Source organism: Heliconius melpomene, chromosome 16 (genome assembly GCF_056956725.1).
Source record: "Heliconius melpomene rosina isolate 202511_hmr_F chromosome 16, ASM5695672v1, whole genome shotgun sequence".
Lineage (NCBI taxonomy): Eukaryota > Metazoa > Arthropoda > Insecta > Lepidoptera > Nymphalidae > Heliconius > Heliconius melpomene.
In genome coordinates this window covers 853,700-983,190 of record NC_140404.1, presented here as the reverse complement: position 1 = coordinate 983,190, position 129,491 = coordinate 853,700, and the positions used below count along the sequence as shown (strand labels likewise).

Genomic DNA, 129,491 nt, shown 5'->3' with positions numbered 1-129,491 from the left:
GTAATCTATCTCTGCTTCTTATTAGCCCCGTGATCACACTAAAGAAAAAAATTCCTGAGCGAGATTCGAACCCGCGATTATTTCCTTCAGCCAGTCAATTCAACAGAGGAATCATAATTTAACAATAAAATTTTATATTTCATTTGATGATTATTTAATATCAAATAAATTTATTTATTTATTACACTAAGAAAAATGTACATACGTATGATTTGTAATTACCTCTAAAATTCAGTATATATTATAGAATTAAGTATTTAAATTAGCAATAGAAATTATAATGATCCTCATACTTAACATTTTTTTTATTTCTTTGAAAGTTTTTTCTAATTTATAATTTTTCAAAATATTCTTCTCATTTTAATATTAATACTGTGTTACTTAAATTTGTAAAAATATTGTGACTAACTCAAGGTCAAGGTCAGACTTAGTCGAAAACTTAACTTATGTACGTACTTCAAGCAAAATAAATGACATGCTCAGTTATTTAAATAAAACCAAAAATTACTATATAGTTAAAAATATTCAGATTAATTAGAAATCTATAAAAGCTTTCTTTACTTTAGTAATAAAATTAGTGAAAGAGTACCAATAAGAAAAACACAGATGCTGGTGACAGTAATGGTGTCATAGTATCAATTAACAGCATTCTTACATTCTGAGCATGACATTTTATAGTCAGTAAAGAAATCTGTCTTATCCAAATTTCTATTTTGTATGAATGTAACGTAAGAAAATGCAAAAATATAGACGAAAAGATAACTTTGGATTATTGTTAGCTTGATAAAAATGGCAAATTTGTTGATGATTGATGTAAAATTCACTATTCTTTTTAGTTGTTTCATATTTAAGTTCACCTCATTACAAATTACAAGTTGGTTCCTCTCGTCAGTTATCGGCGAGTGTAGGCAGAGGTAGGTTGTGTACTTACTGTCATATCCGGCCGTCCAGGACCACAGCGACACCATCGCGAGCAGCCAGTGATACATGAGGCCTTCGATCCTCCAATACAAGGGTGCGTACAAGGGTCTCGTGACACACAGCGCCATCATCCACAACACGTAAGCGGGGATGCAGTATACGTTGTTGACGACCGCGAAAGCAGTACGGCCCGCGATTCTCACGTACCGGCTGAAAAACAGCACGCGTCACGCTCGCCGCTCACCGCGCTCCCCTCGCTCCGCGCACAGCTGCCGAGGCGGGCTTTCGTCGACGGACAATGGCGCTGCGCGGACGACAAATCAAACACAAGCGTACATTCGACGATATTTATTAATGGAATCGTTCACCGGATCACTGACGGTTATTTCATTAAGTAGACTGCGAGTACAAATTTAAAAAGTCGCCCGCCCGCGTCGCTCAGCGCCGGAGCGCCGGCAGGTCGCGCGCCGCGGACGGGCTCACATGCGACTTCATTGCGACACACATTACACCGATCGACGTAACAACGACTCGTACGCGAGCACACATAGACAGACATACACAATTTAGTTTACGATGCATACTGCGGCGCGACCGCGGCCGGTCGGATTCGTCGTGTAAAATCAATACAAAGTTCATATATAAAATTAAAAAACGACATCGGACCGCTGAAATTATACAAAAATTACAATATTAAAGACTGTACACTATCTAATATATACAATAGTCGCCAGCATAGATATGTGCGGGGGCAGTAGGTATCATAGTATGTACACGCGGCGTACAAGCGGCACGCATTCACACATTGTAATCGTGCGCCATGAGGCCGTGGACCTGCTCGAGGCGGAACGCGAGCCGCTGCTTCTGCGAGAACTCGTCCTCCTCGAGCGTCACCATCAGCTGCTCGTTGTACTTCACCGCGTACGAGTACAGCTCGTTCAGCGCGCAGTTCGTATTGAACTCCTTCGTATGAAGCCGCGACTCCTCCGCTAGCATCGCGTTCATGTCCTGGTCAGAGATGGCCGACATCAGCTTTATGTCCGCGTAGTACCGCTCTACCCACTCCTTGTACACCGGGATGTCTTTGGCGTACAGGAGTTTAGAGGAGGGCGAGTCTTTGCCGAGAATGTGGTCGGAGGTGGAGCACGAGTCCATAAAGGTCTGCGCTATAACAGACAGGCAGGAGTCGACGGTGTTCGACTTATGCACGTCGAACACGAAGTTAGGGTTTTTAATTAGATTTACCCAAAAGCGGAGGGGAAGGGAGTTACTTTTCCACGTATGAACTACTTCAGGGTCGGATATAGCGTGCTGTATCGCCTGGTCATCCAAGAAATCGAACATATATTTAATCGCGAGAGGTAAAGCGGAACCGCGATGTGCGGTGCTGAAGATAGTCTCGAATAAGTCGTCGACAAACTTTTGCAACGTGCCCTTAGTGGCGAGAAGACGCGTAAGATAAATTTCGGAAACCATTTTGTTGCCGCGTTCCCCTTCTTTATGAGCGTCACCATCGTGGTGCCTAACGAGATGCCAATATTTAAAGCCACCACCGTGTTCGTACTTGAGCGGGCTCGCCGGCGGACTCGCGGAGCCGTATTTGCCCCTATTTAGAGTCTCGTAAGTGTGCGATTTATCGTTCTTTTCCATGTTGGAAAGGTTATAAACCGAGCTCTGTTTCGCGACTAAACTCAAGCAAGCCCCGTCGGGGACGCGGTAGTGATTGAGGGTGTTGAGCTTGCGCCATTCGCCCTCGCACTTAGTGGTGCTGTCCTCGTCGTATAGGATCAAGCGGCCGCAAGCGCCCGTGCGCCACTCTAAGTCTAATTCGTCACGACTCGGTCGCTGCGAGTACGGCGTGGCGCGGTAAATGGCGTCTAAACATTTTTCTTTTACTTGGCTAATCGTATCACAGTCGAGAACTTTTACTTGCACGTTTTCCGTCGTAGCCTCTAAGCCGCTCACGAAGATGGTTTGCTGCGATATAGACACGCTCACGGTCATTGCTTTGAAATCGATCGACTGCCTAATTAGTTTCTCTTCGCTCAGAGAGTATCGCGCCTCGGAGGTTATAACGTCAACGGGCCCTTTGTCTACTTGACCTTTCATTGACCTAAACAAAAGGTAAAGCGGCTCGCCGGCGCATTCGCGAAGGAATTTGTATAGGAGGAAAGTAAACCAGGCGCTCAACATTTTCTCGGCGACGCTTTCAGTACGCCTAAGCAATAATTTAGGATGGCTCTTACTCTCCATACATTTTTCTATAAGCTCCGCTAGGAGCGTCTTTAAAACGTCGGTACAATACTCCATTTTACTTTGTAAAGTTACCATTATAAGTGAAGCTACATTAACACGATCGCGCATTGAAAAATACCTATTGCTTTCTAAAGTACGAATAAATAATAGAAGGAATGTTTTGTTCATAATTAACTGTCCGAACATTCTCAGACCCTTTTCTTTTCTAATAAGCTCTGGGCGTTCCCACTGGAGGACGACGTGATCGTCGATATTAGGGAACAATATTTTCATAGCGTACGTACGGTAATCGAGGAAGGGTATACCGCCCGTCACGTCTCCCGTCAAGTCAGTCATCTCAGTCTGAAGCTCCGCGAATGCCTCTTTGCATTCCGCAGCTACCCTTAATTCTAAAATATCCATTTGCTCCTGCATATTCTTCAATACTCTAATATTTTCAGTTGACTTTCGTCTATACATAACTAGAAACACGATAAATATTAATATGAGCACAACTATACTTGCTACAACACCGATTAATACTGGTTTCCCTATCGTCGCCTGTAAGCCCGCTTGCGACGAATAGGATAATTTACCGATTTTATAAGTAAGAGCGCGTCCGACCTTCACGACCACCTCGGGAGTTTCGACTCCATCGGGCAGCTCGTCGCGGGACGGCGGCCTGCACGTTAACTGATGCCTAGAGAGAGAAGTTACATTACACAAACTTTCCCCTATATGTACCTCGACATCTAACTCGGTACAGGCCCTATCTAAATTTTGACCGTTAATTGTCAAATATTCTGATTTATAATACTTTACATCTTCGTCAAATCTATCATAAATGGGATCCGGGTAAAGGAGGAACGCGTCACCCGTCTTAGTGGTGAGATTTTGAACGCTTTGTACGTCGTCCATATTGAACCCGTATTCTAGTTCTAAAGGCTTGTCGGGATCTAGTTTCAAGCCGGCACTCTCGATCCCGGGAGATTCGCATATGAGATGGGTTTGAATATGAAAGTCGACTCTATGACAAGGGGCTATGTACGGTCGGTTATCGTGATACACATATATTTGTGGAAACTGAATGGAATGGAAATTACGGCCCATTACTTTGATGTTTATCCCTCCGGACGGAATGCCCTTGGGCTGTTTGCGTTGTGATGCTAATGGTGGGCCAGATTCCACGGAAACTACAACGGGATCCTCGATATATTCGAACTTCTCGCGTTCTAAAGTACGCATTCCATTATCAAAACGCATCCGCAACGTACCCATTTTCAACTGATAAGAGTGACTAGTTCTACACACCGCTTCCTCGTGCGACACAGATAAAATGGCGCATGGTAAATCATCAATAAATGCTTGAATATTACTTCCGGCATTTAGATATTCGCCGGTGATACGTAACTTAGTGCCGCCCGACTGAGGACCGTACTTAGGTTGAATCGAGTTTATTTTCGGATTTACGAAAGCATAATGATGTTTTGACTCTCCGCGATAATCTGCGACACGAACAACAACCGGCCCATCCCGGGGCACTTCTTCACCCGGGCCGTCGACAGTACAAACGATACGCCTAGTTTTTACGTATAACTCAATAATAGGTTGACATTTTATTCCCGCGATAGTAACTCCGTTATAAATATCGGATATATTTCTACCTAAATTTATACCTTCGATGGTAATATTAGTACCGCCATCCCAAGGCCCTAACTGGGGTTTAAATGAGTGAATTTCAGGATTAGGACAGGTCTGGGTCCTATTTAGCCAAACGCTAGGTGAATCACACTGCTCTTGAACCTCACATCGATCTGAGCCCTGGCACCAACCGCAACCGAATTTTTCAGGCAAAGCTAAACAAATACCGCAATTATCAGCCATGTCGTTACAACGATAAATGAGAATGTGAGTATTATCCGGATTATCTAATGGCTTGGAACCTCCCCATATAACGGCGAACGAGGCGGTTATGTTAGGAGCGCGGGATGTATACGTGAACTCTACGGCTTCGCAATAAATCGTATCGGCGAGAAGTTGCGCATTGACGTGAGTGACGCGGCCCTCTATATTGAACTGACACACGAATCTCGTCTGAACTATGAACTGGCCGATAATGTGAACTTTTACTTTGATAGCTTTTTTCACACCGGATGGTACTAAAATTTCGTTAGTGCCGTCGGATGTGGAATTTATCGTCGGACAAAATCCGGGTCCAGAGCGATAACTGGGGCCTATCCTACTCACGCCTGTCACTAGGATATCGTTTCGACAATTTTCTGCTGTGTCGTGAGTACAGCGGTGACCGTCCACGCACCAATCGCAAGGGAACGACGAACTGACACACTGAGTGCACGAGCTGTACGTATTACAATCGAAAAAGGTAAAGTTAGTGGCAACAAAATCAGGTCCCTGTGTAGTGCGGACAGATAACTTAGCGGTAAAGTGATGCTGACCAGCAGGTATAGGTGGGAGAGTATCTGTACGCGGTGTAGTACAATTAACGCCGTATGGTTTTCTCGTTGCATTAGTAATAAGCGTACGATCTAAAGCTGTAAATGCACACAAAAATTGTCCATTGAGTGTCGGTAAATTTTCAATAACTAAATCTAGAGTCCTTGCAGTAGTTCGTTGCAACTGGTTGGGTGTCACTTGGGTGATAGTGGTACAACGGCCACTTCGGTAGGATATCCAGTACAGCGGGTCCTTAGCAGCGTCCTGGCAATCAGATCGCAGACTGCACTTATTTTCTAGCGAACACCAACCGCAATACGGGTCTTTGGCTCCGAGACATGTTAGACATGATTTGTAAACGCTACACTCTTGAACTTTAACTTTAGACACTTTTCTTTCAGTCATTACGTATAAATGCATTAATTGAGTATCGAAGAATAAATCTTTATTCACTGGAGAATTTTCATCGACTACAATGTCTCCGTATTCAAAAGCGGAAGTAGCACTTTCTACAACAATTTTCTTAAGATGACCCTCAGCGGTGCCGGCGAAGACTACGGTGTAGTCACCTGTGGCGGTCGCGGCCACGGCGGTCAGCCTTTTATTAAACATAGCCACTGGTACAGCTTCTACTGGCTGTTCACCTCCTAAAGGAGTATTCACATCTAACCCACAAAAATCTTCGCTAATTGATTGCAACTTCGTTCCAATGCAAGCGTGTGATGGCGATATAAAATCTAACCCTCTTGATCCATTTCCACTGAAACAAGTTTTTATATTTTGCATAAACTTGCGCCTAATCGCTTTAAGTGAATACACGCAAAGGGCTGACAGGTTTGAGGGTGTGTTTGTATTGATGGATTCGCTCTGACTGAATGCTGCAAAGAGTACATCATGTTGGGCGGTTATGCCGAGTTCACCGGCTAACACAGAGCCGGCCTTGCCAACGAACGCCGCTTGAACGAGATTATATCCAAAATTACCGCCTCCCTCGCCCATACACGACATAGGAATCTCAGTATAAGAATAATAATTCTCGTCATCGTGACACACTCGAACCAATTTGCTGTAATACGTATCGGAGCCAACGCCTCGAAGCTGTATCGTTAAGAAATAGCTGAATCCTTCCGAACTAAAGCCGTACACGTAACTTATAGGATAACGTTCTCTAGATAAGGAATTCACAAACATTCGAGTCCCAGTGGTGACAGCCGTCCGCGCTATCATGAAAAGTCTATCGTCTTCGAGGGACCGGCTGCTGACGGTAGGCACTTCTGAACGATAAGGCGAATTCCCGGTGAATGTGACCCCCACGTACATGACCTGCGTCATCGGCGGGTTAGGAGGTCCCGGTGCGATAAAGGCCACAGTTGAGGCGCTGGCGTTATTCGCCACGACTGGCTCGCGCACCTCGCGCACGTCATGCGAGATATTGTTCAGGTTGCGCACAGAGCACAGCCCCTGCAGCACGGAGCCGCACGTGATGAGGCGGCTCGTGGCGTAGTCGATCACGAGCGCCTTGTTCATGTTGTCCGTCGGCTTCTTAACGAAGTTGGGAGGGCAGTCGAACGTGCAGTGCGCGGAGTCGTTCACGGGGCCCGTGACGATCTTCTGCGCCACTTCGAGGTCGGGGGAGAGCTGGTAGATGCGGTTGACGGCGCCGATGTAGACGCGGCCCGTGTTGCGGTCGACCACCAGGTGGTTGAAGAGGGAGGTGGGCGCGGTGGAGTCGGAGAAGGTGCACACCACATCCTGGGAGGCGCATGCCACGTCCTGGAGGGCGCACGCGGCCCCGAGGGCCAGCAGGGCGCGCCACATGGCGCGGGCGCATGTGGCCTACCGTTGTCGTCCGCGGAGACACCCACCCCTCCATCTGGAACGCGACACAGCGCTCAGCACCGCAGCCTCGCCGCGAGCCTATCGCACCGTGCACAGAGGGCGGTGCTCCAACACAGTGCGATGGGATCGGGAGGCCGAGCGGGGACGCCCGGTGACCCGTCTTCCTCGGTGATAAGTACCAACCTATTTTAGATTAGCTTCATGAGCCGCCCAACGTTTTTTCATCTGTATGTTGACACTCAGTAACAGTGTGTTGCAATCGCGCAAATAAAAAATGTAAGAATGTATCAACCTGTGCAACGGATGTTTTTATATCGCCGCGTACAAAAATAGGTTAGTACTAGGAATGAACGGGCACCGGCGGCCCCGACGCGGCCACTGTACTGTCAAATCACACGCCGACGAAAGCCTCACCATTATAAAAGGAGTAACAAATAAAATCATACAAATTGGCATGCTGTTCTTACGAGGGAGTGAACGTGGTAGCGTAACGATAAATAAAAGGAAAATAAATAATATACTAAACAACTGAATACATCGACAACATCGAGTATACTTACAGAATAGCCATGACGGAATATGAGAGGACGGGCTTCGATATTTTTATGTTCTACTCGTTTATATGCAAGTATGGCGCACTTTCATAGTGCGGCGACCGCGGCAGAGGCTCTGGGAGACCTGTAACAACAAACATCACGTTTAAAAGCCCGGCGGAGCTCTATCGATCCGATCTATGCCACTCTTTTACTTTTTACACCTACCTAATAAAAAAACGTCACATATCAACAAATATGATATTTAACCTACATTTTTATAATTGTAAATCAGAATAATCATTTGATTTTGTGACTGCTATGCATAAATAATTATTTACCTCGAGTCAAAAGTATGCAAGATGTTTGATATAGTGATTCGATAACCCGGAGTCTTAGCGCTATAACACGACCGCGACCGGTCGTTCTTGTTGATTGCAGTTGCCACCACCCACTCGACCAATCTAACTCCTACGCAATTTGAACAACATCAAAATACTAATACATCTTCCATAATTGATTACAAACAGTTTATGCAACCATATTAAAACAATTACAGAAAAAGTTGTCTATCACTGGAGAACGGAGAAAAGAATGTCAGCCATTACCGCGCACGCGATTCGATAGACGGAAGCCATTTCTATAAACGCTATTAACTTTTTAACGTGTTACGCTATATTACCTAAATAAACTTACCTTGGTTAATGAAAATCTCTTATTGGTTACAATCCTTAGTATCCTCCAGGTGGCAAGTAACACTTACACTACTTCACAATATTTCTTTGTACCAATCACTGTTAATTAACTTGATCACTGTCACCACAAAAGTTTTAATGTTTCACATTCTATTAAAATAACTTGTTATTTAGTATATATATGTCGGTTTATATGTATGAAGCCCGTTTAAACAGAGTCCTACGACAAGAGCATCAGTCTTCGTACGTAGCCATGGAATGACTTCGGTTTCGCTTTTCGAACGAGTCTAGGCGTGACTGGACCGAGTGGAGCCGATCACGCCCGATATTAAATTGTTTCTCAAACGTATCGCTTGGTGCAGCACTATCGGTGTTTTCGTTCTGGAATGTATTAATAGTTTATAGAATTACATATTAATTAAATTTTATACTATATTTAAGTTATTTTAATTAATCTTGATTATTTTCATGTTTATTATATTGAATATTTTAAAATTAGTTAAGTATATTTTTTTAAGTTGTCTATGGTTAAAATATAAAACATGGTTCTTAAATAAAGATATTTCCTATTTTTACGTACTTAAGTTCAAATAGTTATCTTTATTTCACTTAGGTTGTTAAGGGTCATATGATTTCTACTATTTTATCGAAAAAAATATATATTTCTTAAGATTTTTAAAATAACTAAATCTTAAAATAAAAAGAAACAGATGGTTCTTTTCCAAAAATAGTTTAAAACATTTTGCATGCATATAACTATTATTTTATTTAAAACTCTAAATATTTCACATAATGTTTGGTACTTATTTATTTCATGGCCATTTTTCATTGATGCCATGCTCAGGTATGGCATTAATGAAAAATAATAAAAAAATATAATCTTATAACTTATATTGTAATCTTAAATATTTATTTCATAATTTTATTTACACAAAACATTCATCTTCGCGTTAAATATTTGTATCAAAATTATTTCATATTAACAGATTATATATTATAATTAATTGTATGACAGCTGATCTCAAGCCGACTGCCGACTGTCTATTATTTATAGAAGGGGTTATTTACTCGATTTCGAGTAGGAAAGTAACATTAAAACAAAATAATGGCCACAAGCATGTTCAAATTATCGACTGCGCTAATAAATTCTTCTAAGAATTACAGATGCGTAGTGGGACTCATTAATAAAAACAATTTTTCTACAACAAATGTTACCAAGGTAAGTTGCATAACTGCTTTCTTTCTCTAACACTTTGCAAAAGATTTTGAAAACACTGAAAGTATTGCATTAATGTAAATAAATATTTCAAACAACAATTGTATTGTATATATTATATTTTATTATTTGTATATAGTTTTTTCATTATCATTATTTGTATATAGATTTAAATTATTATAAAACAAGAGCATATGTTATAACTTATAATGTTTCAATCAAGTATTGTAACACATTTTAAAAAGCAAGTACTGCTAAGTATTACATTTCTCTGCTTTATTACATGCTATCATTTAAATATATTTAAATGAAACAACTTTTCGTTAATCTAAAGTGTTTAGTAATTAGAGACATCTTATTAAGAAGACACCACTTTCTGCCTAATTTTTTAACATTGACTGTATATTGGGAGAACTGTTCAAAGATTTTTTCAAAGATTTTGGCTTGCCCGTAAGTGGCATTGTGTGTGATAGGATTACATTTTTCTTAGCTTTACACTGTATCAAACATATAGCATTATAAGCAGAGGGAACCTAATGTGAAGACATTTCAATACCATTAAGACACATCCATTCCCCAGTTTCTACTGTATTTTGGGGGCATTATGTTTTGAGTAGCGCTCAATGCTGTGCTTGTTAGTATGGCAATAAATATATTAAATATTTCATTTCATCTAGCAAGGAATCAAGCCCACAAACTATTGTTTACAGTTGCATGCATGTATTACAGTTGTTTACAGTGCAACAAATGTATTACAGTACAGTCAACAAGTTGTGGTCCCCGAAGTTAGGTTTTCTGAGCTTTTCTGGATTGTGTTCAAAGGGAAGAAAATAAGAAAGGAAGAAATCCTTAAATTAAATATGCAGTCATCTACAACTATCTTCAGGGCAGCCACAGCTTATTGACCATACAGTACATCAATTTATGAGTTTTTTTAGCTTCACACTGTATCTCACATGTATTACGGTAGATAGAGGCAGACAGCGTTAAGACACTCCTCCACTCTGCACTTTCTGCCGAATTCCGCCGGAGGAACGGAACTTAGCTTTACTTTGACACTAGAGTCAAGTCAAGTCAAGTCAAGAGACACTAATTTCTTCTAGTGGAAATCAAACTCACAACCAGTCGTGTTTACAGTCGCATGCTTGTGCGACTGCGCCACAACTGGCCTCAGTAAATTTATGAGTTTGTTTAGCAAATGTCAGTTGATAACATATCAAGAATGAAACCGCATTGCTAATCAAGTGTGGGCAACTCTTGTTTAATTATATTTTGCCCTAAATAATTAAAACTATTGTATATATTTTTTCGTAATTAATATAATATACAGTTTTTTTTAGTTACAGTTTTATAAGCTATGTTCTGTGAGTCTGATTGTCTAAGGTCTAAGGTCATGAGTTCGATATTCAATATCGCCCAAGACCTTTTCTGACTTTAAAAAGTTTTTTGTTCCGTTATTCATAGAACTAGTAGTCTGTGATATATCTTTTAATTTTCTCAAGAAAGAGAATATTTTATTTATGTTGATGAATGTATGTTCAATCAATACAATTTTTTTTTTAATTTTCTTTACCACTTCCTTTTAATTTCATTTCATTTAAATTATGTATATTATTATAAAAGTAATATTTTATATCATTCAAGACTAAGTTCAAGTGTACCAGTCTATATATATAAAAGGACTTGTTCTCACTAACTGAGGTAAGACGCACGCACAGCCGTAACCGCTGATGGTAGAAAAGTGAAATTTGGACAGATGTTTACTGTCGTAATCTGGACATCCACTAAGAAGGGATTTTGAAAAATTTTAACCCTAAAGGGGTGAAATAGGGGTTCAAAGTTTGTATGGAAAAAAAATTAAATCGGCACCGAGTTTTATAAAATTTGAAATTTAGATTTTTAAAAGTATTTAATTGAATACGTGTTTCATCATTTTCTAGAATTGAAAATGATGAAACACGTATTCAATTACGTACTTTCAACCCCTTATTTGCACCCTAAGGTGCAAATAAGGGGTTGAAAGTTTGCATAGGTTTTTTTTAAATCGTCACCAATTTTTATAAAATTTGAAATTCAGACTCTTAAACGTATATAATTAAACACATGTTTCATGGTTTTCTAGAATTCACCCCCTCAGGGTGCAAATAAGGGGAAGTTTGTATGGAAAAATCATTAAATCGGCACCGATTTTTATAAAATTTTAAATTTGTACTCTTAAAAATATTTCATTGAATACATGTTTCGTGGTTTAGTAGAATTCACCCCTAATTACGCAAGCGAAGCTGCGCGCGTCCGCTAGTTTAAATATATACTTGTGAGAAATATATTTTTATAACTATCGCATATCGTATCGTTATCGCTCCGCCAAACACAAATTAAATGCTAATAAGAATAAGTATAAAGTTAGCATTCAGCCATACTATAGCAGTCAGCCAGTCAGTTCAGTTTCGAAGCATTGGAGGGGACGACCGTCTCGTCTCGAACGTGGCGGAACTTACAGTTACATTATAAATATAGCTTTTTGTATACCCTTTTCGTATTTTCGTTATTTCATAAGTTTATAAACTAAAAGTAATTATATTTTTCTAAAATTAGTTTAAGTGTAATTACTGGCCGTCGCCGTTCACTTTAGTTTTGTTAAAAAAAAACACTTGTCAATTTTGATAGTGATCTGTCAAAATTTTGTAGTGAATTTTTGAGTTTTCTTTTTGTGTTGGATTTTTTGGTAAATTTTTCTATAATAATGGCGTGTACAATATGTTTGAACGAGAGCAAACCCGTTAAAATGGTATGTTGAATTAATATATTTAAATCATTAATATAATTATGTATATATCGTTTGTGTTTGAATTGAATATTTATAAGGTATCAGTGACTTTTAGAATGTATATGCTTAGGTTATGTAATAGTTGTATAGTATTCCAATAAGTTTTAGTTAAGTACTATAAAAAAAAGAATAATAAGCACAATATATATTTAAAATAAAAACGATTATTTTACTTATGTTATTTTTACTATATTATTATGAACGGAAATAATATATTAAAATTTTGTAAATTTTTTAAAAAATACTTTTTTAATTAACATGGATATATAAGAACCATTTATATCATAGTATTTATGTGAACAACAACGGAAACTTTTATGGAAATAATTTTTAATTTACGCGTTATGTCGAATTATGAGTTACGACCGACAGATAATTTTTCATACTTTAATATTATAAAGCTAAATAGTTTGGTTGGTTGAACGCGCTAATCTCGAGAATTACTACTTCGTAATGAAATAATATTTTTGTTACGAATTGTCTTGTAGGTAGTATAAATTAAGAGATTGTTTATCTATTAACGTATATATAACGTTTTGTTTACTTTACAAGATTAATACACTTTCAAATACCATTCGGGAGAATATTTATTTATGCAATAAAAATAAAAAAAATTAAAGTTTTCCTGATATTATCTCTTAACGTCTATATAATATATTAGCAGATAGTGGAATATGTAGAGACGTACTTACACCAGTTTCCCTTTTCTTACTATGTAAAAGATAATAGGTAATAAATTAACGTAGAAAAATATTTACCTATACATTACCTGTAAGGGAATAGGTAGTATATTTAAACATTACAAATGAAATTATGCAAGATGATGTAAATCAGTAAAAGAACAAGTTATCTTATAGGGCCATGACATTTTAAGATAAGAGATTAATTCAAAACTATTTGTTCTTAAGATTGTTATTCATAAGTAAGATGTAGTTTAAAAGTAAAAACACTTATATTTGCTTTGTTTTTATAATTATCTATGGAAGAAGAAGCATGGAGCTGGTAGTTGTTTTTCGTCGAAATGAAATGTATGAAATGCGTTGTAGAGTGTAAGAGCGCTAATATCTTTCAGGTTACGCAAAATATTGCGTCTTTACTGACGGTACTATACGCCGTTTTAGCATTTTTAAGTAATTAGTTAGTTTTAACATAAATTAATTTTCAGAGAAAAGAACGTGACACATTCGGCGAGCTCGACGTGCCTGATGACAAGCTGTACGGCGCACAGACCGTGCGGTCTGTCATGAACTTCCCCATCGGGGGGATTGAAGAGAGGATGCCGGTTAGTACTATATTAATATTATAAAGCGGTATGTCTGGTTGATCATTCTAATAGGTACGTGCCAGTAAAATTCGAGGGTTTTCCTCGATTGATATGGAATTTCATCATCAGATCTTGATTTGGTGGTTATGAGACTAAAGTAGAATTAGGCTTCGATTGTTATAATAATATAATAAACTACATAAGGACTATAAAATAGTTAAGACAATGAAATCGGGTATGTATGTATATAGTTTCTATTCTCTCGCTTTGATAAGAAATAAAAGCGGGAAGTTGAGTTTCCGTCACTCACCACCCAATGTCTCGTCAATTGGGTGAAAGTGAGAAACAGACTATTTTAATTAATAACCCTTTGCCTATGCTACTATATGAGGGATAAAAACGTTATTATTATAAAATTTTATTATTTTATATTTAGAAACTTAAATCTTATTTGCTTTCATACTTTATATCTTGAACTAAGCTAAGCGGTCATTTGAGTTGTCTCGACTATGGATGGCTTCACGATGCGGATGTAATGGCTTCAGGAACATACTAACGATGTATTGTTGTTCTTTTGTCTTTTTTACATACACGATGTCTCATAAAGTTGATTTCAAATTATATTTGTTTTTAATGTCTATGTTATAATAAGGTTCTTAGATTTTCCTTGCCTTATTCTTGCTATTTAATGATACATTTTGGTTGCTTAGGAGGGTTAATTATAATAATTTTTAAGTTATTTAAAAATATGTTTTTAGAAAACACATTATTTTATAAATTTTCTAAAAAAGCCTTTAGTGTAATAAATAGTCACTACTTTCTTTTCAATTTTCAGCAGGTTAATAGAGTTTAGGTATTGAACTTTGAAGAGACATAAGTTTTTTTTTTATTGTATACCTTAGCAGAAACAAAAGTTTTTTTATTTGAGAATTAAATTGTTTTTTCTTTTAATCTACTAACATGTCCCACAATAATATTAATCTATATTTGTATTAATTACATGTTGTAAGACACTAACATGAAGCAATAGTAGTGTTATAATTGGTCATGTGATTTTACACCGTTCAATGGCCTGGCGGTGTCAAGGCCTTCAAGTTGATAAATACGTATTGCTATTGCCATTTACTATGAACAAATCTGACACAATATTCAATTTAAACTTTATTATAGTTGGTTTAATTAAATGCTCTGTATATCGAAAATAGCAACTGGAGAATAGTAGATAGTATGGTAGGCGCATAGTAAGGTAGGCAGCAGGCACCTAGAAACTAGGTGTTATAAAACACTCTGTTCCCATTAAGACACTTCCATTTCCCATTTTCGGTTTGTAGAGTGGCGGGGCGAACTCTGCTGTCTTCATTTTGCTAGTGGACAGGCTTATATTAGTTATTTGATTGCGAATCTAATCTTATCAGCTTATTTATTTAGTAGATTGTGGAAACTATTCTATGTTATATGTATAATATATCTATCACATAGTTTTTATATTATAAATATTTATCTAAGTTAACTTTGAATCTGTAACCTTTGTGTTTTCATTATATATTAACTAGAAAATGATAGAATATAATTATGATAATTATTCTGATACGGCAGCCACAATCCCGCAAAAGTAAAATTATTTTCATTTCTGTTTTTGTGGTACTTTTGTGCAAAAAAAAAAAATGATTACAATGACCACAGTAAGTAGTTATCAAAAAAACATATAGGTCATAAGTTATACAATTAATAAAACATTTTTGTATAAAGTATATGTTTAGTGTTAATATTAAGTATATTTTATCGATCATAGCCTACGAGTAAAATATTCTCCAATCCAATTATTATTATATCTCCAATTACGTTAGGACGATCTAGGGGTCGCTAAGTAGTTTTTTGCATGAATACTTTACACAGTTCTAAATATTACTTTTGTCTAGAAATAAATTAATACCAATTTCACGCTTAGCAGTATATGCAGAAAAAACTTATTGTTAAGACACTCCGTTTCCTAAATACTTAAATAAATATTGTTTTCTTTTTCAGTATCCAGTTATTATTGCTTTCGGTATATTGAAGAAGGCGGCCGCCAAAGTCAACATTGAATTTGGTCTGGATAAAAAACTAGGTAAGATTTTTTTGTAACAAAATATCTAAGTTAATAACCTACATTTTTGATCATGCGTGATTTTCTCGCTCTGGTGACAGCGCGGCATTGAGTTACACAATTCATCTAGCAATATCTCGATAATTGGACAGTGCGTGGGGAACGAAGTATCTTGACACTAGGTTCCCTCTGTCTATCGTGATACGTGGCTTAGGGACACAAAAGTTAAACAAGTAGATTTGTATTTGTTTAAGACACACTGTTCCTCATTTAAACACGACGCTCGGCACATGACTTTTTAAATATTTTCAATCCCTCACTTCGTAAGCATGGCAAAACGCGGCATTGTGTTCAACATGCCATGCCTGCGGCAAATGCATATCGGAATGTCTGATATTAGGTTCCCTCATTTCTACTATACGAGTATTCCTCGTATACGGGATTCAGCGTGAAACTGAAAAAAAATTATCGACTTTGATGAATTTATTAATAATGAATATTTAATTCCCTAGCCGATGCTATAATGCAAGCCTGTGATGACGTGATCTCCGGTAAGCTATACCGGGAAGGTCACTTCCCTCTGGTCATCTGGCAGACGGGGTCCGGCACGCAGTCCAATATGAATACTAATGAGGTTTTTGTTTGTTGATTATTTCTTTATATTTCATATGTGTGTAGAGTTACTTGTTCTTTCGTCAATCTTCTTGAATAACATGGATTTTATATCCCGCTCACAGGGCATAGGGAATTTGGGAACCTAGTGTTAAGACACTCCATTGCCATTAAGACACTTCCATTCCCCGCTCACTTTCCCCCGAATTCTGGAAGCATTGCGTGTTGAATGGCGGAACTCAACACCGCGCTCGTTACTAGGGCGAAAAATAAAAATATTAGTATATCTTTTCCTCGACTGGGAATCTAACCCACAGCCTGATCTCGACTTTAGTCGCACGCTAGTGCCCCAGCACAACGACCAGCTTTATCGTTAAGTTTTATCAATTTTTACTTCTTAAATTACTTTACTACTTATTCACAAAATTTTCCATTTTCCTAGGTGATATCAAATCGTGCAATCCAAATACTGGGAGGTAAACTAGGTTCCAAAGACCCCGTCCACCCCAACGACCATGTGAACAAATCACAAAGTTCCAACGACACCTACCCCACAGCTATGCATATAGCAGTAGCTATGGAACTCAGAGACCGTCTAATGCCTGGATTAGTCGCCTTGAGAGACACTTTAGAGAGCAAATCGAAAGATTTTGATAAGATCATCAAGATTGGCAGGTTGGTATGGATTCTTTTTTTTTTTATCGGGGAAGTGGAAGTGGGAAGGAGTGGGAACACTACAGACACTGGTCTGTTTCCTTTTGTGATATATTCAAAATTGTTAGCCTTAAACCTTAACTAAACTTATCCATCTATCATACCTCTATGTATTTAACTCCTAAGAGAGTCCAAATATTGGGATTGTCTTTTTTTATATAATTTACTTAATTATGTTACCCTTGTATTTGAACCTAGAACCCATCTAATGGACGCAGTGCCCCTAACTCTAGGACAAGAGTTCAGTGGTTATTCAACACAACTCACGTACGCCATTGAGCGCGTTTGTGCTACACTACCTAGACTACACTACTTAGCGTTGGGTGGCACCGCGGTCGGTACGGGTTTGAATACGAGGAAGGGTTTCGCTGAGAAGTGTGCCAAGGAGATTGGTAATCTTACTGGTAAGTTGTTTTTATAATTTACTTGTTTAACTACCTAACTTTTTTAAAACACACTGTTCCTCATTTTTACATACTAAAACTGAGGCGTTGAGTTCCGCCACTCAACACGTAATGCCTTCAGAATTCGGTGGAAAGAGGGAAGCGGTCTTACTCTAGGCTCCCGCTGCCTGCCCTGCAATATGTGGGATACAGCGTGAAGTTGAGAAAATTACACAACTTACTTATATTATAGCCAAATTATACAAAATCTTTACATAAATTATAACCTATGAGTTATCTTGATATATATTAAAAGCTATATTTCTCAAAAGTTTCATCAAAATCCGTTTAGTAGTTTTTGCGTGAAAATGGAACAAATATCTATATATTTATATAAACGTAGAAGTTTGTGCACACATTTAAAATATTAATTAAAAATTTATATAAAAATTCTAATCTCCTAAGATAAGATTTTTAATGCAATTTGTACAGGGGCTATTATTTATATAGCGCTATTTCGCCAAATTCTAGAGGCATTGTGGGTAGCGGCGGCTTCCAACGACGCGCTTTGCTCCAACACCAGAGCGAAGAAACGAAAATAAAAATTTATATAATTGACTCATTTTCTCTAATGGAGATCGAACATGGGTTCGAGCATTCGCTTTTACAGCCACACACTTGTAACGAATATGAATTGGTTTATTATTATTTGATCTCAGGTATTCCTTTCGAGACGGCTCCCAACAAGTTCGAGGCGCTCGCGTGTCACGATGCCATGGTAGAAGTTTCTGGAGCTTTAAACACTATTGCTGTGTCGTTGATGAAGATTGCGAATGATATTAGGTAGGCGGAGAGAATCTAATGTCGAAACACTCACTTCCACATTGTGATCTCACGTCCACACATGTGATGTCACGCCCACATATATCATCTGCACATGTAACGAAAAATTTGTACATGTAATATCACAGACCCACATTGAGTTAATTTTTGAAAGGTGATTTTAACATTAGAAAAAAAGTGCTGTTTTAATTGCTATTATTTTAATACTAGCGGACGCGCGCAGCTTCGCTTGCGTAATTAGGGGTGAATTCTAATAAACCACGAAACATGTGTTCAATGAAATATTTTTAAGAATCTAAATTTCAAATTTTATAATAATCGGTGGCGTTTTAAAGATGTTTCCATACAAACTTTCAACCCCTTATTTGCACCCTTAGGGGGTGAAAACTAAAGAACCATGAAACACATGTTTAATTAAATATTTTTAAGAGTCAAAATTCAAATTCAAATTCAAATTCAAAATATTCTTTATTCAAATAAACTATAAAAGCACTTTTGAATCGTCGAATGCACATGTCAACAAAAAGCTACCACCGGTTCGGAAGGCAGTTCTGCTGAGAAGAGCCGGCAAGAAACTCAACAGTTGCTCTTTTCAAAGTCAATGGTATATTTTACTATTACATTAGCTGGCAGCTGTCCTGCCTGACATTCAATAGACATTAATTCCATACATGTTTATCCTCTAAATATTCTTGAACAGTGTAATAAGCTTTACTTGTTAGAATATTTTTTACAGATATTTTAAATTTTGGTAGTGGCAAACTAAGAATACACTGCGGAATTTTATTATATACACGTATACTCAGCCCCATAAAAGATTTATTAACTTTTTGGAGGCGAAAACTAGGAGTAACAATCTTATCTTTATTTCTCGTTTCTATCGTATGACTGTCGCTATTTTTTCTATGACAATGTATATTTTGTCGGACAAAGAGAATATTATAGTATATAAATTGGGAAGCAACTGTAATAATACCTGCATCTTTGAAAACATCTCGCAGAGAATCTCGAGCTCTTAGATTATAAATATATCTCACGGCTCTTTTTTGGAGAATAAATATTGAATTGATATCTGAAGCACTGCCCCATAGCAGCATTCCATAAGATAAAATACTATGAAAGTAGCTAAAGTAGACTAGTCGGGCAGTTTCAACGTCCGTCATTTGTCTTACTTTCTTAATTGCGAACGCGGCAGAGCTGAGTTTATCTGCAAGTGCTTCCAGATGAGCGTTCCACTGGAGTTTGGAATCTATAAAATATATAAAATTTCAAATTATAATAATCGGTGGCATTTTAAAGATGTTTCCATACAAACTTTCAACCCCTTATTTGCACCCTTAGGGAGAGAATTCTAGAAAACGATGAAACACGTATTCAATTAAATGCTTTTAAAAATCAAAATTTCAAATTTTATAAAAATCGGTGCCGATTTAAATTTTTTTCCATACAAACTTTCAACCCCTATTTCTCCCCTTTAGGGTTAAAATTTTTCAAAATCCCTTCTTAGTGGATGTCCAGATTACGAAAGTAAACATCTGTCCAAATTTCATGTTTCTACCATCAGCGGTTACGGCTGTGCGTGCGTCTTACCTCAGTCAGTGAGGACAAGTCCTTTTATATATATAGATTATCATCCATCATTTTCATCTAGAGTTGTCTAAATTCTGGTATTATTTTATATTATTTTTTTCTTTTCAGATTTTTGGCGTCAGGTCCACGATGCGGTTTAGCCGAAATTATGTTGCCAGAAAATGAACCTGGATCCTCCATTATGCCTGGTGGGTAACTATTACAATTTTATATTAATTGTTACTGTTGATTTTATTAAAACTTATAGTACATTTTTATAAGTTTTCTTAATACTTTAGGGTTAAGATAAAAAAACCCACTGTATTTTAACAAATGTACCGTGACGGTTGTAGGTTGATACTATAATGATATATATATGGGATAAAGCGTGAAACTAAAACTAATATACCACAATTCCAGGCAAAGTGAACCCGACGCAGTGCGAGGCGCTTACGATGATAGCGGCTCAGGTGATGGGCAATCACGTGGCGTGCTCCGTCGGCGGCAGCAATGGACACTTCGAGCTGAACGTCTTCAAACCCATGATTGTGGCCAACGTGCTGAGATCCATTAGGCTTATTGGTGAGTTGTTTTTGATTGCTTTGTTTCTGATTACAAAAAAAATGATACTCATAAAAAAAATATTTACTTGGCCTGTTTCCAAGAGGAGCAAAAATAATACTTATTTACTTTTTAAAGTAAACAAATAAATGCTTTAGCATTTCAATCTTCACATGTTCAAACCTAAGATTGTTGCTAATGTGCTGAGATCTATTAGGCTTGTTAGTGATTTCTTCAAGTCTTTTGTGTGTAACTGTAAAACGATTGATTCAAAATGTATGGAATTAAGATCATTCGAATTTCGTGTACGTGATAGCTTTATATTGAGAAGAACTTTGCCTTGATCAGTATTAGTACAGTTATAATGCACAGTCAGGCTATAGTCTCAAAATTTAGTGAAAAACTGGTTTCATATATCTGTCAATATTTTTTATACCTTCGCACTCTCTTTACATTTAATGAAACCCAGAAAAAAATCCCCATGACTTCACAAAATCATCCTATTATTTTACGAAATTACTCACATTTCTGTACAAAATTAACCCATATTCCCCTATTCCCTCAGGCGACGGGTGCCAGGCGTTCAACAAGAACTGCGCGGTCGGCATACAAGCCAACACCAAGCAGATTGATAAAATTATGAAGGAGTCCCTTATGTTGGTCACAGCTTTGAATCCACACATTGGTTATGATAAGGTAAATGTGATTTATATTTTTTTTTAATTTTAACAATTTTGATATATAATTAAGTTTAGGAACGTGGCATGGTACAGTGGATATTGGTTGCGGGTTCGATTTTTATGTAGTGGGAAGGAGGGATTGTTTATGATAGAAAAGGTGTACGATTGGTTCCTCGTTCAAGCAAATGAATTTTCTTTTCCTCATGCTATGCAGGAAAAATTTATGGCGTTGAGTTTTGCCAGTAATATATGGAGTAGAAAGCACAGGGCCTTGACCCTTTATTCGCAAATAAAAAATGAAAGTAAAGTTTCTATATAAACCATTACTATAATATTAATTTATATTATTTCATGTCTTATTATTTTTCCTGTGTGGGACTGTAAACGCGATAGGTTGTGGGATCGATCCCCACTCGAGAAAATAATATTTTTTTAAATAATTTAATATTGTTCCGCCACTCAACGCCTCGAAAATTTTGCGGAAAGTGGGTAAATGAAGTGGGAATTATTTGGAACGGGGGGTCTTAGCAATAAGTTCCCAAGGTCCCTCTGGCTACTCTCTATATGGTATATGTGCTATAAGCGTGAGAGTAAAAACAATACAAAAAAAACATCCAACTTATGTTTCCAGGCTGCCCAAATAGCAAAGACGGCACACAAAGAAGGCGGAACACTAAAAGAAACTGCCATCAAGCTCGGTATCCTAACAGCGGAACAATTTGATCAATGGGTAAAACCAGAAGATATGTTGGGGCCTAAGTAAATGTATGGAGAACAGATGTTTATCGTTTTTTAATAATTTTAAAGTATTATTTCCACAGTTTAGAAAAAAAAAACTTTTTTAAAAAACGTATGATAATGTGTACGTAGGCGAGATTTGAACCCAAACTTTGAACTTATTTACTGTCCAAACGCTCGGACCCCTAAGTCATACGTTCCCTTCAAGCTGTTGTAACAACTTATGCTATGCTAAACATAAATAAGTTATAACATGTGTATAAGAATTTCAACATAGCATGATGAGAACATAAGGGTTAGTGATCACAGCGTTTGGACAGTAAACAAGTTCAAAGTTTGGGTTACAGGACAGGTAAACTAGAGGCACGGGATATGAGATATTTTTTTTTATTTGAAAAAGTATGTTTATTTCCATAAATGTGGAAATAAAACTTTGAAAATGTAAAAAATGTCTATGGTTTGTTTATGTATAATATTGTTTGTGTTGTGTGTGTTGAATAAAATTGTTTTTGAATGATTTTTGTGTTTTTGTAAAGTATTTTTTTTTGTGATATAGAAATTCTTCTACAAGTTTGTCTAAATGTGTCATTTTAAATATTTTTATGATTTTAAGTATTCAAGTATTAGTAAAATATTAATGTTGCTTGTTCAAAAACTGACAATATTGTTTTATTTTACTGCTTTTCTTTTGTACTTAACCGCTTTTCTTGTCACAATGTTTTTGTTCAAGTTATGATTTAAAATCAGTTGAAAATAATTTTATTTTGTATACACAATACATATATGTTTATTTTATGTTATATTTTGTTTGATTCAAATGCTCTAAAAGCTTCAGTTAGTATTTATTTTTATTATTTTACATATTTCAGTGTAATAGTGATGTAAGCTTTTGTTCTCATTTTAATGATTTAAACCTAACTAATACAGTACAAAATCATTTTATAGCATTTTAATATTATATATGTATGCGTATTTAACGAAAATATTGAAACGTACTTATTATATATCTATCTATGTATTCATTATGATAAATATATTACATAAGGAAATTACTTCCAAGACATACATAAAAAAATTATACAAAAAAATGTTTTTACTTTTTATCTACATAGTTTTGTTGGTTAATTATTTATTGTTTTGACATATTTGGAAATGTTGTAAAGAAATAGTTTTATTTACTTTTGTCATTTTTAGATATGTTTTCCCAGTTGTATGGGATTTTCACTATGTGTAAGTATTTGTATGTCATTATTTATACAGTGCCAATTTATGTGCAAATCGTTCAAAAATAAATGTATAAATTTAAATGGTTATTTTATTTTTCTTTCGTGTTATGGCTAATATAGTATGGATACTTAATTTTTCCAAAATAATTGTTGAATATATTTAAAATGAGTTTTGCCTTGGGTAAACTAATGAGGAATATAATATTATAATGTAAAGAACATAATTTTTAATATATAAAATTTTAAAAGCCTAAATATGTTTATTTTAACAGAAATAAGCGAAAAATATATATATTTAAATTTTATACTGTCCTAGGCACGCAAAGCTAGCACGTTAGGCAGATCCAACGTAGTGTTAAAAACTTATTTTCCCATTATCCGCCTAATTTTGGAGGAATTTTGTGTTGCACGTTTTGCCTTGACACCAAAGCAAAGGAATGAAAATATCAAATATTTCCTTTCCTCGTCTAATTTTGGAGTATCTTAACACTAAGTTCCCTCCACCTACCCTGTTGTGTGCAGGATGCAGCGTGACGCTAAAAAAAGAAGTGGGAATTAAAGCCACAATCTGGCGTGTTTAGTTACTCTTTGTCTTCGCCGCGACTAGGCTTGTAAGTGATTATGTTAATAGGTATATAATTATATTTAAGTGATTCCATTATATATAAAATAAAACGATTTATAAAAATCCTGAGATTTTACTATATTTTTTGGTACTTTACATACATATTTTTAAAATAAACAAGCTTACAATTAAATATAATCTAGCGCATCTTTGGTATGATACAATTGGAAAGGCAAATTATTCTATGATAAACAATCATCTTTAAAGTTAACTATAATAGGCCAATATTTTCCAATAAATTTTTGGGAATGATAAAAATAATGGAATTTATTAAGTATTTTTAACTAGACAATTTAATAATTTATACAATTAAATAAAAGGAATATAATATGACTAAAAAAAATTATATATTTTTGCCTAACATTAATATGTTGTAATTTCTTTGTTACAATTAAACTTTATAATAAAATGAATTAGCAAATGACAATATTTATATTAACAATATATTAATACTGATGTACTTAATATACATAAAAGATTTAAAATACTCTAAAGTATATTTAAATTATAAATTATCTTTGTATCAGATCTTTGTATCTGTTAAAATGACTAGAATCCCAATCACTAAAGCTATGGAAGGCATTTTACATAAAAACATCTTTGATATTCTGAAACTGTTTAACCGCTAAGTCAACTGGTAAATCAAAATTATATGGTGTAAGACGATCTAAACTCTGCAAAGTGTCTTGAAAACCAGTATTAACCACGTAACTTGTTGACGAATAAAAAGAATCTATAAGTGAACGGCATTTTAACATAATGTTCAACCAAATTACAAGTTTGTGGCAATTTAGTGCGGCACAGACAAATGCTTTGAAATGGGCATCATAGCTTCTTTTATATGGTGTGTGAGATGATAGTATACTTCCTATAGCGCTTAAAAGACTTTGTCTATTGGTTATGGCTGTTCCTCCAACTATGTCTAAGTTAAAACTTTGACTCAATTTCCTGGCTGGAGTCGAATTGAACTTGTCACCGTCATTTAATTCATAATAACGAAGAATTAACTCCCATATGTGTATTGATCTCAGTGAAGACCTTCTTACTGGAAAACACCCTATGATAGGCACTAGGGATGTAGCTTCTGGACTAACTAAGCCATGTTGAAGTAAATCTCTTAGGTTTACAGCTAAATGTCTTCTTACAGCTGTTGTCAAAGGAGCGTCATTAATAATAATACCACTTTCTTCTTCTTCACTGTCATAGTTATCAGGGAAATTAGATCTTTCTCTAGAAACAAGGTGAAGTACAGCATCTATCGACATTTCTAGTTTAGCTCTTAAATTTCCCCAGTGGGTGACAATTGTTGAAGATTTACGGTCATACTTTTTACTTGTACCAGTAGAACAACCAAATTGAGAGACTGTGAATATTTGTATTAAGGCAGATGCTTTCCTCATTAAATTAACAGTTTCAGCCTTAAGCTCGTCATTCACTCGGTTGCGACTGAAGTTTTTCTCAAAGTGCTCAGACTTACCAACTTTTCTAGTTTCCTTTGGTCTTTTTGTGTTACTGTTTACGTCTTCGTTTTTCATTAGTTTAATGAATTTTTGCATATCATCAATGTGTGTTTGAAGTTTGCTGATAATTTCTTCTTTAGAAAGTTGTTTCTCAGTATACTGCCGAACCGCACAGTCGATCTGATGGCGTAACTCATCAGTACTTAACGGTTGGTGGCATCCTTCTTCTAAGCTGCGATCTATCTCACTTCTCAAATGCTCTATCAGCGACCTGTGTTGATCATCGTCTACATTTGATGTGCCCTCTGCATACCGTTCAAGTTCTTTCAATTGTGACTTCAATCTTTCAATAAAATGTGACTGTCTAGTCTTCTGACTGCGGATTTTTCGTTCTAATTCCAGACACTCATTGCACGCTTCCCCCGCGCTGCCTTGCGGCGCCGCCCTTGAGTCCACTCCTCTAGAAGTAAATTCCTCCAAAGCTTGTAACATAGCATCCTTCTCTTCGGGCGGAGCTTTCAAAATCTGTCTTAATCTGAACTCAACCTGTGCTAGATGGGACGTCAAGGAGAAGACTGAGGATGATAGTATTTCCTGTTCTTCTTCCAGAGCGTGTATTCTATCACCAGATATTTGATCTGGTAATTCCTCATCGCATAAGGTCTCCTTTGGAGCTCCCAAAGGCTCACACCTAGGCTCTTGCCAGATAGGAATTTCACCCTCATATTCACACAAGGTCGCGTCCATTACAACGATAGGGGCAGTATAAAAACACAAATCGATAACTTAATTCTTATATTTCAGCGTTACAACAAAGCCCGCCCATTTCAATTGATTATTTAAGCTTAATGAACTGAAAATGCTGAAAAAATACAAGGATTTTGTTGAATATGAAACTTAGGAAAGACGTCACTGTTGACGTCAATATTTGAATGAGGGAATGAAGGGTTGCGCCTTCTATCCTTTGGGAGAAATGAATGAACTACATAAAATATAAATAGAATAAAAAAATAGTTTTTTATTGTACATTTATTTCCTTTTTTATATTTTTAAGGTTTTTAGAATAAATGAAATTGAAATTAAATTATTTTATTACGTTCTATTTTTTCATTATGTAAATAAGGAGGCTTTGTCTGTATAGCGACATCTCTTTGAGTTATACGTAACTACGTAAATAATTGTAAACTAGAAAAGAATTAATAAAACCCGCGAGTAAATTTCAAGAGTTTACTCTACGTTGCAATAAATATTTTGTATAAACAAAAACTACTGATTTTTTTCTGCTAAAAGAATACTAAAAATAAAATCAACTGTACGCTGTATCTCACACACAGCAGGGTAGGCAGAGGGAACCTAATGTTAACACATTACGTTCGACAAATTCTGAAGCCATTGCGTGTTGAGTGGCGGAACTTAATGCCGCACTTAGCTTACTGTCATACGGCCACGGCAGGCCTTAAGAGAATGCTGAATGATATGTAAAATTAAAAACATAAGATAAATATTAAAGGAAATTTTGTGTAGTAAGTAGCGTGTTCGGAGAAAATATATTTTTTTTAAAAGTTTCCTGATTAGATAGGACAAAGTGGGGTATTGAATTCCATGAAAATGGTACTGGAATTGCGTGAAGAATACAGCACTTTTTTTAAATATTTATTTTATACTGTAATTGTAGTCCAACTATTCGTTTAGTTTCATAGTAACCAGCTCATTATCTTATCAGAAGGGGAACTTGAAGTCAGTCGTGGCGCAGGGGCACAAGCGTGCGACCTGAAACGTAGATTGTGGGTTTGATTTCCACTCGAGGAAATTAGTTATTAAATATTTGAGTGTTGAGAGCCGTTTATAAAAACGAGCCTTAATATCCTACATATTAAGGCTCGTATATACTTATCCTTAAGATATGTTTCTATATTCCTGCAAAGTTAATTCCACTTTCACTAATTAGAACGAACCAAAAACAATATGTGAAAGAAAATTACAAAAGTATCTTATATCATGTGAATTTCATACGTGACTTCATAACCTTAATAGCATCAGCACGTACGAGTGGATACTGTAGTATTTGTCAGTACCTACTTTGTACCAGCCAACTAAGCGGACTTTGTAGGTTTTTTTAGTTTCCCGCTGTAACTATTGCTGGGTGGACAGAGGGAACCTAGTATTATGACATATTGTCCACGCAACCTTCCAATTACCAATACTCAAGAGCGATAAAACGGAAATAATTCCGCTGTATTTGAATCGTATCCTCAACGCTGCTCTACGACAACTTCAAACAGAAGACATATAAATATAATAAAATGGTATTTCATGAAAATTCAAATTATTGAAATAAATTATCATAAATAACAGTAGGTAGGTACATGCAGATTTAAATAAGATGGATGTTAATTAAAACATTCATGATTTCGATATTTAAAGGAAAAGATTCATGTTTCGTAGATTTATACCAATTTATTAATGGTGTAGAGGTAGAGTATATGGGTTCATGATTAATAAGCGAGATGACGACTTACTTTTTATTCTCTATATTTTTTTATTAACCTAGTGTCAAACACTCCGTTCCAAATTTTCGACCATTGCGTGTTGGGACCGAGGAATATAAAAATAATTCATTTACAGGATTGCATTGCACTGTGATGGTCTCAATCTTTTATCAACGTGTTATTTTTCCAATATAAATCTTATCTAATTTTAAGTGTTATAAATAATCATATTATTTATATGTTAAAATAGTAAGCTTTAAAAGTCTGGTGTAAGCAAAAAGTACATTTCGCTATTTACAACTACTAATATTTCGAAGGCAGACATCGAAAGTCTAGACTGGATACTAAAACTACTATATTTACTACTTTAGTTCAAGGACATGTCTGTAAAACTAAAAATACAATAGTAAAATTTTTAGTAACACCCATTTTGGTTTTTGGTTAGCCTTATTTTTCTCTTTTTTCTCGGTTTCACGCTCCTTCCCGCAACATTATCTCAGATTGGGGGTAGATTGGGGACTTTGGGTACTTTCTTATTCCTGCCGCATATAATAAGGCAGGAGAGACTTAGTGTTTACACATTATTTTTCACTTTTCACTTAATTTTCGAGACATTGCGTGTTGAGTTGAGTGGCGTAATTCAACGCCACGCTGTACCATAATATAATATTTCATTCCCTAAATTGGAAATCAAACCTACTACCATCGCGCTTAAGTAAAATTGGTTTCATAAGAAAAATGTTATCTTATAATTTCATGATTCTACTAATATAATAAATGTGAAAGTTTGCGAGGATGGATGTTCGTTCCACTTTCACGTGAAAACTACTGAGCGGACTTAGATGAAACTTTACAGTAAAATACAGGCTTATATTTACGAGTATGTACACCAAATTTAAGCCGGAGCAGCGTTTCTTTCTCTAGTAATTATAAAAAATTGATTACATTTCAAATAATAAACGTTGATTTATTCAATGAAAGAATAAAAAAAACTGATACAAATGCTGTAAATTAAGGAAGAAAATGTACAAAAGGACCTTTTCATGCCTATTCTAATATACGTAATAAAGTTACTAAATTTTGTGTAGCTCATTTCATTACGTTACATTTATTTCTTTGGACAGAATATTTCAAAACATTACCTTTTATTACGGAACAAGCGGTAATTATAAAATTGTTCGTAAGCTTTGTGCCCTTGTGTAGTGTGTGCTCCAAATACGTCAGTGGCAGGAGAGGTCTCGTTGAGGTAACAAAATGAACCTTAGCTGAGGACATTGTTCGGGAAATTGGTGGACAATAGAGGTTTATATAAGTTTTTATTTTTGTGAATATCTAATTATGTCATTATTATTCAATTATTGTAATGATGATACTAATAATATCATAGTCCACCCAAGCTTAGCCCTACCTTGCCATACCTACCTCGTGCTCCAGAAAAGTTGAAAATTATTCAAATTTGTGGCCAGTTGTGTCGTTTATAATATCTCGACAAGTATAGAGAAGATAGTCTACACGTTTGGGACTGTTTTAGCTAGTTCCAGTAAAGGTAGTAAAAAAAAAATGTTCCAAGAGACTTATAGCGGTTGAGATGTGATACCACTATTTAATATGATCTTATTTATTTTACACTAAATGAGTAAAATTAAAAATCCAAATTTTGTGGAGAAATTGTCCAAATTTATTTAACTCACAGATACGTGAAGAGAAAATAATCACAGAAGGAAATAAAGAAATTTAAATAAATACCAATAGAAAATACAAGCTAAACTAGCACGTAATAGCAAGAAGCTAAGGTTGAGAATTGAATGCAAGCTAAGAGAGCAATGGATACACAAGTGATTGTCGCAAGCGATTCTAGCCGACTCTTTAAACGTGGCGATGCTGGCTAGCAGCCTACGGCACGCATAACAAAAAACTCGGAACAGGTTTGAGTTGTTCCAATGCGCTGCGTGCGGATGATTCTAGTAAATGTAATAATATTAATTTAGAATAAGTAATGTTCCCTACAGTACTCCCCCCCAGAGACCTGGTTAAGGGCGATAGTAGTCTGGAAACTTGACTCTTCTTCCGCTTCTTGTCCGCTTCTCAAGTGTCTGCTCCACGTCAGATTGAGAGATAGCCTTTGGTGCTGTTATTATCCTCTTTGATGCAGGAACGGCCTCTCGCGTAACATATGCGGGCTTGATCCTGTCCACACTAACGTTATTAGGCTTACCACATATGTCTATTTTGAAATATTTAGGAGTCCTCTTGAGAACCTTGTATGGGCCTGCATAAGGTGGTTCCAGTGGTTTGCGGACGTGGTCCTGCCGTAAGAAAACATGTGTTGACTCTGCAAGGTCAGCTGGCATATAAAAAGGACCTGTCCTATGCCATGACGTGGGCTTCGGTGAGAGTCGTGCCATACCAGCACGAAGACGAGTGACCAGATTTGTGATATCTGCAGTCCTGTAGTCTTCTGAGGGTGCCAGAAATTGCCCTGGAAGTCGAAGGGGCTCCCCGTAGACCAGCTCAGCCGCTGAAGCCTGAATGTCATCCTTCCAAGCGCTACGGATGCCCAGCAGCACTAAGGGAAGTGCTTCCGTCCAGGTCGAAGAGGGATGGCACATGATAGCTGCCTTCAGCTGCCGATGGAGTCTCTCGATCAAGCCGTTGGAAGCTGGATGATACGAAGTAGTCGTAAAGTGATGTGCACCAACCATGGCTGATAGTGCCTTGAAGAGATGCGACTCGAATTGCCGACTCCTATCGGTTGTAATTCGAAGAGGGCAACCAAATCTTGCTATCCAACCAGAGAGAAGAGCGGCAGCACAGGAATCAGCTGTGATGTCCTTAAGTGGGAATGCCTCAGGCCATCGTGTGAAACGGTCGATGACAGTAAGGCAATATCTGAAATCAGACGAAATAGTTAAAGGTCCGACGATGTCGAGGTGGATGTATGCAAACCTCGATGTAGGAGTTGGAATTGAGGATAAGGGAGCAAGGGTATGACGGTGAACTTTGCTCTTTTGACAAAGTACACACTCTCGTGTCCACTCTCTACAGTCTTTGCGAATCCCTGGCCATACGAATCTCTGTGTAACCAGCCGCACTGTAGCTGTCCTACCAGGATGGCTCAAGCTGTGTAAAGTTTCAAAAACTTGTCGGCGAAACTTCTCAGTAATGAACGGGCGCGGAGAAGACATTGATACGTCACAGTATAACTTCTGGTTACAGTCTGGCAAATCTACCTTAACCAGTTTTAACGATGAGCCTTTTTGAAGCAGACCTAGCAGTTCAGGATCAGTATCTTGAGCAAGTGCTAGAGCCTGGTAATCAATAGATCGACTCACCTCTTCCAGTCGTGACAGAGTATCAGCCACTACATTCAAACGTCCTGGTAAGTATTGAATAATAGTTGTGAACTGAGAAATATAATCAAAGTACCGATATTGGCGCGGTGAGCATTTCTCCCTGTTAATGTTGAATGCATATGTGAGAGGTTTATGATCCGTGTGAATCACGAAGTTTCGAGCCTCAACCATGTGTCGAAAATATTTAATGGCTTCATAAATGGCTAACAGTTCTCTGTCGTAAGGACTATACTTCTTCTGCGCAGATGTTAATTTTTTAGAAAAGAAACCAAGAGGTTGCCATACGTTATTAACACGTTGTTGAAGAACTGCTCCAATTCCGACATCAGAAGCATCAGTGGCAATAGCTAGCTCTGCAGAAGGATCTGGGTGAGCCAGTAATGTGGCTTGAGATAAACAAGTCTTACATTTTTGAAAGGCTTCCATCATCGCCGGTGTCATAGTGATCGGCTTAGCTCCTTTCATCTTAGGTCCTAGAAGCGCAGCATCTAATGGTGCTTGGATATTTGCGGCGTCGGGAATAAAACGCCGATAAAAATTGAACATACCGAGGAAACGTCGTAATTTCTTAGCAGTTTTCGGCACATTGCACTCCTGTATGCTCTTTACGTTCGTCTCTAAAGGTTGAGTCCCAGAATCTGACACTAGGTAACCAAGAAATTTTACCTGTCGCTGCCCGAAGACACACTTGGATGTGTTTATCAAAACACCATACTCTTTGAGCCTGGTGAAGAGTAGTCTGATGTGGCGCTGATGTTGTTCTTCAGAACTGGAAAATACCAAAATGTCGTCTAAGTAACCAAAACAAAAGTCATCAAAATCACGTAGCACTTCGTCCATGAACCTCTGAAAGGTTTGTGCTGCATTGCGCAGTCCGAAGGTCATGTACGGGAACTCGAAAAGTCCAAAAGGAGTTGTAATGGCTGTTTTGTGGATATCATTGACGTGTACTGGTATTTGATTGTACGCCTTGACTAGATCGATAGTTGAAAATACTGTACAACCAGAGAGTTGGTAGGAAAAATCCTGGATATGGCGTATCGGATATCTGTCAGGTACTGTGCGAGCATTGAGTGCTCTATAATCACCACATGGTCTCCATCCGTCGTCCTTCTTCTTAACTAAGTGCAGAGCGGACGACCACGAACTGTTAGAGGAGCGGGCAGTTCCCTGTGACAGCATATCGTCAAATTCTTTTTTGGCTGCTTTCAGTCTAACTGGGTCTAAACGACGAGGTCTACTGGTAACCGGTGGTCCGGGAACGGTTTTGATGTAATGCACGGTATTATGCTTAGGTAAGGAAGACGTACCTGATGGTCTCGTTACCTCTGGAAACTCATGAAGCAGCTGATGGTATTTTGATTCTCCCGAAATGGCTTTGACTGACGCAAGGTCATCGGAGATATTTTCTTTTATTGCTTGTACTGACAGAGTAGTATTTCCATCGACGAGTCGCTGACATCTGCAATCTACAAGAAGATTGTAAAATATCAAAAAATCTACGCCGATAATGGGCTTTGAAACATCAGCGATGGTAAATTTCCAGGTGAAAGTACGTTTCAGTCCTAGGTCTAAGTGCAATAATGTAGAACCGTAAGTATGAATGACTGTACCGTTCGCCGCCATAAGTTCATACTTTGTCTTGGTACAGGGCGCCTTGGTAGCCAACCGTGGAAAAACGCAGAGATCCGAGCCAGTATCAATGAGGAAAAGCATTTTTGAAATACGGTCGGTAATGAAAAGACGGCCTGTAGGTAAAGGGCAGACGTTGGCCGCTACTTCCGGCTGCCCAGAGAGTTTTCCGACTCTCCGTAATTACATGGCTGCACACATTTTTTAGCATTTGAACCAAATTTAAAATGGTACCAACACTTTTGCCGGGTAGTCGACTTCCTGCGATGTCTGGAATGGCTCCGGGAACGCTCTTTAAATTTTGATGAGACCGAGTTGTGACGTACCTGGGTCGAGAGTTCCGATACCTGCTTGGTCAGGAGTTGGATCTGCTTGGCCATTTCTTCCAACATGGAGGATGCAGGGGGTGTGGCCATCGCAGATGTGCTTGCGACCTGTGGTGATGAGGGTGCTATCTCATGCACCTTGTCTGCCAGGTCAGCTAATTTTTCGATAGGCAGATCAGGCTGTGAAGCTATAACCGTTTGAATGTTTTGTGGTAACCTACTCGACCATAATGTTTTTGAAAAATCCTTGGGGACAGATGAACCCGCAAGATCTTGCATGTATCGCAGAAACTGTGATGGCTTGCGATCACCTAGCTGCTCGTGCCTCAGCAACTGCATCACTTTCTTTTCTTGAGACGCAGACAATCTTTTAATCAGTTGCGTTTTAAGAGTGATGTATTTATCCGTCTCGGGAGGAGAAATGATAATATCCTTCACCTCGACAGCAAATTGATTATCTAACTGAGCGGCAACGTAATAAAATTTTGTAGTATCACTTGTTATATTAGATAAAGCAAACTGACCTTCAATTTGTGAAAACCAAAGGGCTGGTTCTTCCGGCCAGAATGGTGGAATACGCACGCCAATTCTGCACACGTTGGATGTAGTCGCGTCCTCCATCTTGTATCAGAGGTCACTTGCCAAGGTCGTCAAAATGGCCTCTTGCCGTTTTAAATCTTCTTGCCAGCAGTAAACGTAGGTATTTATTGTAGTGCTCACCAATTTAGGGGTCACCAATATAGCGGTTGAGATGTGATACCACTATTTAATATGATCTTATTTATTTTACACTAAATGAGTAAAATTAAAAATCGAAATTTTGTGGAGAAATTGTCCAAATTTATTTAACTCACAGATACGTGAAGAGAAAATAATCACAGAAGGAAATAAAGAAATTTAAATAAATACCAAGAGAAAATACAAGCTAAACTAGCACGTAATAGAAAGAAGCTAAGGTTGAGAATTGAATGCAAGCTAAGAGAGCAATGGATACACAAGTGATTGTCGCAAGCGATTCTAGCCGACTCTTTAAACGTGGCGATGCTGGCTAGCAGCCTACGGCACGCATAACAAAAAACTCGGAACAGGTTTGAGTTGTTCCAATGCGCTGCGTGCGGATGATTCTAGTAAATGTAATAATATTAATTTAGAATAAGTAATGTTCCCTACAGACTCACCAAATATTTACCTCACCATTCAAATACTCTATGAATCGTTGAGGACTCATCGTAATTTTTCCTGTTTCTCTTATATTTGGTTTATAAATTCAATCTATCTAGAGGGTCGCGATCGCTGTGGGAAGTCAATTTGAAGAATCGATAGTCTTAGCGTCCTGATTAATATTTTTTGTTATAAAATTCTCTTAGGAATATTTTTTTATGAAATATTCAAATATTTTTGGGTCTAAAGGGTATCTAAGTATAAATATTTGTAAATATCTTTTTTATCTTTTTTGAGGAAATAATGAATAAGTATCTACTTTTATAATTTTAATATTTAGGGGAAAAAATAATCAAAGAATAAATTTTCTTATCTTCTGTACCTATTTAGAGTTTGAATGATGTTAAGGAAACCATCGCTATTGTTAATAGGTACCTACTGTATTATTATTAAATTTACAAATTCATAAATTTGTGAATTTAAAGCAAATACTAATATTTATTTACATTTCTGAACTCTGGGCAATGGCCGGGACTTGTGATTGTAACTTTAACGGTTTTTTATTTTTGAAACTATTAAATACAAGAGATGTTTAACATTTTCAAATATATTCATGTTATATTATAATGTAAATTAAGATGGTTGTGGCACGGTGTCTGTAAAAATGGATGTGAATTCGACTCCCACTAAGGGTAATCAAATATTTAATATTTTCATTTCTTCGGCCTCGTTATCGTGGAAAAAACGTAGAGTTCCAACACTCAATGCGCAATGGCATTGCGTGTTGAAATGAATGGCAAAGTTAAAAATTTTAACCTTGACTTGAACTCTTGAAAACCAATCGCTCTGACCCCTAAGTCATACGTTCTCATCAAAGCTACGTCGAAATTATTCTACTCTTGTTACAACTTATTTATCTTGTTAGCATGTCGTACGTCTCTCTTATTATCTCTTCTGTAACAAAATTCATAAATCGCATTCTCTCTTGCCAAACGATAATTCTAAGCAATCAATTTTGAGCAGCGGAAGTTTGTAAAAATGCCTATACAGACATGCTAAACTTTCTTTTATTATTTTGTCGATCTAAACCACTTTTATAACAAATGAAAGAATTTTATTATAATAAATTGTAATATTCGCTAAATATGTATAACGGAAGGGTTGAAGACGGTCGTAGATTTGATGACATGTTGATGACAGGGGTATTACGTGGTCTGGCAACGTACAATCTGACCAAATAGGATGAAGGCTAAGGTAGCAATTCAAAATTGTTATTAAAATAAAATTCAAATATGTTTTATAAGCGTCATTTGTACCAATTATTATTATTGAGGCCGTTATATTAGGTATTTGACGGTTGTGAGTTCGATTCCCACTACAGGGAATCTTTTCTTCATTTTCACAATTCACACATCACAATGGACAGAAAGTGGGGAATTGAGTGTCTTAACACTAGATTACCTCTGCTTACACGCAGGGCCGGTTTTAGCACTACCGGCGCCCTGGGCGAAATTTTTTCGGCGCCCCCTAACTACATTTCAATAATATACAAAACAGAGAATGAGTACAACGAAATAACCATGTATTAAAAAAAAATATGACAAAAACTAATAAAATTTCACTTCTTCTAGCCTTTCTATCTGCGAACTCTTTTATTAGGCATTCAAAGTCTATGTTTTCTGTAATTTTATTTTCAAAGTTTTCGACGATGACTTTGTTTTTTTTTTTTTTTAGATATCAAAGACGACGGTGACTTTGTTTTTTTTTTAGATCTTAGACCATTTTAAGACATCTTTGCGCAAAGCGCCCTGAACGGGCGTCTACGGCGCCCTTTTTATCCGGCGCCCCTGGGCGGTCGCCCAGGCTCGCCCTACCCTAACGCCGCTAGTGCTTACACGAGATACTCTATGACTTAACTCTCTTTATCCTAATAGAGTAGATAGAGAAAACTCTTGACATTGAGTTTTACAAGACATTTGTAATGTGTCCAAATTCGAGATAGCGCGAGTTGATAGCGCGATAGAAAAGTCATGTTAAACTTATACTTGAGTGGTAATCGAACCTACAACTATCGCATTTACATATATTTAACAACTACGTCACGATGGAGGTTATCTTAGGTTTTTTTATTATAAAATATTATTACAGAGGAAAATTAAAAGTATTCTTGTATTAAAGCACTGAATGAAACGAATTATACGGTTGTAAACCACAATGTTTGGGTTGATTAAACATAAAAGATTGCTTTTTTATATTTACGAGTCGTCACTTTTTTCTACGTTTGTTTAAAATAAGAGATTAGTAGGGATTTTTAGGTGGTTCAGCGTGTGATGCAAACACAACGGTTGTGGGTTCGATTCCCACTACGGTGTATGAATTACTTTCACTTCCTCCCGTATCTAAAAAAGCTCGACGTTTATTTCCGTTGATTGATGTCTCAAAACTGAACGGAGTACCTATCTTAGCAGTAGGTTCCCTCTACCTTCCCTACTATAAGTGAAATACTAGTCATTACTACACAATTACGTCTTAATAATAGACGTGACGTATGAGAGCTAAATATCTTCTATTTATTATTTTACAAATTTCAAAGACTATAATAATAATGTATTCAAGTTAAATTGATATTTTACTTTGACTTATATTTTTAACCCAAACGATAAGCGCCGACACCTGCTCAGTAACTTATGTAATAAATTTTATAAATGATTTTGGTACCGCCATAATAGCCCTAATGCAGATAAACGACCCCGTTCTAATAAATATCTATGAAAATATAAAATGAAATGAAAATTTTATTGACGGCATTATAGAGGCCGTTATGACTTACTCGAGGAATGTCTTAGTACTACGTTTATACTACGGCTTCGACCGCGCGGTCAAATTGGGGTTTAATTCAGGGTTCTGTAGGACACCTAAAAGATTCTAATTTTATGAGGTAATAAAAAGTATAATACAAAGAAGAAATTTATAGAAAATTACAATTTTTTCGATAAATTAACAATTACTTTCACTCGTTAATTCACGAAGCAAAGAGTTGAAAATATTTCACTTCCTCGAGTGGGAATCGTACCCACCAACCTCGCGCACATAAAGCCACACGCTTGTGCCCCTGCGCGACAAACGGTTTTTATAACTTATAGCACGTTATTATAATTAAAATTTTGGTATTGGCAAAAAAATTAACCTCAATAGATTCAAGAACAGTTTCTATTAGCATTAAAATGAAATATACTTTATTTTCTTCTAATACAAAACGTGTACAGACTAAGTTATATATAAAAAGGTTGACCTGCGGTTTTCGCCCGCACCTTTGTCGGTGTTTCCAGGAATATTATTGATTGACGTTTCTATTTCTAGTTACGAACCGTAAGTAACGATTATTTTTTATCGTCTCTAATTATTTATTTTTCTTTTTTATGTTTGTTGACATAACACAGGTGAAGGCGTTTTGGAGATATTATCATGTATGCTGCAGTGTTTATTCGTTTATTGTGTATTGTGTCTTTTTATAGCTTCTCTTTCTTCGAACACTTTTCCCTTATAGTATAGTATAGCACAAGGAACATAAGCTTTAGAGTACTAAAATATTCCGATTCTCACTTAATTTCTTCCCCATCGGAATATTCAGGACGCCACTCAACACGATATTTCGGGCTTCGTCTACCAGAGCAAGCAAATAAACTAAAACATCATTCCCCCGAGCGGGCATCAAATCCACAACCCTCGAGCTTACAATCAGCAGACATATCTTTGACGAAGATCTACAGTACCTTGAATGTATGTATTTCTCAAATTCTAACCTACATACTATAACACTACCAAAACGACCCCCTCTTAGCCAGCCTTAGTGGCATGTGACGTGCTGATTGATGAAGGGCTTGATTATTCTGTCCACAACTTGAATATGAATTATGAATGACCTCACGTCGATATATTATTACCTAGTTTCCTTATGTGAGGTCGTTAAGGCCCCATGTCTTAAAACAAATATATATTTTTTTGATTTATTTCTTATAGATTCACTCTATATCCCGCACACAGCAGGGTAGGCAAAGGGAACCTATTTTTAAGACACATCGTTCCCCACTTTCCGAAGAATTCAGAAAGTATTGCGAGTTGTTTTATTTAACTCCAACCGCGCTTTTCTTATGTTACTAGAGAAAGAAAAAGGGAATCGAACCCAAAACCGTCACGTGATAGTCAGATGCTGTACCATTACACCACGACGACCTCAATCCTCATATTATATTTTATATATTTTTCAGCTTTTTCATGAAAAATAACGATAACAAATTACTTTTTCAAATTTTAACCAGTTTGTGCGATCTAGATTGATATAAAATTGAATATTGCATTGAAGTAAAATTTAAATTAAATAAATTTTATACCCCGACTGCAAAAATAAACTGATTTATTCTATAGGTCAGTCGTGGCACGGAGGCACAAGCTTGTGATTGTAAACGCGACAAGGTGGGGGTTCAATTTCTATTCGAGGGAATAAAATAATGAATATTTTCCTTTCCTCGCTCTGGTGACAAGAGATAGCGCGCCGTTTAGTTCCGCCACTTAACACGCCATATCTCCAAGATTTGACAGAAAGTATTGAATGGAAGTGTCTTAATTTAAACAAAGTGTCGTAGCACTAGGTTCTCAGGTTCCCTCTGCCTACTCTCCTTTTCTGGGATACAATGCGAAGCTAAATAATTGTATCTAATAACACTCGCATCATCAAGACAAATCCATCGACATTTCATTCAACTCCTGCAATATTTTAAAAAGAAGAGATAAAAGTCTAAAATAATTAAATATTCTAGTCTCACATTTTTTAGGAAAAGAAAATTTTTAAGAATCTATTGCGACCTTTTTAGGGATCAACAGTTACCATATAATATGGTTAACCTTTTGCGCGTCATTAAACTGTTTGCTATTAAACCCTTTAACTTATGATTTAAAAAAAGTATTATTTATACTATCCTATACTTTTATACTATCCTTACCACTAAATGAACTTAAATTAAGGCGGAAAAAGAGGAATGTCGAAGTGTTTTAATGGAAACAAAGTGTATTAACACTAGGTTCCCTCTGCCTATCATATAAGCGAAGCGAAGCTAAAAAAACTTGATGCCGAACTAACTTCTATAAGTTACAGTCAGATGCTGTCTCGCGTCGAATGAACGAAACCTTGGAAACTTTACGATGGTTTAATACTGTATATAATCAGTTGCTATATATAATATGTATGTAAGAGACACTGCCAAGAGTTAAGCAAGCTATTTGGCTATCTTGAGTTTTCTTATGTAATAGAACATTGTAAATAAGTATTATACTGTTTTAAGTAAGCTTAGCTCTAATTTAGGGATGTCATTTATTACAGTTATTATAATATGGTAAAATATTCATAAAGTACAGCCAAATTACTTGTATTTTGTATACGAAATAATAAAAAGGCCATCGTGGCGCAGTGGTGTGTGACTGGAAGTGGATGATGGATGTGGAGGTTGTTGAGTGGCGTAACTCAACGCCTCCTCAGACCTTCGCCAGACTTTGTTACCAGAGCAAGCCTATTAAAAATATTAAAATTTAAACGTAGCGAGATTTGAACCCGCGACTTAACCTCTCAACCGTCGAAGACAGGCGCTTTCCAAGAGACGCGGGTTCAAATCCCGCTACGGTAATATTTTTATACGTTTTCTAAAAAAGTATTTAACAAAAATAATTTTATTTAATCTGTTCAATTTTCATTACCTATATATTTTTAAACCCTCTAATTCAATAGCGAGGTCCAATGTGTATTTAAAGTCCGCGGTGGATATCGTTTAAGGCAATATTTTGTTAAGTGTTAAATCGCTCCCTTGTACCTGTAAAGGGAACATGTACTGAATATTAAATTATTCTCAGTTGAGACGGGCTTCTACTAAGGGTAGCCAGATATTTTACTGATATTTTTAAAAAAGTGATAAGGCTAGTTCTCTGGTAGAATTTTACAAACCAACAAATCTCAAAAAAAATCTAAAATGTAGAGTTTCTAAAGGTGTCTGGCAGGGGGTTAAATCTAAAGTATCTGGCAAAGAATAACATCATTTTTAATATTATTCCTAAGAAAATATAAAAAAAAATAACTTTATAATTTAATAAAAGAAACAGACAAACTTCAAATTGCCTAATAGTATTTACCAGGGTTGAGGGTATAGTACAGAGCACACTGCACAGGGATTTTCAGGTATCATAACATAAATCGAAGGTGTGGCCGCTTTTCACTCCCTCTCCATATCCTGAGTGTAACGTCGAGTTCCCTTCGAGTAAAGCATTAATAGTAATACATACATACATACGAGAATTCCGTTATAAAATTGATATACGTTGCCGAAAATTTAATAAAAATACCCGTTGAAACTTTTTCACGTCGACACGAATTTATTAAGTCATTTATGTTATATGTAGCGGTCGGTGTTTCAGGTTATTGCTTATTTAAATATATCTTTGGAATAACTTACTCTAGAGCAGATCTTATGTTGTTCTCGTTTTTATCGACGTTAAGTTTCTCGAACACCTATGTAAGTAGTAGAACTCACGCGCCTTGCCTCGCTACCGGGGCGAAAAGTTAAAACACTAAGTAATTCATTACCCTGAGTGGGTAGCCAACTCGCAACTGTCTGGCTGTGCCAGTACGTTGCGATAGCCTAAAAATATATTATATCGAATTTGACATTCATTTAGATTTCTCTAAAGCTTTTTAGCATCTTACAAATTTTAAAGAGTAAAAATAGATAAATAATTAAAACGTAATTCTGCATTTTCCGCTCAAATAGACCAATAAGCTAGTACCGAGTCCAACATTGCACTCAGTACAAACAGACGGCTATAATGTCTAAATTCCCTGGAGCGACTCCCGCAACATATCGCATGCAGTTAGACACGGTTCAACTCCGTCAAAATGGTGTCAAATAGGAATGTGTTTTAGAACTAATTTTATTAAATTTTTAGTTCAAAAATTTATTAAATATATTATATTTTAAACTGGGCTACGTGGTAAATAGGCCTATGTTCTTACGTTATCTTTTTAATGTAGTAAATAAATAATTAAAATCTATGGCCATCAGGAATCATCACGGGGGATATAAATATAATTGATTACAGGAAGGAGAAGGAGCAGGAGACCCAACATTTAGTTTTAATAAGATATTGGGTTGAATTCTGCCACTTATATCTTCTTTTTCTCTCATATCTTTATTTCTGAAGGAAAATAAAGAACATAGTCACTGGACACAAGGTTCTCACTGCCATAATATATGCGCGATAAAGAGTGAAGGGAAACAAAATATATTAATATTTAGTTAACATTAAACTTGCAGATCCGAACTGCAGGTATAATAATAAATAAATAATATTATTTATTCCTTTTATAATGTTTGAAGATAAAATAACTAATAGATTCGCAAAAAAGGTTGCATTATTTTACCAAATTCTACAATGACGTTTAGTACGTTGCCTATTTTGAAATAATTTGTCAATTTACATAAAGTAAACATTTATTTAAAAGTATTATAATCATTATTTAATGTAAAAAATAAATAGAAAAATGTTGCGAATTTTAAATAAAACCACCGGATATAGCATTGTTTACAATATTGTACGTAATATATGTAACCGGAATGAAACGAACATGTTTATTAACGGTAAACCTGTATCAGTACCGAGTTACTTCACTGTTCTCCAAGCGTTACGAAGAGAGGGTATCGCTGTACCTACATTCTGTTACCACGACAGACTTTCAATAGCTGGCAACTGTAGAATGTGCTTAGTTGAAATACAAGGCATGTGGAAGCCACAGGTCGCTTGCGCCTTACCTGTTACCAAAAATATGAAAGTTAATACCAATTCTTTGATGACACAAAAAGCACGGGAAGGTGTTTTAGAGTTTCTATTGATAAACCATCCGTTAGACTGCCCAATATGTGACCAAGGAGGCGAATGTGATTTACAAGATCTCTCGATGAAGTTTGGTAACGATCGTACACGATTTACAGACATACACTTTCAGGGTAAAAGAGCTTCAGAGAGTAAAAATTTAGGTCCACTTATAGGAACAGAAATGACAAGATGTATCCACTGTACTCGATGCATCAGATTTGCATCACAGGTATGTGGATTAGATGTCTTAGGGTCTACTGGTCGTGGTGCAGAAATGCTTGTAGGGACATACGTAGAAAAAATGTTTCTTTCCGAACTGTCTGGTAATATTATTGATTTGTGCCCAGTTGGAGCGTTAACTTCTAAGCCGTATATGTTTAAAGCTAGACCCTGGGAATTAAAGAAAACTGAATCTATAGACGTAACTGACGCAACAGGAACAAATATCGTTGTGAATCATAGATTTGATCGCGTATTGCGAATGTTGCCGCGAGAAAACGAGGAAGTTAATCAAGAGTGGCTTTCAGATAAAGGTCGTTGGGCTATTGATTCTTTGGAAATCCAAAGACTGGTGACACCAATGCACAGGAGCTCAGATGGTTTATGTCCAATAGATTGGCATTGCGCTTTGAAAATGGCCGCGAATTTAATAAAATGCTCACCCGCATCGAAATTAATGGCCATAGTGGGTCCTCATTGTAATGCAGAGACTTTGGTAGCTGCAAAAGATTTACTAAATATTATTGGATCAGAAAATACTTACATAGAACGTGATCTCTCTTACTCACAATCAAGTTTAGATATCAGAGCTGGATATTCATTGAACGTAAGTATGAAAGATGTTGCTATAGCAGATAAAATTCTCTTAGTAGGAACAAATCCCCGTTTCGAAGCTCCGATACTAAATGCTCGAATAAGACAAGCATACGTATTTAACGAATGTGATATTTACGCGATTGGTCCCCGATGTGATTACAATTATTATGTTACTTATATTGGAGATACCATCAATACCATTATATGTGCTAAGAACTGTTTGAAAAATGCAAAGAGACCTTTAATATTGGTAAGTATCGACCAATTGCAAGGTCCTTCTGCTGTTCGAATTATGAGTGAGTTAATTAAGCTTGTACATCAATTAAAATATCCTAGAGATTGGAATCCACTAAGTATTGTTACAAAGGAAGCTAGTTTCGCAGCAGCATTAGAAACAGGATGGAAGCCTGGTGGTTTGTCTGCATTAAAATGCTCCAGTCCAAGAGTCTTAATATCATTAGGGGCAGATGATATCTTTTGTAATTGGGAACCACCGACTGATTGTTCTATTATTTACATTGGTTTCCAAGGAGACCGAGGAGCTGAATGCTCGTCTATAATTCTTCCCGGTAGCGCCTATACGGAAGCTGGCGGTACGTTCATGAATATGGAATGTAGGACCCAGTTTGCGCTTCCAGCTGTAACTCCCCCTGGACGAGCTCGTTATGATTGGAAAATTATAAGAGCTTTAGCAGAATATTGTAAAATATGCTTATTTTATAGTGACAAAGATTCTTTGTGTTATCGGATGGCCCAAATTAGTCCGAATTTAGTTTATTTTGATACATATCAAGATAAATTATTTAGTAATTTGATTCCTGAGTTAATGAATAAAGACACGCTCGGAGATAAATGTGGTTCGCAAAACATAGATGTTAGTATGAAAACTTTGAAGGACTATTACTGTTCTGATATATTTACGTATAACTCACCAACAATGGTGAGAGCAACGAAAGCAGCAGAGAAAATGGAAAATTCTACTTATTTTGCTATCTAAGTCGAGTAATTTTGAAATATCATTTTAATTTCAAAATATAATTTATATTTAGTAATTTTCTGAATTGTTCCTTGTTTGTGTTTTTCCCTACTTACGCGATGGAGGTTACTGATAACACTTTCTATAAATATTATATTGTCCCTATGACGAGTCGATGACCACAGACAGTATAGACTTAAAATAATTAATCAATAAATCAGTCATATGCCTGTTATGATACTCTGTTCCCATTAAGACACTTCCGTTCCTCTCATTTCGCCGAATCCTGGAGGCATTGAGTATTGAGTAGTGGAGCTCAAAGTCTCACTTTTCCTCAAAGTATAAACTCATATTTAAACAAAAACCCCGAGTAAATATTGCTACGCCTCAGAATCGATCAGTCTTCCTAGCAAATATTTTCTTATGAAATAACATTTTATATGCACTCTTTTCATTTGTTGTAATAATAGCTATGTGATAGCGTCATGGTGCACTTGAGAAATTCCTTAAGGCAACCTACGTTGGTTGTTGGTTTGAATTCTATTCGAAAATAATGATTTAGAAGAGAGAGATTTAGAATTTGAAAATGTTTTTAAGTTTAGAAATAGCTCTTATGATCTTCAAATATCTTTTTTTGTTTTTAAATTCGTCATTATTGAGCAGTGGCTGTGAACGCCGCGGTTGTGAGTTTGATTTCAACTTTTACATAATAATTACCTAATTATTTTTATAAGCTAATTAAAAGACAAATAGTGACGTTTAGTTCCGCAAATCAACACACAATGCCTCAAAAATTTGATGCTGCGTGGCAAACAGATTTCTTTTATCACTAGGTTACCATGACCTAAAAAACTAGGTTCCTTTAGTCTTTTCAAAGGAACGTATTCGAACTCCCAATCATCCTGTACTTTCAGGCATTCCTCGGAGCTATATCGAAGTTATATACAAACGTACATACATACAAATAGCATCGTGTTCTATTCAATATGAGCTCAATAATGCAGCCTGCGGCGATACTGTTCCATTCTGATTGTGCCTCACATGCCAGCGCCGGTACTGCTCTCTGTAGTATATAGTATTGCAAGGGATTCATGTCGACTGAGTTAATTAATTAAAAATGTCTCTTTGTATATTATTATGTATGTATGTATAGTTTTTAGGTATAGGGAACCTGGGAACCCAGTGTTACATAACATTTATATTAAAACACTTCCGTTCTCAACTTTTCGCCCAATTCTGGCGGTATTACCTACGTGTAGATTAGCGGAATACCTAGCTGCATTGTTTGAATTGTTTCCAGAGCAAGGAAATGTGAATATTAAATAGTTTATTTCTTCGAATGGGAATATAACTCTCAACCTGTCGTTTTCACAGTCCCACGATGTGGCCCAGCATCACGACTGCTCTCACTTTTCAAGAAAATTTAATAATAAAATGTTGGTGTTGCTTGTGGGGGTGGTCCCTAATAACTACGAATTTTGTATGACACATGAAACATTGTAAGTGCTCCAGTTAACTCTGACCGTAGCTATATAGCCTACACCGTCCTCGATAAACGAACTATCCAATATAAAAACATTTTTTTGATTCGCACTAGTAAGTCTTGAATAATCTCAGGAACTTCTATTTGTCTGAATCTATGCAAATTCAACCAGAAACCTCTTCAGTTCTATGATATGATTACAGAAAAAATCTTCAAACAGGATTAGAACCTACAAATATCAACAGTCTACAGCCCAATTTGCGCTACGAGGACTCTTCGTATTTACCTGATAACAAAAATTAGGCCAGTCAGGCTACAATTAATGTAAAGTACATAAATTATAGCCTAAATGGGCCTTGATACGTTTATTTTTATCAATTTTTTAATGAATAAATAAAAGAATATTACTCAACCCTGACAGATATTTTAATTACAATAAATTTCCTTTGTAGCTTTTTATTAAAGGGTTTTTACTTTTTGTTTTCGAAATATATTTTAATCTAATTATGAAATGTGTAGGTATGATATAATAGATATTATTCTTTATTAAAATTATTGTTATCATAACACATATATTCCTACTGGAAGAAGTTAAATATTTATAATAATAATTTTATTTTGATTATTAATTAAAAAAAATACAAAACTATATAGATTTAGAATGTAAAAAGAGGCATAGATATTGCCACGATAAAATATTATAGAAAAAATCCAAAACTGCAGACAAATCCGCAAGAAGAACTCTAGTGCTTTCTAAGAAAATGGACTTACATTTTTTATAAATAATGTTATACATTCGTACAATTTATTTCTTTTTGAAGTACTTCCATAATGAATAGGACAGACTACACTAAGGCGCGATTAATGGCGTCCATATTTCAATTTCCTTCCGGTCTCGCTTGGAAACAGAAAAGATTGAAGTAAACATTTTTACGTGAGTTGAAACGCTGATGGCTCTTAGTGGAGTTCATTTATATTTATTCATTATTAATTACGATAATTGTGAGTTTGATTTTTTTGTGAGGAAATAGTCATATAATCAGATTAAGGCTTCCGGAATTCGGCGGAAAGTGGAGAACGAGGTGTACTTAACGCTAGGTTCCAAGGTTCCTCTGCCTACGTTCGTATCCGTATTTTGTGCGCGGAGTTGTGTCTTAAAAGTTGGGAAATGCGTATCGTGTAAAATGTTTTTTTCACAATTTAATTGGTATCTGTGACCCCCTATCCAAGTAAGTCCATTACGTTCCACAGACCGCCGCAGTCGCCACTGCGTACGCATTATTAGCATGTCAGTAAGCATTCGTTTTACTGTTCAATGATGCATTAGGTTTCAACAGTTTACTACGACTATAAATAGCTTACCTACATACCGCCAGCTATAGCTATGGTTATATCTGTACTAATATTATAAAGCTGAAGGGTTTGTTTGACGGAGACAATTAATCTCAGGAACTGTTAGCTTAATATTTTTCTGTATAGCAGGAGAGGAAGAGGGAACTTAGTTGTGTTGATATTAAAGTTTGTATACAAAAGTACGAAACCGAGTTCCATCACTTAAAAAGTGATATCACAATGACGATGAAATCAACACAATGAAAAAAGCATATAATTAAAACAATATTAATGACATTAATATATTATGTATTACATATAATACTTATATAGAAAATAAATATACAACGAAAAATTCAAGAGCTATTTAGAGCAAAAACAATACAACTAACATTCTAGAAAACTTCTACAAAATCCATTCAGAGTTAAAAAACATACTGAAATAAAAACGGTTTTTTCCACAAACCCCTAGAGTTAGTGTTCCGAGCTTTAAATTATATGTGACAAGTTTGAGTGGTTTACTAATATCCTATTAAGAAGACTTCTATTCAGGGCCTGCCTCCATCATCAGGCCATCTGAGCTACATATGCCGTGCAGTAGGTGTCGTGCCAGCCCCCGTTACCAGATCGAACCCACAACCTTTGCGTTTACAGTCGTACACTAGCTGCTCCTCGATGGCCTCAATGGCCTTAAATACACATTAGAAATCAATAATATAATAATAAAATATACGTAACACACTAACAAGAAGAATGAAACTTAAAACTAAAGGAAAACCTTCTAAGGATCTCAAACAATACTACACAATACACAATGGATCAAATTGCGTTACAATCATTCTTATAATACGAGTAGGTTCTATATATTGGGATGGTATTTCCGGTTTTATCAGCTACTGACAGCCCGCTTTATTATAAATTATACAAAATCCTCTATTCTAATATAAAAGCAATATTACTCCAAATTTTTATCTGAATTCGTACACAATACTGAATAGGCAACAAAAATTTTACAATAAGTTTTATAATACTTATATTTCAATACACATAGATTATATTATATTCATTCAAAAATCAAAAATTACTAATAAATTATGTAATACAACAGGTATTTTTAAAAAAACCATATTATATCAATATTAAAATCATATTTCAAAATCTCTTTGTATCTCAAGTTGCCGTCGTTCCGTTTTCCTGGCCAGCATCCTCGTAGCCCTTCACAAGGTTCTCTAATATGAATCGTATTGTAAGTTTATATATGTTTTCAATGTTGGGTGTGTATCTGTCACCGAGGGTGGTTTTCGCCGCTTCTAGAAATGGCTGCTCGATTTTCTGAGAAAAAAAATGATAGAATTTAAATAAAAGATTGTGAAGTGGTCGGAAGGTTGCAAATTCCCACTCGAGGGAAGGAATTATAGTTCATTTCCCGTTGGAGTAGTAGTGAGATGTTGAGGTCTGCCACTTAACTCGCAATATTTAGAAACTTCAGAGAGTGTTAAACACTAGTTTCTCACTGCTTATGTACTACATGGAGGATACGCGTGAAACAAACAGAAGTTAAGAATCTTCTTCAGCATGAAATAGATCATTTGCTACAATTAAAAGAAAGTAAAAGAAAACATCTTAAAACACAGATTTAGTCATACATATTTTATGTATATGTATGTATGTAGGGTAAAATAACAATAGAATTGAAATATCTCATCTATTTGTTACGTGAGAAAGCCATAATCCGGGTCGGGCTATCATTTAATTACACACAAACGTACTAAGACGAAGGTATCGATGTTCCTTAAGCCTTCTGTATAATGAAAATGGCTTCGCTGTCTGAAATGTTGGCCAAAAACCATTTCTCAATGTTTTACCGTTTATGGCTTTAATAAATAATGGAGCATTGGGTAATGAATGAGTGGTCGTGAGTTCAATTTTATTTTAGCAAAAGTCTAATTCGTATAATGTTATACTAGGTAGGTAATTTTTTCGGTCTGATAACAAGACAAAACATATACCAGAGATTGGACAGAGGGTACCTAGGGTTCCGCCTCCACCTCCGCACCATTAAATTTTTGAACATTGCGAGTTGAGTAGTAGAACTGAACGCCGCGGTTTGTCTGATAATATTACGTACACTCTGTCTTCTTTTTGTTTGTCTTTCCATGCGGGACTGAGCGCTTAGCTGACTATGTGTAGCTCGTAAAACTATAACAAAACCAATCTTACCAAGAAATTCTCAGCTTTGAACCCAGGTACTTGTCGATGAGTACCTCCAACGTGTCTAACGTAAGCGAAGAACGAATCCATATCGGCTAAGCCCTTGATGCCCTCGTCCAATGTATGCATCACCTTAGTGGCGTGTTCCACTAGTTCTGCTGAACTGACTATGGCTTCTTTTGTTTTGAGTTCTCGAAACTTCTCGAAGAGGTGCATCAGTTCTTCGTTTTCCTCGAACAATCTAGAACAAGCGAGGTGCTTTAGCTTAACAAGACAAGAATAGAATTAAATAGAGAATAATGAAAACAGAAAATTTATGATTAACTAATTGTAGTAAATAATTTAATTTAACACGCGCTACATTTCAGTCACAAAAAGTTCCAGATTTGTATAGAGTACCTATAGTACAGTATGGATTTTATGACCTATTTTATATACGAAGTATACTGGTCCCAAACTCCACTTGGTAGTACAATTAAATTGAAGTGCGCTCGTCAAATAAAACACAGCTGTTTAAGGACGTAGATAGTTTGCTTTGCCCGAACAAACGATGTGGACCTTAGGGTCTGCGCCTAGCTGATGTATAGCGCAGCTAAATAATCCTATATCTTAGCTATTATGATGTAATTATGTTATTGTAGGACTTAGTCATTTTGATGTGTTATTTGCTTTTCACTCGGAATAAATTAATAATTTTCATTTTCTCACGGCCGTAACAAGATTTATCTTGTTGAGTAGGTACTCATCGTAGAGTAGGTAGGAACAGAGTTTTAACACAAAGTTCCCGTAGTTCACCCTGTTACATGCGGGATACAGCGTGAAAGTACATACATAGTAAAAAAATAGAACAAAAGACAGTGGATAGTTAGATTAATAATGTGTGTTCGCAAAGTTGGAATTGATTTTCAACTTGTAACAAGTTTCTTCAAGTGAGCTCGTGACCGGCGGCGGCGGGACTCATGCAGATGGACTGTATGGTAGATGTTCCAACTACTTTGTCTTTGGAGAGGTAGTATTAAACCACCGTGGTTCAATTGAAGAGTTTCTTAGACAATGTGCCCTCTTATTTGTTCCGTTGAAAGTTATTGGAATAAAGATTTTTAATTCTCATAATATGCTAACGCTATTTTGAAGAGTTTTTGAATTATTATTTAGTGTTTGTAGCTGGACACTTTTTCAGCTCTCCTTACATTTGAGATGACTCTCCTTACTTCTACCCTCTATAGATTTACCCTAAGGAGCATATGAACAAAACATTTTGCAGAGATAATATTCGATTTTAAAGCCACAGTCTTTCCTTCTACTGAGAATCAAACCTACATCTAAACTTTAAGAGCCATATTACGACTTAACATTCGATCCTTAATTGACGACAAACCAAGTGAATAAATATTAAGTATCCATTTAATAAAATAAATTAAATTAAAAGTGACCGTCCAGGAAATCAAACACTAAACTAATATTTAAACGGGAACTATTAATTAGTTGGACATTATAAAATGTAAATCTCCAGTAAAACTAAAAGCCGCGGCAGTTTTGAAGTTAATTCCACCTCCGTCCACCCTCCATCCTTTGATCCGAGGTTTAATCTCGGTATAGAAACGTTAGTATTGTGATTGTTTCTGATGGGCTTTGTTATTACATTTTTATGTTTATTTTATGAGTTACCTTTTGGAGTTTACCTTTTTGAGTTTTTATTGTTTTTTTATTTAGAATAATATACAATTGGTCAACTCTCACAGTGAGATATTTTTTTGTATGTTATTTTTTTTAGTTTCACCTCAGCTTCACCTGAAAAAGCAACACCTCGGTTTGCCTCTTTATCAGGAGATGTTCCGAGTGGGACTCGGACCCACAACCATCACGATTACAGACATAATCTATCTCACTGCGCAACGACTGCCTCAAATTTAATACATACTATAGATAAATTAGATATTAAATAAATGTAAGGTATAGAGAACCCGAAAGTTAAATTTAATTTACTTAGTTAGGCAGCAATTAAAAGCAATAAATTCTGCCAGTTTGTATATTTTAACATTAATTACTAAGTTAACTGAAACTGCACTGAAGTTAGTTCACATTAGATGACCGCGTGTTATGTGTATTATGGAAATGGGAAAATGTTTTAGTGCAACGATCTGTTTAAAATTTACGTATATTAAGCATTTTGTAGTAGAAACCATCGAGATAGTGGGTTCGATTCCCACACATAGGCAGAGGGAATCCGAGGTTCTGGATATTTGTGGGATGTAGCGTGAAGCTAAAAACTCTACACATTTGAAGCAAGCCAAGGTTCTCACAAGGAGTGTATGGACACTAAGAGGAAAATTTCGAGAAATCCTCTCTGAGTACAGGATGAGTACATAGCAGAGTAGGCAAAGGGAACCAGAAAACCTTTAATTATATTTTGAAAGCAACTTCGCCAAACTTTTATAGGAAAGTAGCAAATAGCAACAGCAAACGTTTCTTACTCTCATGGTAAAGTGATGTTCACCCTAATAAAATACGTGATGTCCCACACTAGGGTCTGATCGACCCGCGGGACTGTATCCGCAGAAGAGGCTACGGTTTATACGTGAATAAAGTTGTTTGATTTGTATGTACTCTTACCCTATTTAGACGATGTCCTTTTAAAGATTTCAGTGAATGACTATGAAATGATAGGAGATGGCTAGGTTATTATTACCTTATATTTTTTTATGGTAGTACAGTGTATATTTTCGATTGAATCTCCGTTTGGGGAAGTAATCTTTTTAGTAGTATGCTACGTTTTATTTTGTTACCAGTGTCCCTTACATAGCATGGTAGGGAAAAGGAACATGGCAATAAATCACTCCATTTCCATTAAATTAATGCACTTCTGATCCTCACTTTCAGTGGCGAGACCGAACGTTTTTTTCTTTATGATATTATATATTACACATGTACAGAAACACGTGTTTTATAATATACTGTATGTACAGTGTACACACACAAAGGATTAAAAATATATTGAAATTCTGCGTAATATTCCAAATAATCCACCAGGATTACGTTTCGCTTGGGGTGTGTAATCCGAGAGATATAGGTTCATATCCTGCTGGAAAATGAATGAATTTATTGAAATTATACATATGCATATATGAAAAGGACAACATATATGTATAATATCAATTTAGTAGGATTTGTTTCTGCTGTGAGTATGGCAAAATTGTCATGAGGTAAAAGCGAGTCTCCAGAATTCGGCGGAAAAGAAAGGGAACCGAATTCTGTTAATAGGAACGAATTGTCTTAACTAGGTTTTCAGCTTCCGTATGCCGTGAAACTATAAAAATTATGTACTGGTGGCAATAGGTTTAAAAGTCGTAGTGTTACATAATTGCCGCCTTATCCCAGTGACACAGCGTTTTACTGCACCCGCGATAATTGCGAGTTCGATTTCCAATATTGGAAACGAATCATTTTCATTTCTTCTTTTAGCTTATAGGACAAAGGGTGGCGATATGTTCCACAATTGGACCTTGATCTCAAAAAATAGTAAATAAGTGGAGAAATGAGTGCCTTAACATTAGCACAACGGAGTGTTTTTGGAAAGGTTCCACCTACCTACCCATCTATCAAAAAAAGAATCAGAAAATGTGGAACGTGTCTTAATGGGAACGGAGTGTACTAACACGAGGTCCCCAGGTTCCCTTAGTCTACCATCCTATGTGCAGGTATATAGCATAAAACTCTACAAAAAAATACTACAAAGTTCACTTTCAACTCTAAATGATCCCAGGGGCGCTTAACATTTATACGACATAAATGTTTTGTTGCTGTAATTAATTCTGAACATGTCCAGTAAAGGTTATATGGGGAAGAGCAAATTGTTTAGTGAAATTTTACTAAATACTGCTTACTAACTTTTACTAGCGGCCTCGTCCGTTTGTTTTAATATGTGTAAGTGACTGACAGTACAGGCCAGTCGTGGCGTAGGGGCACAAAGATGCGACTGTAAACGCAACCGGTTGTGAGTTCGATTTCCACTTAAAGAAATGAAATTTTTAATATTTTCATTTCTTCGCTTTGGTTACGTGGTAAAGCGCGGCGTTAAGTTCCGCCACTTAAAACTCAATGCCTCCAGATTACGTCAGACAGTGGAGAATGGAAGTGTTCTCTCCTACCATATGCGGGATATTAAACAGTTACAGTTGTATAATACTATATTATTTTATGATATTTTACATCGTGATGTGAATATTAAGTGAGTCCTCAGATCGTCTAGTCTTCTCCTAGTTAAGTGCTCATTTGTATTCAAAGTTGACTTGCAACTTTGAATTTTTTGTTGAAAAATAACAAAAGCTGTTGTAACATGTATTTAGACAATGGAATATTTTAATAAATCTATGTATATCCACGTACTGTGCTAATTGCATGCTATATAATATACGTTAAATGAAGACAGAACGTTTAAAAAATTGAGCGGGATTTGAACCCGCGTTTCATTGGAATTGGAAACCTTCCAAGTTACGTTTCTAAATAGTATATTTCTTTCTTTAGTGTTTCCTTTTCAAATATTTTAAAAATAGTGATCGCGATAGTTGTGAGTTCGATACCCACACGGGGGAACTTTTCAAAACAAATGTTATAACGAAAACATAAGAAATAGCGAGCGACAACTAGTTCACAATATACAAATTCAGCACAAGAGAATAGATAATTAAAATTATTGTAAAATGAAAAGCGGACTGACTGATAAAAAGCGACTTATCACTAGATTTTTTTACGCAAAAAAGAGTAGAAAAAACCTGTCTAATAATCTTCGTATTAACATACTGTTCGTGTGTAAATGTAATGAGGCTTAGAGTTACTAAGCTTCTATCAAAGAAGCGATGTCAAAGAAAAAGGCGCATGAGTTCCTACATATGTATGTATGTCCTAGACGTCGCTCTAATCAAGTCTTTTGCCTTTGTGATTCCTTACAATGACTATTGTTCCTTTAGTACTGAAATAGAGGGTATTTTGTAATTTGTATTAATAATATAATTTATTGTGGATGTCGAGTCTATAATAGGTATTTGATCGGGATGCTAAAGAGGGGATGAAATTAAACGTTTTCATTTTCTCACTCTAGCAATGAGTATCTTCACACTATATTCTCTCTGCAAAAAAAACTTCCTAGACACTTCCTACAAAAAGCGTCAATCAACTGCTGCTGATCAGTTTTTTCAAGTAATCCCACCATAAATGATAATGTCAACGAAATTACCAATTTCTTGTCAATACAGCCTTACGCATATCGCTTCCTACTTTATCTTCAGACATTTCGTTTTTCAATTTCAATGTTACAGTTTAATACCTCTAGTTTTCCTGCATGAAATTCTATTGATATTAATTCCATGAGTATAGTACGGTCAACAAGTCGTGGTTAGCCTGAAGTTAAGTTTTACGAACTCATGTCCATTGTTCACTTGGGAAGAAAATCAAAAGTAAAAAAAAACGTAAAATTAAAATCCTCAGCTATCTTCAGCTAACTTTAGGCCACGACTCGTTGACCGCACTGTTTTTACCCGTTACATATTCAGACCTATAAAATATTTATTAAATATAGGTCACTAAGTACAAAATTAATTAATATAGTATTGGAGTGTACTTCTGCAAACATGGGTGACCCCAATGCTCATTCTGCCTCACTTGACGAGACTTTGCCATGCCATGAATAAACTTCTGGTAGCCGATACTGTTATGATTATGGAGAAATAATGAAAGATTGTAGGTTATTCACAGATGAAGACATTGTGTGTTGAATAACGGAGTGTCTTAACACTAGGTTCCCTCCGTCTACGCTATAATGAGGAAAAAAGCGTTTTTTTGGCTTCACGCTGTATCTTTAGCAGAGTAGCTTGAGAGGACGGAGAGAAAATAATTTATTTTGTTATATATAAGTAATTGTTAAAGATGAATGTACTGAAAGCGAAAATGAAAAAAATAATTAATCGCTACAAAAGGAATTAATTTTCGTAGGACTATTAGCCACAGCTCCTTTTATATACTTTTAGAAATGACTTTTTTTTCCGGCTGACAAATTTCAGTGCGCTACTATAACAATCACATTTATAGTAATTACTAACTTGATAAACAAGATAATGCCAGTCTTCTCAATTTGCCGAAATATCCCTTTCCATGACGCCATTATACAGTACTGCTGTTTGGCTGTGAGAGGTGATCTCGGATCGGATGCTGGGGGCGGTCGGTCGAAGGGGTCGTGGCTGAACTCTGAAGCCGCTAGTTGAGATAGTTTACAGCCCATTTTGTATATTTAATGATTAACTACCTTAAACCTCAAAGTCCAAGTTTTTAATTTTTTTTTTAATAATGTAATTGTATTAAATGATTTTTTTTAATTAATGCCAAAATTAACACTTTTTCACTTTAATTATAGAAATACTTTGCACTTTCACGTTATCCCGTTATTTACACTTTATTCCGTTTAATCTTAACACTTATTGTTCTTTTTAATTTTTTCTTTGTACTATTGAAGCGGCAACAGTTTGGTTACTGTCCGCTCGCGAATGCGCTCGAGTGATGTGAAAGTTGCTAACAAGCAAAAACTATCGATAATAATTATAATAAATATTAAATCAATTACCGTGTCAATGTTTTTTTGTTAGACTATGTTTTTTTTTCTAATAACTGCTGTAGTGTGAATTATATTATTTTAACATAAGAGTTATTATCTCGTGTAACGTAATTTTATCGAATAAAACACTTATGTTCTAAAAACAGATATAACTATCATGTTTAAGAGAAAATAAAGTAAAAATCATTAAGATCGTCGTAGATCGATCGTGTAGTGGCATAGTGTCTGACTGTAAGTGACACGATAATGGGTTCGATTCCTACTCGGGGAAATGGATTGTTTTATTTGCTGGCTTTGGTAACAAGACAAAGAGCAACATTCAGTGCTTCGAAAATTGTTCGTAAAGGGGTATTTTTACTATTAGGCGTAATTTAAGGCCGCGGTCTTAATTAGTTTTTAGAAGTATTTGTATTACAAAAGTAAGCCTGCCATAACCAGGATTTGAATTCACAGTCCTGACATTCAGTCAACAAAATACAGGCCACCCAACACTAAGGATACTAAAATGTTTGATTTTCTCCTCTCCCTGTAATCTTAGTAAAGAACCGGCAGCTTTGTTAATTACAATCGTTTGTTTTAACGTTTATCATAAAATTTTCTCATTTCGTTCGTTAAACATTACAAGTATAAATATTCCATAATATGATGCAAATTAATTTTTGAATTTAATTCAGATTGTAAATCTTGTTCTTAATGAAATTCTTGCTAATAATAGCAAGGAAGTTTTTGTGGTTATGTATTTATTATAAAGAAATTTAATATCATTTCGGTATTATTTAATTTTATTTTCAAATTTCACTCAATTCATTGAAAAAGAACTTAAGTATGTCATATACAAAACTTTGATTTCAAAAAGTACAAATTACTTAATTATTAAGTTCACTAAACGCGAAGAAAGATAAAAATATCGACATTTAAAACAAATTATTAATAACTAACACACAACTATTCACCCAAGTTTAGCGTCAAACAATTTTTATGACGCGCGACAATTGTATGGTAATAGTGATGTCCTTTTGTGGTGCTGTGAAATAAGGACGTACACACGTCATGTTGTTAATGAATTAGACTTGCTTAATTTTCGACCTTACTCTATAGAGAAATAGAAGTTAAAAGTTCTCTATAAGTAAGCCGCTGATTCTTATCTATAATGTGGTCTGGAAGCTAATTTTGTAAAAAAAGTTTCTTTAAAAAAGCTGAGAAAATTTAAAGTTGTAATATTTTTTTAATTTTACGCCCTATTCCTAATGGGGTAGCTGAAGGGAATGGAGTCCCAAGTGCAACGGTCTCTGATTACCTCTTTCACTTCACACATCATCTTTAAATGCTCTACGGGGGTCCTCATACTTTTACGTGATGTTCCTTCAGTATCATTGATATTATATTCTTAAAAGTCTACTCTTGTTTCTATTACTATTAAGTCTTAATTCATTATTGTAAGAAATATTCGTCGATACGCTATTTTAAGTATTTGTTAGCGATAGTTATAGGTTTTTCTAGTCAGTGTAGGAAGAGAAAGACCACTTCCCCTTTAATTGGAAATTTTGTACGTTGAGGGGCTAAAAGGCCAAAAAACTACTTTGTCGTATTATTTAAAGTAACTGCTAAAAATTGCATTATGGAATAAATTGAACATTAAGCTTTAAACAGTTATAATAATTGACAAAATCCTTTTATCATTTTAAATGTGCGTGGTCGTATGTCCGTTGTGTATTTTTTATATTACATTGAGTTGAGGTTCTTCATCTTAATACATGATGACGCCTTGATTTTGGACATCAAGCGGAGATCAGAGTATATCGACACTAGGTTCTCGATAAAACATACTTTTCCTGGCAGAGGTGAAAAGTCATAATCTTTCGACTAACACCGAGACTGCTCAGGATGCTTGGGATCGGGCTCAGTCGGCAATCATTGCGGCAGGCAGGCGAGTTCTTGGGGTTTCTAGGGGAGGACGTGTCATCGACAAGGAGACATGGTGGTGGAATGACGAGGTCCAGGAGGTGACTCGTGAAAAGAAGGCTGCCTTTAAGAAGTGGCAGGAATCCAACTCTCTTGAAGACAGACTGGAGTACACAGTAACTAAACGTGCCAGTAAAAGAGCTGTAGCCAGAGCCCGCAGTGAGAGTTTGTCACCATTGTATGATAAACTTGAAACTGTGGAGGGGCAGAAGCTCATTTACAAACTGGCACGTTCCCGGGATAAAGTGACGCAAGATATCGCAAAATGTCTTTGCGTCAGAGATTCCCAGGGCAAGCTGCTCTGTAATCATGACTCTGTGAAGGAGAGGTGGAGAAGCTACTTCCAGGAGTTGCTGAATACTCAGCACCCATGCAGTCTTCATCACGACCCACCGCCTAACCTCGGACTTATTGCCCCGATAACCCTTGACGAAACACGTAATTGCCTTCGACGCATGAAGAACGGAAAAGCGGTGGGACCTGACGACATTCCGATCGAAGCGTGGAAATCGTTGGGCTCTCTTGGTGTGCTCATGCTTACTGACCTTTTTAACCATATCTTGAACATTGGTAAGATGCCGCATCAGTGGCGGCTTAGCTTTATTACCCCTATTTACAAGGGAAGGGGCAGTGTTCAAGATTGTGGTAGTTATAGGGGCATTAAGCTTATGAGTCATACCATGAAGCTCTTCGAGCGCATGATCGACCTCAGGCTCCGCCGAGAGTGTACTGTCTCTGAGTCTCAATATGGATTTCAGCCGGGATCGGGCACCATGGACGCCATTTTCGCCCTCAGAACTTTGATGGAGGCATACAGGGAAAAAAGGAGAGCTCTGCACGTGGCCTTTTTAGATCTGCAGAAGGCCTTTGACTGTGTGCCTCGTCAGTGTATCTGGTGGGCATTGCGATCCAAAGGGATCCCTGAGGCCTATATTGAGATTATCAGAGGCATGTACCACGATTCCGCTTCTATGGTTAGGACTGCTGTTGGCGACACTAGACCCTTCCCGATTACAGTGGGGGTTCACCAGGGCTCGGCTCTTAGTCCGTTCTTATTCAATGTAGTGCTCGATACTGTCTCGGCTCACATCCAGGACCAGCCTCCATGGCTGATGATGTATGCCGACGACATAGCACTCATTGCCGAGAACCGACTGACGCTGGAGCGTAAAGTGAACCTCTGGAAGGGTACGCTTGAGAACGGCGGTCTTAAACTAAATGTGTCGAAGACAGAGTACATGGCCTGCGGGAGCCGGGACTCGAGCACCATCCTTATAGGTCCTGAGCCAGCCGTTAAGTCGGAGAAGTTCAGGTACCTTGGATCCGTTATGCACGAGTCTGGAGGCATCGACCACGATGTCCATGGCCGGATAAGCGCTGCCTGGACCAAATGGCGGGAGGTCACTGGTGTGGTCTGCGACCGCAGAATACCGCCCAAGCTCAAGGGGCTGATATACAAGAGCATCGTCTGACCGGTTCTTTTATACGGCAGCGAATGTTGGCCAGCACTATCTCGGCACACTCAGTAGCTTCACGTCACGGAAATGAAGATGCTGAGGTGGATGTGCGGCGTAACGCGGTCTGACCGCATACGCAACACATTCATTCGAGGTAGTCTTGGGGTCCGTGACGTAGCGGATAAGCTCCAAGAGCTTCGCTTGAGATGGTATGGCCACGTTACGCGCCGGTCTAAGAACTATGTCGGACGCAAGTGCCTTGCTATACCAGTTCCTGGGGCGCGACCTCCCGGACGCCCAAGGAAGCGCTGGTTGGATGTCGTGATGCAGGACATGAGAGCCAATGGTCTAACCACCGAGGACGCAAAAGATCGTGCAAAGTGGAGTAGGTTAAGTAGGAAGGCAGACCCTGGTAATAGCCGGGATTAATGCCAGGAAGAAGAAGAAGAAGAGTTCTCGATAAAACATAAAATATTTACAGTTTTATCCAAATTGGCCGTTGTATGAGGAAAGAAGTGTCTTAACTCTTAGTATATACTATTACTGCTATATTTATGATACAGTATGCTATGCGGATGGATGCGAGAAGCCCAAGACCGGGTTGGTTGGCGCTGGATGAGGGAGGTCTACGTTCAGCAGTGGACGGCGATAGGCTGATAAAAATGTGATCAAAAATATTTTTATTATATGACGTAAAGACTTCTTTAATACAAAAATCCCCGCATGCGAAGTCACGGTGATGTGTTAGTATAAATATAAATTCAACATAATAACAGTTTATTAGTTTTTGTTCCGGTTATTCTCTTCGATATCACTTTTGTACTACTTCTGCATACTAAGTTCTTTTGGATATTCTTTATACTATTTTTTTTGTTTTCTTTATAAGTATAGCTATATGAGGCTAAATGTTCATTCATGTATATTATATTATTCATGTGGCAGTCGTGACGTCGTGGCAGGAGTGCGATGGTTGTGGGTTCGATTTCCGCTCTGGGGAATGCAATATTGAATATTTTCTTTTCTTTGTCCTGATGAGATAAGAGATGCGCGGCGTTGACTTCAGCCACTCAATACGCAATGTCCCGTTAACAATACGTTGGAAAGTGAGTACTGAAGAATTGTAACAGGTTTCCTCTGTTTACCATTATATGTGGGCAAAAACGTTAAAGCAATCTTTACTTGACGGTATCTTGACACTTGATGAATTAAGTGTCAAAATTCCGTTCTGTTGGAGAGATTCTTAGGGCTTATAATAAAAAAAATACAATGAAAAGAAAAATGCTAACAATCAAATTATTTGAACGACACTTTTAAATAATATTTATTAACACTTAAATACACCAACTACACGTTATAATACAAACATCGATACTATTTTAATGTAAATTTTTCAGTAAATACATCTCTATATCTTACATTTATAAGACATAAGTACTTAAAAATATATTTATATATATATAGAATTCCTTAAAACATTTGTTATATGTAGCAGGTTTGATTCTTGTTTGAAGTAGATAATTAAATAAACGATAATAAATAATTTTATATTTGTATGAGAAAAATTAAAATAATATTTTTTTGTACATTTTATAGAGCTATGTATATTAGTCTAAACTATGTTTACTACAGTGGAAAAGCTACAATTGTAACAAAAAATATGTTTTTATATGACCTATATAAGCTGGATGACTGTAGTCGCCTTACCTTATATTGTAGTCGCGATGGTTGTAGGTTCGATTCCCACTTGGGGGAATGAAATATTCAATATTTTCATTTCCACTCTCTGGAAACGAGGTAAAAGTCCGACATTGACTTCCTCCACTCAGCACGCGATGCTTCCGCGAAATTCTGCGGAAAGTGGAGAATGGAAGTGTCTTAATGGGAACGGAGTAAAAAAACGGAGTGTTTTTTGTTACTATGTTCCCTCTGCCTACCCTGCTACGGACTCACTACATGGTGCTTAATTATTCAAAACTAGTCACAAACAATCGAGAAAAAAATTGTGGAAGGACAGTCAAATTGATTTCTTTTCTTGTTAATCTTAAGTATATGTACATCAAAGGCCAAAATCATATTTAGATAAATATTAGGTTTTTCGCATAAATCATATATAGCAAAAATATGTTTTATTTGACAAATTTGGGTCAGCCACAGCAGCAGTATTGGAAAGAAATCAAGAAAATTGTGTCTTTGAAGAAGTCTGAGGGACCAAATTGTTAAGTAATCCTACTTTAGGTGCCCGTAATATAGGATCAACTCGGATCAAAGGGAATGAAATACTGTATAAAACATACGAATGTTTTAAAATGTATGAAAAATACTAGTTATTTAATATTGCTTTTTTATTTTTTTGCTTTACTTAAACTTTTACTGGACAGAGGAACTTAGTTAGACTTAGTTTTCATTTCATTATTTTTTTTTTATTCACGCTGTGTATTGCTGTATCAGAGGGAAACCGGGAACATAATGTAAAACACTCTGTTCCCATTAAGACACTTCCGTTGCGTTTTTTTCAACCCCACGCTTATAGCTGCAGGCAGAAACGATATAGCATCAAGATAAGACATTGTGTTCTCGTTATTCGCCCGTCAATTGATGCCAAGACAACAGACATAATAAAAAGAACGTCTCAGGAAAGAAGAAGGAAAAGATTTATGCTATTTAATCACAAAAATTAAAATCATTATAGGACAAAAAAGATGTAATAAAAAAAAACAGCTTAATTCAGTCATAAGACACTATTTTCCCAACTTTTCACTTAACTTTCCAGACACTACGTGTTGAGTGGCGGAACTTAACACGGCGCTTGGTCTTCCAGAGTGAAGAAATAAAAATATATAAATAATATTTCGTATGTAAACATAAAACACATAACAGCCACTTAGTAGTTCCCCTAACTCGCATAATCTGATAGAACCCATGATAAAATGTAGGGGTCGTAGCAGGAAATTACAAACCAAATCTCATATGAAGTATCCGTCATACTAAAGAGAAAGTTCTATTAAAAATGGGGAAATCAAAGTTTACTAAAATATTGACTTCTTTATTAGTGACATAAGAGATAGAGATGGGATCTCCAGGGAAAGAATTATTAAAACGATTTGTATTCTTGCCAGTATGTGAACATGTAACTAATTAATTCCCATGATTGGGAATTGAACCCAAAACCGTAGCGTTGCAAAGCCTGATGATGCCCTGTGCCACGACTGGCCTCACAATATAATTTTGTGAAATATATCAATTAGGTCAATTTGGACATCAAAGAGGGTAGTCATTTATTTTCTTGATATCATAAATCTGTAAGGGTTGTCCAAATTGAATGAATACTTTTGAATAGCGCAATTTATAACAATCGTGTATTTCAAGAGTTATTTATATTTATATTAATATAGAAATAAAATATTTTGAGCTTAAAATATGAAAAAAATTATATCTATTTTCAATTTTATTCAAGTACACCCAATTTTCGAGACATTGCCTTTTAGTTGCGGAACTCAAAGTCCCACTATGTCTGGTTACCAGAGAGTCATTGTTGTGATTATCATTTCATTTGTTTTATAATTTAATACATAATTTTCACTTGTAATATAAATAAATAAAACTTTAAAGATTTCATTTTTTGTTACAATTGTGCTTCATTACTTTTATGTTTCAGACATTTTTCTCTTAAATTCTAAGAACAAAAAAAATGAAAGAACAAGAAAAATGAAAATAATTCATTTTCCAGAGTAGGAATGGAACCCACAACCGTCACGTGACAGTCAGCTGCTGTGTCACTTCTTTCTATTGTTTTAAATTATGCTACTAACTTACAGAAGGATCCAGAAGAACACATCGCTTAAAACTGGCCAGTGACTAGACACTACGCAAATTAAAACTATATTAGTGACCATATATTATTTAATTTACATACATACATACATCTTATTCATAGACAGTGATTTCTTTTTTATAAATTGGTTTTAAAGAGCAGTCAGACTTTACAGAAGTGTACATTTACATTCTCACTTAGAAACACCAATTAATAATTAAGTGACTTTAAATCTGTGTATGTACTTGTTTATTTGTTAGTTAAATACTAATTGACGTCTCTGAGTGCGGAGATTAACCTTAGAAACTACGATTTAATACTTACTTTTAAATTTCTTATCTGAGATTTTCTTCATATTTTCTATGTATTAGTAATAATTTGATACATTTAGTTAGGAAAATTAAAGGTAATATTAGAATAACAATATACATATATTGGCAGTACATAAATCATATACTTGTATTTTAAAACCAAAACGTAGTGTTGATATAATTATTTTATGTACAAATTAAATTAATTTTACTCAGTTATTATAAAAAGTTCATCTCTTTAATTTTTACAAAAACAATTTTGCATTTAGAGGGCAGTCGCGACAGGTTGTGAGTTCGATTTCCTCTCGAGGAAATAAGATACTTAATATTTTCATTTCTTCGCTCTGGTAACGAGGTAAGAGGCGCGGCGTTGAGTTACAATACGACATCAACACGCAATGCCTCCAGAATTCGGCGGAATCTTGTACGGTACGGGAAGTCGTAATGGGAATGCAGCGTTTTTAACACTAGGTTCCCAAGTTCCCCCTGCCTCCCTGCTTTGTGCGGGATACAGCGTGAAGCTGAAGGAAAAAAATGCTGTTTGCAAGTGACTAGGAATGGCTACCCGGTAAAATAAATAGCTTCACATTTTTCCGAACACAGCGGGGATCATTCCGTCACCTACTTTCGCCCCAATTGAGCAGCGGAACACAACGCCGCGCATGGTCTGTTTTAAATGAATCGTTTTTAATATAACTGAGTATTATTATTTTTTATTAATAGTATTGTAATTTTCAAATGAACACACTATATTAAATACATATATAATAGCATTTTTTTCTATAAAATTGATTACTTTTATATTGCAAATTTTCATCCAAATATCCTTTTTTAACATGTTTTACTGGGTCGAGCTCAAACTATATATTAAATCTAAGAATCTGAATTTGAACCATTGCTCTGGTAACATTATACCGCTATACCTACTTCTTGGAGTTATACGTAGCTTAGGCGACAATATAATGGTAGCATCCTATACCATTTGTATTACGCTTTTGTTTCTTATGAAAAAGTTTCTTTTTTTTTTTTATTCAAAAATTACAGAGAATAACAAAATCTATATAAACTTATTGTATGAAACTCTTCTGTTACTGTGTCATTGATAGACAACGCTCAGCTGAAACTATGAGAACATAGTATTTAACATATAGGTTATTTGGAGAGTGTAGGGGAGAACTAAAACAAAATCTATTTTCTACAATAACAGGAAGAAATATATGTAGGTGTATTTTTTAGACGAAAATTTGCAATATCTTCCATAACGTTTATAATATCTTAATTAAAAAAGATAATATTATTAGAAGCATGGCCACATTGCGTCCCTAGCGGGTTTACTATATCTTACATAACACTTCATTAGTACTAATTAAGGAAACTATTTACAATGAAAACACCGATTTTGATTAAACTTTTCTTAACGCAATGTGACTTTTTGGTACTTTTAGAAAACGTATAAGAAAATTAACGAAGCGGGATTTGAACCTAACCTAACCGTTAAGCCATACATTGTTATCACGTTACATTAAAATTATTATATGTTTATTACAACTTAGTTGTTGTTTGTGTGAGTTTTTGGTTCATTTATGTTTATTTATATTCATTTACAACATTCTATGTGTAACGTTAAATCTTTTTCAGCTTTCAACGCAACGTTGGTAGTAACTTCGATTCTTACTTGAAGCAAATAAATTAATCGATTTAGCTGATTCACTAAAGAAAGCAAAGAAATCATTAGAATTATAGCTAAACATGATATTCACGTTTTAACATTAATGTATAATAATATATAGAGATCATTATTTTAAAAATAGTTTTTAGTTTCTCTATAAAAAAATTGACACTCATGTAATTTTAGGAGAAGTTACAAAATTTGACATTTTCAATACATTTTTTTCTGACATTGCGTGAAATAAATAACACTAGAGGTACACTTTAATAATATAATTATATTATTATTTGATATTTTATATAGTTTTCTATATACACTAGCTGCGACTTCGCCCCCGAGGTCAGAACCAACTAAGATTTGTGTATGACACATAGTATTATAAGTGAGGGTGGTACCTGTAGGGGGTTGCGTCGAAACGATTAATTTTTCCAAAAGTATAATATAATAGCCTTCCATGACTATCTAACACAAAAAAAATAATTTCGAACTGTTAGTTCCTGAGATTGCGCATTCAACCAAACAAAATTAAAAACAGCTTTTTAAAATTAATTATAGACTATAATAGGAAATATAACAAAAAATAACAACAACATCATTATAGCCGTCTGTAGTTCTGTACCACTATACAATTTTCATTTGAATACAAATTATAGAGTAAAACTATTCAGTTCTTGAAGTAATTCACGCTGAATTCGTCTTAGCGGCTTTCTCATATCCGTCCACGAGGGTTTGCAGGATGAATTTTATAGTTATTTTATATATATTCTCAACGTTGGGTGTGTATCTGTCGCCGAGGGTGGCTTCCACGGCAGCCAGGAACGGCGTTTCTATTTTCTGTAACAAATAAAATGAGAGAAATATTAATAATTATATTTTTAAAACAAGCGGCTTCCACGCAGCTACGCCCGCTTGGTCGTTTTGAGTATTTTATGGGTTGGGAGTTAATCTCAAGCGGGGACGTTGGTTCATGATAATGATTAAAGTATTTTAATTTTTCGTCTTTGGAAGACCAATCCTCTGCCATTCCATAAGCAATAGCTCAAAAACTGGGGTGAAATTAGGGAATGGAGTGTCTTGACACTAGGTTCCCTCTGCCGGCATAAAGCTGCTTCTTCTATCGTTTCGCAAGAAAAGTTTGACAGAAAAAGCATCTACTACATTTAGGCTGTTATGGCCCAGAGATTAGATAGATTCGTCGATTTTATTACAGTCCAAACTAATCCAAGATATCTTATTCATATTCTCATAAAAATATCATTTTTTAACTTGTATTATCTAAAGAAAAAAGTTTAATACAATATTAGAAACAATGTACCATTGAAAATCAATCACAATTCTACTTGAAACATTTTTCTAAGCGTGAAGCTTATATTTTATGTGGGGTCGGACCTTTGGGGCCTGATCCGCCAGCGTCTTTTGAGGTGATCAATCCTGATTTGTTCTGGCAGGGGCATTATGAGATTTTGATTCCTTATTCAATTTTCTAGACATGTGTCTGACTATAGGGAATATATAAAGGGAACTTAATGATGAAAATCATGTTTTTCTATTATAATATAATTTTATAATATTGTAGGCTTGGTCGGACAAGGTACAGACTGAGTAGTCAATAGCAACATGGACGTGATGAGTGGTGGAATTTAATATTACGCTTGGTCTACGAAAACGAATATTCCTCGAGTGGAGATCGTCTGTTCCCCACTTTCTGCCGAATTCTGGAAGCATTGCGTGTTGAGTGGAGAAACTCAACAACGAGTTTTGTTTCCACACCAGAGCGAAAAAATGAAAATATTAAATATTTTATTTCCTTTGGCCACGACTTGTCCATGTTTACTACAAAGTAACTGAACTAAGTTTTCAAATAATTATATAAACCACTTACCCAAAAATATTCTACTTTGAATCCTGGTATCCGCCTATGGCTTGCACCGACTTGGTGTATATATTCAAAAAAGTTGTCCAAATCATCCAAGCCTTTGATCCCTTCGTCCAGAGTATTCATCACGTTATTGGCGTGTTCCGCCAGTTCCATGGAATTAATTTGCTCCTCCTTCGTTCTGTATTGACGAAACTTCTCGAACATGTTCAGTAGATCTTGATTTTCCTCGAATAACCTGAAAATTATAAATGATTAATATTTTGCCTTTGTTTTGTTGTGAGTTAGTTTTGTTATTCGGAAAATATAATCAACGTTTCTATTCTGTGGTCTCATTGCTAAAAGGTTTGTAACATAACAAGTTATCTTTGATTGCTTACTATAATTTTATTACTATACAGTTTATCTGTATAGACAAATATAATATATATTCACAAAATACTATTACTATTTAGAAATTTCGTAATAATAAATTAATAATAATTTCAATATAAATTTGAATTTATGAATTTGTCCGTACTTTTGACAAGCAATTCATTTCTAAAAACCTTTATACCTTAAGATCACAGATTTTTTTAGAACACTAAAATATCTACTGTTAATATTTTCATGATTATTTCCTTTTTTTAAATTTATATTTATTTCAAGAAATATTGTATTATTTTCATAAATTGAAGTAGTTTTTTTTTGCAAAAAAGGTACATTTTTATTAGTCCAAATCAAACGTACACCGTTACTTACGTATTTTTTTTAGAATTAAATTTTAAATTACCGTAACAATAAAGAATAAGGACAAGTTTTATAAATGTAGGGATGGTTTTATCATTAACGATTTGGTTTAGCTCCTGCTAAATAATGAAAACTTTTAAATTTAATTAAATTATTAAATGTAGTATTACTTTATGTGTAGAAAATATTAGTTTGTACTTTTTTATTTATTTTTTGTCTTATGATATTGTTATTTCTAGATATAAAATTTGTGTTTATTACACTTTTATTAAGTTAGACTATATACATAATAAAATACATATACACAAAATATTCTACTAAAACTAACACAAATTGAGCAATCTACTCTACTTTGTTAGTATCTACGTATTTTTTTATCTTCTTAAATGTCATTTATTCAGTTCCAACTCAAAGCTGCACATTGTCTTATACCAGAGCGAGAATATGTCTTAAGACGTGCTATTCAAAAGGACAGCAAGTACAAAATTACGCAATGATTAAAATTCTTATACGAAATGTTAATTACTTTATTTAAATGAAACATACATAAATTTATTCAAAGTCGAATCAATCAATATTAAACCATTTCATAATCATATAATTTTTAGAAATTATTTACTTTATTTTAAACGAATTTAAGGATTAGTACAATCAATTCTATAATTTTGTAATCTAAAGCCAATTCTAAAAGCCAATTGTAGCTCACCAATAATTTTTCTTACCCCCTATTGGTTCTGTAGAAGAACCCAAATGGTAGATGTAGAAACAAGACACTCTGATTGTTGTTAAGCACATAATATCGTTTACATTGTTTTAGCAGGGTAAGCAAAGGGAACCGACACTCCTCTCCCCACTTTCTGCCAAATTCTGGAGGCATATGTGATGAGTTGAGTAAATCAAATTATTCAAAACTTAATTTCCTCGAGTGAGAATCGAACCCACAATCCGTCGCGTTTACAATTATGCCCCTGCATCATGTCTAGTCTCATTGTCTAGCCTTGTATATAATTTTTTCTACTTATTTTCTTTCTTTCTTCACTTCTCATCATATTTTTCAATTTCAGAACTTACAAATAAAATTGTATTCTTAGATCGTTTCTTTTATATATTTTTTTGTTCTTATATCATATTATTCTGAAGCAATTCTCGCCGAAGCCTGAGCCGAATAATAAGATTGACAAAAACATGTGAAATAAACTCATTTGTATGTAAGAGAATGTATGAAGCATAATCTGTAAAAGCTATGTCGATCGACTTAGAAGAGCTTACAAAGAAAACGTATTATAGAATATGAGAAATCTTGTTTTAGTGAGATTATGTTTTAGTTCTGATTCTACTTGTTTCATGACGCTAATGAGAGCGCTGCAATCATATTACTAACGTTATTCGATTCTTCTAATTAATAGTTGCTAGGAAACAATATTACAAATACACACTCTATTATTCGAGTTCTGCCACTTAAGACGACATTGGAGCGGAATTCAACGCCGTAAATTGTATTGTTAGAATGAGAGAATAAAAAGAAATCAAAGCATTCCCTCGAGATTATCAATTCTACAATCATCACGTTCACACTCAAACACATTCCAATTCAACTAGATGACGTCAATACATAAAATGGTTTAAAAATTAACACATTATAAAGCTCTCAAACTTTCGTACAATAAAACTAAAGAAATAAAAATGCTTACAAAGAAGCAATCTCATACTGTGGTAAAGTTTTATGGATATACTAGCGATCCGCACGCGGCTTCGCCCGCTCGAACTATACGATAAAAAATATATATTTGTGTAACAATTGTGTCGAACGAAATTCATAGTTTATATTGACATATCTCTTTTTATTTTGTGGACAAGTATAATATTTATGAGGCAAGAGTGACGGATCAGAGAGGCGGGGAGAGATTGGACAACCTACCAAAACACAATGTCGATGATACAAGAGGGAGCTTAGAAAAAATACCTGATGATGAAGAGCATGATGACGGTCATCATTGGACGAGGCCAAAGAGGCCGTTGGGCTAGCCGAGTTACTCTACTCTCTTGTTACTATGTCAAGGATGACGCGTGAAGTTTATATAAAAAATAAATCAGCTTCACGCTGTATTCCGCATACAGCAGGGAAAGGGAACCCAGTGTTATGACACTCTTGATCCCCACTTCTGCCGAATTTTTGGAGGCATTGCGGGTTAAGGGGCGGAACAGAACGACGGGTTTTTGCCTTGGTGTCAGAGCGAAGAAATAAAAATATTAAGAAATAATAATTAATTTCCCTGATAGGGCATCGAAATCACAACCGTCAAGTTACAGTCACACCCTTGTGCCGCTGTTCCACGGCGAAGTTTATATACTGCGTAAAAATATTATACATAGTAAATTGTAAATTAACTTTTCCAATATAAATAATAATATAATAGTTTCCATTACAATATAATATTCCCAATATGAATATGTTGATTTGACAAGTTTTCCAGTTTAACGCACCAATCGCTATGAAGGGCCTCGGTCGATCGAAAACGTGTATTGTGTCATTTCAATATGGTTTTCAGGTGAAAATATTCTAAATTGAATCTTTTTATGTAATAAGTAACTATAATAGTTTAGTAGTTAACAATGAATGTCAGTGGTAACTAGTTTTATAGAAAAAATGTAGCGCTACTCGAACGTGTTAGCTTGAATTAACGAGCTTCGTATGAAAAGAAAAGAAATAAATAAAAAAAACAAGCCAATCTCAGTAATCTGACTGACATTGAGTGACGTGCCAGCGTAACTTATTGTCAGTTAGGTCAGTAGAATGATCTAAACCTAAAGAGAAAGAGAGAGAGAGAGAGAGAGAGAGAGAGAGTAAATTGCGATACAGTCTTGTAATAAACAAGAGCTTTTACTAAAAGCTCTTTGATAGAGCCACAGTAGTTTCACAAGTTGTCACCGACGTTGTATGCAGATACACGCAATCCATTAGTACCAAAGATTTTGTAACGAGTGCTCTATTTTGGGACAGTGTCCATTTTTGGTTAAAACCTTTGTATGTATACTTGTATATTTATTTGGTATACTTAATATATAATTATGGTTACTTAAAAAGACGAAATTAGTAAAAATATATTTATATACTGGAAAAATATACCTGTGGACCTACAGATAAGAAATTAGGCACGAACTGAGAACTTACAATAAAAATACCGGAAAAAAAATCAAAAAGTTAAAATAAATAGGTATTTCATTAAAAAAGTCATAACTAACTTATATTAATCGTTCATCTATATATATAAAAGGACTTGTCCTCACTGACTGAGGTAAGACGCACGCACAGCGGTAACCACTGATGCTAGAAACGTAAAATTTGGACAGATGTTTACTTTCGTAATCTGGACATCCACTAAGAAGGGATTTTGAAAAATTTTAACCTTAAAACCTGAAATAGGGGTTGAAAGTTTGTATGGAATAAAATTAAATCGGCACCGATTTTTATAAAATTTGAAATTTAGATTTTTAAAAGTATTTAATTGAACACGTGTTTCATCGTTTTCTAGAATTCTCCCCTAAGTTAGCTAGCAAGCGAAGCTGCGCGCGTCCGCTAGTTTTATATAAAACGAGTACATATTGGGTGTAAATTTAAGTTTGTTAAATTTTATGACTTGTCTTTCCGATTAACCTCGATACAATCCTGAAATTGGTACTGAAGCCTCGGTGGGCGAATCCTACTCGCACTTACCGATTTTTTCCCGTATATGCAGATAGAAGCAATCTAATGTTAAGACACTCTGTTCTCCACTTTCTGCTCAAATTTTAAGATATTGTTTGTTAACTATTGGAACTTAACGCCGCCTTTAGTTTACTAGTCAAGGATTATAAGCTAAATATACTCGTCCCACATTTCTCTCATACATATTTATGCAAGAAGTTTTCTAATAAACATGATATACGAGTACTGCTCTCGTGGACATAAAATTTGATGCCTCGACGTTTTTATACCGACGGTCACGAGGGCCTATAAATAATTGAATACTTACTGAAATAATATACTCGTACATATACCACATGCTACCTGGTAAGTGAGGTTGGTGTATTGGTAAGATATATTTTTGAGGTAATTTTAGTGACATGACACTCTACTATAAGAAATATTTTCTTAGTGATCTTTCTGTATTTATATTGTGCCACTTTATTTTATTATATTTTGAAATTAAGTACGTAAAACTACGCACTAAGAAACAGATAATTTCACGGTATTTTAATTGACACAGCAGAGCAGCACCGCTTTATTATCAAGACTTCATGTTGATTAGCGGGACTCAACGCCGCGCTATGTCTTGTTACACGGCAAAGACATGAAAATAATTGATTACCATTTGGGGTTAAACTTTAACTTTAACAATGAATCTAAGAAATATGTATCTACATATTTAAAGTCGTAATAACAGTATAGACCAAGATATTACATACTACATACGTTCCATTTGTAGCAGAATGACATTTACATCATCCACGCGCATCTGACTTCAAACCAAACTGCCTATAGCTACTGTAGTAGCCTCACAATGAATAAAAGTCGAATTGAATTGAATTCTTGGAATATGGCGTTTCGAGCGTGCCAGTTGAGCACAATTCTTTTCACCAATGTCACGTTGTATGGAAAAGACACGAAGGAAATTGACCGGTAACAAAAAAGATAAATATACACAATTATAGAATACATGTAAAAAAAGAGATCCTGTGTAAGTACAGCCTTCACCTAAAACAAAACAAACACATATTTACAATATATACACAACACATTAGATAACTAACGTTTACACTTTTATCGCAGCACGATAGTAGTGGGTTCAATTAAATTCGGAAAATTTCAATTCTCCGTTCAACAAGAAAAATCCTATATGGCTTAAGGGCACATAAAGGTGATTATAAAGGCGAAGCCCTCATGGATGGATTTTCATTTCCTCGTTCTAGTAATGATTCAAAACGCGGCGTTGAGTTCCGTCAGTCAACACACACTGCCTCAAGAATTTGGTGGAAATTGTTTTAATATTGAACCACCATCCCTATTCAATGTTGAACCATGGGATCAGCCCTTTAAATGCTTTCTCTAATAGCGCGCTGTGTGTGGTATATAATAAACATGTGGATCGAAATAGTTATAAAACCGGAAGTTATGTCGTAAAGTATAGTTTTATTTTTTTTTTTATTTTTTTATATGGAATAGGCTTGCGTTTGACCGCATCAAGTCTGGTGAACGTTGATGCGGTCTACGGTGGTGCACGCTTGCCTAGAAAATACCTATTCACCCTTTCTTTATTTCTTTATTTTCTTTATTTTCTTTTATCCATACATATATGTACATGATTTTTGTTACTTTCACGCTGTATCCCGCATACACCAGGATAAACAAACGGAATCAATGTTAAGTCTATGCAAACCCCAAATCGTCCAATTTTCAATAAAGTTCTAAAAGGATTTTAGATTATTTCCATATTTCGTTTATATGATTTTATCAGATGGGTGGGTACTATAGGTATATGAACACTCACACAAATGTAAAGCTCATCTTAGATCTCGCGGACTGTACGAGCATTTTATTTGACGTTCTTTCTTGTTTTTAGCTTCACGTGTTATACCTAGTTATTTGGACATAAAGGTATATTATTGCAACCGGATTCGAACGTAGACTCCCTTCGTAGTTAATTCTAAGATTAAACGAATGAATCGGGTAATCGTGAATAATATATAAATAGATTAAAAGGAAGATATCAAACTACCTGAATTTAATCGGGTTTGTTTGAAATTGGACCCTAAACCTTTAAATTTAAAATCCTTTCTCATAAATTTTCATAATAGGGTCAAGGATAGTCCTCAGCGCGAATATTGCTTTTGTAACGTACTGAAGAAGTCTTTAAGAATATTTTCAAGCGCGGCTATTCTTTCTTTTCTTTCCAATAAAATGTAAATTGTTCCAGATTTTGTTATAGCTACATATAATATACAGAAATTTAAATAAAATTTCAATGACTTTAGTAATTACTTTTGGAGCCGATTGTGGCGTTTAACCGTGCGGAAATGTAATCGTGACGGTTTTGGGATCAACGGTCACTGAGAGGGTAAAGCATAGAGTTAAGTTCCGCCGCTCACCACGCAGTATCTTGAATTAGGGCTGAAGGCAGAGAACGGTGAGTACGAACTCTATATTCGCTCTACCACTCTTCAATAGTATATTAACACTTTTCTTTCCTTGTTTCTTGCGTTTAAATGCAGGAAAACGATAAAGATTGTAAATTAAAAAAAGAATATAAATTGTTTGGTTAGCGAAATTAGAATGACTTGTCTGGTTTAGGTTTCATCGGATTGATTGTTTATGCCTGTGGTTACCGGTTAACCATAATTTAAACGAAGGGCCCAAATTAGAAAATAAAAGAGAAGGATGTCACAACGGTTGGAGATTCGATAGCTCGGAGTTTTAAATTATAAAGATAAAAATAAAGAGAAAAATAAAAATTTTGTAAGAAGAAAAAGCACGGCGTTAAGCTGTCAGCATTTAATTATTATTTTTGTAGCTTTACAGTGTGATCCCACACATAGCAGAGTTGGTAGAAAAAATCTAGAAACCAAGTGTTAGGACACTCCATTCCTATCACTAATTAAACTTATTTTTAATTGCTAGTTATTTCAAACAGAAGTAAAAAAAACATAATAATTGTCTAACATAAATTAATAAAAAAAACACTATAAAAATTAGTTTGTTTTTTACAAAATATCATCTAGTCACCTTGACTTACGAGTGCTCACAATAGAGACGTCTCGTACCAAAGCAACCGTTACAAAGTGTTCTCAAATAAAAACACTGACTTCTGTTCTCACAATGGTCTTACAAAAGGGTTGTTTATTCTGTAAGGTGGTGACAAAGGAACCTGCCAATTCTTAAAGGGACCCTAACATCTTGTTGGTTTAGTCGTTAGCTTGTAAATATTGAGAGAAATGTATTTTTTTGCTACCTTATTTCGTAGCTTTATGCTGTATCCCGCATATAATAGGGTAGGCGCAGGGAACCTAGGGCTAAGATTTAGGACACTCCGTTCTAAGCACATCATCGGATTTTCTGTTTTGAAACTTAACGCCGAGGAAATGAAAATAATTAATTATTTTCTTACAAGTGGGAATCGAACCCAGAAATGTCGTATTAAGATCCACTACTAATTGCCTAGAGTTTTTAAATTATGCTAGGTCAAAGTAATATTTTGATGAAATGATGTATTTTAATGTATTACTTAGCATTCCGCTATTGACCTTGCAAATGCAACGAATTTCGGAAGAAGAGTTTAAGCTCAAAAATTAATTATTAATATAAGTTTTTTTTAAAGAATGTACTATTTACTTCGTAGATATAAGATACGAAATTCAACACTTTCTTCAGTACTCTCCGTTATACGAGGCCCGAAGCTATTCGATATGAGGGTTAACCGTCGAAATCCCCTAACTTTGGGTTACAAGTATGATTACAGAAAAGCAAGGGACTTCAAACTATATCGAGACTGATCTCTCAGTTAGTAATATTAAGATATACTTACTTTCAGGCTGACGTGGCGCTGGGGCACAAAGGTGTGACTGTACGTGATGGTTGTGGGTTCGGTCCCCACTTGAGGGATTATTTTATTATTTTTTAATATTTTCATTGTTCTGGAACCTAGACAAAAGTCCGGCTTTGAGTTCTGCCACTCAATACGCAATGCTTTGAAAAAAATGGTGGAATGTGGGGAACGGAGTGTCTTAACACTAGGTTCCCTCTGCCTACCCTGCTGTGTGCGGGATACAGCGTGAAGCTGATTTTGTGAACTTATTTTAAACCGGTTCCATACTCAATATAAATCCCTAAATCTGATCACAACATAAATTCGTAAGCAAAAAAAGATCTTTTACTAGCGGATAATAAAAGGAGGTATTATAACCTAACTAAAATAGCAATTACGGCACATAAAGGTACTCTCGCATAAGTGTGAGACGCTATCAAATTGTATGGCATGTAGCTATAAGTAGCTACATACGCAATTTGATAGTGTTATTGTGGCAAGAGTTTCCGAAATTAGGTCAATGTCTATCGATGTTCCACCTGATGTATAGGGGTTATTAATTTTGTACTCTCAATGCTGTTAATTTTTTTTGGTCCCACTTTTTACCCGCTTTGTAGGCAGAGGAAACCTAGTGTTGAGTGGCGAAACTCAACGCCGCGCCTTGACTTCTAACCAGAGCTAGGAAATCTCAAGATCGATCTCAGAGTTAAGAGCGGCTTATAAATAGCGGCCTAAATATTAACGTTAAAATTAACAATATAGGCAAAAGCGTGTTAAATTCCGTTACTCAACACGCAATGTCTCAAAAATTTGGCGGAAAGTGGGGGAAGGAATGTCTTAACATTAGGTTCCCTTTGCTTATCCGTCTACGTGCGGAATACAGCGTGAAGCTGATGAAAAATCGGTTAAAATTAACTAGAAAATTAGTTTGACTTGATATACCACCAGAATAGAACTAGCAGTCTTCATAGAATAGGGACTTCTTAACTGCATCAAACATTTCTTTATTAATATAAATAAGAAAAGAAACGTAAAATAACATGAATAAGCTTTTTGTAAAGTTTTTAATCTGCAAGATGGAAGTCCATTTATTTCTGGTGTGAAATAATAACTTGATAATCGCATTAAGATTTATATTGTCTTTTAAAATATCATTTTTATCTACTCTAATGGTAGTGTTTCTCATGGCACTGAAAATGGAGACATTTGTCACTTCCATGTCTAGCCTATCCGACGTGTACAAGATCCAAAGAATGTAAGTTTGTTACGCTTTCACGACAAAACTTCCCAACCGATTATAATGAAACTCTGTACATATATTCTTAGAGAAATTAGAAAGGACATAGGACACTTTAAAAAAAACTATACATTTAGAAAAATATATAATGTCCTTTTTAGAAAACGTTTAAAAATTTGAACATAATGGGATTTGAACCAGCGCTTCTTGGAAACCGTCCAAGCGCTCTGACCGCTTAGCCATAAAAAAGTGTTATTCTTTCCTAAATATAGAATAACATTAAAAAATTGTTAAAAATATAACGTCCTTTGGCTATAATATTATGGAAACTGACTACCCCCAACCATAATTTTGACATTTTGCCTGATTAAAAGTGTATTACATAGATGAGCTAGATCAAACAAATCACTTAAACTGATAACTAAAACCGTTTAGATTTATTACCTTTCAAGGCTTCAAGTCAAATAGCTTGACATTCTCTAACGATGGATACTTTAGACATTAAAATATAGTGAAGAGTTTTAATCTCTTAGAGGGATCGTTAGCATATTACTAAGTATTACGATGATAACCAATAAGTTTTAAGTACTATTTTTTAGCAGTAGACAGAGTAAACCTAATGTTAAAACACTCTGTTCACATTAAAGCCAAATTCTGAAGGCATTGCGTGTTGAATATTGAACTCAACGCAGCGCTTTGCCTCGTTACCCTAACGGGAAATATCAAATATTTAATTTCCTCAAGTGACCATCGAACCTACAACCCGTCGTGTATACAGTCACATACTTACGTCTCTGCGGCAAGACGGTTTCATAATTTCATTCATTCTATTCAACCGTTCCTAATAAAAAGCTCAATAAGCTTTCTCACTGAAACTAAGCTTTCAGAAACCGGTAAATTCCAAAGCCCCGCCGTACATTAGGAGGTGATTTCGCAGAAGACACGTAAAGTCGCCTCAAGTTATTTGATTCCACTGAATGTAATAAAATTGAAACGCCCCAAGGCCTTTGTGAGTTTCAACTGTTTTATTTAACTTTTACCTGATTAAATGGAATTTATATGAAGTTTTTGTTATTTGAATTACTAATAGTAGCTATCATATTTTAAAATAGCTTTGGAGAGCAATGTAAATTAGAAAGTATTTATAAAGATTATATAAGGAAAGACAGGCAATGTTTTTTTAGTTTGAAACTGTATCCTGCAATATAGAAGGGTAGGCAGAGAGAACCTGGCAAACTAGTGTTAAGATATTCCGCCTCAATTAAGATATTTTCGTTTTTCACTTTCCCCCGAATTTTTGAATCATTGTTTGTTGAGTGGCGGAACTTAACGCCGTATTTTGGCTCGGTACCAGAGTGAAGAAGTAATACATATTTCTTCCTTATTATATCCAGAGAAAGCACAATTTTGTGTTCGATACGAGGTTCTCTTTGCCTATCAACAACCAAATAATTAACGAACATAACATAATCTAAATAGACCATTTATTATCCCATATTACTTTTTCAACGAAGGCATGGCTTCGTCGATGGGACTTAAGGGAGCACCTGGCTAATACATTACAGTAATTGTTTTACCACCCTAGTAAAAGGTTTATTATCTAATTTGTTAAGAACTACCATGTTTATTGATGGTGTTGTTGCTTATTGAGTGATAGGGACTAACTATTTTATTTTCTAATGAGAGAGAGGGAGAGAGAGAGTTGACTTCCACCACATAATACACATCATCATTATCATCATTTCTTGCTTCACGCTGTATCCCGCATACAGCAGGGTAGGAAGAGAGAACCTTTTTTAGCTTCAGGCTGTGTATATTCGGTTATATAGCAAGGTACATAAAAGACCTACCTAACTAGCAACGGCAATCTGTTTCCCATTTTCCATTTAATGTTCAATTGCAAAATACAATTGTTTGGGGAACGGCGGAATTAAAGGATACATTTTCTCTTGTTATCATATCGAGAAAATGAAAATAAATCATTCTACTAAATGGCAATCAAACCCAAAACCACAGCGTTATAGTCACGCACTGTGCAGTTGCGCCACGACTGACTTAAATATAAGATTACTTGGATAAACTTTAAGAGAAAAATATATATCAAGACGAGCTTTCGTAAAGTTTTATTAAGAACTAGCTTTGATAAATTAATTATTTTAAAGTATCTTTTAAAATTTAAATAGAACAAGTTAACTGAAGATGAAATATGAAGTTATGTTCTCGATAGTGAAATATTTCATCATAGCATTTTGTCTAGACATATTGATGAAACGTTTGCTACATAATGGAGAAAATTAATCATAAAATATAAAACAGAGAATAATTATTACTCCGTACTAAGACAGTCGTGGCGCAGCGGCACATGGGTGTGACTGTAACGCGACGGTTGTGGGTTCGATGCCCACTCGAGGAAATGAAATATTTATTTACATTTATATTTTCATTTCTTTGCTCTGGTATCGAGGCAAAGAGCGGTGTTGAGTTTCGCCTCTCCGGAAAACCTCCAGAATTTGGCGGATAGTGGGGAACGGAGTGTCTTAACACTAAGTTCCCTCTGCCTACCCTGCTGTGTGCGGGATACAGCGTGAAGCTGATTTTAATTTAGATTTTCTAAGGATAGAAAAATATTTATAGCGTGTACATGTAAAAATTCGAATCAGCGTCTCTTGGCAATCGTTCGAGTGCTCTAAGCACATACACTCTTCTTGTTCGTTAAAATTCTTATGCGCTTATTATAACTTGTTGTTTATGTTGTTAGCATCGCAAAATGACGGAAAAAATTGAATAATATTTTTATCTGAATTCCATCGTTATCTATCGTATTCTATAAGTCCAGCTCTTTGATTTAAGTACCTACCTTCACGCTATTTCCCATAAATTTTAAATTATCATGGGAACGCCACTTCGCTCAGGCGAGATAAGTAATTTATTATTCGCAATATAAAAATGTAATACAATAATATGTAGCGGCCATTTTGATTTAAAGATGCTGATTATGCATTATTGCATTTTCATAGAAACTAAAAGTGGATTTAGACTTTTAGATCAATGGGAAATGGGCTCTGGAACGGGAACGGGAACTGGGAAAAGGGGTCAAATTTTACTTCATAATTTCATTACTAGTAAATCTTAGGACGTAAGAAATTAAATAAAAGCTTGTAGACATGACTATGGGTCAAAATTATATTTTCTTTAGCTTTACGCTATATACTGCACATAGTGGGGTAGGTAAAGAGAAACGAGAGTATCGTTTCAGGCATGATTTAATATTCATTCCTGAGAAATTGTTCATTCAATTTATAGCATTGCAACTTTGATCTCCCTTTGGGAACCTTTTAATGATGCAAGAAGCAGATATGTAGGTACATACCGACATATCGACGTAGGTGTATGTAATATTTTTTTGAACTTCACGTAGTATATAGCAGGGTAGGCAGAGAGAATCTAGTAAAGAGACATTTCCGTTCCCCGCTCCATGATGCATGTTATGTGGCCCAACTGAACGCCGTGCTTTGCCTCGTTACCAGAGAGAAGAAATGCAAGTATTGAATATTTTATTTCTCACAATCACAATCTGTCACGTTTACGGTCCCACCTTTCTTCTGAATGTACTAAATTAGTAAATATTATAGAGGCCGTTTCTTTCTTACATGATCTAACTTCATTAAGTTAGATCATGTAAGAAATACATCTACTTATACCTTTTTGCTTCTCAACACGAGGTTATTCCCTACTACATGTGAGATGATATGAACAAAAAATATAGTAAGTAGGTATGTTGTTTTCTTCCACTATTACTAATTACTCTTAGTGGGAACCTTATCCGCAACCGCTGCATTTACAGAAAAACTATGTATAATACAAATTCAAAATATCCATTATAAAAAAAGATTTTACAAGCACTTTTAGTTTTAATTCCAATACATTTAGTAGAATCGATTACTTATATATTATGAAAATTATTGTCCACTAAGCTACGGCTGTCATGTTTTTACGCTAGTTTAATCTATTAATTGATTGGTTATTAAAAGCATTTTGTGGTTTCAGTTAAAAACCTCAAATCATTTTATATTGAATGTATAAATTTTCCTGCAGTTTTTATCTTCTATAGAATAAAGTTTATAGATATTTGTGATATCATTTTTCAATAATATTTTAACATACTGAATCGTGTTAATGTTCATTACATAAAGAGTTGAGTGGTGGAACTCAACCCTGCGTTTTGTTTCGTTGCTATTGGTCTTTTTGAAAGTCGGTTAAAAATAATAAAATAATAACAATATATACTGATGATATTTAAAAAATGAACCAGATGCCATGATCAAAAACCTCTTAAGTAAATTGTTGTATAATGTCAGACGATGCGAGAGGAATATTAATATTCAATCAGCTATTTTAAATATTCAGATATAGTCTTGGCTAAATCTTTAATTCCTCACGTTCACTTTACGTTCTCAATTACTAAGTGTTTTCTTAGCTTCACGCTGTATCCCGCATGTAGCCTTGTAGGCAGGGGGAACCTCTAAACTTAGTGTTAAGACACTCCGGTCTTATTGAGATTTTCCGTTCCCCACTTGTCTTTGACTTCTGGAGTCATAAATAATGTTAAAATACAACATACATCCAAGCAGCCATCGCGTAGCGCCCAATACTTTCCAATTGAGTGAAAATAGCAAAGAAAAACTCTAAAATATTAAAAGTAAAAGAACACCTTCAAGAAGATTCTAACTCCGTAATAATTCATCATTTTTAGCACCTTCCTCGACGTTGATAGATTGATCCAACGTAACTTTGTTTCGGACTGCCGGAAGTTGAATAATAATTAACTAAGTCCGAGAAATTTCAAGTATAATAATTATGTACATAATATCCGCCTGTCAACTACCTCGGCGGGAAATTGGGAAGGATTCTTTTGATTTGGGTAAAAGGGCTTAAGCAATTAAGAATTTGATGATGTTTATTTTTTTTTTTTTTAGCTTTATGTTGTATCCAGATCATCCTTGGGTTAAAATATTCTGTTTTTATTAAGACATTTCCGTTCCCAAGTTTCTGCTGAATTCTCGTGAAATGGCGTGTTGAGTGGCGGAATTCTTAACTACGCTTTGCCTTATGAGGCCGTTGTAGCCCGGTTGCACAAGGTTGAGTTCCGCAGTCAACACACAATGCCTCTAATTATCGACGGAAAGAAGGGGACGGGAACGGAACTTAATGGGAACGGAGTATCTTAACATTTTCCCAAGTTCCCTCTATCTACTCTGCTAGCGTGAAGTTAAATAAATAAAAAAGCATAAGACGTTAAAATATTTTGTCTGTATAAAAATTAGGAAATTATTCTAAGTCGGTTAAGTAATCTATACAGGTTAATGAATTTGATTTGACGAAGGTATTTGGGTCGAGAGGCTAACTGCCTCACGTAAATATTACAACTTCTATATTCCAAGAATATTTCACTTGGATTTTCAGGGTGCCTTGGTTAAATATTTGGAGTTAGTCATTGCTTCTAAAGTAGTCAGTTCGAATTCACTTTCTTATCGGTTTTTGATTGGTATGTAGAGAAAACCTTATCTTATCTATACTTCGGGAAGAAACTCTATTTTTGTAAAAGAAAAAACGAAGAATAGAGCGAAAATGAAGCACTATGAAAGTAGATATACTACCACTGAGTCTATGGGGTCTAACAAAATAAGTAGATAATAAATTGATTTCCCATAAACATTAGTGACCGAACACATCACATAAAACGAACGTAATATATTTGGAGAGCATTTCCACACACCTTATTACCTTTTAATGGGATGTGACGTGACGTCACTTCCTGTACCAAATTGGGAATGTACTTGTGGCTTTTTTCTTTATTTTTAAGCTCTACACTATTTCTTAAAAATAGTCGAGTGGACAGAGAGAACCTAGTGTTAGGACACTCTGGAAAAAGCCTAAAGCTATTTGTTAAATAATAAAATAATGAATAATGATTTTGTTTTTCCTTATTACCATTTTGCCATAGAAGACGAGTTTTCTATATCAAAAAATGTACAACAATTCGACAACTGTCGTATATTTTATGAGAGGGTCAAACAAATGTAGCGTTAGTTGGTGCTACTAATACTGTCTATAATTCTTTGTGTTGTGTGTATAACTACCCCACGTAACAATACAAATACTCTAAAGAAATGAAAATTGATCCGAATACCTCCTGTAGGCCGTTCATGAGCGCTAACCACTAAGCCATTATATTCTGATCAAGCAAGATCCTATTTTAAAACATAAAGTATTTTTCTTTTCTAAATGTGAAATAGCATAAAACCTTAAAATTTGTGATAGTATTTAATCGAGTGTATAAGCAGTATAAGCAGTTATACATATATAACCAAAGCATGTCCCTGCATCTAATGCGTTAGACTTGCTCGGAGCAGGTGCGGAAATCCGACATTCAAAATTCTTAAAATATATTTTATTCATTTCTATCCCATTTTATTGTATACATCTAGTTTCAATTCGACTCTTAGAAATATAAAATATATGTTTGTGTTTTTTTTTCAGATCGCTGTATCCCGCATATTGTGGGGTAGGCAGAGGCAACCAAGTGTTAAGGCACCCCGTTCCCCTTTTTCCGCTCAATTTTCTAGCTATTACGTAAGTTACTTTACGTAGCGGCATTCAATCTATCAAACACTCTTCAGTGATACCTCCATATAATATTAAAAAGAGAAAAGTGTGATTTAACATTAACTTTTTTAAGGATAAAATCATAAGAAGTAACATATATAAAATATATTACTTAACTTAATTTAAACTTAATTCCTTAATCAAGTATAAATAAAGGGCTTGAATTCCACTTTCTGCTAGATATGAAAATATTTCATATTTAATTTCTTTGAGTGGGAATCGAATTCACAATCTGTCGGTCTTACAATCACGTTTTTAACCCCTGTGCGACAACAGGCCTCCAGCCTAGATAAACTTCAATACAAATATTAGAAATGTAGAACAAACTCAACCACAATTTCATCTACAGTTTACAAGTTCTACAATTCACAGACCTAATTAAATCTAGAGTATATCTAGATTTGTACTAACAATGTTTCGAAATCATTGAAGCATATATTACTTGTGGTGTAGAATAATTATTGCCGTTCCACGGAACAGGCTAACTTTGTTTGGCTGTTTGTGTCTGTTCAGGGACCGTTGTGTAATATATATTTGTATTTAAATATTATAATACTAAAATATACTAAATATTACTAACTTTAATAGTAAGAGAATCGCATCGTAGAGTTTATTTTCTTTTTTTTAGCTTCACGCAGTGTCACGCACATGGCAAAGTAGACTGAAGCAGTCTGGGAACCTTATGTTCAGATATTTCCGTTATCTATTTCTAACAAATTCGACAGAAACTTAAGGAAACAATATTGGCTGAACACTAGGTTCCCTCCGCCTTCCCGGTTCTATATCTAAACTAATATAATAAAGCGGAAGAGTTTGTTTGTTTGCTTGTTTGTTTGTTTGAACGATAAGATCTCTGGATCTACTGGATAGATTTACTTTGTTTTTGTTTTGTATGAAAGCTGCATTCTTCAGAAGTGCTATAGGCTATATAATATTACATTACACATATATACTAATAAATTAAAATACTTTCTAATTTGACATGCAATTTATTCTGCCATGTTAATAACAACCGTCGTCGCTACGCGACCGCGTTCGTTACCGCGTCATTTTGATATTCATCCTTATATGAAAATAAATATAATAGTCACTTTTAGCATTTCATCTTGATTGAAATTATATTTCTATAGAAATTATATTCTTATATTTCAAGCAGGCGTAGCCGCGTCCGGGTCCGCTAGTACATGATATAGCGTGAACCTGAAAAAAAAGTTATCAGCGATGTCACTGTATAAGCAATAACGGCACGAACACAGCAAGTGGCTCGGAAAAACAAGACAAACTAATTGCCCTGTCCAACGAACACGTTGCAGTCACAGTTAAATATGCAGTGTACTACGATTTTTTTACTTTTTTTCTGCAATTGCTTAGAAAACATTTTGTTTAGGTGACGTTTCCTTTTCACATGTCATTTCAGGGAGTTAGAAAATTTAAAAGATTGAATTATTTTAAATTAAGTTCTTTCTTTTAATTGAATTAGTCGCCCATATTTCGAGGTACGCGTCAAATATAGTTAGTTGTTTTTTAGTTGCTATTAGTTTAAGATGCCTTAATGACTTTTTTACTTTACGCTGTATCTCGCTTAAGTTGATTAACATCCCAATTTTCTGCCAAATTTTCATGAGTTACAGAATTCAACTTCACATTTTGTCTTTTGTCTTTTTACCAAATATAAAATAATACATTCCTCCGAATGGGAATCGAACCGACGGCCTCCGTACCATATGCTTATATGTTATAGATTGAAAGACAGTATTATGTAATAAAAAAATTAAAAAAATACATTTAATTAGCTTTACGCTGTATCTTGCATACAGCAGGGTAGATAGAAGGAAACTAGTGTTAATACACTTCGTACCCCTTTTTCCGCAAAACTCAAGGCCGCACTTTGCCTCGACACCAGAGCGAAGAAATGAAAATATAAATTTAAATTCCTCGAGTGGGGATCGAACCGATATTATGTATATAAATACACCCCGATATTATGTATATAAATACATAAGCTTAATAAAATATTTATATTTATTTATAAGGGTGGAACAACGTAAGGGTGTAAAAGGGGTTACGTTTAAAGCTCGATCGTCATTACTGTGGATAAATGAATGAGCAATATCCAACCATCATCGGTGCAGTCGAGCGGCACTCACCTCTACATATTGACCTAAATTGAAATTTCATACGACTGATTGTATAGGATGGTTGTGGATTCGATTCTTCAATGCTTAAACATAAAGCATGTTTTAAATGGACATTCGTATATTTAAATTTAGAAAAAATACTTAAAACTGAGTTCGATTCCAACTCGGAGGTGTGAATTATTGTCATTTCCTTGCTCTGTTCAGGAGACTCATACACTGCCGCTCACAACCAATATCTTGAATTGGGGAACGGAGAGTCGAAACACTGGATTTCCTGCCTACTCTGATATATGCGTGAAATTTAAAAAAAACTGAAGAACTCTGCAGTCTACACGATTTAGTTTACATAATTGTTTCAGTAGATATGCAATATAAGGCAATTTGAGTTTGACATGACGCGTTGTGTACGGTAAATGAAATACGGATGAATAGATTTGTTTTAGAGGAATGGAATGTGTATTGCCTTTTTTCTAATATAATATGCTTCTATCAGATCCACTTGTAACTATGTAATTTTGTAATAAAATTTAAAACATTGAATTTGACCCACTTTCTATAGGGGTACAAGGATGTGACTGTAAGCGCGTCAGGTTGTGGGTTCGATTCCCTCTCGAGGAAATGAAATATTTAATAGACTTATATGTTCGTTCTGGAGCCGAGACATAGCGCGGCGTTGAGATCCGCCACTCAAAAAACAATGCCTCCGGAAATCAACATAACTTACAATAATTACAATAATTGTATCTTAAATATAGTTACAATTATTAGAATAATTTAAAACTGTATAATTATACGCAGCTTAGATAACAATAGTATGAAATGGTACCATCGAGCTGGTCTGAAGATGGGCCCAGGATCTGAATAGTGGAAGTCTTCAAAGGTTACCAGTAAACCACTCTAGTGTAGGCTCATATAGCACTGGATATAGTAAAGAGTGTTTTTTATGTGAGGGAAAATTTTTTGCATAAAGCTGAAAAAAAATCTTATCTTAGACATAGAAAAAAATGTAGGTACGAATAAATATTCCGTCATAATACGACGCTTACAGAATGAACTTCACCAAGTTCTTATATTACTAACACGAAGGAAAGGCAAAATAATCAAAGTTACTGAACTCAGGGACACTTGGTACGACCCTCTTGTGGAACTTTTCATGTGCCGGCTCGTTGTCTCCAATCTATCTTTTGTTGATTTCTTAAAGTTTTTAGCTTTCACCAGTTCAAAGTTTGTATTGAAAACAAAGCTTTTAATTCAATAACTCCCCTCTGGCAGATAAAGCAGCCGCCGCCGCCGTTGAATACCGCCACTAGACCCACAATGTCGAGAAAACTGATCGGAAAGAGAAAACGGAGTGTCTTATCACTAGATTCGTAGTAACACCTACATTTGTAAATAGCTTAACTTATAGTATCGGTAATACTTATAGTACTTTCTTTCTCAATTTACATAATATGTCGTAGGTATATTTAAAACAAAATTTTCCCCAGCCGCTCGGTTGATTACTGGGAAGTTACGCACACTGTAAATAATTTATTTCAATCATTCCTTATATTTGTTATTTCTACACGTTCGCAGTAAAGCGAATGTTCTTACAACATGTGTTTTTGTGTTCCTTACAATAAATAACATGTGAATTAGATAGGTAGAATCTGAATGCATGTCGATCGATTATTTTGTTTATAGAATTCTTTATTCCGCATAAAGGAGGAGAGGGAGAGAGAATCTAGTGTACACACAATCGATACTTTAATTTTCGTTTAATTTTTGAGATATTGAGTGTTGAGTGACGGAGTACAACGCTGCCTACTTGAGCAAGATCCGAGTCAGTGTCCAAGGTTAGAATATACCTTTTTTATCACAGTAAGAAAGAGAAAAAAAGATCGTACTATAATAAGTCCCCCGGACGGAGATAGAAACTTTAAAACGCAATCTTTTCAATTTACACACTGGACTTGCACCGACAACTGCTTTATTTAAATAGCTACAAATTACTTTATTATGTCTGAAGTTTGCCTGAATAAATTTATACAATATTCGTTTAATTTTAAACCTAAATAATGTTTAATGAGTGATTAAATTAATATAAAAGTAATATATTATATAACATCCTGCGTGCGACAGGGTAAGCGTATAAGAGAGGCTTAGTGTTAGAACACTCTGTTCTCCACGTAGAGCTTAGTTATTGCGACTTTGAAATGAAGGAGGAAAATGAAAAAATTATTCCCCCGAATGGGAATCGAACCCACAACCGTCGCGTTTACAGTCGTTGTGTCGCTGCACAATGGAGGTTTCAACTAAAATAATATGAAATACTTTGGAATAAAAGTTAAAAATGAATCCCATATCGATCGTTTGGGACAAGCTTAACTCCTGTCTTCTATAAATTATATTCACATAACTTTGAGAAAATTGCATGTAAATTTTATTATATCTACAACCAAAGCAGAATATTTAAGTTGAGTTTATAGTACATCTTTAGAAAAGTTGTAGTTTTAAGAAAATATTCATAGTTCTTATTTTATAAACACAGATTAAAAAATTATGAACATTAAATCTTCTTTGTGGTTATACAGATTATAATAGTTTCAATATTTAGAATAAGAGTAGCCTTACACATAATTTGTGTAATTTCTTGTTAATATTAAAATATTATTGCAGGTGTTGAGTGGCGGAATTTAGCACCGCGTTTTCCCTTGTTACCAGAGCGAGAAAATGAAAAAAAAATATTCAGAGTGGGAATCGTCGACTTTCGCCAATCAACTAGAAATACCTTGAAATTGGGAACAAAATAGTGTGCAAACATGCATGTAAAAACGAGAAGCTATTTTTTTTTATTTATTTGAAACTAATGAAACAAGTTTGAGGTTGTAGAGGTTCTAAAAAAGACTGAAACTCTTCGAAAATAATTTGAATTCTTTTCTCGCTGTTGACATTGTTTGAATTCTCACACGTGATGTTTTATCAATTTTCACAGGAGATAGCAGTTTTAGTTTGCAACTGCTATTATGATTTAAGTATAAAAATATTCATTCAATCTATAGTTTTATCGACGTTCTTATAGAAAGGTTATACGACGAGGGTCCCCGATGTTGGGTCCCACACAGCTAATTGCTTAGACCTTCTCTTGACTACAGACCCAGACCGATGCTCTGTGCGATGCAGTTACGGCCCCGTTGGGCTCCTCTGACCACTGTCTGGTGAAGTCTGTATCCGTGTACTCACCACCCGATCAGGGCCCTTGCGGTATAATAGCCATATGAGCTACACGCTACAGCTACGCCCATAGTGAGCAATATGGTTTCACCAAAGGCAAGTCCACTACGGATGCGGGTGCAGCACTCCTAAAGCACATTTATGACGCATGGGAGAAGTCACAAAATGCTATTGGAGTATTTTGTGATTTATCCAAAGCCTTTGATTGTGTAGACCATGAAACTCTGTTATTAAAACTATATCATTATGGTATACAGGGTACCGCCCTTGATCTTATTGCCTCATATCTAAACCGAAGAATCCAGAAGGTTAGTATAAATAATGTAAAATCATCTGGATCTCCTCTAAAGATGGGCGTTCCACAAGGATCTATTCTCGGTCCTCTTTTATTTCTTATTTATATTAACGATCTGCCTTTTTATGTGAAGAACCTATGTGATATTGTACTTTTCGCGGATGATACCTCTTTAATATTTAAGGTTGACCGAAATAAAATAAACTATGACGAAGTGAATAGTGCATTGTCGCATATTCTTCGTTGGTTTGATGTTAATAATCTAATGTTAAATGCCAAAAAAACTAAATGTATTGAGTTTACTTTACAAAATGTTAAAAAACATAATTTTAGCCTACTAATTAAAGGAGAAGCTCTTAATTTGTCGGAATCAGCTATTTTCCTAGGTGTAACTATAGATTCCAAACTCCAGTGGAACGCTCATCTGGAAGCACTTGCGGATAAACTCAGCTCTGCCGCGTTCGCAATTAAAAAAGTAAGACAAATGACGGACGTTGAAACTGCCCGACTAGTCTACTTTAGCTACTTTCATAGTATTTTATCTTATGGAATGCTGCTATGGGGCAGTGCTGCAGATATCAATTCAATATTTGTTCACCAAAAAAGAGCCGTGAGATATATTTATAATCTAAGAGCTCGAGATTCTCTGCGAGATGTTTTCAAAGATGCAGGTATTATTACAGTTGCTTCCCAATTTCTATATTATAACATTCTCTTTGTCCGACAAAATATAAATTGTCATAGCAAAAATAGTGACAGTCATACGATAGGAACGAGAAATAAAGATAAGCTTGTTACACCAAGTTTTCGCCTCCAAAAAGTTAATAAATCCTTTATGGGTCTGAGTATACGTGTATATAATAAAATTCCGCAGTGTATTCTTAGTTTGCCACTACAAAAATTTAAAATATCTGTAAAAAAAATTCTAACAAGTAAAGCGTATTACACTGTTCAAGAATATTTAGAGGATAAGCATGTATGGAATTAATGTCTATTGAATGTCGGGCAGGACAGCTGTCAGCTAATGTAATAGATTGTACCATTGACTTTGAAAAGAGCAACTGTTGAGTTTCTTGCCGGCTCTTCTCAGCAGAACTGCATTCCGAACCGGTAGTAGCTTTTTATTCATATGTTCATTCGACGATTCAAAAGTGCTTGTAATAATTGCCTATTTGAATAAAGAATATTTTGAATTTGAATTTGAATTTGAATAAGACGGGTGTGGCGATACAAGTCAGCAGACTGGGATGAGATGCGCCACTTCTTTTCAGCTTATCCTTGGAGATCTTGTTTTTCTTCAGGAGAATCGTCGAGCTGCGCAGAAGCCATAACCGAAGTCTTACGGCAGGGCATGGAGTATTTCATACCATACTCTGATATTCCTTCTGGTGGTAAAGCTCGCCCATGGTTTGACGCTGACTGTGACCGTGCAGAAGCGCGGAAACAGAAGGCGTACACTGCCTGGGCTGATGCTCGCACGCGCAAAGCTCCGAATACTCGTGAACTGAAGAAAAACTTCAACAGGGCCTCCAGGCTAGGCAGAAAAGAATTACGCAGAGCTCGTTTCGACCGCATTCGTAAAGTAGGCGCTAAGCTTGCCTCGTACCCAGCGGGTAGTAAGGCATTTTGGTCACTTGCGAAAGCGGTCGAAACTAACTTCTGTCGGCCCTCTTTGCCGCCCTTGCAGAGGCCAGATGGTTCGCTTGCTCACACTGCGGAAGATAAAGCGAACTTGTTCGCTTCTATGTTTGCGGATAACTCGCGTCTAGATGATGCTGGTAAAACACCACCATCATTACCCCGCGCCGACTGCTCTATGGCAGCTGTCCGCATTCGCCAAAAAGAGGTACGCGTAGCCCTGCAAAATCTAGACGTGAATAAGGCGAGCGGCCCAGACGGCATTCCTGCGATTGTGCTGCGAAACTGTGCACCTGAGTTGTCTCCTATTCTAACACGCCTGTTTCGACTCTCACTAGAGACTGGGGTAGTGCCCAAGTCGTGGAAGCTTGCAAACGTGCAACCTGTGCCCAAAAAAGGCAGTCGGGCTGACCCTGCCAACTACAGGCCGATATCAGTCACCTCCATACTCTGCAAGACTATGGAGCGTGTACTGAACAAAAGGCTTGTGGCATATCTGGAGGATAATGATCTCCTAAGCGATAACCAGTACGGATTTCGTAAAGGACGATCGACGGGAGATCTCCTTGTGTATGTCACTCACGTATGGGGCGAGGCTATCGAGAGATATGGCGAGGCCCTTGCCGTGTCTCTCGATATCTCTAAAGCATTTGACAGGGTCTGGCACGCAAGCCTCATAAGTAAGCTTCCCGCATACGGAATACCGCCTGACCTTTGCATTTGGATATCAGACTTCTTGAGTGAGCGATCGATACAAGTTGTCCTTGATGGCCGCGTATCTGATCAACAGGCTATAAATGCCGGTGTTCCTCAAGGTTCTGTTCTGTCCGCAACCCTTTTCCTGCTGCACATCAACGATATGTTAGCACCCGGTATCGTTGGGTACGCTGATGACAGCACGGTTGTTGACAAATATCTGTCTAATGCGAAGGCCAACCGGAACGAAATCCAGTCTTGTCGGGAGTCCATGATCAGTCGTCTGAATCTGGCACTTCAGGGCGTCTCCGAATGGGGTGATGCTAATCTTGTCAGGTTTAACGCTACCAAAACTCAGGCGTGTTTATTCTCTACAAAACGGAGCCCCTTCGATCTTACTCCGACTTTCCGAGATGTACCCGTGCCGATGGCTGACCATCTTGAGCTTCTTGGCATGAACCTTACGTCAGATCTGAACTTTGGACGTTATATCGAGTCTCTGGCTACTACAGCAGCTAAAAAACTAGGTGTCCTCTCAAGGATTAGGCAGTATTTCACACCGGGACAGCTTCTTCAACTTTATCAAGCTCAAGTCCGATCGTTTATGGAGTACTGCTGTCACCTATGGGATGGATCTGCTAAATATCAGCTAGCGACCTTAGACGCGATTGAAAATCGCGCCAAGAAGCTCATTGGCAACACAAAGCTTGTTGAGGCAAAGCTGCAAAGCCTCGAACACCGTCGTAAAGTAGCATGCCTGTCGGTATTCTATAGGGTACATTTCGGAGAGTGTGCAGCAGCGTTTCATGACCTGATACCCTCTTCTCCTTTCCATCAGCAGAGCACTAGACGTAGGCTGGGGTTTCACCCATATGTTATCGATGTGCCTGCTTCTCGTACGCAGCGCTTCGCTTCCACTTTCCTTATAAGAACAGCTAAGGAGTGGAACTCCCTGCCTGCTCAACTGTTCCCCTTTAAATATAACCTGACCGTCTTCAAGGAAAGAGTGAATAGGCATTTTCTGGGTAAGCATGCTCCACCATCGTTCGCATCGTCACTTACCACCAGGTGAGATAGCGGACAAATGCTTACCCATCTTCAATAAAAAAATAAAAAAAAAAAAAAAATATAAAGGCTTGAATTTATTATTTTATATAGAAGATTCAATAATATATTTTTTTTAGGTTCATAGTAAGTCCCGCATGTAGCACGGCAGTCAGAGGGTAATCTAGACAGATCTGAGCGAAAAAATGTAGCTATTTCATTTCCCCCAGACAGAATCGAACTCAAACTCTCTCATGTTTACAGTCACACTATGTGCCACAGCGTCATGAGTGGCCTCTCTATATAAATATAATAGATTTTATTGTTAATATTTTTGTTATTATATTAAAATAACGCATAACTCTATTTTACAAAATAAATGGAGAGTATAATGATCAATACATTGACCATCTCACTAGGTGCGTAAATTCAAACCACACATCTTCTATGTAAATACTTTTTACGCTAGGTTACCAATTAAGACTAACTTAAAAAAACGAATATAACTTAAAGATCTAAATTCCTAGCTAATATATTAAATTAGTACTAAACTTACTTTATAAACATACAGATGCCGGTTTTTTCCATAGCTCTCGAAATGCCTTTCCACGAAGCAAGCATGGAATATTTCTGCTTAGCCGTCAAAGGCAGTCGAGGGTCCGTAGCTGGAGGGGGTCCATCTCCCAACCCCTGATTATTCACCCTCCTTTCACTCGCTGCTAACTTTCCTAACTGACAACCCATTTTGAAAATCCACTAAATTGACATAACACAATTTCACTATCTCACTAATTCACTAGCTCACTATGACACTATACCACTATGTCACTATAACATTTATACATCCATAATTGTTCACTTCATAGCTCGCTCTTCACGTTTCGCCTTTGTGTTTCACGAGCATTGTTCTAATCTTATCTCGAGCGTTGCTACCTGAAAGATAAAAATGTAATGAGGTTTGGTTCGGACTGATTCAATTTACATGTACTGTATACAAGGTTTTTTGTTTTATTTCTTTTCTTTTGTTTTTGGAGTATGGTGCAGTGCTACACTGTGGTACACGCGATGGTTGTGGATTCGATTTCCATTCGGAGTGATTATGTATATTTTTTTAAATGGTGGCGTTTAGCCGCTACATAGCACGCTATGTCTTGAAAATAGAGAGAAAATAGGGTTATAGAGTTTTATAACTAGGAACCCTCTGAACTCTCCTATAAGCGGGATACAATGTGAATGTAACAAGAAAAATGTTATTTTTATTTTTGTTTTCAATTCTCTATTCAGGTAGACAAATTGAGAGTAGAGTTCCACCACTTAACGAGCAATGTTTCGAATAGAGAAAATACCCCCAAAGAGAACCCCTTTGAATATCCTTCTGTATAGAAGGATACAGTGTGATAAGAAAATTATTAATTCATTCATACATAAAAGTAAATAATTATAACAAAAATAATAATATATAAAATACATATCCACTTAACGTAAGTATACTGAATTGCAAATACTTATTTACAACTCTTGAATATTATGTACATAGTGATTCTATTATGAAACAAATATCAAAGTACTTATAACTTATGACGTCAGAGTACAGTAGCACAGCCTTATCTGGTATAGTATGTAAACACCATTATGCTACAGTTCCGAAGTGTCTGATTGCATGTGATAACTGAAGATACAGCATACATTCTATGTTTTGACGAATATATACATGTATAAAGAAAATAGGTTAAAAAAATAATCAATATTGAATTTTGTCTTTCGTTTTCGTTTGCGAACAAAAGCAAGAAGTAAATGTAATAGATATTACATTATGTATACTCGTAGAACTAGAAATCACTTCACCTGCTTTAACTATGTGTATCCTCTTAGTTTTAATTGCTTATTAAAATTCAAAATTTCTAATAATTCCTAAAATTTCCGAACTAACCTAAAATGCATCCACAACTTGTAACTAGCACAACGTTTAACTGTAAGCGCGACGGTTGTCGGTTTGATTCCCACTGTGAGAAGGTCGATCATGATTTTCGGCAGTCAACACCTTAGGCTTTTTTTAGGTGGCTTACCACCGAAGGACAGTTGGGGAATGGAGTGACCAGACACTAGATTCTCTCTGCTATTATAAAAAAATAATAGAACCCACTACATCCATTAATACCCACCCACCACTCCACATCAAGACTAACCGAAGCGTCTCTCAGTTAGTAGTAGTTAAATATAAAACGTTTAAAATAAATACTTAGCATCAACACAGAGTTGTTTGGTTACACTTCGCCTGTTTAAAAATTACTTTCCAGTGAAACAAACCAAATGTTGCCTTTGAACAAGTTTATTATTCTGAACGTTATAAATAGATATAATCGGACGTGATCCAGCTTTAAGAATTAATATGATTTAGTTTTTTTTTCAGATTCACGCTCTATCCCGCATAGAGCGGGGAGGCAGAGGTAGCTTCGATACTTAACTCCCCACTTTCTTCAGAATTCTGGAAGCATTGCGTGTTGAGTGGTGGAACTCAACGACGGGATTTTTATCTGGACACCACAGCAAAGAAATGAAAATCGAACCCGCAGCATGTCGCATTTACAATCACACGCTTGTGCACCATAACTGGCCTCAAATGTCATCAGTAAGATAATAACTTTTTTCATCTTAGTTACACACTAGAAGAATTATATTGCTCATAAAAAATGAAAATTCGGCGGAAAGTGGAGAACGGATTGTTAAGACACTAGGTGCTGTGTGCAGGATGCAGCGTGAAGCTGATAATAAAATAAATGAAATTGAAATTTATTACTTCAAATTATAATGTATTATCCTAACTTAAATTACAATAAAATTAACCTTAAACAAAAACAAGTTAGAACAACATATAATCTGTACAGTAATAACTCAGTTACTAGTAGCAGCGACCGTTAGGAGTTGTATAACTAGATTAGTCTGTCCGTCCGTCAGTCGAGACATCGTCAATGTTATCGTTGGAATATGAAGCTTTTGCCGAGCTTTTTTACCGGATGTCACTATTTAATAACTTTAACTTTTGACCTGGTGGTTAAAGTTGGTTTGCGTTTGTTAAAAGTTGTTATGTTTTGTGTTTATGTTCGTTATTTTTTTTTAATTCATACGTTCGTGTTCAAGTGTGTTCCGCATTTAGTAGGGTAGGCAGAGGGAACCTGAGAACCTACTGTTCCCTATACTGCTCCCCACTTTCAGATATTAAATAAAGATTATTGACAAGAATGGTTTCAGATAAGATTGCTTGTTTATTAGTCAAGGTTAAATTCAGCCAAACATTAATCTCACATAAAATTGAGCCATAAAATGAAGTGCTATAAAAATATAAGTGATGTTATTTTCGTTACATATTTTAACGACATTAAAATGTAGGATTTATATAACGTATATTTGAGTGGGAATTGAACTCACAACCTCGTGTCGCACTTACAGTCAAACTTTTACTCCTGCACACAATTATTGAAAACGTGAAACACTGTCAAGTCCAGACACAAGTCCAATTTTTCATGCATTTTCATTTACCGTAGAGGCGTAAAAACGTCACTTCTATTCTACTGGGACCGACTATAGTTCACATTTCATGAGTAAACAGCTTACAGCGTGTCATGTTTGTGTTCGAGCGTGAAGGTTGTAAACCAAATTACCGTGTACTGTCACGTTGAAACGTGTTAGCGCTAAAATTAATGTATGGGATTCTTTATTGACCGTGACAGAGTGCTTTTAAGAAAAAAAATATATTATGGCTTGAAATTAATATTATTACGGACATTTAGTTAATGTTTTTCTTAAATACTTTATAATTTATTGTAGATTTATTTTTCTTCTAAATGTGCAATACGATTAAGTGTGGGTTGCATTGAATTAGTTCCTATTTGATAAATAAACTATCCAAAACCAAAAAAAAATATCAAATCAAACCAGTAGTTCTTGAGATTAACGTATTGAACAAACATACTCTACAACTTAATTAGTATAATATTCGCTATTTTCAGAAGTATAAAAAGCTTTTAAAAACATAATTTATATTGACACCGCAAGTAATAAATAGTAATAAGAATAAAACGTTTGTTTTCAACTGTACAGCATTAAATAACTCATATATCTAACGTAATATTTTTGTTGTCTTCACTAGAACGTTAAACAACCAATTCGTATGTAAATTGGTTTCTAAAACCGTGACGGTTGATGTTTTAACGAATCTATTTATATAATATTAGCTAATATATTGATAGCATAGTTACATTTATATTTTGTGAGGAAAAATATCAATATCTATTATATTGCAATATACTAATACTAGTGAGGTCAAGGGCACATAGTTCTGGGTTCGATTCCCTCTCGAAGAAATGAAAGATTTAATATTTAAATTTTCTTCGCTTTATCCAATAAATTTGTAGATAAATATATTTCACTTAGAAAAACAGCAAAAATGCTTGGAAGCCTAAATCAATCAACATAATCGAATATCACCTAATTTTAACTATATCACATTCATACATATCAGTCTGATATATATATACCTCTTCTTTCGAAGTCGGTTAAAAATAAAGCACAACGACCACGGAAAAATAATAATTTTAACAAAAAAGCGGTTTGTATAATATAAACATTACTAATGGCAGGATATTCCACGGGAAGTAGTCTTGCTACAGGGATCGTCAACGGCCTTTCGAAACCCTTGTCACGTTATAACCAATTAAATTTGAGCCGCAAAATAAAATTCGTAAAGTGAAGCTGTTATTTTAGAACATAATATATTTTATGGTTGACGTTGAGATCTCATCTGTACATGGTATCTGATACATGGTTGTGGGTTCGATATTCGAGGTAATTAATCTTGAGGAGAATTGGACAATAATAATAACACATAATTTTGTGTGTAATTTTAATCAAATTAAAGCCATTTGTATAGGTCAACATGAAAATTATAAGCCTTACGATACAATCGTGATAACCGTTTTTTATAGCGATCCGCTGTATAGCGCGCAGCAGGGTAGGTAGAGGGAACCTAGTGTTGAGACACTTCGCTATATTAATACACAACAGAATAAAATAAAATTTAAAAAAGTGGTGCCGTCGTCTCGTCTAGTCGGAAATGGGACGGCTGTGCATTCGATTATAACTCGAGTGAATGATTATTTTTATTTCATTGCTGTGGTAACAAGGTAAGGCGAAGCGTTAAGTTTCGCCATTCAACATGAAATATCTCGTAAATGACGTGGTGTATGAGAAACAGACAGACCTGACAATAGGTTCCCTTTGCCTTCTCTTCTATTTGCAGGATACAGCGAAACTAAAAGGCAAGGTATAGCCAAGTGCCAGGCTTGTATCTGAAGTACTAAAAAAGAAATTCTATATTATAATAAATTTCGTAATACGATAAAGCATTGTGCTCATAAGAAACAGGCTATTCGAGGCTTGATATCCGACGTAACGTGGAGTACGTGTTAAATGGACTATAAAATATTCTTAGCAGTTACCAAGGCCATTACGTTATAACATAAAGTAAATTATGATGTACTTTTAATGTACGGATTTTTTTTATTAGGCATCCTCCTTTTGGTAGGGTACGGAACCTAAATGTTGCAGGGTAGGTGCAGGGAACCTAAGTGTTAAGGCACTCCACTTCCTGCGTATCGCCCAATCCTTGATACATTAATCGTTGAGTGGCGCTATTCATCGCCACGCTTTGCCTTTTTACCAGTGGGAATTGAACCCACAATAGTGTTTACAGTAATTTCAATGTTCAGAAATTTCAACGTGGAAAGAAAATTGTCTTAACATAGGTTCCCAGTGAAAATCCCCAAAAATATTTCCCCGATTGAGAATCGAACCTATAACCATTACGTATACCTACAGTCAGACAATCTCTTAACTCGCCATAATTTCGTCGAATTCTCATTTCTAAACGTAAAAATCACTTGACTTTATTAGCCTATTAAGTTTTTTGCTGAATGAGAATATTCTTGATAGAAAAAGACGAGAGGGACTTGAATTATTACACTCCACTTGTAAAAGGCTAAGTTGTTTGAATCTTAGAAAATTGTTTTTCTAATGAATCATTATTTTTTCTAGAATTTAAAAAATATATAAAACTAAGAATAAAATATATTTTTTTTAAATGACTTACGATTGTTGTTTTGAAGAATTGTAAAGCTTTATAGAAATAATTTATTATACCGGAGCCGGAAAAATGAAAAATAATTTAAATATAATCGTTGCGTTGTATCAAACACAGTATTCCACTGCACTATAATTGTAATAATATATTCATATGATATCATTATTTATAATTTAATACTAGGAAGTGTCTTAACACTAGTTATTCAGGTTCCCTCTGCCTATTTGTAATGTAGTGTCATAAAAGTCATAATATTTTCGTGCGCTGTCCCATCAAAACCAGCAAAAATAAGTCCAAGCTGGATTATCCATAAACTAATCGAAGAAAGGAAGCAACCCACAACCGTCGCGATTACAATCACTTGCGGCACTGCCCCATGACGGTCCCCATATATATTGAATATAAAATAATACTTATATATTAAATATAAAACAGAATAACAACTATTAGAGATATAAGATAAATAAAAGTATAAAAGGTAACTGATTGATGAAAGACTAACCGCAGCTTCATTTATCTTTTTAAACAAACTTGGTATTTAATTGAAATACTTTAATTACACTTTTTTCCTTTCTAATCTAACTTCAATTGTATAAAGATAAAATCAATTAAATCAACTTCACGCTGTATCACGCACACAGTAGGGTAGGCAGAGGGAACCACGTGTCAAGACACTCAGTTTCCCACTTTTCGCCGAATTCTAGAGGCATTGCGTGTTGAGTGGCGGAACTAAACGCCGCGTTTTATTATTAACGAGCTTTTTTATCTATGGTAATATTAAGATGATTTTTATTTTAAACTTTAGAAGGCACATTCGTGTGATTGACGGTTATATATCCGACATCGACTCGGGGATTGGAATATTCTTTTAACAAGACGAAGAGGGGCAGTGAGTTTGGCCACTCTTTCCGCAATGAATCAAGACGGTAGCATTTAGAATTACATTCTCTCTGATTACCGCGCTACGGATAAAGCGAGAGGCTACAAAATTTTTTGTCCATATAAACATGAAGCTAGAAAATTGAAAACATACTGCCTCTGCCTGTCATATTGGGAAGCTTCTCGTGTGCATTGCGTGTTCAGTAAAAATATTATTTTATAGCTTCACCTAAGTGTCAAAACATTCCTATACATTTTAGAGACAACTCGTTGTGAGTGGCAGAAGTCAATACTTGTATTGTCTTGGTACCACAACTAGGTAATAAAAACAATTAATTTCCTCGAGTTAGATTCGAATCTACAATCGTCCTGTTTACAGTCAAACATTAAGCCGCTGTAAATAATTACATATATAAATTATTTTCAGTTAGATTCTAATATAAAACTACGTGTATTCTTAACTGCACAGTTCATTTATTTTTCCGTTAAAGTTAAAAACCGCAAAGTAAATCCGTTTCTACAAAGTTTTGTATTGAAAGTTTTATGAACTTTGTTTTCTAAAGTAAGAACTATCTTCATCGTATACATATTATATAGAGGTACTTATTTATATAATACCTGTACTTATATACCCAAGTTGTAGCCTGTAGCTTCGTTTTCGTGAACTATATAGCCTTCTAGATCTTACGATGTATGCATCGTATTCCATTTTTGCCTATTTCCGTAAGGTTTTCGGGAAATATTCTCCAAAAATCCCCAATGATAAGTAATTTTAGTTACACAGTTGCTCAGGTTATTTTTTTACCTTCACGCTGTATCCCGCACACAGCAGGATAAACAGAGAGAAGTGCGCCGTTGAGTTTCGGCATTCAACACGTAATGCAGAATTCGCCGAAGTGGGGAACGGAAGTGTTTTAATACTAGGTTCCCAGGTTCCCCCTACCTAAATTGCAACGTGCATGATACAGCGTGAAGCTAAAAAAAAGAAAAATTAAATATTTCAATGTATGCGAAAGGTATATTTACAAACTTTGATTGCGTCTTCTGCAATACGAGTATATGGAAAATACGTCATTATTGCAGCAAATAAACATATAGATAGTTCCTTGAAGTGCTCGTTACTGTCGAAGTTTGAAAATATTTTACGTTAGAGCTATCAAACTAGCAACTCGGTCTTTATAGAATTTATTTTAAATTTAACATTCTTCAAGTAATTTTAACACCAAGCAAAGAAATATTTAGAAATGTATGAAAAGTTAAACGAAGCGGAAATCAAATTCACACCTCTTGGAAAGCGTTTAAGAGGCGCGCCTCTTAAACGCTTAGAGTTTCGCTACGTTATAACTTTTTGTGTTTAAAAAATCTAATTTTTTATAATGTTTTGTAATAACATTAAATATTTTACATAGGTACAAGATGTTTTTTTTTAATTCTAAATGAATAAAAAAAATCAGCATCACGCTGTATCCCTCGCACAGCAGAGTAGACAAAGGGAACCTAGTGTTAAGACACTCTGTTCCCCACTTATAAAATTAAATTTAAGTTTCTACTGCACTCATTAATTCCCCAGAGTGGGAATCGAACCTACAACGCAACGGACATTACGTATTTATATTTTAATTATTTACTTTTATTTTAACCTAACATAATTATATTAAAATAGGAACTACAAGGAAACCAGTTACCATATGAACTGAATTGTTAAGGTAAATTTACATAAAATACTTGCTACTTTGCTCTTTACTCGCGAATTGAAAGTTTTCCATTAGAGCTTTTGAGAAAGTTCGCTTCAATATGAATGAGAGGCAAACAAACTTTTACATGATATGCCATTATCGAGACTCAGTATCATTGAATATACATCGATAACGTGAATTCTAAGGAAATCGATATTCGTTTAACTAATTTCGGTAAGAATATATAGCTTAGCTTTATTTCCCTGAATGGTGATCGAACCTATAATAACAATAACCCATAGTCTACAATCCTACACACTATCACTGAGCAGTAATAGCCTCAAAGTCATTAAAACAACATTAATTTATCCTAATCTCGTCTGATATTTGGCACCCTCTAAATATATGAACATATATATAGTAATTGTATACGAGAAAACCGATACAAAAGCGTATCAGTACCGAATCCACTTGTTTGGGCTGACGCGGTGATTGATGACCAGAGTTGCCAAGTCAAAGTCAAAGCCAGGACAAAAACCCGCCACCGTGTGGGGATGCTAAGTCAAACGTGATGGCGAAAGTTCTTTTGATCTCGTTTCTATTTTATCGATTTTGTGTTTAGCTCTAGGTCTAAGTCTAGCTTTTGTATAATGTTACACATTTTAGATTTAAAATAAAAGTGTAAAGTTAATTCATGTATATTACATTTTACAAATTTTCCAATGGCATGAAATCAAAATCAAAAAAGTTAAAAATTTCAATTTGTTGGAAGCTCGAAAAACTAAAAATATTTTTATCTTTTAATGCCAATAACAACGAGCTTTGCAAACTTAATTGAAAGTCTCAATTAAGACTGTGCTGAAAAACGATTCGAAAAGTACAGTATTGGTATATTTGAAAGGAAAAAGTTCATACAATAGATATTAGGGTCATAATCAGAAAAGTGGACATTTTCGAATTCGTAACGTAACTGATAAGTAACAACACTGATAAAGTTTGTTACGAAACTGATGACATAAGGCATTATACACAACAAAATAACGATATTATATGAATAAAACTATTGTTTTTTTTATTTAATGAGACACAGATCAAAATTTTAAAGGTTCAATCGTTGAATTAACAGATTATAAATGTAAGAAGAAAACATAACAAAGTGAGAATATTAACAATATAATAATGCTAGTTCGTAACGTAATAAACTTATATTTCTAGTTAGAGATCACAAAGTTAATGATAAAATTAAATTAAAATATATCAAAATTTGAGTCGTTATCATTGGAATTAAGTTTAATTCTTTGTAAGTGTTTATTCCGCATATCTTCATATTTAATAGGATTGGTCTTTTTAAGACGTTCTCTATAACTAAAAAAAAAAGCATTTGTTTCAGCATTTGACATAGGAGCTTACGCTTACTGAAAATACAAAAATATATATCAAAAAATAATAATCACAAAATCACAACTAATTTCAGAAAGAATAAAAATAAATTTTAACTAAATCGGTTCAGCTGTTTCTGAGATTAGCGTGCACAAACACATAGACAAACAAGCAAACAAGCAAAAAAACTTAAAAATCATTATTTTTGGTTACTTTACGTTATGAAAAGTCACTAATAGTTTTTTTCATATGCCAGCAATTTTTTTTTCTTATATACATATCTTCCATATACAAGCACCGGTTCGATAAAATTTTATTATAAACATATATAAGAAAACATTGGTACCGTAATTGTGAACTAGGCTTCATATTTTCTCAGTTTCGTTACGTAACGAAATATAACGAAATTGAGAATGAAGTCTGAGAAATTCTAATCTTTTTAAATATTTGCTCATAAGCCACGTGTTGCATGTGCAAGCACTGACGTTCTTTTTTGAGATTTTGTAAAAAGAAGCAAATAACATAAACAAGAAAACGAAATTATAGAATACTTACCAAAATAAAAGCCGTTTATAACCCTGAGATGTAATTTTACGCATTCCCTTTAAAACATTTGAACCCCTCAACTGCAGCGAGAACACTACTGGTTGTAGCTACGACAGCATTGACTTTTAGAATAATGGTGCCACAATAAAAACTAATATTAAATACCATCCAAAATAATTGCGTTCATATTTTAATTGTACGTTACTAGCCCTGAGTAACAAAAAGATAATATTTTGGGACAAATTTAGTTAATTAATATATATTATTTATTAAATAATGTATCAATAAAAGTAGTTCTATTTAATATTATGCATAAAGTAAAGTAATATAAACATATCTGAAATCAAATAAAACCATAAATATTCGTAACAAATCAATTTTTAAAAATTAAAGTGGTGAATGGGACACGAAAAATTGTATGGAAGCATTTTGAAAAGTTTTTTGCAACTAACAAAAAATACTATTAAAAGCCTTAATACATTTAAAATATTACAAAAATCTTTAAGTTAATAAGTAAATTTATCTTAAATGGCAAAATATTTAAATTATTTTTAAAATTGTATTTTTAAAACGCATTCAAAGTAGCGGGACAAGAAAAGACACAAAATGTGCACTTTTTCTGATTATGACCCATTACTGATTTTCATTTTTAAATTGACTTTATTTTCACTTAACTTAGTTAAATATTTCTTATATTTTTGGCAAAATCTTTAGGGAATTTCCGAAGGCCTGCAATCATGAAATTTGGTGAAAAGTTACAAAACAAACACAAATTCTCGAGACCGACTCGCACTTGGCCGTTTTAATTTATATATGTACTAGCGGACGCGCGCAGCTACGCTTGCGTCTTTAGGGGTGAATTCTAATAAACCATGAAACATGTGTTCAATTAAATACTTTTAATAGTCTGAATTTCAAATTTTATAAAAATTGGTCCCGATTTAAAAAAAAATCAATACAAAATTTCAACCCCTTATTTGCACCCTTAGGGGAAGAATTCTAGAAAACCATGAAACATGTGTTCAATTAAATACTTTTAAGAGTCTGAATTTCAAATTTTATAAGAATCGGTGCCGATTTTTTTTTCCATACAAACTTTCAACTCCTTATTTGTACCCTTAGGGGGAAAATTCTTGTAAACGTTGAAACACGTATTCAATTAAATACTTTTAAAAATCTAAATTTCAAATTTTATAAGAATCGGTGCCGATTTATTTTTTTTTTCCATACAAACTTTCACCCCTTTAGGGTTAAAATTTTTCAAAATCCCTTCTTAGTGGATGTCCAGATTACGAAAGTAAACATCTGCCCAAATTTCATGTTTCTACCATCAGCGGTTAAGGCTGTGCGTGCGTCTTACCTCAGTCAGTGAGGACAAGTCCTTTTATATATATAGATTATAGTAAAAAGTGGAAAATAAGCCTAATTTTACTCTGAAATATAGCAATATCAGCCTTATAATTTTAAATGGAGATGCTTTACGTTTAAACGTTTTGTTCAGCAGCTTCACTTTTATGTCGACGCAAGCTGTTTTAAAACTTCTGGTTTCAAATTAATTATTATCGTATTTTCCTGCTCTGGTAAGACATAGCGCAGCGTTAAACTTCGTCGCTCAACGAGCTCTCGAATTCAGGCTAAAAATAAAGCTGAAAAAAATAAATAAAAAGAGTACTAAATATGGAAATAACTTTTAAACTTTTAGAAATGGAAAACTAATCTAAAAATCCTAGCATAGAATAAACCGATCTGTCAACTTCCAAAGTGGGCGTAGCTTTGTGACCTAAAATAAGAGACGTGCGAAATTAGACCTCCGGACTCGTTTTCACGAGTAAAGCGTACCTAATGTAGGTATTATATATACAAGATAAGGATAGTTATATAAGTTTTAGTTGTCTATTGAATATATTGCAGGATAGCTGCCAGCTAATGTAATAAATTGTACCATTGTTTAAGTAAAGTTAAGTAATTAAGTTTTACTTGACGTTGACCTACAAAGAATGGTGTCCAACTCGCACTTGATAGTTCTAGGTTTATAGATGACAAGGTGGATATGTATATTTACATCATATATTATCATTGTTCAACACGTAATTCCTCAAGAATTCACCAGAACGTAGAGAAGAAAGTAGATGTGTCTTAACACTAGGTTCCTTCTGCCTACTCTGGAGTGCGAGAAAACGCGTGAAGCTGCTACGACAGCATCACCAGCGCAATAAGACAACTTCAAACTCAAATAGTAAGCTTATTAAATATAAAAAACATAATTTAACTACACCACTATTCAAAGTAGCGTCGTTTCAATGTTATTAACCTGAAAACGACTGCAAAGATAAAACTTTTTAATATAAAGAAGAGTTTAGCTGAGAGCTTTGCAAAAAATTTTATTCTACAGTTGTTCTATAAACTAAAGTATATTCGCTGTTTTCTACAGGAAAATAAATAATAACAGGATAAGCAAAGGGAATTTAGTAGAACTCCGTTTCGCACGTATTGCCGAATTTTCGAGACAATGCCTTTAGGTTAACCCTTCGTAATCGAGGGTTAACCCTAGGGTGAAAATAATTTGTATTAGTACTGGGAATCGAACACACATTCGTTATGTTAACAGACAGACGCTGTTGCACTGTGCCATGGCGGCGTCAAATTAAAATAAGTTTGTGTAAACGGAAATATCAAACATAAATATAAAGAGCTTTCATGTCGTGAGAAAGCTCATCTCATATGAAAGGATGTCAACTGTTGAGCTTTTAATTAGTATATACTATGATAGAGTAAAATAAATGTAATATACTTACTATTTTAGTACATTAAATAAGAAAATAGAGGGTTTCGTAGGGAACAAGAATGTGACTATAATAGCCGCAGTTGTTGGTTTGATTCCCATTCGGGAGAGTGAAATATTTAATAATCTCATTCTCTCTTCTTTCTGCTTCAAGCTTTACTTCCCATGTACACAGAGGGAGCCTAGTATTAAGACACTCCGCTTCCTACTTTTTCACTTTTTCACTGTTGAGTATTGGAACTCATCGTCACAATTTGCCTCGGCACCAGAGCGAAAAAATGAAAATATTAAATATTTTATTTTCTCCAATGGAAATCGAATCCACAAAATACCGCGGTACAGTTACACACTTGAGCCTTAGCGCCACGACTGGTCTCATGGATTCAATATATTATAGTAAATAATAAATTTAATTAAGTATTTACATAATAATAATATTTTAGGTGAAAATTAAATTTAGTTCACGAGTGTTCTCTTGATAAGTACCATACGTCTGCATGATATAAATCAGTCGCCGCGTCGCGTCGTGCTGTAATTCACGGTATTATTGCTGTTAGTAGTTTCTACGACCAATTCTAGAATATATACGAGTATTGCTTTTGGGGGCTGTTAACGTGATAATTGTAGGTTCGATCCTGAATTAGGGTAAGGTTTATATTTGTATTTTAATTTGTTTGGTCTGATAAAATAAATTGCGACGTTAAGCTTAGTCGCAAAACCTTGTGGGTTCGATTCCCGCTCGGGTGAATATATTCCAATCATTTCCATGCTCTGGTAACTAAACGAAATACATTGATTTCTGCCATTTTTCGATACTTGAGCAATTCGTGGAAAATGGAAATTTAAGACGGTAGTCTAGTCGTAGTCTTAGTAGTAGTAGTCTTAGTATCTATCCCGCATATAGGAGGGTACTCCTATATGCGGGATAGAGCGTAAAGCTACAACAGATATTAAACTTTAGAGAAAATATCCACAAGAGCTATTTAATACAAATAATAGCAAACCAAATAATTTTAATTAAATACAAGTGATTTATTTGCAAAATTGGCTTTGTTATTTGTTAACGAATCGAAATGTTTATTTTCGGTGTTATTGTTACGCTTTGCGGTCGCTGTTTATTTGAAACGAATGAAACACGTAATCCTTCTTTGACAGTATAATGGCCCGTTTTAATTAATTGCCTACGAGTGAATATTTGTACGGCGTTGAGAGCCGCCACTCTACCATTTGTTTCAGTATTCAGCGGAAAATGGAAACCGGAAGTGTCTTAACAGGAACGGTCTTAACATAAGGTTCCCAGGTTTTCCCTGCCTACTGTACTTGGTGCGGGGTACAGCTATGAAATGAGAAAAAAAACGTGTGTTAAGGAACATTACGCAGCGCATTGCCTATAGCGATAACGACTTTAGCATGTAAACTTATGTTTTGTGTTTATTTTTGACGTGATAACGTTTTATAAATATTTTTTTAAAAATAAATTTAGTCTTTCTTTGTTTTTTTAATTAATTATAATTATAATTAAAGAAATTAATGATAATTCAGTGATATACAATTCAATTAATAAAATTATGTAATTTTTCATCATATTTCTCTTATAAGACGGTAAAAATATTTTTCCCATTAAGACTTTCCCCCAAAATCTTAGGGCATTCCATATTCAGTGGCGGAACTTAACGCCGCGCTTTACGTAGTTACAATGGCAAAGAAATGAATATACTTAATTTCCTAAAGTGAGCATCGATCCCACAACCTATCTCACTTAAGCCATGATTGGCCTCACTGTATATTTTTCCTTATATTAAAGTACTTTTATTGTATACTTTCACATTTTTATTATATGAGAGCTGATAGTGCTGACCTTCCGTACATATACTTGTATGATATATTAGAGTAGTGGTGTGCTAGTGGTAATAAAACAAATAACACTGAGCCCACGTCATCCTATGTGGATTACATATCATTTACTGCGTATTTCTAGAGAGATTATTATGAAAAATGTGTTATTGACATTTTTAAAGTGTTATTCCACACTTAAGAAAGAATAATACCTTTTTACACTTGGAAACCGTCCTAGCCTTCCTATCCTAGCCTGACCACTAAGCCATACGTTCTCATCAAGCTACGTTGTTACTTATGTGCATTATTTATGTTGTTAGCATCTCTGGGAGATTTTAAAATGAAAAATGTGTTTTTTGGCATACTGGTAAGACGAAGCTAGTTGTAGGTTCGATTGTTTTGTTTTGTTGCCACATCGAGGAAACGAAAATAATTCCTTTTTTCAAGTAGGAATAGAACCCACGGCTATGCCACTGTGCCACTATAGAATAGCGTCCAAATAATATATAATGAATTACATGATTGAAATACTGAAATTACGTGAATTACTCTCATAATGGATTTAATCATAGACCTTATCAACGTTATCAGCTGCGGTATAAGCTGAAAGCCGGCTTACTTATCTATTGATAAGACTATCTATATTTATTACATGAAAAAGTCCTTTGTAGAGACGATATTTGATTTTGCGAACATATTTTTGGCGAATATATTTTGACGGTAATGGCACAGCGCTTGACTGTACATGTGGCGGTTGTAGATTTGGGTCTTATTTGGGGGAATGAATTATTATTTCCTTTGCTTTGGTAAGATGTCACAGTGCGGCGTTGAGTCCCGCCACTCAACTTATAAAATTTGGTGGTAAGGTGGAACAGTCTTAGACACAGGATCTAAGTTTAAAAAAGATAATTGGGCACTCCGTCCCTACCCTACATACCAGTGGAAAATAAAATAATAATTTTCCTAAATGAACAACTAGTTAATAAATGTGAAAGTTTGTGAAGACGGTTGTTTGTTCTATTTTCACGTATTACGTGAACTACGGAACGGATAAGCTATATTACTATGTAGCTTATACATAATTTGGCCATTTCTTTTTATATTCACGCTATATTCCGCTAGTGTTAAGATACTCCATTCCCTACTTTTCGCCAAATTTTTGGAGGTATTGTGTGTTGAATGGCGAAACTCTGCGCCGCGCTGCATTAGTACCAAAACCAAACCAAAATATTTATAAAAAATAATTAATTCCCTCCACTGGGAATCGAATCCACAATCGCCAAATTTCGGCCTCATATAATAAAGAATAAATAAGCGGGCGAAGCCGCAATTGGGTAGCTAGTAACTAACAGTATAACAAATTAACCAAAGCACTTGTAATCGCGTAAACAGTTGTTTACGGGCGCTCGTTCCGTTTGAATACAGTGTGGCTTAGATATAAATAATTTATGAAATTCACCAAATATATGAGTGGAATGTAGGATTTGAGGGTGTTGTGAATATTTTTGTATATTTACTTTTGTTTTCACTTATATTTTCTTTTGTCACTAATAGTAACCCCCAGGTTCCTTCTGTCTGCAGAGTATGTGCGAAATACAGACTGAAGCTAAAAAAAATGAGTTACGTAATAGAACGCCGTAAATTGTATTACCAATTTTCGAAACCAATAATTAAAATATTTTTAAGCATATATTATCCAAATTTAGGGTACAGCTAAATGTGGATAAACCCACAGCCATCAAGAATATAATCAAGCTCTGTCTTATATAAAGCTTAACGCTATAGCTTTCATATAGTAACAAGCTTTTGCCTGCAGTTTTACCTCCATTTTAAAATAACAATAATTGAGACTTATGTATGACACGTGACACAAAGTAAGTACATGAGGTCATTAAGACCGCAGGTGCAATTAACTTAGTGTAATTGTCTACAGTCTTCCTTGATAAATGATCTATACAACACAAAAACAAACCAGCACTTCTTGAGATAAATAGGTTCAACCAACTAAAATCTTCAGTTTTATAATGTTCATATAAATTTACATTTAAAATATAAAAAATTGACTTGTTTATTTATACTGTATAGAATAGAGTTTGTTTTTATTTTATTCAGTTTAGATTCCAACGTAAAAGCTAACATAAATCCCACCATATTTTGTTATGACAATAACTGTTCAATTTCGATATAGTTTACAACTTGAGATATTTCGAACGTTCATTATTTATTCTTTTTACTGTGTTTTTAGAGGAATTTATTTTTATGGCTTCTCTTTTTGTATTAGTGTTAATTAAAAAATTAAGTTGTTTGAATATATAAACATAGGTTCACGCCGTATCTGGTTTATCGCAGGGTAGGCAGAGGGAACCTAGCGTTAAGACACTCTGTTCCCTACATACCAACCACTTTTTGAGATCGCGTTTTGTTTGGCGGATGTTCAATTTCACGTTTAGTCTCAATACCTCTGGGAAGGAACTAGGGAAATTAAAAAAACAATCTCCTGAGTTCAAATCGAACCCATTTTGTTTATAGTCAGGGGCTTTACCGCTGCGCCATGACGACCAGAAATATTAGCATTTTCAAAATTTTTAGTTTATTAAGTATTTTTGATAAAAAGTATTAATTTTTAACAACTGCTAAAAAATAGTATCTTTATATAAACTAGAATATAATTGAAGTCATATCAAATCGCTGGGTGTAAAACTTCATATTGACTTAGGTTCTGACCTTTGTGTAATCAAGAGACTGAAATAGTTTTGTAATTAAGAAATTTGTTAAAGTTTAATAATAGCAATGGCTGTCTATTTGTTTAAGTTGCTGATCCAATTTTGATGAAACTGACTGTAATAAATTTTAGGGTTCTCCAAAGAGTACATAGGGTTACAGATTGTTCTATTAACAGAACACATTAATTTTTCTATAGTAAAATGGAAAAAATATGTGTTCTGTTCATATTTTTTTTTGCTTCTCAAAACAAATGACGTACAAAAAAAACAAAAATATTTTTTTAATTCAAATCAACAGTTCCTGAGATTAGCACATTCAACCAAACAAATTGTTGAGCTTATCTAATATTATTTTAGATATACTCGTACATTCTTTAAGCGATAAAGGAACCCCCAATCTTCACATCTACTTAGGCACTCTGCAATTGCGCCACGATGGACTACTCTTGACGTCACACATCTGGAAGCACAGCGTAGGCGGGTTCAAATAAACAAACATTTATATTACAACAGTTTATATAACCAGAGGCGTACAGGTAGATTTATCTTCACAAAATACAGCTTACAAATTACTTTTAACTGAGATTTTCTATAAACGAATATGTGAATTTCATTTATATATTTTTTTAGCTTCACTATATATCCTGCATATGGAAGGGTAGCTTAGTGTTAAGACACTCCGTTCCCCACACAGCGTCCAATTTTCGTGATGGAACTCACTCAATACCTCGCTTTGTTTTGTTACAGGAGGAGTTATTGCTTAGTCATTTTAAACTCAACTGTCCTTAATTTTTTTTAACTTTCATGCGAGTGAACTTAGTGTTTAGACACTCAATTTTTGTTCCGCCCGAATTCGAGACATTTAATTGCGGAATTCAATGCGGCTCTATTTCTTATCAAACAAAATTAAGAAATGAAAATAATTTATTCCCTCATATGGGGACTGAACCCACGACCATCGCGCTTGGAGCTCCACATCTATAAGAAATTCAAATATATAAAGAATAAAAAATAGTCCAAAATTAAGTCTATCAGCACCATATAAAAAAGAATGGGAAAACTGAAGAACACAAAACAAAATTTTCCTTTGAAAAATACAATACAAAATATATTCTAGACGAGATTTTCATTTGCATGCAATTGAATACGGCCTCTATCTAATGTAATATACCTACGTAGGTGTTGACCTCGACATCGTTTTTTTTAAAATTTTCTTTTATTGTAATATTTTTAATATACGTATTTTGTCTGTATGTCCTTAAAATGAAAGAAGGAGGATGCCAGCCAATCATCAAAATTTAGGATATAACGCCAGTGGTCGAATTTACATAGAAAGTTGAGAAAGTGTTTTGTCACTAGGTACTCCCTGCATACCTCGTAACAAAGATACAAAAAAGCAGGTATTTAAATGTAAATCAAAAATATTAGAAATCCTCAATTTTAAGTGGGGAACAGAATTACTTTAATAGCAACGGAGAGTCTCTACATTACATTTAAAGATTCCCTCTGCCTACCCTGTATGTACAGCGTGAGGCAAAAAAAAAACAATTTCATGTACCCTTTACATTTTCCTCTAACCAAAAATAGAACTCACGACCCATGATTCAATAGACTTTAAATATATTATTTGCGCAATACATTAAGATAATCTAAAACAGTAAGCACCATTACAAACGGATTAACATTGCGCAAAACACGTTATTCTGAGAATACACGTACACTGTAACCTACTTAGTTATTATATTACTAGGTTTATTGGATGGTTTGATAGCTTTATATCTTGAATGGGATGTGAGTTCGAATCCAGTTTGAGGTAAGAGTTGCTGAGTCAAAATGTCGTTGTCATAGGTCCAAGTGGATATTAAGTTGAGTTCCACCACAACGCCTCCAGAAATCGGCGGAAAGTAGAGAACAGACAGTCGATTCTCAGGTTCCCTCTGTCTAGTCTTGGCTATGTCTAGCTTAGATTTTAAGCGCCTAAAGTAACTCTAGCCGCAGGTATAATGGCTTACGTCGAAATAATTAACGTGATTAATTATTAATTGGTTATTTTTGTTATTTCAAACAAACAAACTCATAAACTTCATATTTGAGCTTATAAGAGACTATTTTAATAGTACAATTTAATACTGTAAAAACCTAATTTTGCAACACAGTTATAAAATACCAGCCATAATATGTTATACGAAGTTAATTAAGAGAACCAGACGTCCGCGTTACTTTGATTTATGTGCAGCTTCTGTCTGTACCGAGTACAAATTAATACTAGTTTTTGCTGGTTTGTGGTAATTATAAAACACATTTTTTATTTTATAACTTAAAGGGTACACACAGCAGGGTAGGCAGAAGGAACCTAGTGTTAAGACATCCCGTTCCCTACTTTCCGCCGAATTCTGGAGGAATTGCGTGTTAAGTGGCGGAATTCTACGCCGCGCATTGCCTCGACACCAGAGCTAAAGAAATAAAAACAAATAAAAATTTTATTTCCTCGAGTGGGGAGTGACCCCACAACCACTCGCGTTTACAGTCACACCCTAAAAGTTGTGATCTTGCACCACGACTGCCCTCAAAAATCAATAGAATGATATAAAACACGTTTGAGAAAATAATTGTGGTTGAAATTTGGTGCTTCGTGTCCATACACAATCTCGGTCAGCCTGATGCCAGGTTTGGCAATGACAGTATGGATTGACGGCGTATCTCACGTTGAAATTTCAAAGATCGTTGAAATATCAACTGAAATTTTGACATGGAGTTAAGCTTCTGCTATAGCAATAACTTGAAAATTTTAGAAGTAATATTTAAAATTTTGATTTTTTTAACGTTATGTCGTCGTATTGTAAACGTGGTTGTGGGTTTTCGTTCGTTCTGGTAACAAGACAAAGCACGGCGTTCAGCTCTGCCACTCAACATTCAATGTCTCAGAAATCGTGAAAAGGTGCAGAGCGGAGTTATTTAAAGCTATGTTCTCTCGTCTAAGATAAAAATATAAAAATGTTCTCAGTTTTATATGACAATATTGTCAGTTTTACATGAAGCTACAATCAACTTGTTTCGTACGGAATCTTCGATCTGAAAACCCTCCAGTAAAATATTTGTACTGTAGATACTAAAATAATATCTATTCCGACCTCGTTGGAATGAAGCGATTGAATACTAATATTATACCTTTTTGCAAGGTTCGTGAAAGAAAATAAGAAGTTTGATAAGGCCAACTTGAAAAATATCTTCGATAGCTATGTATCGTTTTTGAATTCACCTCTAAGTAGTATTGGTTTCATCTAAAACTGAGAATATTACCATAAGTTCTTTGATTATACCTTTATTATTACATTTTTACATAGGGTATATAGAGAGAACGTGGCAAAATTGTGTTAAGACACTAGGGATAGAACGTGAAGCTAAATAAGTAAGTAAGTATATTTTATAAAAACATATTAAAATCTACGCTTATAATCCAAAGTAGGTTTGGACTTGGACAAAAGAATTATTTCAAATTTCTTTTGTCCACGTCCAATCATACTTTGGGGGGAACAAGGCTGGCCCGAATCCGTTTTACAATACAAATGTAACATTGAATATTGGTCTCGAAGCGGATTTTGTTACAGAAAGAAATTTAATGTATCAAAATTTCATATCGCTGTAATAACTGTGTTATCAATGAAATATATTCGAAGAAATTTTCGTATCTTTCTTTGGATAGTTGGTGGTTTCCCCTTAATATATATTCTCCGAGGAGTCCTTCTCATGCTCTCTATGTAACTTTTCTCCAGCATAGTTGGTGGTAGAGGTATAATTTAATTTTAAGCTTTAACCCTAGTGAGATAACCAGAGTAGATCATCCACCTCTTCATAGATATCGTCCGACAATTCCTCATGATTTCTCAAGTCTCTTCTGCCTCTCTTACCACTTACTCTCTCTTACTTGGTATCTGTATGTGAGATTAAACGTGATCGTTGTGTGTTCAAAACCCATTGAAGGGAGTATTAAATGTAAAATGGCGAAGCTTTTTAGGTTAAGGTAATTCAAAACTATCTAAATTTCTTTGAAGTGATTGAAAAGTGAAGTTCTATAATTATCGTCCTTAATTTTCGGATTCGACTAAATAATATTTTTAACTTTTCCAATAACTTTTTTCATTAAATTCCTTCTTAAACTTTCACCAAGCTACAGACATATTTTTAAATAAAAAAATATACATTTTCTTAAGCTTCATGCTGTATCCCGAATATAGCAGAGTAGGCAGAGGGAACCTGGCCTAGCCTAGTGTTAAAATATTGATCCCATTAAGACAGTTCTGTTCTCAACTCTCCCCTAATTATGAAGGCATGTTAAGTAGCGGAATTCAACACCGGGCTTTGTCTGGCTACCAAAGCAAAAGAAAATATATTAAATAAAAATTATTTAATATTTCACTTCCTCGAGTGGGAATCAAACTTACAACCTATCGCACTTACAGTCAACTTACTCTTGTACACCTGCGCAATGACTGACCTTAAAAATATATTGAACAAAGAATTTCGAAATTTTATTAGGCTATACATAGATCCCAGAACCAATTATCAAGATGGCGTGCATACCGTCCGGGCGAATTTAATTTTCGTTTACGTTATAACCTTCCATTTTCCATAAAATTTAGCTTTTCTGAATTCACAATTTTTTTGACTGAAATAATGTTTAATTGCCGTGAGATATGAAGTTAATTTTGAATTTTTGTCGAAATGATTTCTTTATAAATTCTTGAAGATGCTTGAACACTGTTGTTCTTATATTTTGTAAGTCTGTATTGTTTGTGATACACACTAAATATAATAATCATTTGCATTATCATTTGCCAAATCTCTTTGCTATTTATATAAATCGACGTATTTTCTTCTCAAGATAGCATGTCAGGGTTGTAATGTTAAAAAATATTAAAAGAAAAAAAAATTAAAATAAAAACGACATTTTTCCACTTTTATGTGGATGTTTTATCAGTAATAAATAATTTAAGGATCTGTCATTTGGTTAAATCACACCAAGATTATAATGCAAAAACAAAATAATAAAATCCGATTATAGGGACTCCTTAAAAGATAAATTTTCCACGCGACGTACATTTTACAGCACTGTGCGCCGCCCTAAGTCCTATCAGTGAATAAATCATAGCATACTCATCTACTTCTTTAGGTTAATCGGTGGCGATTATTTCAGATCTATATTTGCGAGAGAATTAAGCATTTAATTTGTGCTTTATATAGATTTAATTTAATAATTTGAGGTCGTTGTGGGGAAGTGGTAATTGTGGATTTAATTCCCGCTTGGGGAAATCAAATTTTGAATATTTTCCTTTCCCTGCTCTGAGAACGTGGTAGAGCGCGTCATTGAGTCTCATCACTCAAAACGCCCCCTGAATTCGACGAAAAGTGAAGAACAGACGTGTTTTAATAAGCAACGGAGAATCTTGACTAGATTTCTTGCTATGTGCGGGATACTCCATGAAGCCAAAAAAAGAATCGAACTTATAACCATTGAGTCAACAATCAGGCACTGTATCACGACATACAAGTACTTAAGCAATAATATATGCAACAAATAATGGATATAAAGCGACTCGGTCCGTTACTAATAAACCCCGTCTATTTCGTAAACGCTGTGTAATGACGTTAAACAAATTGAAACTGATCGTCTCGTCCCTGATTTTTTTTCCTTGTGGGATATTTATTCGTAGTAATGTTTGGATTCGATGTATTTAAACATTGGTTAGAATTATTTAAATGCAATTGGCAGCACGTGGCGTTCAGTTTCACCGCTCAACACTTAATGTCTTTAAATAGAAATCACGTATAAGGTCAGGGTAGGCAGATGGAACCTAGTGTTATAATAGTTCATTCCCCCGAGTGGAACAAAAAAGGATCGAACCCACAACCATCGTTTCACAGCCACACTCCCTACGCCACGGCGGCCCATCTTCATAGCGTGTTAAAAACGGATATTGGCTTGCATATGATAGTCTTGTCACTAGGTTCCCTCTGCTATCCCTGCAATGCAGGATACAGCCCGCAGAAGCAGCGTGAAGTCTTCACTCCTTCATATTTAATAAGCAGTAGCTATCACAAATCCATGCTTCATTCTACACAAAAGAACTCCTCGATCTCAGCTCAACATTTTAATCAAACACGTTAAAACTCATTATAGCAGCTAAAAGCTTTATTGTAGGCTTCATAAATAAAATCAATGTAAAATAAACCTTATTGTATAGGCGTAAGGTATAAATTATTTCATTAAAATTAATATATTGTAAGGGAGCCTTGAATGATAATATTATAATAGTAAACTGCTTCAAGAAATTGCCCATCCCTCCAAGGAATTTATCGTTCTTGAAGTTTTGATAGTGATTACTTGAGTAATTTTATTTTCTCTATATATATTTAGAGTGGAAACAAGGCGTGTCGGTGGAAATTTATCAGCTTTACGCTGTATTCCATACACAGCAGGGTAGGTAGAGGGAACCGGAGTCCGTAGAACTCCGTTCCCCACCGGATTAATATGGAAATTTATGGATCTCCATATTTTTTCATTATGTATATGTTAAAATGGTAGTGTATGTGTAGTATATACAATGGTTAAATGTAGTAATTAATTACTTTTATTTCTTCACTCTGGTGTTAAGAGAAAAGGCGGCGTTTACGTCCACCACTTAACGTCTCGAAAATTGGGAAAGAAATGTATACTCGATTCACAGGTTCTCTCTACCTACTCGGCTATAAAAAAAATCTTGCTATATGAGGAATACAGCGTGATATTATAAGTAAAATAAATAAAAAATAAGTAAATATTAACAAATATTAAAAGGGCAGAACTGAAATTTCATATATTTTTTGATATCCAAGCCCGACCTGTATTTGCAGGGTACCTTCAAGTTATATTACATCAACTTATCATCAGTTGTCAGGTGTCGTAAAGTATACCTACATTAACGACAGGGGTCAATTGCCTTTGCCAGGACCTAAAATAACTAGTAAAGATTGATTATATTGAATTTTGTTATATTATATACTTTTATAAATTCACGCTCTACCCCGCATGTAGAGGAAACCTAACTAACTACGTTCTCCACTTTTCGCCAAATATTCGAGACGTTGCAGGATTGGTTCCCCCGAGTACCGCTACGACGGCGTCAATCTCTTATTATATAGCTGTTCACAAATAGCACAGTTAAGACAGAACCTAAAACTTAAGACCACTCAACGACAATACGACTTCTACGACTTCTTGTTGAGTGGCGCAACTCAACGAAATTAAAATAATTAACCCCCCGAGAGGGAATCGAACCCATAAAACTGAAAAGCGAAATTTTAAACTTCATTAAAAACGATGTAATGCGAAAAATTTCAAACAAAAATGAAGTAATGTCGTAGTAAATTGTTCGCTGTACAGGGACAGACAGTTTGATATGAATAAATTTCCATAACGTCTTGACCGCACTAAATCATACTTAGCTCTTTTTGGTTTAACTTCATTTTCTTCAGTCCATTTATATCAGCTTAAAATATTTTTAATATTTAAATTTAATAACTATATAAAGAAGTTTAATAATAATTTTAATGAAATGAGGCTTTTCCACGCCCTAGCAAGGTAAAATGCAACGTTGAGTTTCGCAACTTCGGAATCACCTTCCAGATTCCTCGATAATATATTCTTGAAGTTCAACCGAGGCTACCTCATACGGTCTCTCTTACCTCCCAACTCTAAAATAATTATTAAAAAATCTTTTTCGATACAAAAGTGTTAAAAAGTGCTTAACACATATTTTGCATCAAATATAATATTTTTTTCTTTATATTTTGTACTAATGATATATTTTCAGTCACATCTCAAATATACATACGTAAGTATCTATTGGGGAACAGAACTGTCTTAATGGGAACGGAGTGTTTTAGCTCTAGGTTGTTAGGTTCCATCGGTGTACCTGGATATGTTCTGGATACAGCGGATTCAGCATCACTAAAAAAATATCTATTTGATCTTTGGAAAACCATCTTCAAAATCGATTGAAGAATAGAACAAATAATTATTTTATCTGTATTATACGAGGACCTATATAAGGGCATAGACAAGACAGTTTTTATTTTAAGCTTTTCACTTTATAAATCAAATTTATCAAGACAATTCTATTTACACTTTCCGCCCAGATGCCCGGCATAGCAAGTAAACATACAAACGTCCGTGACAGGATGAAACGAAATGTTAATATAACATTTTCATTTCCTCGCTCTAGTTACAAGACAAAGCGCAGCGTTGAGTTCCGCCACTCAACAAGCAATGAATAAAGAATTCGACGGAAAAGTGAAAAAGCGAAGTGACTAAACACAAGACTCTCAAGTTTAGTAGCGTGAAATTAAAATACATTCAAATATCATTATAATAATAGTTCATTTCAAAGAAATGCTAGAGAAATATTCTGTGAGGAAAACTAAGCTTTGCATCAAAAGGTGGGTATTGAAGCTCGAGCTATAAAACAAAAGAACAATATAAGGAGCGGCCTCATAATATACCTCTTGGGAGGAAATCATACAACTCTACTGAACGAGGTGCTCTAAATATTTTTCATGTAGATATGTTATCCTACGCTCTAGTAAGGTATACGGCGGCGTTTAGCTCCACACAACTCTCTTTGTAAGAATTTCAAACAGCTATAAAATTGCCTTGTAAAAGTTTCTAAGTTTAATTTACAAGTTTAAAGCATAGTAAGCAAGTCCCTGGATTTTTGTTATATCCCTCCAACTTAGTAAAGTAAAAATAATATTTGAGTAGTAGTAAACGTGGCTATTGTGGGTTCGATTCCCACTCAGTGGAATAAAATATTAAATATTTTCATTTCCTCGTTTTGATAACGAAAGCGCCGCTGACTTCCGCTACTAAGCACGCAATTTCTCGAGAATTCGACGGGAACTGGATAACGTAAGTATCTGAGTGTCTTAACCCTAGGTTTCCAAGTTCCATCTACCTCCTCTGATTTGTGCAGGGTACGACATGGAGCTAAAAAAGAATAATATTTTAAAACAGATTGAAGTAATTAAAACAGGTAATCTCAAACGAGATGTGAAACTCTCATATTCCGAAATTCGAAAGCATTGTGTAAAGTTTTTTGTTTGTAGCACTAACAGCGCTGACCCCAATATTTGGGAGCGACCTGAGGCAATTGTGTTACCTATGTTATAGTTAGGTTTAGACGTGAATTTAGTTATTTTTTTTGAAAAATCTAAAACTAGCAGTTTTTTTTAATTTCACTGTATGTTTGAAACGCCAATAAAATTTCAAATGATTTATATATTACTTCTTTCTTATTTTTAAAGTAAAATTTGTATTATACGTGCTGTAATATATTTATCATGTCATAAAGAAATCAATTAGTCAACCAGGCCATACACTACCATACTCTATCAGTTCATAATATCCTACAAAATTTACTGTTTCATTTTAAAGGACATACATATTTCGCGCCCGTTATCGCAAAATCAGGCCATTAAAAAAATCAATAAACCAAAATACTTATAGTTTCAGATGTTTTAGTGGAGACATTGCATACTACGCTATAAGCTCCGTGTTTACCTAAACAGATCAAAGGAAGGAATATAAGAAAGCTAATCCACGCTTTTTTCGCGTACAGAAAGGTAAGCCGAGATATCTCTCAGTTCTCTCCGTTCTCACTTTTCGCAATTTTCAAAATATTACCTTTTGAAGTAGTGGAGTTCAACAATGTTCTCTACCAGAGTGGGAACAAAAAATATCCATATACCACCAAGCATTGCGTACAGTCAGAACTGTCCTAAAGCGACTGACAAAATCACAATATGTACGTCAAATAAGTGGGAAAAACCCAAAACCCAACCAGAACTGTCTCTAAATAACGTACTAACTATTTGGACAAATACTAGACTAGTCGTCGCTCGCAATTCTGTTTGCGTGAACTTTAAGACTTCAAATGAAAAATGTGGTTTTCTCTCATTTCGTCTAGAATTTTGATAATTCCTATCTTAGTGTTCACCGGTACTCCCTGACTTAACTATATGACAAATTTCAAAAGTCCAGTAGTTTCGTTCTTGCTTTATATACAGACATTCATTTACGAATGAGTTTTATATATATGTTTAGTATTATGGATATATATATTTTATTAATATGCTTATATACAAGATATATATTGTATATAGATTTACAAGTGTAGGTAAACACAACAGTATATAAACATTGTTTTTTACACTAATTTAATTTTGCATCACTTTTTATTCCAATTTTTATCTACATTTTAAGAAAAAGAACTATATTTAAAATCAAACATTGAATTTCTTTGAAAGTTCACACCAAACATATATTAAATACACACTTATATACACAATTATCTATTTTATACGATTTCTAAGTAAAAACTTACCATTTTAACGTATTTTTCGTGTAAATTTCAGTAAAAATGAAGCACTGTAGCGACTCTACGGGGAGCGCGGCTAGACTGCCCGGGACAAGCTGATAATGTCAGAGAACCTGCAATGTAGATATAACACAAATATTTATAAGATAATAGGGTTGATAAAATTTATTATTTATTTATTATCATCATAATAATGAATTTAAAATGAAAGGAATTGTTTTAATAAGTATGGGCTCGATACCCACTGATGAAATATTTAATATGTTTATTTTATCGCTTTAACAAGCGTGACGTTAAGCACCGCCACTCAATACTCAATGCTACCCAATTTCAGCGGAAAATGTGGAACAGAAGTATCTTAACACTAGGTTCCCGCGTACTTTCTGATCTGTACGGGATACAGCGTGAAGGTTAAAAACAAGATTAAATCAACTAGGTTTCATCATAAACAAAAGTTTACTTTCAATTCATTTTACGAGCAATTAACTCCACCTCCGCTATTTATAAACTTGAATAGATAATAAAGTAGCCATGAATTACCTCACATTCACCACGTTCTATAATTAACATGTTGTTTAATTGATTTACGTTCGCTTCCTTCGGATTGTAAAAAATATAATTAATCAAGTTGTACTATTTGTGAGGCCAGTCGTGGTACAGGGGCACTAGTGTACGACTGTAAAGTCGACTGGTTGTAGGTTCGATCCCCACAGGAAATGAAATAATATTCCTAGCCACTTAAGTAAGATATTCTGTGATTTTTTCACATAAGCATTAACATGTCCTCACAGAGACAGCAAAGTTATTCATATGAAATACCAAAATCAATTCATTTGATTATCTATGACAGCCAGAATATATCTGTCCCTGTCACAATGTTTACGTGTTTATTCCCATCCTTGTCTCTCGCACTCAAATGTATGACGTAGGCGCGGAAAAGCCTTCACTGAAGGCTCTACAAGTTTTCTTATTATGATGGACAAATTGAAACAAAATGCCACTATTTGTATTATTACATACATACAGAGAGGCACAGCGACGACAAATGCGACGGTTGTTTAGGTTCGATTCGAGGGAATGAAATATTTTACTTTCCTCGCTTTGGTAATACCGGCTCGCTTCACCGGGGGGAATAAGTGTTAAGAAAGAAATAGGCATATTCATTTCTACGATCGGTTAAATATTATTTTAAAAATTGCCACAAACTGGTAAACTTAAGTTTTTAATAATAATGCAATTATTAGTTTATTCTTTCAAGAAATAAAATTGTTAAATGAAAAATAAAATATACCTACATTTAATGTGATACCTACATTTAATGTTAGTAAAAGATACAAAATTTCGAGTTTTGCTGTCTATTAATTAATATTCCTTTTAAGATTCACGATTCACGCTGTCTTGCATGTATACAGCCTATTTTCTATATTAAGTGGGAACCTAGTGTTACCCATTCTGTCTAAATTCGAGACATAGTTGAGTGGCGGAACCCAATATAAGACGTACAAGGAAAATCTTTAATAATTCTCTCAAATCTGAACAAAAACCAATTTTCAATTATCTCGTATGTTCTGAGCAAGGGTCACTTCCTGTTGGGAAGAGGGATGATACCGTCGTTTTAGTTACACAATTACATTTATTTAGTTATTTAGTAAAAGAAGCTATGTAATTGTGTTTTAGATAATATTATAAGATAAATGTATAGGATTTTTTGTGTGTTATATTGTTCTAGCAGTCGCCCGCAATTCTATATATTTAAAGACGTAAAATAAAAATACACTGTGGTCTAGTACATATATCTAAAATTCTAATTTAAACAATATTCAAAGTTTATCCATATTTTTTTATTGTAAAATTTATTTGAGCTTCTCGTTAAGCTTCTGGCTTAATTATGTAATAACTTTGACCCCAATCCTCGCTATCTTGAACGTAAATAAGTAAACGACAACAATGAATCTTTAATGGGCGAAGGTCTAACCATTTACTTTAAATGAAAATCGAATTTAGGAAACAAGAAACAAGAAAAATTACGATATCAAGGTGTAGGGTGTTTGTATCTCATTGTTATAATGACAGACTTGGTGGAACATAAGGAACGGAGTGTTTTAACCCTCAAATCCCAGGTTCCCTCTGCTTACGGAGTTATATGTGTGGAATACAGTGTGAATGTTACAATTTTTTTCCCCTACTACCTTATACTATTGTAGATATGTCCACACTATATACAGATAATACAACCTTTATAGAAGTTAGAAAGTGATTTTTCATGTCACCGTTTCATATTTCTTTATCAAAAAGCGTTTAGAGCAGCGTAACATGTAGGTATTATGAAACAAAAATTATGTAAAAAAAACTGACGCGTATATAATATGTCGACATAAACACGTAGTCGATGATTTTAATCATTTTGAAGTATAAAAAGCAACACAGTAAAAAAATCTGATGAAAACAAAAAAAATCAAAATTTTAAATAAATATTTCAGCTAACTTTTTTTTTCTAACACTAAGTATCTCGTAACATTAGATTTATTACAAGACGTTACAAATAAAAATATCTCTCAATTTTGACGCCCCAGAAATGTGTGCAATCTATCATTTACGTATCGCTATAATTCTTAACAGCTATATGTTTACCCACATAAAGCAGGGTAAACAGAGGAAACCTAGTGTCAAGACACTCCGTTTTCCATTTTCCACCCAAATAAAAACCCAAAAAAAAAAACACTGCGTGAGTAGCGTAACTGAATGCCGCTCTTTGTCTATGACATTTGTACTTATATCTGTTATGAAAATTAAAGCTGACTCCGTAAAATCTAGAAATTGGATAGACAGATTACTTATGCTGTTTCAGAGCTACAATTTAAATTTCTTCACGCTTTTTACCACAAAGCTACCTACAGGGGATACCTAGTCAAAACACTCTTTTCCGCCTTTTCTGTCTAATTTTAGAGACATTCCGCGTTAAATGAACGTTACACTTAACAACGCGGTTAACTTAGCAAGGAATTCAAAAATAATTCACTCTCTCGACTGGAAATCGAACCTACAATTGTCGCGTTGATATTGAAATGCTTACCGTTGCGCCACGACTGCCCTTATCCTAAATGTCTAAATAACAAATCAGTACAAAAATGCATAGAAAACCAGCACAATCATTAAATAGACCAAATTTAAATTCAAAAGAGATTTTGACCTAAATAAATATCTTCACACAAACAAATATTGCAAGAGTTGTTTTCGCGCCCGTCCGTCTGTCATTGCCGTCAAAACAAAATGGAAGCGATTTCGAATGAAATCTTTAGAGCTACTATTATATTTCAATGTATGCAAATTACTTGAATTTCCATGAAATAGGTTATTTATAATATAGTGTATGAAGTATAAATGTAAGAATTAATTTTCAGTTTACTATAACTAGATGAGGCCGTCATTTCCTCGCTCTGGTAACGAGGCAGACCGCAGCGTTAAGTTCCGTCTCTCAACACACAACACTTTCAGAATTTGAAGAAGAGTAGGGTTCAGAAGTGTTAGTGGGAACAGTGTCTTAACACTAGGTTCCCAGGTTCCTCCAGGCCTACCTGTCTATGTGCGTGATACAGCGTGCCTATTCTATGAAATGAAATGGATTGGCAGGCGACGATTTTAAGTTCGATAAACATCGACCGAAGTAAAATTATTTTAGAGTTCTGTACCATTATGTATAAAAACGGAAAAAAATCACGTTTGTTATATGGGAGCCCCCTTAACTATCCTATTGTATTCTGCTTTTTAGTATTTGGGCAATAGAAAAATTGAAAAACAGACAGCAGAATCTTAGTACTTACTAGGATCCTGTTTTAACCTTTGGGTACGGAATCCAAAAAAGACTGACAATAATTTCTCTCTACCTACAGTGCTATATGCGAGATAAAGCTAGTGCTAAAAAAGTACCTAATTTTTTCAAATACGTACCTGTTGGAAACATACCGTACTGAATATCTATTGAAATGATTCATTGTGATTTTAATGAATAGAAAGAATAATATGTTTTTGTTATGTTAATATACCTACGTATATTTTTCCCTTCTTTTTATATAAATTATTGAAGTGGTAACAACATGCCTATTGTATATATTTATTTGTTGTTATATACGTAAAATAAAAAAATTGCTTAGTGCTTTTTTCTCGCATAGAAGAGTAGAGAGAGAACAGAATGAAATTGAATGAAAATTAATTGTCTGTGGTACTCGATTTATGTATTTTTATATTGTTTTTTTTAAGTAGTTATTTTAATAAGAACAAACCTTTCATAGTCTCTGGACCTTGTGTGATTTTTTATAATAATTACAATACAACTATGATACAGAGATAGAGTGACACGTCCTCCGTTCTCCACTTAATTTTATTTTATTTTATTTAATAAATAATGAAACCTATAACCATCACGTTTTCAATTAGAGATCTGTCCTACTGCACCACAATTGTATACAGACTTAGCATTTTAGTCTATAAAATATAAAAAAAATATATTTAAAACTTTAAATACACAAGCAAACCCATCGGGAAAAGTATTACACAGGCATTGTCAACTAAAAATTATTTTTTATACAGCCCATAAAACTTCTTATAGCCTCTTTGAATGAAGGAACGTTCCTGAAACATTTGAACAAAGCGAAAAATGTAATGACGGTTTTTACGAGACTAAATTACGCTATATCTACAGTTGGGTTATGCCTTCTCAGTTTACAGTCCGCTTATAAAGTTGAATCTTTGTGTTTGATCTTCATTTATTCTTCTATAGATAACTCTTTAACTGAGTGACTGATGGACAACGCAAAAACAAAACTACTGGAGTTTAAATTTGACAAGTAGATTTGGGAAGTGTAAGAGAGGATTCCTACGGGAACGGGAAAAAACACATAAAAATGAACAAACGAAATTACGGGCAACTAGATCGGTCAATTAAGTTTTATTATTAATCTTGCAAATGAAATATGCAAATGAAATGTTCCATTTGTCATGTTGAAATTTTGTCTATATACCTAATAATATTCTGTACAACCGTCTGCTTCTTTCAGTTGCACACTGTATCACATATATAGCTGGAGAGGCAGGAAGAACCTAATGTTGTCAGCACTCCATTTTCCTGCATACGTAGAATTCGAGACACTGCGTGTGGAGTGGCGGAGCTGAACATCGCACTTTGTAACACATTCGTATAAAAAAGAAACATTGAATCTACGATGATATAAAGAAATCAATCTTAAATCTAATATATACATTTAAAAAACTTTTAAATATTACTAAAGTATAAAAACCAACAGTAGAAGTGTTTATTTTCCTAAATCGCTTGTGTATAAAAACTGCACACTGAAATATATCAAAATAAAAAAAGAACAATGAATCAATTATGATAGAAATAAATTATTCTTGAAGTCTAGATTAAATAAACTAGATTGATGATAAAAGATCTATTACCAACTATTAAATATATATTTAAAAATCCAAAGCAGAAGTGTTTATTTTTTTTTACTAAATCGTTGGTATTCGTGAATAAAAACAGCCCACTTTCCCTTCTACTCTATAGAGTAGCTCTATAGAGCATACCACATTTTTGACGTCATAGAAATGTTTAAGTATTTTAGATGATTCACGCATATATTTTTACTCATCAGATTGTTATTTTTGGGGCCAGTCATGGCGCAGATGGCGCAGAGGGTTACGGTGGCGTTGGGTTACGTTCAACTCAACCCGCAATGCTTCTAGAATTCAGCGGGAACGGAAGTGTCCTTACACTAGGTTTCCATGTTCTCTGCAAAATAAATAAAATCCTGCCATTCGGGATACGTCCCGGAGTATAACTAGAAGTTTTGGATGTAGTGGTATTTGTACCCACGCCACTTGGACAGTTTCCAGAAGGCGTGAATCCCGCTACGTTGAAAATTTTATTCGGTTTCTAAAAAAAACTTTACTTTTTTTTAATATTTGAATCTGCGATTTTAATATTCAAATCTACTACACCCCAACGGTGTTTCATAGTCAAATTTGAATTTTAATTGGAGAATGACATAATCATATGTACGGAAAACGAAAATTCCACAGAAAAAAATGTGTTATATTTACTCTTCATACAAAGGAATTGAATTAATTATAATTTTTAATCTGAGAACAAAGAAATAACAATGTATACAATTATAACTCAATTCCGAAGTTACCTACTTTAAGTACAAGAGTATTTAGACTTTAATTCTAGAACAAAAGTGATCTCGTTTTTGCAACGCTGGAAAATGCTTTTACGTACACCATCCGTGGGCAGGACAGATATACCCTACAGACGGATGGAACTGCGGGATTCATCAAAGCTCAGCCTGTACTTCCTACTAAATCCCAGCAGGAACCCTGTTCACCTATATGAAACGCGGCCGAATCGCGCGCATGCCGCTATAAAACTATAAGCTGAAACCGCTCTTGGTGGAAAACAGTGATGAACTCAATATTTATTAATTCTATTATATCTAATTTTGCTAAAAACCTTCTTTAAGAACCAAGTTTAAATTTTAAAAATGTATGTTTATGCTATCAATTAAATCAATAAAAAAATCTACCCAACTTAAGAATATAGAACTAAACTAAAGAAAATCCTTCTGAAAATGCACTTTCCATAATATTATAGTATTTCATATTTTTTATAGTAATATTTAATGTACCTTCAACCGAGCATACTCAACACTTAATAAATAAAGCTTTTAACGTTCGTGCTCGATGCTGTATGAAATTATCGAACGATATTTTTGCTCTAAAAAGGTGCTATTATATACTTAACAAGTTCACGCTTCTTCCCGCATAGTAGAGTAGGAAGAGAAACCTTATGTTAATATACTCAGGTCCCCATTTAATGACTTATTATCGAGATATTGCATGTTAAATGTTGGTACTCAACGGCGCGCTTTGTCTCCCAAATTGGGGAAATGGTAATAAATGAAATAAAATCGTTCTCTTAAGTAATTAACCCGACACGACTGTCTCTATTACATACTTAATTTCTTCGATCTAAATGCATTTTCACAATGAATGCAGATATAACTTAGAGATAGAGATGTATCTCTTTTTTGCAAACTGTTTTAATACGAATGTTTTAGTAGAGACTTATTTAAGGCTAGACCATGCTGGGATGCGAAATTTAACGCCGCGGCGTTAAATTTCTGAGATTATGATGATAAAAATGAAGAAATTCATCTAAATGCGAATTAAGAATATATCTCTCCATCTAGTCTAAACAAAAGACGAAACCTTAAACGCGTTACCAATTTGTTACTCTAAAATGTATTCGTAAGTACTTTAGTTGTTAACACTTTTGACATAACACTGAATGGTACGTAAATTTTAGAAAACATGTAAATTTTTGTCAATTTTACTATATTCGAGATATTCTCGAGGCCGTTGTGGCGCAGCACACGGAATGTGACTGTAAATATGACGGTTGTGGGCTCGATTCCCGTTTGGGCTAAGTAATTTCCCCATTCCATAGAGAGAAAAGGCGCTGATCTCAAAAATTGGGCGAAAAATGGGGAATAGAGTGTTTTGACACTAGTTTCCCGTTACGTACTTTGCTTATGCAGGATACAGCGTGAAGATAAAAATATAGATATTTGTATTTTTTTAGACTTATAACACTTTTACTTAAACCTTCTCAAATTGAAACATTACGTTTCTAAGTGCGTATTAGTATTCACTATAGAAGTCTAGTTTATTACTGAAATTTATTTGTTTAGTCGAAATTGGTCAAGATTACATTTAACTAGGAAGAAAAAAACAATTCATGAAATGAATAGAATTATTCATAAAGCTAAAATCTATAAAATCTACATAAAGAAACATGTATATATCAATTTATATCTAAATAAAAAAATATATTGCATATTCATTTAATTTTCGCACACTGCACTTATTTGCTATAATATTTCTACTATAATATAAAACTAGTATAGTATACAATAGTATAAAATACAAAAAAATCTTTGAACTTACATAAAAAAAACACAAATATATGTATTGTATGTGTATATACTATGTATATACCACTTCACTGTATCGAGCACACGTCCGCGCGGTCATACGCGGTCCCCGGACTGAAAGTAAAGTGTTTCACAGCGGGTTTAAGGCATGGGGTGTACTGAGTTATTTCATTTATTTATTTGTTTCTAATTTTCACACTGTATCCCACATATAACAGTTTAGGAAAACATTAGGAAAATCCCAGTCAAACCTTGGGTTGATGCGAAGTGAAAAAAGAGTTATTCATTTATTTTTTTATATCATGTATCATTTATTTTATATAATATGTAAGCAATATTTTTATATAATTTTACTTTTCTGAGCTCAGTGGGTTCAACTTTTATATTATTATTATGAAGCTCAAGAGTTTGTTCGGTTGAAGCCGATCTAAATATTATTCTTAATAGAAGAATAAATTATCTATACTTACTAGTGAAAAATAGTGAAAATTTAAGAATACGCAATAAAAACTGTTCAATTTTCTTTTAACTCGGTGCATCACCACTTTACAGCGATTGAGCGAGTGGAGGTGTAGAAGGAAAACTCATTCAGACGCGAGTATTTAGCATTTATCATACAATATAGTGCTAGCATTTCAAAAATGCATGCATTTATTTAAATTTGTAACGTTCTTCATACATTTTATAGCTGGAATAATGTTTCTTTGTATTCATAACTAGTATTTACCTGCGGCTTCGCTTTCGTGGAATGAATATAACTAAGAGTTGTGACAACACATGACGTATTAAGAGTGCTTGAATAACTTTGACTGCAGCTAAAGAGTTATATTGAAACAATTCACATATTTTTCTAATCAAACCACTAGTTTTTGAGGTGTGCGCGTTTAACCAAGCAAACTCTTTAGGTTTAAAATCAATATAAATAAAATATATATATTATATAATATATATCATATAATATATATCATATTTATATATATTATATGTATATAATTCATATATCCAATATTAAGCTTCGCGTGGTATTCCGGTTATAACAGGGTAGGCATTG

At 34.9% G+C, this 129,491-nt stretch overlaps 6 protein-coding genes and 1 pseudogene across 8 annotated transcripts; 2 read left to right on the top strand and 5 right to left on the bottom strand.

Annotated features, from left to right (window-relative positions):
* Nucleotides 1–1,254: 1,254 nt before the first annotated feature.
* On the bottom strand, nucleotides 1,255–8,987 carry PlexA (plexin A). Of its 2 annotated transcripts, XM_085199679.1 has the most exons (4): nucleotides 8,679–8,987; nucleotides 8,324–8,453; nucleotides 8,010–8,127; nucleotides 1,255–7,483 (listed from the first exon to the last, which is right to left on the bottom strand). In XM_085199679.1, exon 4 carries the CDS (start codon nucleotides 7,426–7,428, stop codon nucleotides 1,720–1,722), a length of 5,709 nt encoding a protein of 1,902 aa, XP_085055805.1. In that variant the 5' UTR covers nucleotides 7,429–7,483; nucleotides 8,010–8,127; nucleotides 8,324–8,453; nucleotides 8,679–8,987; the 3' UTR covers nucleotides 1,255–1,719. The 2 variants fall into 2 exon arrangements, with proteins under 2 accessions (XP_085055805.1, XP_085055803.1); XM_085199677.1 differs by lacking the exon at nucleotides 8,324–8,453.
* A 699-nt stretch (nucleotides 8,988–9,686) lies between these two features.
* On the top strand, nucleotides 9,687–23,477 carry LOC146530644 (fumarate hydratase, mitochondrial-like). 2 transcript variants are annotated; one of them, XM_085198929.1, is made up of 11 exons: nucleotides 9,687–9,896; nucleotides 13,886–14,002; nucleotides 16,010–16,091; nucleotides 16,583–16,704; nucleotides 17,125–17,357; nucleotides 17,595–17,800; nucleotides 18,499–18,622; nucleotides 20,321–20,400; nucleotides 20,612–20,773; nucleotides 21,318–21,448; nucleotides 22,064–23,477. In XM_085198929.1, the coding sequence occupies exons 1-11, from the start codon at nucleotides 9,783–9,785 to the stop codon at nucleotides 22,193–22,195; spliced, it is 1,503 nt and encodes a 500-aa protein (XP_085055055.1). In that variant the 5' UTR covers nucleotides 9,687–9,782; the 3' UTR covers nucleotides 22,196–23,477. The 2 variants fall into 2 exon arrangements, with proteins under 2 accessions (XP_085055055.1, XP_085055056.1); XM_085198930.1 differs by lacking the exon at nucleotides 9,687–9,896 and adding an exon at nucleotides 12,497–12,681.
* Nucleotides 23,478–24,080: 603 nt separating this feature from the next.
* Nucleotides 24,081–26,424, bottom strand: LOC146530643 (RUN domain-containing protein 1-like). Its single transcript, XM_085199676.1, has one exon. It carries the CDS (start codon nucleotides 26,226–26,228, stop codon nucleotides 24,606–24,608), a length of 1,623 nt encoding a protein of 540 aa, XP_085055802.1. The 5' UTR covers nucleotides 26,229–26,424; the 3' UTR covers nucleotides 24,081–24,605.
* Nucleotides 26,425–33,098: 6,674 nt separating this feature from the next.
* On the bottom strand, nucleotides 33,099–33,902 carry LOC146530642 (uncharacterized). The gene has a single exon (XM_085199495.1). The coding sequence runs from the start codon at nucleotides 33,900–33,902 to the stop codon at nucleotides 33,099–33,101; it is 804 nt and encodes a 267-aa protein (XP_085055621.1).
* An 8,122-nt stretch (nucleotides 33,903–42,024) lies between these two features.
* On the top strand, nucleotides 42,025–44,169 carry LOC146530641 (NADH-ubiquinone oxidoreductase 75 kDa subunit, mitochondrial pseudogene; annotated as a pseudogene).
* Nucleotides 44,170–47,300: 3,131 nt separating this feature from the next.
* On the bottom strand, nucleotides 47,301–55,729 carry LOC146530640 (neuroglobin-like). The gene is made up of 3 exons (XM_085199137.1): nucleotides 55,270–55,729; nucleotides 49,184–49,415; nucleotides 47,301–48,295 (listed from the first exon to the last, which is right to left on the bottom strand). The coding sequence occupies exons 1-3, from the start codon at nucleotides 55,446–55,448 to the stop codon at nucleotides 48,134–48,136; spliced, it is 573 nt and encodes a 190-aa protein (XP_085055263.1). The 5' UTR covers nucleotides 55,449–55,729; the 3' UTR covers nucleotides 47,301–48,133.
* Nucleotides 55,730–60,490: 4,761 nt separating this feature from the next.
* Nucleotides 60,491–128,553, bottom strand: LOC146530639 (neuroglobin-like). The gene is made up of 5 exons (XM_085199136.1): nucleotides 128,454–128,553; nucleotides 120,456–120,562; nucleotides 92,636–93,012; nucleotides 66,871–67,102; nucleotides 60,491–65,822 (listed from the first exon to the last, which is right to left on the bottom strand). Exons 3-5 carry the CDS (start codon nucleotides 92,821–92,823, stop codon nucleotides 65,670–65,672), a joined length of 573 nt encoding a protein of 190 aa, XP_085055262.1. The 5' UTR covers nucleotides 92,824–93,012; nucleotides 120,456–120,562; nucleotides 128,454–128,553; the 3' UTR covers nucleotides 60,491–65,669.
* Between the last annotated feature and the right edge of the window lie 938 nt (nucleotides 128,554–129,491).

Coding starts and splice junctions, on each gene's coding strand:
- LOC146530643 (XM_085199676.1), bottom strand. CDS start 26,228: ATGGACGCGACCTTGTGTGAATATGAGGGTGAAATTCCTATCTGGCAA.
- LOC146530639 (XM_085199136.1), bottom strand. CDS start 92,823: ATGGGTTGTCAGTTAGGAAAGTTAGCAGCGAGTGAAAGGAGGGTGAAT. Junction 67,103..92,635: donor GGCATCTGTATGTTTATAAA/GTAAGTTTAGTA, acceptor TATAATTTTCAG/GTTATTCGAGGAAAATCAAG. Junction 65,823..66,870: donor TCAAAGTAGAATATTTTTGG/GTAAGTGGTTTA, acceptor TATTTGTTACAG/AAAATAGAAACGCCGTTCCT.
- PlexA (XM_085199679.1), bottom strand. CDS start 7,428: ATGTGGCGCGCCCTGCTGGCCCTCGGGGCCGCGTGCGCCCTCCAGGAC.
- LOC146530642 (XM_085199495.1), bottom strand. CDS start 33,902: ATGGAGGACGCGACTACATCCAACGTGTGCAGAATTGGCGTGCGTATT.
- LOC146530644 (XM_085198929.1), top strand. CDS start 9,783: ATGGCCACAAGCATGTTCAAATTATCGACTGCGCTAATAAATTCTTCT. Junction 17,801..18,498: donor GGAGATTGGTAATCTTACTG/GTAAGTTGTTTT, acceptor ATTTGATCTCAG/GTATTCCTTTCGAGACGGCT. Junction 21,449..22,063: donor CACACATTGGTTATGATAAG/GTAAATGTGATT, acceptor TTATGTTTCCAG/GCTGCCCAAATAGCAAAGAC.
- LOC146530640 (XM_085199137.1), bottom strand. CDS start 55,448: ATGGGCTGTAAACTATCTCAACTAGCGGCTTCAGAGTTCAGCCACGAC. Junction 49,416..55,269: donor GGCATTATCTTGTTTATCAA/GTTAGTAATTAC, acceptor CGCTTGTTCTAG/ATTGTTCGAGGAAAACGAAG. Junction 48,296..49,183: donor TCAAAGCTGAGAATTTCTTG/GTAAGATTGGTT, acceptor TTTTTTTCTCAG/AAAATCGAGCAGCCATTTCT.